The sequence below is a fragment of the Lutzomyia longipalpis genome, chromosome 1 (genome assembly GCF_024334085.1).
Source record: "Lutzomyia longipalpis isolate SR_M1_2022 chromosome 1, ASM2433408v1".
Classification (NCBI taxonomy): Eukaryota; Metazoa; Arthropoda; class Insecta; order Diptera; family Psychodidae; genus Lutzomyia; species Lutzomyia longipalpis.
Window position 1 is genome coordinate 32,550,780 of NC_074707.1, and position 144,179 is coordinate 32,694,958.

General features: G+C 35.9%; 5 protein-coding genes across 8 annotated transcripts; 3 read left to right on the forward strand and 2 right to left on the reverse strand.

Moving 5' to 3' along the window:
* The first annotated feature begins 20,411 nt into the window (after positions 1-20,411).
* Positions 20,412-53,431, forward strand: LOC129786044 (zinc finger protein rotund-like). 4 transcript variants are annotated; one of them, XR_008750086.1, is made up of 3 exons: positions 20,412-22,779; positions 49,677-51,239; positions 52,848-53,431. XR_008750086.1 is itself a non-coding variant. In XM_055820836.1 (2 exons), exons 1-2 carry the CDS (start codon positions 22,381-22,383, stop codon positions 50,895-50,897), a joined length of 1,620 nt encoding a protein of 539 aa, XP_055676811.1. In that variant the 5' UTR covers positions 20,412-22,380; the 3' UTR covers positions 50,898-53,431. The 4 variants fall into 4 exon arrangements, 1 of the variants encoding a protein (XP_055676811.1); XR_008750084.1 differs by having other exon boundaries at positions 49,677-51,230; XR_008750085.1 differs by having other exon boundaries at positions 49,677-51,212.
* Positions 53,432-59,857: 6,426 nt separating this feature from the next.
* LOC129785961 (sorting nexin-13-like) lies at positions 59,858-73,064 on the reverse strand. Its single transcript, XM_055820660.1, has 9 exons — positions 72,843-73,064; positions 72,658-72,764; positions 71,907-72,312; positions 71,624-71,835; positions 65,101-65,259; positions 64,755-65,038; positions 62,788-63,969; positions 60,763-60,978; positions 59,858-60,685 (listed from the first exon to the last, which is right to left on the reverse strand). The coding sequence occupies exons 1-9, from the start codon at positions 72,953-72,955 to the stop codon at positions 60,035-60,037; spliced, it is 3,330 nt and encodes a 1,109-aa protein (XP_055676635.1). The 5' UTR covers positions 72,956-73,064; the 3' UTR covers positions 59,858-60,034.
* On the forward strand, positions 67,265-69,675 carry LOC129786018 (protein Pixie). The gene is made up of 4 exons (XM_055820776.1): positions 67,265-67,375; positions 67,601-67,818; positions 67,893-69,220; positions 69,282-69,675. Exons 2-4 carry the CDS (start codon positions 67,606-67,608, stop codon positions 69,565-69,567), a joined length of 1,827 nt encoding a protein of 608 aa, XP_055676751.1. The 5' UTR covers positions 67,265-67,375; positions 67,601-67,605; the 3' UTR covers positions 69,568-69,675.
* A 1,480-nt stretch (positions 73,065-74,544) lies between the features above and the next one.
* LOC129788423 (transmembrane protein 26) lies at positions 74,545-84,633 on the forward strand. The gene is made up of 4 exons (XM_055824526.1): positions 74,545-74,738; positions 79,980-80,477; positions 80,582-80,959; positions 84,228-84,633. The coding sequence occupies exons 1-4, from the start codon at positions 74,545-74,547 to the stop codon at positions 84,631-84,633; spliced, it is 1,476 nt and encodes a 491-aa protein (XP_055680501.1).
* Positions 84,634-87,394: 2,761 nt separating this feature from the next.
* On the reverse strand, positions 87,395-126,322 carry LOC129786190 (laminin subunit alpha-1). The gene is made up of 18 exons (XM_055821042.1): positions 125,819-126,322; positions 122,729-122,891; positions 121,483-121,648; positions 119,362-119,862; positions 114,957-116,650; positions 114,778-114,888; positions 114,466-114,646; positions 113,363-113,540; positions 102,466-102,750; positions 99,738-101,074; positions 95,962-97,585; positions 94,646-95,865; positions 92,813-93,240; positions 92,065-92,716; positions 91,065-91,523; positions 88,757-88,916; positions 88,304-88,675; positions 87,395-88,234 (listed from the first exon to the last, which is right to left on the reverse strand). Exons 1-18 carry the CDS (start codon positions 126,048-126,050, stop codon positions 88,086-88,088), a joined length of 9,912 nt encoding a protein of 3,303 aa, XP_055677017.1. The 5' UTR covers positions 126,051-126,322; the 3' UTR covers positions 87,395-88,085.
* Positions 126,323-144,179: the final 17,857 nt, after the last annotated feature.

Genomic DNA, 144,179 nt, shown 5'->3' on the forward strand with positions numbered 1-144,179 from the left:
AAGCCAGTGAAAATTCACTGATCAAATGTACGTGTAAATGATAAATTTATTGAGCATTTTATCGTCTTATTAATTCTCTTCTCGGGCTCTCAATAATATGCCTGCATCGACGTGTAATAGCTTAATTTATTCGTGATGTTTAAAGTGTGACACGTTTTTTTTCCTACCTTTCGCAGCATCTCTCTCATTCTCGTCAACATATTGAGAGTTTGTCGAAGAAAACATCTCCGAGAAGATGATCTTACGGGAGAAAAAATGACTCTATTATCGGATTTTTGTCTCTATGGCCAAATGCTAAGATTGATGAAGTTCGTTTGCTTGGACAATTGAGTGGGACATGTTTTTTTTTCCTGTCTCCGTAGTCACCACTCACCTCCACATTCTTCTCACCATTTCACAAGAATAGAAGAGAAACACTACTATGTACATTATGTAGAATTTCCACCCGAAATGGTATAAAACATCCAATCCAATCCATGTTATTGTAAATTGTGTGTTTAATAGCACCGCGATGGGGTCTTCATTAATGTTGCAAATTTCTCAATGTCTCCTTCCATATGTAAATTGACGTGATGTTGCGTATTTAACAGTACACCGTGTAAGATTCCTCTCGAGCAGAGAAGACAGCGGAAATCGGTGGCGACAGTGGGGCAAAAGACGGAACAAAAAGACGATGGAGAGATGAGCACAAACAAGACCACATTGCTTTATGACAAATCCGTAATTGAAATGAGTTCCTAAACCCATATAATTATGTACATTTCGAGAGAGCCATTTCAGACCGGAAACCTTTTGCGCTCAAGGGGATCGAATGGGTCTCTCTCTCCATGCAGATCCCCAATGTACATAATGCATGTGTATGTAAATTCTCACATTAATCATACAACACAAACTAAATCAAATTCTAAACATTAACAAGAATCAAATGAATGTTGAAAGGAAAAATTAACCTGATCATCAGCATTTGATTGGATTAATTGACTTTTAATTGCTCTCGCATCTAATTCATACTTTCAATCCCAATTTCAAACTTATCTAATCATCGCGAGATCTCTCACTAAATTAGACGCGATCTAATTGCGACTGACTACTAATTAGTCCCATTGGTTGCATCCCATTCAATTTTTTCTTCACCACCAACGAGGCAAAAAAATCCTTTATCACTTTTCTCAAAAAATCCCATTCTCTCACGTTTTCTAATGCAGAAGAGACATCTTTTTGCTTTAATAGGTTTTTTGATAAAAATAGAATTGAATTTCAGAATCGCATTTAGATTTTGGGTGATCATGGTGGAAAAATGCAAATCAACGAGGTGAAAATAAATTCGAATTGTATGTTAATACCAAATATTTAATTCCACTAATTTGTGGATTAGATTTTGGGAATTCTCATTGGAATACAAATAAAAAATTGCTTCCAATTTTTCAAATGTCATCTCTAAGTCAATTTCCATGCATTTATACCAAAAGCGTGAGAGATAAAAAGCGGCACTATAAGGTGGTTCTGTTTCAAAAACTACTTTCCTTGTTCTTGTAAATTTTTTTTATTTCTTTTTTTTATGGTGAACCTGGTGAACTATTTAGAGAAATTATATATTTTAGATAATTATGTAAAAGTTTATCAAAAAGTAATTTTTTAAACGTTCCTGAAGAAGATTTGTTAGCAATGAAAATGAACAGTTTAAAATGAAATTTAAGATTCCATTCAAATTAACCCTTTATTGACCGACGAGAGAGGAGACGTTTAAGAAAACATTGATTTTCTGACTCCTAATGGATATATTCTACATTTAAAGAAAATACTGATTCCAGAAAATCTTTAATCTTTGATATTCATTGTAAGTATTAGGTTTTGATTTAACGATTAACTGACTTATTAACCCTTTTATGACTACCGAGTCATTGATTTGATAAATTGATCAAGTTGTTCAATGATAATTAATACGAATCGTTACAGCAATTAACGTTAAGCTGTTGTTGGAAGCTTTAACACGTTTTTGTACAATTCTAACGTTTCACGTTTTTCGCCTAACGTCAAACGTGTTTATATTAAGGATTGACGTTTAGTTTTTAAGACTTCACATTTATTCTAACGTTTAATTTAATCTAACGTAAAACTTTAATTATTTTTCAATGTTCAACGTTTATTCTAACGTTTGAGCGCTCGTTTTAACGTTTATTTTTACTTATGTCAGTTCTCTCCTAACGTTTGACGTTTCTTCTTGAGTGTAATTTTGTTTAGATTTGTAAACTATATTATTTCAATTCTAAGAAATTAACTTGATCAACGGATTTCTTAAAAATATCGGAAAAAAATATTTTTAATATCAAGGTAAACACTAATCCCCAAAAAAGTATTTTTCTAATTGAGTCATTTTTGCCATTTCCGTACTTTTAACACAAATTATTATCACTATAAGCAAATCAACTGTTGTTTAACAAATTGATGATCAAATTGATCGTTAATTTACGACCATACTTTCTAAATCAGAGTATTTTCCGCGAAAGGACATAAAATTTCTGCCAATGTTAATTAGCGTACCTATACCGTCTTTTTTACCGTTTCATCGTACATAAATTTGAATGTTTTTAAAGGAGAATTTCATCAAAATTAGTGATAAAAGATTCAGCAATGATCATGATCGCGTATTAAAAGTGTATCAAATTAGTGGAATCGAATAAAATTCTCTTTTTTCCACTTCAATTATATAAAATCACATACGGGGAACGATGTGAGGTGAGAAAATTAAATTGTTTGCCAAAATCAAATACATTTTGATTGATACGATTGGTAGTTAAACGCGCAATTTGGGAAGATTCAGAAGGAACCGCGATTCGGTCACTTGATCACAAACAAGAAAATGGTCAGAAATCGATGAGGTAGAGAGGAAGCTTGGTAAATTTCAAAGGGGGCATATCGGGTATGAAATGTCAGATTCTTATGAACAAAAGTTTGGATAAAAAAAACTAAAAAGTTAATTGAAAATTAACGATTTTTATTTAATTTGATTTATTTAAGGCTCCAACAGATGGACGAGAAATTCCTCGTGCGGTGCGGTGCGGCGAGGTTTTCGGCCAATCAGAAGCAAGAGATGGCTCACACACTCTCACCGCACCGTACGAGAGCGTTTTTCGGCCAATCCGAAGCGACGAAGGGCCACGAAATCCTCGCCGCACCGCACCGCACGAGGAATTTCTCGTCCATCTGTTGGAGCCTTTAGATTTCAGATTTATTTTAAAGTTTAGATTTTAGGACAGAATTCGTTATAAAAAAATTTTTTTAGGCACTTTCTGCCCTGAAGAAGATCCCATTTGGATCGAAACGCCAGCAATTTTTTTTATAGAAACATCTACTAATCATTTAAATTTTAAAAATTGAAATTCTAACTGCCAAATAAAAAAAAAACATTTAAAATATTGTTCTTGGAGACATTTCACACACAGCGACGGAATAATAAAGAATGAACAACTTGTAAGGGGGTTTTTCACAGAAATTGTTGATTTTCTCCACCACATCGAGCTCATCTTATGCTCCATTTGATGGTTATTTTCCCGAGGAAGGCAACCGAAAAAGACGCAACGTAGCGCGTAATTATCAGCACAACACCTACCGTGTAATGTGCCTTTTCCTGGACATCGAAGTAGTGGATGTTCCATTGACGGAGACACATTTCGATGTGTTTTATGAAAAGGCCCAAAAATAAGATTTTTAGGAGGATTAATAATGTTGCATCCAATTTCCATTTATATACCATGCAATTCGGAATGCCTTTTGTGAGGGGAACTTTTGAAGTGAAATTCACGGAGCCAACAATCACGCTATAATTGGGAAAGTCTCTCGCACATTCCTCCAAGTTCTTCACGTCCACGATCGAGTTTTATGTGATTTTATGATTTGATAGACACACTTTTTCTTCTCGGCGTCAAATGGTCAACCTTTCTTCTATGAAATTCATCCCCGAGGCAAAGACCACATTTTGCCCGAAAATACTTTGGTGCGGAATTGTCGTCGCGTTTTAACAGTAAAATAATTTTTATTTCTCTGATAGAAATTTACAAATTAGCCAAATAGCCTGTTGTCGAAGCTGTAATCTCGCACTGATTAACTTTGATGGTTTGCCATTCAAAAATAAACCCGTGTGCGCGACACAAATTCACGAAAAACTCTTCGTGGTTTGGAGAAGAAAAAAACGGCGGACTTTTGAGAGTTCGATGGAGTTTTGAATGTAAGCATCAATATAGCAAGAAAAACCGGAGGAAATATAGTTAAGAAAACCCGTCAAAATTGTGATGTGGTGGCGCTTTTTGATCGATTAGCCCCAAGATGATCTTTATATTGCCGCCCAATAGCTGAATTAACCATTAATTTCCTCACATTTTTGCCTTTAACACCAAACTATAAATCCGCCAAATTTTGACCAGTTTTTTGCCCGTCAATCAGACAAAACGACAGTTTAATTGACTCAGTGCGATCATTCATGCAAATTTCACATGATCGAATACCCTCTTGCACACTAATTCCCATTGATCTTCCTCATAGCAATATACGGGCACTTTTTGTCCCTCACTTCTACCTGTCTTCGCGCGCCTTTCTTCTGCTTTGTGCATCTCTCGAAAACTCGATCAGCCCGCGAGGAGGCACATGAGAAGGTGCTTCACTAATTCAAATAGCAAAGGTAAATGTACTGGTAAGCTGACCAAGCTTACGGGAGCTGTGTTTCTTTCAGTGTACCAATTTTGTGAGAGCAAACTAGAACGCGAATTAATTTAAATATGCGCAAAGTCGGGAAAAGTTGAAAAGTCATACCCTAAGAAATGTTTGGAAGGCCATATCTCGAGAACGGATCCATAGATTTTCATAAATTTTTTTTTGTTTGAAAGGTCTTGAAGTCAGCTATAACATATCGAAAAATGAAAAAAAAATTATGTCGCCATTTTCGAAAAATTCGAGTTCGAAATTTTCGGAAACTTTGTTTTCGATTTTAGCGCCTCTTGCGGTCATTTCTCGAAGTTGCAATGTTCTAGACATTTGTAGGGTTTCACGAAACCTTTCATTTGCGCTTGAGTTGATCAAGATCGGACTTGTAGAACCCGAGATATGACATGCTAACTTTGGAAGGCTATATCTCGAGAATGGATCCATAGATTTTCTTCATTTTTGGCATGAAGCTAGATAATATGGTCAGCTACAACATATCAAAAAATGAAAAAAATTTATGTCGCCGTTTTCGAGATATTCATCGAAAACTAATCGAAAATTTTGTTTTCGATTTTTGGCCCCCTAGCGGTCACTTTTGAAACTTCGGATGTTCTAGAGAGTTGTAGGGTTTGTTGAGATCTTTCATTTGAGCCCGGGTTGATTAAAATCGGTCAAGCCGTTTTCGAGTTATGGTCGATTTTCGATGAAAAATTGTGGCGGCCATATTGGCTAAACGGCTTGACCGATTTTCGAAAATGAGGTATCGTTGGAAAGGTCTTGATGGCCCCTACAACATATAAAAATTTCAGATTTTTAGCTATTACAGGAGCTGAGATATAGCGAAAACAAAATTTTGAGGTTATTCAAAATGGCGGACGCGGGGGTGGGGGGTAAAATTTGACGTCATAAACGGACGTCTTCCAGTCGACTTTTAAACTTTGCCGTTTACCGCAAGTCTCTATCTATTACCGTTCTCTTGCAATTTATGGTTGAACCACGGCGGACGGCCGGCCGGAGGGCCGGCCAGCCGGCCGGACAAAAAATTTTTTGGCGCATACGTTTTTTGGAATGTGGGGACCCTAATTCGTGCTCATCCCAAGTTTGAGCCCGATCTGACGACTTTCGATTTTGCTCGGTACACAAAAGCTGTGTCTGAAAGAAACACAGCTAAAAAAGAACAAGAAAAAAATATGCAAATTAATTCTTAGGTAAGATAGAGCAGCAGTGAAGAGAAAAAAAGCTTCAATTCAGAACTCATTCAGTGAATAAATTTATTGATGATCACAATAAATCTCAAATAAATATTGAGATCAAAAATTATGTGTTCTTTCGTTCCTTCGTGGACTTGAGAGCAGCACACCGTGCAGAAACGGAATGGTCAATCAGCATTGGAATTATAATTAGATTTCCCATGAACTCTTTCGTTTTGAGATATATTGGAGATGTGATAAGAAATGTCTCAACAAATCCCACAGAGGTAGATTTATATTGGATTTTGATCGCTTGAAAAAATGTTTATCGATGTTAGAAAAGTGTGTGAGACAAGGTGATGTTTATTGGGATTTTGTCACTTATATTTTTTCTTAAAATTGAATTACAGATTTTTTTTTTAAATTTTATCGTTTGCAAATAATACAGAAAGAAACTTTTCAAAAAAGAAGGGTAAACTCTTTTCATAAAATAAAAGAAGAAGCTTCTGCGATAATTTCCCATTCATGGAATTTTCATATTAAATTCAGAGTCTGAGAGAAGATTGAAAAAAATGTAAATTTTTGGCCAAGAAACACGTTTTTTATATAAATTTTCTCAGCCTCTAGAATCGATTATCTAAAGTTCTATGAATGAATTCTATGAAACTTCCTCTTTCATTTGCAGTAGATTTTAATCGGAATCTATTTTGTGGAAGCCGAATTAGCAAAAGACAATATTTTCCCACAATTTTTATGTAAAAATATTTCGTTAAATACGCTAAAACTATGCTTCTGAAAAAACGTTGGTAGAAATATCATTAGAAGCCTGATGAAGAGGAAAATCTTCGCTTCCAAAACGTTTCTACAAAAACAGTTTCTGTTAAGATTTTATCGTTTAGAACTAGGTTATTCCGATTTAGATGATATAAGAGAGCTAAAAATGATATAAAACAATATAAAACAGCTATCTCGATCATATTTAAAGCCTTTCATTAATCCTTGTGTACATTTTGAGCTAAGATCTTTCCTAAATAACCAATTTTGACCAATTTCGTAGATTCTTTTGAGCTTTTCTTTTCCTTAAGACTTCTCATAATCCTTAAGACAGTTTTCTCTTATACGAATTCCACAACTGAGCATCTCATCAAAAAATGCATGATTTGCCACACAACCCACGGGAGGGACAACGTGTGGGTGGCTGTAAATGTTGAAAGTTGTAAAACACGCGTACACGACATGGGACAATCATCAAGTGGTGTATACTTTAATATTTTTATGCGCATCATTTAATTTGAAGTGCACAATGAGCGATAACCCAGTAGCAGAATTACTTTAGAACATAAGCTTTTACTAAATTTACCATCATTCTCTGCTATATATTTTGTAAAAATTATAATAAAATTTCTCTCGAATTAATATCTCGGAGCCTTTTTGTTTTGGTGGCTCTGTAGTACCGTCTGTGGACCCAACCATTTGGGACTTGTACTGAAGATCGATTACGTATTTTTTTATCCCACGGAAGTTATGTGTGTGCTCAACATCCGCACTAAAATAAAAATCCCACACTCTCGTTTATTCCGACAGGAATTCATTTTCATTGTTCATAGCAGTGCGGGTGTGCCTCTGAGAGCACACACAAAAAAAATCCTTGGGAATCCTCCCTGAGAGATCTTTTGAAATTTTATGCATCTACACCAGCCGGGGGCATGATTGTCTCTGAATTTATTGCCCAGCGCCACAAGGAACTTTATAGGCGTTGAGGGTGCACCTGAAAAATATTGCTTCTTGTATATTTTTTGGTGGAAAATTGAAGGAAATATATCGAAAAAATCCTCTTTGAGGGAAATTTTATTTTTTTCGATTCAAAAGTTTCACCTGAAACGGCTTCTTCAAAGTAAACAAAATGTATTTAGAAAGAAAAGGGTTCACCTGTTCTCTGTGTGTCGTGCAACCCTTGCAACATAGTGTGATAGAAATTTATGGTCCCATTTTGCTAAAAATTGGGTCACACCTCAAGCCAAAAGAATGAGATCACAAAAGAAATCCCGAACGCAACTTGGTACCCATTCACAATCAAACCAATATCCTTTCAAAACCTTTCACTCTCATCCCAAACAGAAAACCCCCAATTTATTGAAATGCTAATACTTCTTTCACATCTTTTCGTGTAAATTATGTGTTGAAGGGGTTGGTCCTTCACGATTGTAATCTTACAGAATTATTTGTCTGGCTGCTGGGGAAGGGAGAATGAGATTATTGGAACGGGGTTAATTTATACCTTTTTTTTGCCCGAAGACAGGGGCGTATATTGTGTGATTCCCACTTCCGAACCACACGGCAGGGGAAGGTCATCGATTTCCGCCGACATACGGTGACCAGAGATTCACCTTGATTCACTTTTGTACACGGCGGAGGTGATGGTTTGAATGAAGAACCAACCATTGCGGCAGATGTAATCGAACTGACCAATTTAAATAGATGACAGTGATTTTTTTTCTGTGTACCTTTTCAACCCTACAATCATCATTAAGTGCTGCTTTTATATTCTTTCGGGGGTCATGTGTGAGAATTTGATTAAAGTCGCAAAAGCCTCAAGAAAAGAACGGTAAGTAAAACTTACGGGCTGTGATTCTTTCTTTGTCAGTAAAATGTGAAATTGACTGAAAATTGAGGATGGGCAAATTTTGAGGAAGGCGTATCTCGCGCACCGAATCACAGCCAACGCGCAGAAATTTTGTGAGAAGCCTTAATCGTGGGCGTTGGCTGTGATTCGGTACGCGAGATACGCCTTCCTCAAAATTTGCCCATCCTCAATTTTCAGTCAATTTCACATTTTACTGACAAAGAAAGAATCACAGCCCGTAAGTTTTACTTACCGTTCTTTCGCTTTATACTGTTCCATCCATGCTATATTTAATTTTTATCTTTGCAGTTTATATATATTTATCTTTGCATTTTTATATGTATATATAATGTATATATCTATGCATTTATATATATTTTACTTTACTTTTATATGTGTATATATAAATCGCCCCGCTGCGCGGGGCGTTGGACTTATGCAACTCAAAATATGACATGTTAACTTAAAAACGCGATATCTCCGAAACGGCTCCATAGATTTTCTTCATTTTTGGCATGATGAAAGATATTATAGCCAACTATAACATATCAAAATATGAAGCAAATCTATAAAGCGGTGCTCGAGATATTCATCGAAAACTCATCGAAAATTTTGTTTTCGATTTTAGCGCCACTTGCGGTCATTTTTTGAACTTGCGATGTTCCGAGCAGTTGTAGGGCTTGTTAATATCTTTCATTTGAGCCTGAGTTGATCAAAATCGGTCAAGCCGTTCTCGAGTTATGGCCGATTTTCGATGAAAAATTGCGACGGCCATATTGGCTAAACGGCTTGGCCGATTTTCAAAAATGAGATATCGTTGGAAAGGTCTTGATGGCCCCTACAACATATCAAAATTTCAGACCTCTAGCCATTACAGGGGCTGAGATATAGCGAAAACAAAATTTAGGGGTTATTCAAAATGGCGGTCGGGGGGGTGGGGGGTTGGATTTGACCTCATAATCGGATGTCTTCCACCCGATATATGAACTTTGCCGTTGACCGCAAGTCTCTATCTATTACCGTTCTCTTGTAATTTAGCAAAAGGTTCCGGCCGGCCGGACGGACGGACGGCCGGACGGACGGCCGGCCGGAAAGATTTTTGGCGCCACCGTTTTTTGGAATGTATGGACCCTAATTCGTGCTCATCCCAAGTTTGAGCCCGATCTGACGACTTTGCATTTTGGAGTGTACACAGAAGCTGTGCTTCTTTGAAGAAAGAATCACAGCTAAAAAAATAATGGAATGACATCTGATTGGCGCGTCGATGGCAATTAGTGGGTTCATCATCCAAGAGGTCATAACAGTGGGCTCTGGTCGGACAACCTGCTTCTTGTCTGAGTGATCCCCTGAAGAGATTTAGATGGAATTCATTTCCTTCCAAAGGGATGTTTGAGGGTGGAACGATGATGGATGGATTTCCAAATGATGGGATTCAGGTGAACCCTTAGCTTGATTGAAACCTTCCTGCTTAAGGAGGATAGGATTCTTTATTTTATCATAACGATCACGACATGACCGCTCAGCCATATTATTTATTTTTCAGTTAAAAAATAAATTATAAACTTTATAAATATTAACATTGTAACTTAGGGAAATGGCCACGAGAGGCGCCTTGTTCTAGTACATATTTTAGCTGTGATTTATGAGATTATATTTCCCTTTCTTATTGACCGATTTTCTTCAAATTGAACGCAAATGAAAGCTATTGCAAAGGTCTATAATTTTCTAGAACAATGAAAATTTCTTGAACTACTACTTGAAGCTCTAGAGAGAAAATTTTCATTAATTTCAGAACATTAAACGTTAGAAAAAAATTCACAAAGAATTCAAGAGAAACATCGTAGTTCATCACGATCGAAAAACAAAACTTTTAAAACGTTAAATGTTTAAAAAGAATTGTCAGGTGTTTAAAATTAACCTACAACGTTAGAAGAAAAATGTTAAATGATTCTAAAGAAACGTCAAGCGTTAAAAAAATATATCAAACGTTACAAAAGAAGTGTCTGATGTTAAAACAAACGTAAAATGTAAAAAAAAACATTGGCGCTATAAAAGAAACTTCAATCGTTAAAAAAATCATCAAACGTTAGAAGAGAAATGTCAATTATTGATAATTAAATGTCAAGTTTATTTTTTAATTAATTTTTAAGGTTTTATTAAAAAAAAACTCTCAAAACACTCTTTTAAATAGATTTTTGGCAACGCCACTGTAACTTTCATAACTAGCGCGATCGCATTAGTTACAAAATATTTGCGGTTTTGCAATAAAGGGTAGCCCGTCGTCTAACTAATCATTTAAAAGTCGATATATAGTAGCACTTTTAGCATTTTTCTGTGCATTTAATAAGGAACGCCTGAACGTTCATTTTTGAATTGTCGATTTGGGAAAAAAAGAAATGATTTTTTCCCTTCTCACTGCATTTGATTGCCCATAATGTTGGATATTATCTTATTTATTTTTTTTGGGAGTTTCTACGATTTCTTCTGCACCTCGTTCATTCACAGTGGCGGCTCCGAAAATGCTTATTCTTGAGAGACGTTTAAGGCGCGCACAGAAAAAACGCACCACTGAAAGATATGAAAGGAATTCTCCGCAGGTTTTGTCGATCTCAAGATGCTATGAGGACAAAAAAATGTGTGTATTTTGACAACAGAAAGCAGAATGAAAATTGGTTCATATTTGTTGCGTCTATTGAGGAAGCACCATTGCCAGGGAGAGAGAGATTTTAATCCTCGAAATCTTGTTAAATCTCTCAGATTGGAGGGATCTGATAATCCAAACTTTCTCACAGGCACCACACCACGTTGCAGCACCCCTGAATGGGCTGCAGGGGGATGGAATAAAAGAAAAAAAATTATGTGTGAATGCGAAGGTGGAAATTCACAGGGATCCGATCTGAGGTTTCGGCTAGCCTCTCTCCCTCGCACATATACAATTATAAATTCTGTGGGATGGAAAGAAGGAAAGAATGCCCGAATGTTAAGGAGCAGGTGTTTGATGAATAATGAAAGTAGATATACACAAGGATCGCAACGTCTCACCCCTCACATACCTATGCGGTCGCAGTGCGGTTCCTATATTCTGGCATCATAAAATCATCGAACTTTTCCGTGGGACTCATAGTGGCATCATTGTGCAATATTTGCCAAATGTTGAATATTTCAGCAAATCCACCAAATCTCACAAAATTTTTTTTCTTGAGGAGCGAAATTGAAAAAAAAAGAAGCAAATTTATGGAATTGGATGCGGATGGCTCCTTCATCGACACTCGGTCTCTTTTTTTTCTTACCTGCCCGCAGCCTGGCTGCTGCCTGCATGCGAGATTTTTTTCCCACGTTTTTGAAACCGGTATTAAAAAATATATAAACGTGTGTTCGTGTGGTAGGTAACCACCGAGAGTTCGTCTTCCAGCAAAAGCACTCACACTTTATGCGTAAGCCCCGAATTACTTCTTTTTTGGGACCCATGAACTCCATGCTTTGCTTGCGCCATCCAGCAAGGAAGGTATACGCAGTTGATGCGCTGCGGAGTTGGAGGATAAAGGCGGGAGACACACCGAATTAAGAAGGTCTGTGTGGAGATTTAATGACGTGATGCTGAGGAGCATTTCGTGAGCTAAAACCTGCGTTGTCCTAAATCTCCCCCTCACTCCGGGAATAATCGATCTGTTCCTCACTTGTCTAATGCCACAGAATGCAAAGCGCTATGAGGCATCCTTATTTCATGATCCCACATTTCAGGAACCCCGCATTTATTGCCTCGATTTGGGGATTTGGGTATTTGTGTGAAGACACAGGAAAGGGGGCTTCTCATTCCTTGCAAAATGTACATACCTCAATAAAAAATAAATAAATTAAGGAAAAGTTTATTGATCGAATCCTTTAAGATTTTGCTCTATCTTAACAGAAAAGGTGCTGTAATCGATCGTAAATTATTATTCAAGAAAATAAGAAGACGGATTTTCGATCGTTTTTAGACTAATTATTTTTATTCTTTGCCGACGTTTCCGACTGTATGAGTCCTTTCTTATGTAGGCCCTGAGGAGGACTCATACAATCCAAAACGTCGGCAAAGAATAAAAATAATTAGCCTAAAAACGACCGAAAATCTGTCTTCTTATTTTCTTGATTAACGGAAAGCACTTTTCTAATTTCCCTGAAATCTGGGGAATTTTCTTCATTCTAGTATTCCTTATTTTAGTCGTGAGCCTGCTTTAGTGGGTACAATTTTTAAGATATCGACGTGAAATAAAAAGCAAAAAAACTGAGTTTACGCATCTTTTACTGGCAGGAGTTTTCAGATATCTCAATCAAATCAAAAGATATTCGTGATTAAAATCATGCCTTAATTTTTTGCCCACCCTATATTTACACCATTTTTGTACTTTTGGAATTCATTGAATTAGCGACTAAGATTATTAGCGACTCTTGGATTTGAATTTAGTAGCTTTTGAGAGTTTATGCTTTGAGAGTTTTTCATTTCTTAAGTTTATAACGATAAACGTTTTTTTTAACGTTGACGTTTCTTAAATTTGATATTTCTAAAGAAAAAACAAAATAACAAAATGTCTTATTAAATATTTATGATAATCCTAAAAGTCCTAAAAAGATCTTATGTAGTGCTAAAAAATTGATTCTTCAGCAGTAAAATCTTTTTTGATGCGTCTTTACATAATGCAATAAAAAAGAAATTAAAATATTTAATTCTTGATCCCAAAATATCGACCAAAATCTTCCAAAAAAGTATTTATTTCATTATAGTCTTTTTGAATTTTACAAGAACAGGAACAAGACGTAATATTTGGCAGTCAGCAGCCTCCGATGCTCTGGGCTCGCCCAATTGAAATCTCATGCTACCATCGAAAAAAATAGAGGTTCTCTCCAGGTCTGTGAATTGAGAGATTTTTGATGGATCACGAAAATGTGATGTTTTCTATGAACAACAGGGTGACACGAAAAAATTGCGTCACCCAGGAGTGGTTCTGGAATCGCCTCGTCACTGTGGAAATGTATGCGAATGGCGTGAATAATGCACAACTGGAGATTCATCAATTCAACCCTTGTCCACTTTTTGATTATTGTACATCCAATTTCCAGCGCACACACACCCGGTGGTGGTTGATCTCTCTCCCCGAGTACTTTGCACCAATTTATTCATGCAAATATAGCCTTCACTCTCCGAGGCATAATGCTGTGGCGACGTTGGCGATTCAGCCGAATAAGTTAATGGTTGGTTGTGAATTTTAATGCTGCGCGTATGATGCCTAAACCTTCACAGGTCTGTAGGAAGGATCATATTTATTACTCCAACAGTCACGAGGTGAGGGGGTTATTATAGTACGCGGAGATTCGGCTCTGCTCGATTTAACTCCTCACTCTCATCACTGCTATGTATGTACGTACAGATGTAGGTATATAGCATACATAGTACTTTCCGCAATGAAATGTTGAATGCAAAGGGGGTTGAATAGGTTCCATTAAACTGACCGTTTTTTTCGTCCTCTTCCACCATGTGTTTGCGTCTTATTTTACACACTGCTAAAAATTGATATGGTCCAAGTATGGTTGTGTTTGTAGGTTCAATTGAAATGTCCGTGTCACTGATTTTCCGTTTTTTTCCTCCGGGTGTTTGTCCCTCGGTTTTGAGGACACCAAAAAGGAGGAAGGAGATGTGGCGAAAAAAAGGGAGAAATTTGATGGATATCGATGCTTTTGGTGCCAGTGAAAGGGAATTGCGTGAAAGAAGGAATTCTTTCACTCCTTGTTGATTTTCGTATACATATGTGTAAAGGCCACGGAAGGTCCTTAACGATTTTTTTCCTATTCTTCAGGGGTAAATCCCCTCGCTCTATAGGATAAACACATATAAGGGTATTTTTTGAATCACCTTGCGACAATTTTTTTCTCTTTCTGATTTTTTTCCTCATCAACATCCATCAGCTCTAGTCTCACTGGAAGCTCACCAGTGATTTTATGAAGCAGCCTAATTATTATTATAGCTCTCTTGGTGAATACCCACCAGTGTGGTATTGGTAAGATGATTCTCTTCTTGGTTCAGCAGCATACAAAAAGCCATCGACATCGCATGCCACTGGTGAGATGCCCTCCCCCCCCCCCCCCCAAACCCCAGCTACATCAATATATTCGGCAGCTCACCAGTCTCCCATATAATACACAAAAGGTGAATCGTGATGGTAAATTGATAGCTGATTGCATGCTGATGATGATGATTTAGTTTGGTCATCTCACGGAGATTTTCGTGCCTGTGGACGCCAGAATCAGAACAATCATAATCACTCTCTCCCAAAACGAAAAATTCGTAATTGCGATCCATACTAAAATGCTCTCAGAAATATTTTTGAGCATCACTCAACGTCCCGTCCTTGAATCTATGCGGTGTCCATCAGGAAAATTATATCATTATCTCGTGTGTATGCTGGAGGATTTCACAATGCTAATTGCCGGAGATTTTTGGGCATTATGTACATCGCAACAAACATACACTAACCGCGTATAAATATGCTCTGACATGGCGCACTATTCAACTTAACTCATTTTCTTTGCATAATTGCCGTACGTATGAAATACTCTCTGTGAGAAGACTCCCAACAACGGTCAATTACACGAGAAGCCCTAGAGAACACACTTCCTACATGGTGATGATCTAACCCCAACATATTGAGGTCTTGGCCATTAATAAACTCCAAATTATAATCCTAAATTATTATATAGAGAACTCACTGTTTTGTTACAGCTTTTTACAAATTATAAATTGATCATTTATCAAATTATTTAGAATATTAAATTATTCCAGGAACGTTAGAATACAAGCAGAAAATCAGAAGATTATTAATTTTTGCTTTTTACAAATACAATGAAGTAAAATGAATAAACTCCTTTATTGTCCTTACTCCAAAGTCCGCATAAACTAGTAGATTTTCTTATGTAAATTAATGTTATCCGAATTAATAAAAAGAAAATTAAAATTGTTTCAAGCAAATGCAATGTAGGATGTACGAATAAGGAGATCGGAGGTTAGGGTCAAGTAAGAAAAGTAACTGAAAGCGCATGAATAGACAAAGACTAATAACCAATTAGTTGGTACCTGAACGGTGGCAATCAATTCAAGTCATAGAGTTTGATGAAGCGATAGCCCACATTTAAAATTTCATCTCACAAAAATCTCCATTTCATATCATCGCTCATCATCCACTAAACACTGTAAGACAATTGGAAGTGATCATGGGAGACTTTTTTTGTATGAGTATACCAACCAACTTCAGCATCTTCGGTTGAAGAAATTGATGCTCAGTGATTGTTGCAGATTCGATTAATTTCAGGTGGATCTCCTTTTGAGAGATGTGCTGCCCACCCAAATGAATATAGCAATGGTTCCACTTCTATAAGTGAATTAGTGCGAATGAACTTTTCTCTGACGGATTGTATTTTTGTAAGGCATAAGAAATTAGAATGTTAGATGAATCACTGTCCTACCGCCCAATAATTACAATATATTCTCAATCTTGGTGGATAGCAATCCGAGAAACTTGTTCCACGAACGGAAGAATGGACGCAGAGAGTGCTTCGTCATTCCATTACGGTCCAAAATGTTGGGCCCCTGAAGTAAGCCCCGGCATACAAGTCACAAATTGAATCGTTTGTGTAAAGTAAAACCCTTTCGGTGCTTCTTACAATCGCTCTTTTTTTTACGACGACCATTCCTTCAAATTTGCCCCGCGCCCTCCTCATGCCCCCTCGTTTTACTTTATTGCGAGTGAAGAACTATTTTAGAGCCTGTTTATTCTTTTACGCCTTTATGGCATTTTCGTTTTACCAGCCATGCCAGAATTATACCACATTCGGTATATTGGGTAATTTGCAACTTTTTCACCAAAAATACCTTCCCAAAAGATCTATGGGTGCTTTCCCAGTTGAAGGCTGAGCGACAAATTTAATTTTTTGTGGCCACTCTGTTTGCATACCATCCACCATAAATATTTGGGGGGTTGTATAACCCTTTCCTAAGTGCCCTCACACTCTCTCTATTTACCTAAGTAAGAATGGTTAGGTACATACATATATATCGATAGACGTTTGAGTTCAAAGGGATGTCTTCCGACAGACCTCATCCCAGAAACGTGTTCTAAAAGGATTTTCAAAAAAAAATCTTTTTTTTTATTGCTTCAAGTATTTTCTGCAATTTATTGCTCCAACTCACTTCCGTGCACTACTATGAAGTCAGGAGCGTAGTCAGAAATTTTTTAAGGAGGTGTTTTGAGTTTTTTTTTTATATTTCTGATCTTTTTTTTCAATTTTTAATTAAAAGACGATGAATTTAGATTATAAAACGACTTCATATTATAAAAGTTTAATGTCAGTTTTTAAGATTTGATAGTTTTTTTTTCATCATTTGACGTTCGTTTTAAGGATTGATGCTTCTTTCTTAACGTTTGACATTTCTATTTTAACGATCGATGTCATTTTTGAATTTTTGACGATTGTTTTAAGGATTGAGGCTTCTCTCTTATCGTTTGACGATTCTTTTCTAACATTTTCACGTTTCTTATTTAACGTTTGACGTTTGTATCTAATTGTGTCGTTTTTCTTTTCTTTTTGACGTTCGTTTTAACGTCTGACGCTTTTTTCTGACATATTGACACATTTTTAACGTCTAATGTTTCTTTTAGCGCTTGATGATTCTTTTTAACCTTTGTCTTTTCAAATACTTGACTATTTTTCTCTAACGTTTGACGATATTTTTAAAATTTTGACGATTCCTTTTTTACGGTTGGCATTTATTTAAAATTTTGTCGTTTGAATATAAAGAGTATTTCTTAACATCTAAAGAAAAGCCTAAACTTCATGAATCATTAAGGAATGTTTAGCGCAGACACCCAAATTCCCTCCCTGAATACGACACTGTATGGGGCTTCTTTTGAACATGGAAGGTATTTTGCTTTATTAGAATACACCAATTTTGGTATTTCACATGGAAATCACATAACAATTCTAATAAAATAATTTTTTATGATAAAGCACATTTTTCGGGGAAATTCCTTTAAAGCTCTTAACCCTTTCTCGCTTCCGGGAAACTCCTTTTTTAGTCAATATTTTGTACATAAGGCTGTAAAGTAATGCCCCACTGTAATATTGTACTCCTTCAAGCATTTTTGGAGTGTGTAGTCACACCACCATACGCCAAAGGAAAAGATGAAGGTGCTTTCTTCCAAACTCAAGAATGTCATTACGCTTTATCGAAACCAAAAATCTTTTTCACCCAGCACCATACTCGGACATCTTGATCAAGTATCATAAACAAGCATTTTTCTCTTACCAAAAATTTCTCACGCCAAGTATAAATAATGAAATAATTGTATATTATGTATCACAGTACGTAATTAAATATCGCTATAATCGACCAATTTGTTACTTGTTTGCGAGGCCATTTTGGGTGGAGGAGAGTCCGCGGTCCAACACTCTAATCACTTTTTGAATTCGGCACGTTAAGTAATGCTTAGAATGTCGAGAGGAATCTCGAGATTCAATTAATGACCACCAACTTTTCTCCCAAATTACTAATGTTCCGCGATGGGGGCAACACTGTGTGTGTATCAAAGTGCTGCATTATGAATTCAACCACGAAAAACAACTCACAAGCATAAATGACAAATTGATGATTAACAATTAAATGATGCCGCGACGGTTGCGGTGCTTAATTGCAAAGAAGTTTAACTGGGATGTGAACTCAAAGATTCCCTACGTTTTTTTTTTCTTTTCCTTCAACATTACTTGACTTTGCAAGTGCAAAAAAATGGTGGGAAATATTTTTTTACGCCGTACGCCACCAAATAAAGGTACCTACACTCGGTTGAAAGGCACACAAAAAACACAAGAGTCTCGATTTTAAAGGTAAGCACAAGTGCTGATTTCAGTTCTCTTTTTAGCAATTCCGTGTCAGCAGAAAAATGAGTGTTAAAAAAAGACTTTTGTTTAGATTTTTTTTATATTGCTCAAAAATTTATTAAACTTCGCGCCTCGCTCACTCATAAATTTTATTTGGTGGACGATCGAGAGAGAGAAAAAAACATTATTTTTACTTGATGGGAAAAAGGTGATGAGTAACATAATGAAAACGCGTGCCATAGTTTTTGTATGACTGTTTCTTCTTATTTCAAAAAATTACAATCATTATTATTGGTACAAATTTACTTGTATAAAGTAGATTTATTCGATTCATTTTACAGTGGTTTACCGCAGTAAATTGTTTTTTGGAATTTTCACTTTTCTTTTTCATTTCTACGAAAACAGAAATTTGGTTTTTTATTTATAAAATAAGCTCTTGTACAGAAAAAATCTTTCTGAACGTTTGAATAGTTCTCAGATGACGTCACGTCACATAGTTGCCAGCTAGGTTGCTTAGGATCCTCAGGCTTTAGTAATCTTAAAAGAAATAAAATCTTCAATTTGTTTTACATAAGAATATTTTTATATTAAAAATCATTTTGAACTTTTCTAGTTCCTTAATATTTGTTTTATTAAAAATAAACATATGTAGGTACTACAGATAGTTATTCATAAATATTCCTCATGGAATAAATGAGCTAACTTGAAACATCTTTTTCTGCCTTAGTTCTCTTCACCTTCTCTATTTTAAATTTTTACGGCTGTTTGATTTCTTTCGGATGCATATAGCCCAATTGCACCAGTTTTTTTTAATCTTTTTTTTTCACTTTTAATAAAAGATTTTTAATAAATGAGGATAAATTAATAATGATTTAATAAAAGAAATTATTAAAAGAATGAAAATAACGATTTTTTGAAAACATAAAATAAGTATTTCTTTTTATTTTATCTCAATTATTTTTTTAAACATTTTTTCAATCTTTAACTTTCTTTCAACTTATATTGAAAATTCTTAATTCTTCAATTATTGTCTTTTTAAAAAATATTTCCTATTTTCTAAAACAAATCCATGATAAGTTTTTGTTAAAGAATTTACTTTCTGCCGTGTTTTCAAAAATTTTAAATTCTCAATTTTAAAAACAATTCTTCTTAACACCTGGAGGACTTTACTGGTAATCGCTGCCAATTCGACTTTTTTAAACGGCCATAGATTAAAATCTATCCAACTTATCTTGATAAATTCTACATCTATGTGTAGGCGGATTCAAATACTAGAAGTTCCACAAAAGAAAATCTGTACAAAGGTTTTCTTTTTAATAGAAAATTAAGCCCAAAGTTTGAGGTTAGAATTCCGTGTCCTCCAAGTGTTAAATCTTTTACAAAATTTCTAAAAACTCCTTTCATTCCATATTTTTAAAGTGAAGAAAACACGCACAAAAATGATTTTTCAGCATGAATTTGTAGACAATTTTATGTAATTAGATACCTTTAAATAGCTGCCCAATTATTTACCAGCATATTTGCAAACATTTCATCACTTTGTCAGTTTTATTTATCTTTGCAATATAAATTAATAATTTACAGGTAAGCTTGGGAGGGGAGAGGGCTAGTAGTGGGGGAGGAGGTGATATAATTTTATTGATAATTGTGACAATATTTTAATGACTCCATAATGTTCCAAATTAACATTGTTTCAAAAATAAAAAAAAAAAACAAGATTTTCAGTCTTAATTGAAAAATTTAAGAAAAAAAGGTGATGTTCATCTGAAAATAATGTTTGTCTTGTCACACCTTCCCCCACTTAGGTGCGACCCCCTCCACTCTGTAATTTTCCCGAAAAAATTGCACTCCCCACCCCACATGAAGTTTTCTTCTGTGGAAATTACGTAATAGAGAGCATCAAGTGTACGAGAATTTTTTTGGGGAATTCTTTTCGGCAGTCGTGCTCTGTGTTGTATGTTTGTATGAGTTAGGACCGGATCTATGTATGAGGGAGCTGTAACCCCACTTAATGTTTATCGAGAAACATAAAAAAAATGCTACGCGCCAAAGGAAAAACTTCTCTATAGAATTTCCCCTTTTTCGGCTGCTATTTTTTTCCACCGCCCAGCTCCCTCTCGCAGCGCTCTCAAAGAAGTTTTTCCAACATAGCTTCCACAAGAGAGATGCTTATAAGAAAATGTAACTCTTATATGACACAAGAAAAGGTATGAAGCGCGCGGAGCTCCCCACGTTGGAGGTGTGAGTGAGAGGGTGCGAGCGAGACGGGGCGAGTGTGTGGAGCTTGACAAAGTGCGCCACAAACCTCGTGAGTATTTGTGCTTTGGAAATAGAGACGGGGCGAGGAAGTAAGCGCAATCCATTAAAAAAGAATGGGAGAAAAAATTGCCGGTGTATGCGTGCGTGTCTCTGGGAAATATAAAAATGCGCTCCGTTTTTCGGGCTATAGCTGTCTCACTCCAACTTGCGCCATGTGACCGAAAAAACTGATAAGTGTGATTCTTTTTCAAAACTTTTTCTTTTTTTTACCCACCACACCACCACCACGAACTTCGCCCGCCATCCACACACACACACATGGAAGTGGGTAGTATAGGGGCCCATGTTGCGGTGTATCCGGGGAAGCTCTCTTGGCCCCTTTGCTTGGCTGAATGGGTGGTTGGTACGAGAAGTAAAAAAATCGCCGAAGAGGTTATATGTGGCTGTGTACAGCGATTAATTGTGTAAAAATTTTTCTGTGTGCATGTGCTGCCGAAGCAAAAGGGGATTCTCCTACTCGCTCACTCATTCTCTCCCCCGGAATTTTTTTCACTCCTCACCGCACACATGTACATCAGCCACTCTTAAAACATACAAAACGACGCAAGATCTCGCCTAACAAACTTTGAGGACCAAAACTTTTTCTAAACCAGTCGAGTTTTTGCTTCGCAATGATCAGCACACGTCTGCAGTGCGTTTTTTCTCGCTCATACCACCGCACCAATTGACTTAATATCTGAGCCAAGTGAGATTTGGTGTTGATTTCGGTTTTTATTCGTCGTTGGGGAACTTCTACCTGTGCCTCTTCCCACTGCGCCTGCTACTTAACAACAACACAAAAAGACTAAAGAAAAAAAACTCAGAGGTGTAGAAGAGAGACATTTTGGGGCACCCCGTGAATATTGTACCGAAAAAAATATTTTAATATACACTGAGAGTTCCGCGCGAATTCGACAAGTGGATCTTGCCGCCACGGCCAGTGACTATTTGAATTTTCTGCTGGCAACAGACTCTGCTCTGCTTTGTAATCTCATCTCTTATAAATTTTGTTGTAATTGTTAATAAAAAGCAAAAGAACTTGATTATACCACCCAAAGAACATTCCCAAGTTTTGAAGAAAACAAGCACGCAAGAATTATCCTAGTGACCGACAAATAGCAAGAATGTGTTCCATGCGGTGTCGTCTAACCATTCTTGTTGCACTGTAAGGCGGTAAACTTACAAGCCTGCAAGACTCGTTACCACACCGGCGATCGGTGCGAACATTTTTTTTTTTTTTGAATTTTCTTTTCAAAAATTTTCATTTACCTGTGAAGTGATTGCGCGGAAGTCGTTGTGCCTTTCTGGGATTGAATGAGGTGATCCTTCTGCTGATCTTATTTTTCTTTTGAACTTGGTGGAACTCTTTCTTATGTGCCTTTGTTGGAACATCGATCGTACTGAGGTAGCGTGCCATAGTAATTTGCAGTTTAAGTCGGCAGTTAGGGCGGTTAGTTCCGTCAACGAGGAATCTTGTGTGTGTGAACAAGGTGTATGTGGGTTCGGCATACCAAAAGCACAGGAAGGAGATTCAGCATTGTTTTGCATTGTTCCTGAAAAGCCCGTGCCACGGAGATTAATTAGTCGCAGGTAGGAAGGAACACCCTGGAGGGCCGCGCGATTGAGTACCGGCCCGGCGGTGGGCTGGACTACCACAACTCACCCCTAATGGCGGAAATACCAACGGGTGACTACAGTCACATCCACCGGTCAATTGACCAGCTACGCTCAATGAATGAGAGAGGTGTCCTAGGACCATTGGGTGCCCTAACATCCACAGACCTACGAGCAAGTCTCGTCCATGACTACAAGCCGTTCAATGTGAGTGATCTACGAACCCCTGAGCGTATTGACTATGGCGCTGCAAAAGTGATAGATGGGCGCAGTGGACAGAATGGCGGTGCTGCCCAAAATCCCAATACCGACGGGTCAGCCAACAATAACGGCGACCCAACTGACATGAGACATCCCGGAAATGTTGATCAGCAGGACCAGAAGCCCTATAGTACCCCATCAACACCACCAACGCCCCTTTCCATCTCAGATGCTCAGATGCAGGAATCCAAGGTAATTGACTTCACCCATTTGTCGCCCCCTGTTAACCCACCCAAAGTGCGCCCCCATCTTTACATACACATCCCACTCCTTTTGCCAAAAAAATTTTTTTTGTGAGAGCCGTCGCCGTCAAACTAGAGCATGTGCGGGTACAACTTCCCCCGAAATCAATAACTCCAACAAAAAAAAAAACTTCCACGATTCTCAAACATGCAAAATCGCTTCCGAAGTGAAACGAAAAAAAATCACGCACACACCCGAGTTGGGAAGGTTGTGTTGGATGAGGCGAGGGCGTAAAAAAAGAGCGCCACAGGGAGAACCATGGACGCCACCCACTTCTGACGAATTCTCACTGCTTGTCCCTCATATACCCGGCTCGAAGTGAAGCTTCCCCCCGCAACTCACCCCTGTGTACTCTACTCACCCTCATACTCCCCCCAACAAAACTCCATCGTCCGCAGCAAATTCACGACTGCGTCACTCTCGCTTGTACCTCTCCTATGTGCCGGGGAAAAAAGTGTACCCACGCGTCAAGAGGGTTGGTGAAAGCGCCAAAAAATTCTCCAGGAACGAGAAAACCCATCATTTTGGGCATGTGTCTGTGAGTGGTTTTCGGGTGAGTTTGGGGTGCGCTGGGTGCGCTACTCTTCAACCCCCTCGACGCTATGCGATTTTTTCCATGAACTTTTCGGGGCTCTTTTCCATGGTTGGGAGAACGAAAAAAAGAATTTTTTAGTGTTTGCCTGTCGAATAAACAAAAGAGTGCGAAGGAAGTGCTCGAGGGAAATTAATTAAATCTCAAAATGAAAAGATGTTTTTGCCTTTCAGTATATACATTCAGAAGTTTTCATCCAGAGGGTTGGGGGGTTTTTCACAGCTATGTACGAAAAAATATCACCCCATCTCCCTACTCCGATATAGGTTCGCTTGCAGAAGAATAAGGGTGCCTCCGTGGGGGTATGCGCCCGAGTATTTCTGCACTTTTCTTTTAAGCTCTTTTGGGAGTTAAAATTCATCTTAGAAGTGAAAAAAATCTAACAATTCAGTTTCTGCTCTGACCTCGTGCTGAGAATCCATTATTGGTACTTTTTTACATTTTTTTTCGTCACTTTTCTTCTCCCATGAATACACGAAATCCCACAAAATATAGCCAAGAAAACTCACACATTCAACCCTCCCATTGGCACACACATGCATCCCGAAAAGCAGCAAAGTATTTTTTTCGGGAGGTTGTCAAAAAACTAACGAGAAAAAAATGTGTGTACGGAATGGATTTTATTTTTAACAATCCTCCAAATGTAACGATGTGTCTTTGCGGGAAAAATGTGTGTCGAAAATAGAAAAAGTGACTGAAGAAAAACATTTTCAGACACTTCATTTCACGCGCACGGGACTTGTCTTCTCTAGATAGCTTTTTGGGGGTATTACGGGGCAATGAGGATGAGTGAGGTGTGGAATGTTCAATTTTCCAATAATTTTCTGAATTGTATAAATTCCGAGTATTCGACAAGGAAATGAAGAATTGCTGTTAATTTGAAAATTTTAATACATTTTAGAGAACTTCTTATGATATATGTAGATACTTTATATACGTAGACAGGTTATTGATTACGGAATATGCTTAAAAAGGTTAAAAGTTTGAATTAGATAAGTATATTCTAATCATTAAACTGACATAGAAATGTAAAACTATAAGTTATGAAGTTCAAACTAGTTAACAAGTTAGGTCCGTTTTGCAAATTCTTGAGTTTTCTAGAGTAAAACCAGAAAACCTTTTAGGCCTCACAGCGCTGCAATATGAACTTATGAGTTCTTAAGCATTTCTAATCTTAAATCATTTTTTTTTACTTTTTTTCGGGATTCCTAGGTGAACTGAGTAGTTAGATGTCATAGATGATGTCTGGTTTAAGTAGCCTAGGACCTAGCTTTTTCTGCCTTTTCTTTATAAAATAAGACGAAAACATTGGCTAGTCTACTAGCATTTTAAAGAGAAACTCAGATGACAAATGACCTATACTTAGAACTGAAGTCTAGTAGCCATATTAGGCTACAGATTCTTTAAAATAAAGCTGTGAAAGAGGCAAAGAAAACTACTTAGTTTTCAAAATTTCATCAAACTTCTTTAGAATCGGAGATATAGAAGTTAAAGGAAATGTTTAGAAGCCAAATTCAAAGTCTGATGACACATCTCTACCTATCTAAAACAAAAATTTAGAAACATTTTTCATAATTCTTCGGTAAATTGTACTCTATTAAAGATATTTAAATTGATAGATCCAATAAGAAAAAAATAATATCGTTAAAATGATTTGTGGCAGAAGTTAGCACGCGGGACATGCTATGGTATAAGAAACCTTTCTGACTAGTCATGCCCTTCATGGTCATATCCGATATGTGATGCGTGAAAGTGAATGGCAGTAGTGGAGAACAATATTCTTCTTACCTAATTATCAAAATTCAACATATGGGATAGCTCCTCATCATCTCCAAAAAGTTCTTCCCTCTCTCACCTCAATTACAAGGCCCAGAACGCCGTATTTCGCAGTCTCACAGACATTTTTCATATGCTATATACATTTAAGAGTAAAAAAAACACATATTATTATATATTATTAACGTGACGCAAGAATGATTCTAAAAACGAGAGAAGGCATCATTTTCTGTGTAGAAAAGTCGGGGGTCTCTTACAGATTTTTCGGGTATAAAATGTTGATATGCGCGCCTTTGGTGTGCTGCTGCTGGTTGAGAGTTTATAAAATGATATTAAAACATGCTAAAGTTGAAGTTGGACAGCTCATGTGTGGTGTCTGTGGCTTCGTCATCGAAATGCGTGTGCAGAGGTCTAATAAATTGCACGGCGCCGCAACGCCTAACTATTCAGCATAACAGTGTGTGTACGTAGATATCGCGATTCCTGACCAGCAAATGACATAGACTAATTGTCGGTTTGCAAGTTGGACGCTTGCGGAGTCAGCCTGTTTGATGGGCAAACTCCCAAGTTTGTCGTATGGCGCGCATAAAAAGGGGGCCAATTGCACAAGTGTCCACCCCCAAAGCCAATATACATAGCCATACCCATACTTATGCTATATACTTTTGCTGTACAGAGAGCAATTTTAGTGGTCTTGTTCACATGTTGGGCCAGTTGAGCGGCGAACATTTGGAGGCTCTTGAGCAATTAAACATATGGTTAATATTTTTTCGAAGTCATGAGGATGATACCCTGGAGCGCTTCGAATTTCTCTTCGCGATCGTGCCTCAGAAAATTATTAATGAGTCTATGCCTTTCTCATGAAATTGTATTTGCTTTCCCACTGGCCAGCATCTTTCCACCAACTTCCGTTTGGCGCTCTTTCTCTTTTCACAGTGAGACGAGGAGAGATACTCATAGTTAGTTGCCCGAAAATTCTTACAAAACTCAAAGCCCCCATCTCGACAGTGTCCTCTAAAATCTCCTTTTGGTTTCTCTCCATGCGATTGCCTTACATTTTGCCTTGTCTTTCGTGAAATCTCACTCCCCCGGGGAGATTCTCTCCTGAAAACTTCTTAGAAAGTGGATGACCAATACAACCATAAGTGATTTGTTGATGAGATAACAAATTCTTATTGACGTTTTTGAGCTCTCACCCTTAAGAAATCTCCTCTTATGTTCCTTTTTCAACTTTCAGATCTATACTTGAAAAAAAAATGCATTTTTTTGTTCAGCTCCCCGGAGTGTGTGCACAAGTACATACACTGATGGAGAAAATTATAAGTACACATTTGAAAAGAATTTGGGAAAAAAAGGAAAAGCTTTTTTTTTTTTGTTAAAAGTCATTCGATCATGGAAAATAGTTAACAATCCAAAATTTTATATTCAATCTTAGTTTTTTTTAATTACTGTGTTTTATTAAGGAATCGGCATTTTTTGGGTATTTTTTGCTCTTAAAATTTTTGAGATGTGAAATTGAATTTTTAGAATTAGACACATTTCTAGATTTTGAGATCTAGAAGAAATTTTTCTTTATTGTTTTGTAGAAAAGAAAATAATAATTTTCACAGCACTAAAAAAACTACTGCTTTTAAGTTTTTCAGCCAAGACACATTTTGCACTAAAAAAAATAAAAGTTTTTGTGTTTAAGGAGAAAAAAAATTAATTTGTTCATAAAGGGCTTTTCAGTAACAAATATACTTGTTCAAGTGTATTTTTCATCCAGAATATTGCAAAAATACACTAATAAAGTCTAGGTTAGTCTTTTCCTAAAGCTAGGTTTAAGTTTTTGAAGCTAATCTTCAGTTTTATAAGTAGAACTTGATTTTTTTTAAAGTAAGGCTTTCAAGATGTATTCATTTCTAATATAATCTGACTTAATCTTGATAAATTAAAAGTCTGATTTTAAAAAAAACTTAAGTTAGCTAAAAAAAAAACTAAAACTTTAAAAAATTTAAGTCTAGCTTTATAAAATTACTGCTTTAGAAAACTTAAAGCTCTTAAAAATCTAGGTTGAATATAAAAAAGCTTAGAAGTTTCAAAAGCTTAGCATTTTTAACGGATTTTAACGACAAATCAAAATCTTACAAGACTTCTTATAAGATGCTCAATTTCTTCCAACAAGTGTCTCAATATTTCTTGCGGTCACTGTACATTTTAGACTGTGTATGGGAATGCGACTTAGCACGAAAAAAATATATGTACAAGGATGAAATGAAAAAAAAAAGAGAAGATGGAAGAGATTTCGGTGTATGCATTTTTGCTGGGGTTTTCGGGTGTTTCTGAGGATGGACGCTCAGAGCGCACACAGAGTATCACCACAGGTTGACCCAAAAGACCTAGCGCAGTTGGAAGATTGCTGCTGAGAATGTGCCGAAATCGTGCAAGAGCGAGAAGGAGTGCGAGAGGCACGGCAAAACTGCCAAACTTGAGGCACAGAGATAAGGTTCGATGCTTTTTGGCTAACCCAGAATGCTTGTACATGAACGATGAACAAAAAAAAAGTAAAACACACAAAATTTATATACACCAGCAATATTGTAAGAGAGATTATCTCTGCGACTGGAGTAGCATACAATCAAGCCCGATTCCTGGTATTTTTTTATAATGTCATCAAAGAGATACTGCCATGACGTCATCCGCGCTATATTAATTAAAAAGTCGTTATGAAGATTCGGCCAAAGTGCCTGGCAAAGGGAAATTTTATGTAATTTATTTTTTTGGGATTTTTTTGGGCGGGAAGATGAGACAGCATCGCGAGAGATTTGGCTTAAAAGCTACATGGAAGTGGATGCTGAAGGTCATTTTTTGAGACAGTGGCATGAGCCCTCATGGGTCCAATTGGAAGTCTATTGGACCGAAATTGCAATCCTTGCTTAGGGTTAAAACTATGTGTATGGCCATGAGGTTGATTTCTATTCTTCAAATGTTGACATTTAGTAGGTAACGTAGGTAAGGTATTGGAGAGAGACCAAAAAATGTCTGCAAAAGTCGCATTTTCAGCACATTGTAAGTGCTGTGGGGCTATTCGACGGGCGGAGGGATTATAATGGAGTTATTCACGAAAAAATCGTGTATAAGTCAGCAGAAAAGCCATCAGAGAGTCACTCAGTCAGTCACACATGGTTACCAATCTAATGTGTAGATCATGAGACAGAATGTATAGTAATTTACTCTGTGCGAGCCACTGTTTTCTCTGTCTCCTTCTAACGCACCGCCATATAGAACGCCATAAACCCGAAAAAAATTCAATTTTTTTCAACGATTCACGTCCGCGTTCATACATATATACATATTTATATACATACATATGTATATATATTCGAAAAAATATTATAAATGACCTTTCTTTGAGTTCCCGTGGTATTTTACTTTTTTTTTTCGGGGGAATATGTTTGTATATGCCCGTGGCTTGTACTCCAATACTTTGCTAGAAAAAATTCTCTGTACAAACGTACATAAGGCACACGGTTTGGCTAGAAAACGAGAGCCGTGGTATGTGGTTGTGCATGAGTCGTCTCCCCCGAAAGTGCCAGACCATTTCTTGCCACCCAGCCAAATTAGCAACAATCCCAAACACCTCCGAATAATGTCTTAAGCACCAAAAAGTCCAGTTTGAGGGCAAGCCAATTCACACAACAACCCAAGAAAAAATCGAGGGGAGAAGGTGCAAATTTGACGCAATTGAGTGAAGCTTCGCGCACGGGAGTCAAAAAATGCTCCTCTTTCCATTACTCGATTTTTTTCGTGTACGAGTAAATATAAACCAACACCCCGAAAAAAAAAAAGAAATTAATTTAAAACCTACCACAGTTTGCAGAGGAAGGCATAAAAAATGCCGAATTTGCCTGCGCTGTGGTGAAAAAAAAATTCGCAACCATCTCTCTCTCGAAAAAAAAATGATACAATCAATTTTTTTCGCTCCAACACAGAGACTCTTCCCGAAAAAAATTGTACACAAACTTACAAATTTGTTCAGTGGAAGTGGTTTAATATAGAAAAAGAGACTTTATGTAAGATTGTACATAGCTGGGCGTCGGTGTATACGTAGCGCCTTATGTACCTTACTTTGGCTCACATGTGTATAAATATTCACAGCCATGTGTGTATAGGGCAACTCAAAAAAAATGTAAACATTTTTTTCACCTCAGCACAAAATAGCACACCGTAGTGACCGAATTCCCAACACTCGGGAACTCCAAGGGAACTTTCTTCCAATTGTCTTCCGTTCTCTGTAAAAAACTAATGCTCTCTTCTCTATTCGGACTTTGTGGTGTTTTTAGGTGATGCTTCTATGCTACAAAGGGGTGATTTTCTTTTGTTGAAAAATATTAAATTTTTTCTTAAAAAAATCAATTTTAATATCATTAAGTTTAGGAGAAAAATAGTAGGAGTCTAGAAAAATTCAAAGTACAGCAGTTCTGTACTTGAAGGAAGGATCTAACCCTAGACTAGACTGGACCTAGCTATATACAGATAATGATGAATTAATATTTTTAAAATTATTCATCAAAATGGATTTTAAATTAGGTAAAAGAAGGGTAAAGAGGTATATCAAACATGCACTTTTACTGCGGAAATATAAAAGAAAAAATTAAAAACTAGAAAATTGAATCTATACTGCTCATGTAAGTCCTTGAGCCTTGAAGTTATTATCGTATATTGTCATCTATCTAAATCACAATGTTTTCCAAAAGACTAAGGCTTAAGTAATCAGACACCGGTAAAAGTCAAAATAGATAGAAGAAATAAATTGGATTCTAAAAAAGAGATAGGTAGGTAGTTGAAAGGCTAGACTATATGCTACAGAGTAATTATATGCTGTCTAAGGAAATCTAAAGAGCTCTAAGAATATATAAGCCAACATCCTTGTTTCTGGTCTACCTAGAAAACCAATTGAGTTATCACTAAAAAAGTCCCAATGTCAGAAAACTATATACTAAAATTCTTGCCCATAGGACTTTAAGCCTACATTTTGTTTTATTGTTTATTCTTATAGGTGTTTGTGCTTATAACTTTTTAGGGAAAATTCTTACAAAGTTTTAAAGGTTTTAGCTTAAAAGGGACCAACTCCAACATCCCTTAAGGTTTTCTAGGTCTAGGTTCTTCTTTAGCAAAACTATCTAAAACTGAATACGAAAGCTACCTAATATACCTATTTACATAACAGTGTAGTAACCAACAAACAATTAAAAACTTAAAACAATTTTAAAGTTTATCAAACATTCTAACGAAAAAAATTGCCTGTTGACTGATTTTTACCTTTTTTCTGCGGAGTGTCTGCAAATAATTCTATCCCCAGTTATTCACTTTTTCAGTACAATACAACACTGTGAGAGTGGTTGAATATATACGAATAAGTTGTGGGTATTCGCCTAATGGCTGAATATGTACTCTCGTCGCCTCCACTTCAACCCCTGGAGTGCTAAAAACTTTTCAAGGGAACATTTTTTATATAGGTACATTTTTCGGTGTATGGGCTAAAGTGGTGCCATTTTAGGCAAAGTGATGAAGAAGATGTTGGCTCGGGGGTGATGCGAGGGAGGAGGATGAAAAGAAAAAAATCCGAGAGTGAGGACGAAAAATTGACGAAGATGGGTGAAGGAAAAAAAAAGTTTCTCAGCGACAGGTAGAAAAATCCCAAAATTCTTATCACTTGCGCAACATTCCCGCACCACACAACCCCTCGTCGTACAAGAGAGACGGAGGAACTCTATTTCGGTGCTTGGTCCTCTATTCAAAATACATAGTCTTTCATGGAGCGCCATTGAATCTCTGCATAGTGCTTTTATGCATGCATATAGAAAACATGTGTATAGATGGATTGGGACAATGAGTTACCCCACTGTGTGGGTGGATGGAAGAAAAGAATTACGACAGCAAAACAGGACGAAAGAACAAAAGGCGACTTGGAGAAAAAATCAGGGTTGCACTTGAAGCCATTTACTCAAAAACCACCCTGTAGTGTTCATGCCTTAGTGTGCTGGGTTCCATTTTTTCATTCCTTTCATTCTGCTCAGCCATCATTTTTTTCTCGCTACCTATATGCAAGAATAGAGACGCTTCCTCACCCCCGCCTCGTTGTCAGACAATTCGACAATCTGTTAACTTTTATTTTCGATGAAACAATGTAAAACGATGCAAAATAGCGCAATTCTACACTCGCCAACTTCCAGCCAATTAATTAATTCCTCAGCACTTTACCGAGGGAATGCTTCACCGACTTTTTCAACCATATATACTCCACGAAATTGCTTCTGATGGTCCATTCATGAGAAAGGTGGCAATGGAGGCGCCTTTTTTTCGTACCATCCACACTCTGTGCAGAAATTCTCAGCACCTCCACCATCTTTTTTTTTTGTTGAACGACGCTTCGTTTGCAAGTTGGTCAAAATTATCGATCAGCCCAATGAATTGGCTGAGAAAAATTGTGTAATGCTCTGACAGGGAGTATTCGACACATGAGTGGTTCACTTTTTTTTGCCACATTCAATATGCAGATGAATTACATTTTCTGTTTATGAATGAATTGTAATTCAATCTGCTTGAGCTGTAAAAAACCGCACTGCTTGCTCAAAGTATTTATTCATGGAATTTTTAATTGCATTCTCTTCTCTTTTGTGGAGGCATTTGGACATTTTTCATGAAATTCTTTATTAACAATAATTCCGTTTTTTTAGGCCAGATTTAAGTTTTTAAAGCAAACTTTAGTTGCTTGAGATTAGGGGTGAAATTGTCTAATCAGTCCGACTAAGGTTTCTTTTGCCAAGCTTAGGTGTTCTTAAACCAGATCTAAATGATTAAGCAAGGACTTAAGTTGAAATTGGCTTGAATTTCTTAAGTTAGGCATAAGTTTTCTAAGCTAGGCCAAGTTTTTTCAGCTAAGTCTTAATTTTTTCTTAGACAGGCTTAATTATTTGAAGCTATCTCTAAGTTTTTTGAACTTAGGTTTTGATTTTAGACTTAATTTTTTTTTACGTTTTTAGACCACCTAAAAGTACATTCAGAAACGATTCATCCTGACCTAACCTTAAAACTTGAAATCCTGAACCGTCTAAACCTAAGAATTCAGGCCTAACTTTAAAAAACTAGTGTAGGACTTAGTAGTTAATTTCGGACTTTATTTCTGAAAAACTTGTAAAATAAGAATGTCGCATAATGGTCCTCTTAAGCAGGTAGAAATTGATGCTGTTGCCCGAAATCCTTAAAGAGGAAGATGGGGTGCAAATGGAATTTTCCACGGGGGTGTGAAAAAGCTATCATATATAGTGAAAATTGTTGGCAGAACGTGGGAACGTTATGTTTCACAATGTGACAACAAAACACGCACTACAAATGTTGGACGAAACTCGTTATCCACCCACTTGGCGGAAAGCCTTTCAACCAGAGTGAGAAGAGTGAAGAAAAAGTGCCAAATTTATTCCAATCCGCAGAAAAAAACACGTTTCTTGCCATCAAAATGTATCATGAAAAAAATGATCGCAGTGTCTCCTCAAGACATTTTTTTTCAATTTTCAAGAATGGCCCAATTTTTTACGACTTGTTTTATAATATTGTTAATCAACCTGCATTAGGAATTAATATGATTTTTTAAACACGCCGACATCCACATTTTATTCTTTATTCTTCTTCCATGGGATTGGTTATTAAAATATATTTTTTGACTATTCCAATATTTATGGGTTTTGTACATTTTTGGGTGTTTCTTACCTCTCTTTTCAACGCTTTCGTGTGCAGAAATTATTCTAAAAAAAGACCGCCGTTTGAATACGCAGTGCTCAGTCGGTGAGGAAGGTGGGAAAATTGTAGAAATTGTAGAAAAATAAGAGAATAATAACGACCTACACCACCTGTTGACTTCTTGCAAATGTCTCACACCTCTCCCTCTCTTGAGGACTTAATGGGTATTGCCCGGAGTTTAAAGTCGATGCTTTTAAGAGTGGTGCAGCACAACTGCAAGCCGGTTGTTCACCATACACAACACATGCATACATATATTATGCTCTTATGATTATGACCCTGCTCTAGATGGTCCCAAAAAAAAATGAAAAAGAAAATCAACCAAAATCCAAAACATTGACAGTCATTCTTATGGACAAATCAATTAACCACATAGATTTGTGATACTCTACCCAATTTACTTCGGTAATTAGGTGACCATCGAGAGAATCTCAATGCTGCTTAATCGGCGTGTGAGCATGGTTGATTTCATTTATGTTATATATGGTATATATCAAGAGGAAGCAGTTGTTCTCTTCTTCCACTTAAATTGCGCATATTTGACACCGGGAAATTGATTGTGGGAGCTTTATCGGTGACTCCCTCTCTTATCGCTATCGATCTATCTAAAATGACTCAAGACACCGTACAAAGTTTGAATAAAAGCGGAAGAAACCCATAAGAGTTCAGAGAAAACCCTGAATTTCTTTCATTTTTATTAAGAAAAGTCTATCCATCACGTAAGGTTTTTGATTTAATTTCTGATTTAAAAATTTGCAGGGAAGGGGATAACTTGGGGTAAATAGGATCTTTTCTTATGGCATAGTTTTGCTCTTTTTCTTGGAAGGCTTTTCATTATAAATTTGGAAAATTAAGGAAGAAATATTTTACGCGATCCTGTTCAATTTTTACTTTGTGTAATAAAAGATTATTCTGAAGGACAAAGAACAAACCGTCGTAAAGGATCAAGAAAGAATTCAGAATTAGCCAAAAAGATTTACCATTTATTATTGACTAAAGCTAACTGTGAAAAATTAACGTTTTTTAAGAAATAAAAACGATTACGTATTTTTCCATTTTTGACAAATCTTTACCAAATTTTTGCAACTAATTTTAATGGAAAATGGTAAGTCTGTTTGGCCAATTCTGGGTCTTTTTTATCCTCTTTAACATTACGTTTCTTCTGTGTTTCCTTGGACGAAGTTCTAAAACTAAAATCTATAAATAGACACCTTTTAAGGACCAGAATCATTTTTTTAAGGTTTTATTTACTTTAAAACACGTAAAGAATCTAAATTTTAAACTCATATTAAGCCATACTTCCCTGTTGTGGAAAAATGATTTTCCAACTGGTGTTGAAAAGTATCTATTTTAAAAATCTATCTAATATTTTTCGCTATAAATTTTCCCTCCCTTGTCCCGATAAAGACATTTGAGACTGATGATCGCAAACACGGAGAGGGGTGTTTTATTGAATTAATCACTCGCAACTGGATTGGGCATAATTGTTTGATTTATCGATAACTTTCATTGACAATTTAAAATGAAAACGATGAAGAAATTGAGCCAACGAATAAATTTGCCACAATGAAATAATTGGTCGTTAGAAACATCAGCAGCAGCCCTAAGTGAGGAATGTTGTATATAATTCTTATTTTATTAAAATCCATCCGGGAGACGTTAGTTGAGACTCTTTTCTTTCTGGAATCAACGACGACGATGGCTATGCTGTGGACGCTTCAGTCACCCTTTATTCTCTAGCCAGTCAGGCGGTAACCCGTCATCGATATTTGCTGGCTAGCCCTCCATTCTTTTGCCAATGAATGAAAACCAGTCAGTCCTTGCGTCTCGGCATAGGGGATCCCCCTCTTGGCGGAAAGAGGTGGAAAAAAATACTGTTGTAGGCGATTTTTCCACTCGAAGTATATTTTCTCAACTTCCCCCGCAAAATACATCGCTGTATGCGTATTTGGATGAATTCTATTTTGAAGAACGAAAGAAAAAACCTCTTCTTCCATTTTTGAGAGGAGTAAACTTGCGGGCTGGATGTATTTTTTCAAGCATACGTAACGAATTCGAAGGGATTGAGAGGGCAAGTGATGTTGTGAAGACTTCGGTATGAATAAACAGTTCATGGCCACTTCAACATCAACTACCCAACGAGAGAAATCGCTTGAAAATAGGGAAAATTTTCGTAAATCCGTCGGCAGGGATTTGTCGAGAATTGGTCAAAATCTCGACGCCTTGACGAAAATGGGGAATAAAAATCCCAATTTTTCTGCCGAAAGTTCGTCGAAAGCATATTCCCTATTTCTGCCCAATTGGGAAGCTGATGTCGAAACGTGGCCGACCATATTCCGACCTACCGTCGAAATAGGGCAGAAATAGGAAAAATTTTCGAAAGTATGTCGACATATATTGCTTTGATTTCCTCGTTATTTGTCTCTTTCTCTCCAATAATATTCAATTCAAACAACATATTTTTATATTCTTCTGCTCTTTTCACACATCAGATGATTATATTGGGGCCTCCATGGCGTTATTTTACATGACAACAATAAAATGCCAAGACAAAATGGAACACGATATTAATAAATATTAATATTTTTATATTGCGACTTATCCTGACGCTTGGTCTTTGGAAAACTATGCCACACCCTTTTCCCGACGGGAATATTTGCCATAGGCGATAAAATGCCATTGCATTTCACAAAAATTTAATTTTTTGATTATATTTTAATTTCACTTAAAAAATGAAATTTCCCAAAACCTTGTTGAAAGTATTTTTAAAATTCCTTTACACATCCTGAAACATGTTGGTCAACATATTTTGGATGCAAAAGTCTCAGATAATTAATAAATCGAATTTAATTTTAGCAAATAAATTTTTGATTTGCCGCGCACGAATAAGTACGCCATTGAGCTCATTAACCTCTAAACCTTAAAGTCCATCTGTTGACAAAATATGAAATCCAAAATCTGGAGAAGGGCAGAAATTGGGAAGAAATAGGGCAAAAATTGGGAAGATTGTCGAAAGCATGTCGAATATTAGTCGACAAGCGGCCTAATTTTTTTCCCAATATTAATGGAAATGGAGGAAGGAAAAATTTCGACAGACTGTCCACACCCAATTCCCTATTGGGAAGGCGTCGAAACTTTTTCGAGATATCTTCCACTTGGGCTGCCCAATTTTTTTACTTAAAAATAAAGCAGAAATTGGGCTACTTGATAAGGAAATGTGCCGAATATATTTCGAAAGATGATTTCCTTCCAAAATAGGGCAGCTACCTTCGACATATTTTGGAAATTATTTCCACAAAGTCAACATTTGGGAAAATAGTTCTCGTTGGGTATATAGTGTCGAAAGGTCCGTGGAAGAACTCTGTGTACACGGAGTTCTGGGCAGGAGGAAAAATTGAGAAATTTTTCAAGTGGATTCTTGACAAGAAAAAATACCTCTGAATGGACTTTCTTGGGCGGCGAATGTAAGATTCTCATTTGAATGTAAAAATTTGGCGAAGCTTTTTCAGTACCTCCTCCTTCAAGCTAAGCCAACAAGAGCCAAAAACTTACATTATTTGCAAATAAACACTGAATAATTGAGTATCCATTGAGGCTGAGAGAATCTCACAGATGAGATCCTCCGCACTATTCATGGAATTTCCAATATACCCGGGGACCCTGGTAGAAGTAAGTAAATATATACACAATTTCTCGAGGGATCTCCGCCTTCGCAGCTTCTCTGTTGATTGCAATTATTGACGTGATTTGATGATTAGTATTTGGCAACTTTGGGGCTCTCAAAAACGTTGAAAATTGTCCACAAATTATGTGAAGATGCCACTCAAATGGGGACATTAAACTCCATGAGATTTCGCAAAATTTTGATGAATGCCATTGAAATTCTCTGAGATTTCTGTAAAGAGAAAAAAGCGGTTAACTTTCACGGGTACGAGCAAAGGAAAAGTTGGGAAAATTAAAAGAAAAAAGGGGGAAAATGTAGCATATTGTTAGAGATGTGAGGGAGGTGTTTTCTTGAAGAATTTCCCCTTCCTTTACATTCTTTTACATTTTATTAATTACAAAGAATTTGATGAAGAATTTTGTTGATAAAGAATTCCTTGAAATTAATTATGGGAAGGTATTCTTATTAAGCGGAATTACTTGAAATTTGAAAGGATGTCGTCGATAACATTCCATATAATGTATACGTTCAATTAGGATCTGTTAGAAAGTTCTAATAAGAACATAATCATGTTGAATTTCGTCCAAATTTAAATCAAAAGAAAAAGAAAATTAATTGTAAATCAAACACGCAAATATTACTTGTTGGCCCCTTCTAAAAATATCAAAAACAAAGAGATACACCCATTCATCCATCATAAGTAGCAACACCTTGCAGTTGGCGGCAAGTGCAGGAACCTTTCGAAATGGCCCGAAAGCACAAGTGTCGCCTGATGGGCCCACATTTTATACATTGGTAAGCCTCAGCATCTGGGATGGACCAAGTGGTGAGACGCCAGATCAATTTGCCAATCGCCACAATTGCGGACATCGCACCTCGTCGAGATGCTAATGCGATTGTACACAGCAGAAGCCGAAGGAGGTGGAGATTAGAAAGCACAGCTCATTAGAAATTTTCACATATGCAAAAGCCATGATGGTGCCCGCCTGAAGAATACATTGTTTGGCGATCGCGATTGGGCAGGAGCTCACTTGTGTGAAGCTTTCTAAATGATCCAGAGATAATTCATTGGAAGTCTGTCCTTATTTGGAGGGCTATTTAAAGATTTGCTAATTAAGCCTCTCACTTGTTGTTGGGTGCTGTTCGAAGATTCCTAGATTAGGGTAATGTGTGTGTGTACCATAAAGAAGTAATTATTGAAATTTATTATTGTTATATCGTTAAAATTGAATACTTGCTGAGAGAAGACTTAAGAATATGAAACAGAATTTCATTTCCTTGTGAATAAGAATTAATTAAACAGGGTTTTTACAAATAAGTCCGGCTTAGTTAGTTTCTTAAACTAGGCTTTAGGTTTTTTTTATTTCGTAAAGGTAAGCTTTATGCCTTTGAGATTAGGTCAGGTTAAATCAGGATTAACCTAATCTTGAGAGCTTATTAGACTGACTTCCAAAATTGGGCCTAGCTTAAAAATCGAAGTCCTAGTTTAAGAAAACTTAAACCCAAAAAAGAAAAATCTGGGCCAAGTTTAAACTTACGCTTGATCTTAAAAAAAACTTTAAAGTTTTTAAACCTTAAGTCTGACTTTAAAAACTTAAGCCGATCGAAAAAATTTAAGCTTAGCCTGAAAGATTTAGATCTAACTTAAAAACCCTAAGACGGATTTAGGAAAACTATAACCTAAAATTAAAAAAAAAATGTTAGACATAACTTAAAAAATTAGATCTGTCTTAAGAAACTTAAGCCATGCTTAATAGAAAACTTTACTCAAACGTTTTAGGATTATTTAAAAATATTTTCATTGAAGACTTCTATCTAATGAAGCTGTGAAAACTATTACGTTTTTATTCTTCATTCTAAGTTTTTCTGCTTACGTTTACTTTCTTTCTCAGCTTACGCTTACACCATTTCTCTCAGCTTACAGTATCTTCTTCTTTTTCCTTACATTTGTTCCATTTTCCCGAATGAGTTCCCCTAATTATCTCCTCAAAACCCGGCATCTTTTTAAAAGCCTTGAACTGTATTTTAAAGCAGAATAATTTGAAAATTTGGCGCAATTTCGGCCAAAAATCATACCATAGCTCATAGATTAGGGGCAAATCAAATAAATAAAAAGGAGTAAACTGATAGAATGTCGGGGGGCGATAACACATTTTATCTAGACGCAAAATTGCAATAATTCGCCTTGACCGTTCGATAAAAGTTATGCAAATGAGGAAATTGCCAATTCCCCCGAAACGAATATTCAATGTCTTCCATGGCGGATGATAAGAAACATATTTGCCGCAGAAAATGGGATTAAAAGTCATCCCAAGTCTACGTTCTTATCGTCAATGAGGCCGAAAATGTTTAGCGAAAAAGTGTAAACAAAGTGTGAGTTTTGAACTCTTTTAATCATCAAGTATTTTTGTGAATAGTAGAGATGGCTTCTTTTTGGCTTGAATGCTGGGAAGATAGGAGATTAGGGGCATTTTATAATTCATCTGCTATCTTGGAGTGTACATTTGGGTGATTTGAATGTTTTTTTCTTGGACCAAAAAGTCACTCAGTTTTGCAAGTTTCTCGTTTGGATTGCGCGTTCTCTTGGTGACTGCTGCTGCGAAAATGATGGTTTAGCTGGTCGATGTAATCAACCAGTTTTCGGAATATTTTGCTCACAGGAACGTGATGCAAATTTTTTTTTTGTATGTAATTTCCCAAAAATAGCCTGAGGTATGAGTTGTTGGCTAAAAATAGTGCCTGTCTCAATCGTATCGGATTTTTTTCTCTTTGCAACTCCTTACTGATTGTACCTCAATCGATGGAGTGCATAATTGAAATTAATGCCAAATTGACGGATTACTATTAATTTATGGTTAAGCATTTTCGAGAAATTGAGTGTGTGTGTCTTTCAAGGTTTCCACTCGGGCCTTTTTTTCCGGTCCCAACTGCCCAATCGTCTTTTCACATGACGATCATTCACATAATTGCTTCTCTTTTGGAGGCAAGGAAGTCCACGCCACTAATCTGATCACTCTGAACTTTGATTAATGGACGAGGCACTTGAAAATCTATTTGATAATTAGAGATACTCTCATGCGGCTTTTTGGCGCGCGCAATTCAAACGCGAGGAAAGAGAATGTATTTTCTTGTAACAAGATTGCCGGTCCATACACAATTGTAGCATTTTATTTGGGGTTTAAGCAAAATCACTGAATTCACCTCTTTCATATCTCCCTCACACTGCTAAAAAAAATTTCTCTACACATGATTGCCATTTAAGCCACTCGATTTGTCCCTCTGTACCACACCACACAAACATCGGGCATACGGATGACTTGGAGTCGCGCAAAGTGATTCGGTCCTCGTCAATTTGGCAAATTGCTTAATTGGCGAATTGCGCTCTCAAAAGAATCCCACGCATCCGGTCAAAAATTCACCCAACATTCATCCATCAATCGTTAGGTTTGTCTAATACGCGCGCACCCATGTCTCTGATGGACTCTTTTCTTCATGCGAGAGCCCCCCACGCTAAAAGGTGGAGAAAGGATGACTGCCTGAAGAACTTATCTCTGTCCAATTGGCATTTCACTCTCCTCAGCGAGAAGAAAAAATTTCTCGAATTATTATTAATACCATTGAGAACAGCACAAACGATGAAAAACGTAATCCATTAAAATTAACGGCAACTCGTTAATGTTGCGATTCGTCACTGAAAAATATTTCTTCATGCGCTCAAAATGCCCATTGATTTGATTTTATGATGCCTTTTATATTATTATTTTACCGAATACTAAAGGAATCAATTGATGACAAATCATAATGATTTTAAGAAATTTATGCATGTCTCTGGTCTTTCTCGCCTTTTATTTATATGGGAGATTGTCTTCTCGCGCGCGGGTTTTTTCCTCGCTCTTACCACTTAGAGTTGACGACTCTTTGAGCAAGATGATGAAGGTGCCAAAACACGGTGTACACCACTATTTCTCTTTAGATTTTTCTATTTTCCTTAAATTGATAAGAGTTTTTTTTTTAAGAAAAATTTCATTTTAGAAAGCGAAATAATAAATTAAGGACTGTAAGAAAAGAAACATTCCTTAAAATCTCTAAGCTAGAATTGCCATAAAAGATGTGAAGGAATCTATGAAAACCTAGTCGTAGACAGTTTTAGGATACAGCAATGCTCCTAATTTTAAAATTAAAAAAACCGTTTTGTTTTTCTTCATTATCTCAGATTCGGAAGCAACTATTTTGTCTTAAAACTATTTAGGTATCAAAAATTAGAATTAGCCTAAGTAGACTCAAATCCTAGATTCCTACATCTACTAAACTAACCTTCATCTTCTAATTCGATCAACCAAGGAGTAAATTTAAAAAAAATACTCAAGAAGACGTTTCTATAGTCTTATTATGAAACTCTCAGTCTTATGAAACTGATAAATGTTTCTACTACATATCTATTTCCCAAAGAAGACAATAAGTTGGTCTTAGTTGGCTAACTATCGCGATCTAGGGTCTTGACCGTTTTTGACACTGAACTGGATACTGAAAAGCAAATTACGTCAAAAACTTTGAAATAGTTCGGTTCTATTCGACCTAAGCATAGATATCTAATCTAGGAATCTTCTTTTTCTCTAGATATAGTTGTTTTTCCTTTACAAAAATAGGTATTAGAGGACTCTCAGGATGTTAGAACAACACACGGTCCTTTTAATAGATGGAATATTCTATTCTCCACTCACTAACTTATTCTAGATTGATTCTTAATCGAAGACAGACGGTATTTGTTCGTATTTCAGAAACCTTCTGGTTACGAAGTAGATCTGAAAGGGTTAAATATGAAACTTAAACTTTGTAACAAACATCAGTTAGGCCAGATATCTTTTGTAGCTAATCCACTTCTCTCACAATCATTTACATAAGAGGAAGTGATTGACAATTTTTTAGAAGAAAACGCCAAAAAGTTTACGTCACTGTAGTACATCATTCCTCGCTAAAATTTCCTCCCTTGAAGGCCGTGCTCGAGAAATTTGTTGGAAACCGACAAAGATTAAAACATTTAGTGCGGTCAGTTATGTTATTTTGTATTGTGCGATGAAGAGGAGAAAAAATAAAAGGCTGGTTGCGTAAGAGTGACGACTCTTTCTGCGTGATCTTAGCACGTATAGAAATTTGCTGTAATTTAATTTTCACCTGTGAATTCACCGCAAGATGATAAGTTTCTCATTATTATTAATGAAGTTACACACTGTTGTAGGTTTTTTTGTTGTCTTCACCATTTCATGCGCCTTTCGGTGCAGTTTTGCGATATGATTTTGACGGGCGGCTATATCGTGAAGTTGGGAGAAAAATCCAGTAGCAATTTGTCTGGGTGATCTCCGCACATGGCTGACTCCCCGGATCCGGATTTGTAGGCGCTGCGTGCGCGAGGCTGATGCCCGGCTGCGAGGGGGGCATTGTCGTACGTCGTGAAAATATTTGCATAAATCAACAAAAATTGATTAACTAACAAATGTGTATGTAAATTTGTCTAGTTTTGTCCCTTGTGTTGTTGGTTGAAAAATGCAGTAGCTTCTTCACAAATTTGACAAAAGACAACATCAAATATAGCCAAATGGATGGAGAACCCACAAGGAGGCCCCAGTAGTGGACACACTTCTCTCTCCATCTCTCTACGCGTCTCCGGGTTGGCACGCGGGGGGAGATCTTTGGGTTCACGGGAGGGAAAATATACACCATACACAAGAGAGTAAGACCCACACACAGGTGAAGACTTTCCGTGCGGTAGAAAAAATAATATATAGGTATATAGCATGGATGGAAAAAAAATATCGCAGACAAGAGAGAAGCCTATGGACAAAAAAAAAGACTCGCAGGGAATAATGAACAAGCTGTGTGAAGAGAACATGCATAAAAAATTCTGTTAATAAATTGTTTGCTTTAGCATTTTTAAATTAAATATTAGACATTTACGTTCACCAAACAATCAGCAAATAGAAATCACATCATCGAATATAACTGATTTTTCTCGATCTCCCATCTGAGCCACTACTCATTACCTTTTCTTCCTCCCCCCGCTGAAGAAAAAAAGCAAGCTCGGGTGCCTTGTCTTATACTCTCTTTCGCCGATCGAATTGGTAGTTTGTTTTCACAACACACAGAGTACCAACAGCACAAACTGGCCGAAAAAAAAGACATTCACATTGTATCTGTGAGTACACACAAAACATCGCCACGCTGAAGCAGGTGGTACCGCGAGATTTATCAATGCTGATTGAGCAGTTGCGCGGGAAGAAAGCAATCTTCAAAGAAGTAGATCATGCGAAGATCAATTCATCCCTGGGGGACAAGAAAACGCCTTTCTCACTGCAAATACAAGCATTGCCAACCCACAATGCTCAACTCCAAAATTCATACCTCATGCATACCTACATTACATATATCTTTTTTCAAAACTGCCGAATAGATCATTTTCACTCGCCACTTAATTATGCGTCTCACAAAAGTTTTCAATAGCAATTCAAATTAGGCGTATCGATCTCCATGTTTAAAAATATTCGGGTGTATCGCACAATCCATCATGAGACGAATAAACTTGAATTAATTTTATATTATGCATAATTTATAACGAAATCCAATGTTTCGTTTTTTTCTTACTTATACTTACGATCTCAACTGTGAGCAATAAGATCAATATGATTTTGGGGATTTGATTGAATTAGCTTTCATACGCCATTAAAAATGTTAGTTGTATATAGGTTGTATTTCTGGTTTTACTTTTGATTTGAATAAATCGTTACAAATGTAAGTTTAAAAATGTAATTCATGAATTTTTCAAACTTCTTATATTATAATTTGATCATTAATTTTATAGTATTAATTGAAAATGAAAGATTTCTTTAAGAAAGTCAATCATAACGCGTCCAGTTATAAGAGTTGGTGTCCCACAACGTGCAAAAGTTTGTTTATGCGTTGTTATTTAATTTCTGAGTTGTATTAGTAGGCGAAATTGATTTTTTTTTTGTAAAAATGAGTAATTTGATGCATAAAAAAGGTCATATCTCTGGTTCTATAACACCTACAGAAATTTCTTGACTAGTTTTGGAAAGGTCTTGAAACAAGCAATAAGTTGACATATATTTCAATAATTTTCAAGGTCACATCTAGAACAAAAATGGCGGATATTTGTTTGACCAAAACAGTTTTTTGCACTTTTTGTCCTCATGGAATGGTTCTAGAGGTTTATAATGTTCCAGAAAGTTGTAGTGTTTTGCAAAACCTTTAATTTGATACCAAGTTGAGCAAAATCGGTCAAGCAGTTCAGGAGATATGACTCTTAGAACTTTTCAAATTCAAGAATTTTTCAAATGGTCATATCTTCTAAACGGCGACATAGATTTTCTTCATTTTTGGACTGGTGCAAGATTATTAGTCCTACTACAACATATCAAAATTTAAAAGATTTGCCTAATGGGGATTCGGAGATATTGCCCCTTAAAGTTAGGCAATTTTTGTTTTTGAATTTAGCGCCTCTTGCGGACATTTTTGGAACTTGGAATGTTATAGACAGTTGTAGGGCTTCTTGAAACCTTTCATTTGATACCAAGATGATTAAAATCGGTCAAGCCGTTCTCGAGTTATATCGAAAAAACACTTTTTGCTTTAGGCCGCCATATTTGCTAAACCGCTTGACCGATTTTCAAGTATGAATTATCGACGAAAATGTCTCTCTGAGCTCTACAACATACTAATATTTCAGACCTCTAGCTGTAAGGGAAGTGGTTGACGGTAGTTCAAAATGGCGGATGGCGGCCATCTTGGATTTTGAAAATGCGAAAAAATGAAATTTTACACCCACATTTCTATAGAAAACTTCAAACCCGAAGTCTCTATCTGTTACCGTTCTCGAGCTATAAGGCAAAATATGGAGTCCCGGACGGCAGGCCGGACGGCAGGCCGGACGGCAGGCCGGAAGGCAGGCCGGCCGGATCAAAAATTTTCCACCACCAGTTTTGGAATGTGGGTTGTCTAAAACGTGGTCATACCAAGTTTGAGCCCGATCTGAGGTGGTCGGAAAATCCGACGATTACAATACTTGGTGTTGGCCACGAAGTGGAACACCAACTAATAATGAAAATTCAACCAGGTTAAGCTTGATGGCAACTATTGTGGCATTAGGGAAATAAATCAAAGGATAGTTAATTTTATAAATGCAACAGTGACGACTAAAGTATCGGTCTTAATTGATAATTTACAACCGTACGAATTAGTGTTTAATTAAAACTTTATTTATCTATTTTTCCGCTTCATTTACTTTACATCTATATACACAGAGAAAAATAATTGTGAAAAAGCTTGTCTGCAATAATTGTTTAAAAATCTTTCAAGCTCTTCTTCAAAGACTTCTAAGAAAATATTTTTTAACACTTGGAGGATCGAGGTTTCTAACCTCAAAAGTTTGACCTTAATTTTCTCTTAAAAGAAAATATTTTTCTAATATTTCTTTCAAATTGAAATTATCACGATATTTTTAAGAGATTTTATTCTATGACAATATAAAAAATGTCGAATTGGCCACGGTGGCCAGCAAAATCCTCTAAGGGTTAATAGAATAATTTAAAGAACACCAACTGTCAAAATCTTAACAATCTTGAAGATCATAAGAAAAGAATTTTGGCAGAATTGATCTTACAATTTTTTTTTACAGAATCAACCTTAATATTTTTATTTTCAACATAGAAAATTATTGCAAAAAAATAATCATAAAAAACAAAAATTATTGTATCTTCACATGATAATGCAAATCTTTCTCCGCATAAATAAAATTTCTTTTCCGTCATATTGGAAGAGCATGAAAATGTTGTTGATCCTGGATTAATATGCCGGTAATACCACAGAATTTACATTGTTTATGTAAATATGAAACAGTGTATAAGATTAACATAAAACAATCATACTAATGACTGTTTCAGTTCTTAAACAACAAATTTGTTTATTCAATTTTATTTAAAAATATGTACTTGCGTAGCGAAAAAAACACGAGTAGCTGATTATGGTTAATAAATTGCACCTTATTATGTGCTCGTATATCATTTGATTAGTGAATTGCTTTTCTCACCTATCCCCGAGGTGCGTGCAAAACAAGGGGAATTTTTCACGGTAGAATTCCTCGCGATCGGATATGAAAAATATATCTTTGGGCATTCACGAACAAAACGCACTCCTAATCACGATTCTTCCATACAATGTTGAATTCTAACAGACTCTCTGCAATACAATTTGAATTTTAGTGGGTCAAATAAGGAAGTTCATGCGGTACGATTGAGTTCCATACGCGCGAAAGGGAAAAGATTTGGAATTTGAAAAGCAAAAAAAAGACTATTAAGAAGCAATTAATCTCCCGCACAATGTTTCTCTTTCCTCCTTTGCCAAATTTGGCGGTGGATTGTCATCGAATTCATTTACGCACAAGAGAGTGATTTGTGAATAATGTCGATTGTGTCGATATACACAACAATTGTATACCCAACTCGGATATTTTTGCTCTCTCGTGGGAGATCTCTTTTGGGGGGAATTGACGAAGGGGGTGTGACGGGAGGGCAGCCCAAAAGAACTGTGAGAGTTGGCCAGCGCGCGACTTGTTGAAATAACCTTCTGTCAAGGAGAATTCATCAATCAATCAAAGTTAAACATTTAAAATGCTTGGTGATTATTAAAAAAAAATTCTGTATGCCCCAGACGGCCGTTGATTTTCTTCCTAATTCCATGTAGAATTTCAAAAGAATTAAAAAGAGAATTCATCAATGGAAAATTGTGGAAAGTTTTCAAAGAAAATTCATGCATAAAATGCTTCAAATCAGGGTGTATTTTTCATTTAAAAATTTCATCATTTTCAGGGCAGGGTCGCAAAATTGTAAATCTATGAATTGCAAATAACCAAACAAACACGAGCAGCATGCAAATTGATGTCTGAATTAAAAATTTCCAAATAAATCATTCAAATAAAGATTTTACAAAAGTAGCAACGAAACATTTCAAAATTCTCAAAGGAAAATTCATGTAAAATTCAAACACAAAAGATATGAAAGTTTTATTTTGTTGAGCTCACATTGTTGTTTAATGAAAATATCTTTATGCAGCAGCAGACTTTTGTTGTAGCAATTCGGAACAAATCTTTGATTTTGATGTACACAGAGAGAAATGCTTTCCATAAACAGACTCAAATTTGTGTGATAATCAAACTACTTAAAGGTAGAGGCGCTGCAATTAGTAAAATATTTGCAAGGGGTGCTTATCTGGCGAATATTTGGAATATTTTAGCTAATCATCCGAATCTTGACGAATAATCAGACTAATGGCAAATAATCTTTATCTTGACAAAGACTTCGAATCTTTTTGGTAGAAAAATCAGAATTTTGACCAATAATCTGAAACTTCTTGACGAATAATTTGAATCTTCTTAACAAATAATCCGAATCTTGACGAATAATTCTAATCTCGACGAATAATTCTAATCTCGACAAATAGTTCGAATCTTCTTGAAAAAGAGACCGAAACTTCTTTATAAATAAATCGAATTTTCTTAACAAATAATCCGAATCTTGACGAATAATTCGAAGATTTTTGTTCAGATAAACACCCCTTGAATATTTTACTCCGAAAGGGCTTCATTCATTTTCTTATTAAATATTCTACAAGTAGTTAACAGCAAAAAGATAATTTAATTTTGAAAATTAGTCATTAAGAAAACCTCAGAGAAAAAATCAGACGGTAGAAAAATCGTGAAAATGTGCACTGAATGTTTTTTAGGGTTGTGGAAAATTGCATTTTTCGTCTTTCGCGTTTTACCCAATGATCCCCAAAGAGTTAAACAAACCTAGAGTACAAATTAACAAAAAAATTGAATAAGGAAAAAGAATTCAAATCTTTCATCAAATTAGAATCTTCAAGAGATAAATGGCAAATTTGTGAGTTGTTCTCAATGATTCTTTGAGAATCTTTGAAATTAATTAAGTTGTATAAATGTGTGGGAAATGGTGAAAATTATGACATTTTCATAAATTTAATCCGAATGTTTCGTTCTTCGGCATTTCTTGCGGCTCTTCCAAATGTCTTCTTCAACTTCAAACATCCCATCGTGTGACATTCATTAAGATTTTGATAATGGTTGTTGTATGTCTATTGGTTGTCTCTTTGGAGTGTCAAAGACACAGTCTCGTTGTCCGCGAGGCGATTTAACCCGGAGGAGAGATGTTGAAATTATGAGATTTGGTCGATTCGCCCGTACATAAATTATTCGAAGAGAGAGAATGCATTTCATTATGGGCTCTTTTTGGCTTGTTTATTGCATAAGAGAATTTTTGATTTAATGCCCCTGGGGGGATTTTTTTTATGTAACCACCCGCCCCGATAGCCATCACGTTTTCCCGCATTTTTTTCACGGCACAACATCCCCAAATTCTTCACGCAAAAAAAGGAAATAAAAAATCCGTAAAGTTCTTCGGGATCTTTCAGTGTGGGCTAAGTGTTAAATTTGTCTTCCATCCATGCATCCATCAACCGCATTCTCACTCACCCATTGCCAGTCAAATTCTCAGCTCCAATACAAGAACACTGCAGCATCTCAGAACCAAGGATGAATAAGATTATGTAAATTCTCACCGGAAAACAGCGTTTGTATTTAAATTCGTTGACATTTTTGGCGCTTTTCTGGTGATGTCTAACAAAACTATTTAGTACGTCTTCTTCCATATGGAAATTGATCTTTGCTATACAAAATGTCACGAGATTTTTTAATAACCTACCTAACATCTTTCTCCGTCTCCCATTTGAGTTTTTTTTATGGAAATTTTTTATCACAACCATTCTTTACGGAAACCCTCCCGCCAAAAAAAGGCATTGATGAGACGAAATTATCCATTAAAGCATCTGCTTCTGGGTAAAAATTGATTCTGATGAGAAAATCCCATTAGTTTTAGTGTTTGATTTTAATTTCATTCATGAAATAAAAACCCGAAGATTTTTCATATAAATATGGGTATTATATTGTTGCTAATCTCACGAAAAAATCCAAATTTTTCTGGCCATGTGATTAGGGTATATTTTCAATAGATTTGTGTGTGGCATTTGTGCGAATATTATTTTTTAATTTATCGTCATGTTGATTTTGAAACTTTGAATTTGAATAGGATTTGCAATAATGGATTATTCGAGATATTTGTTTTTCTACTGTGTCAGTTGAAAGCTTGAAAAAAAAAGCCTAAGTTAATAAATAAAGGTTTAGAGCTTGAAATTCAAGGGGTGTTCATCTGGCGAATATTTGAAATATTTTAGCGAATCATCCATATCTTGCCGAATAATCCGAATCTCGACGAATAATCTGAATTTTCTTGACGAATAGTTCGAATTTTGAGAATAATCTGAATTTCGACAAATAATTCAAATCTCAACGAATAGTCTGAATCATATCGAATAATCTGAATTTCCTTAATAATTAATCTGAATCTTAGCAAATAGTCTGAATAATCCGAATCTTGGCGAATAATTAGAATTCTTGACAAATAGTTTGAATCTTAACGAATAATTAAAATTTTGAAGAATAATCTGAATTTTCTCAACGAATAGTTCGAATTTTGTGGATAATTTGAATTTTAACGAATAATTCCGAATCCGAACAATCTGAATCTTGACGAATAATTAAATCTCTTCAAATAATCTGAATATTAATAAAAAATTCGACTCTCTACGAATAATCCGAAGATTTTCACTCAGATAAATACCCCTTGTTGAAATTTCATTGATTCTCTAAACATTTTGATGAAGATTTTTAAAAGATATTTAAGACAAATTCTCTATCGAAACTCTCTGCATGATTTATTTCACCCCAATCTCCCCTATTTTCCACATTTATTTATTGCATAAAATTGTATATAATTCACGTATTGGACAGAGGGAGGTGCACACACCTTTGCAACCCTGAAATTGATACAATCACCGGTATTGATGGCAATTTGCTGGGTGATTAATTGGATTTTTCTGTACTTTTGCTTTTTGCAGATTTTCGGCTCGAAAGCGGACCTCCAGCTGCACACGCAGATCCACATGCGTGAAGCAAAGCCATACAAGTGCTCCCAGTGCGCAAAGGCATTCGCCAATTCCAGCTACCTGTCGCAGCACACCCGCATCCACCTGGGCATCAAGCCGTACCGCTGCGAGATCTGCCAGCGCAAATTCACGCAGCTTTCGCACCTGCAGCAGCACATCCGGACGCACACGGGTGACAAGCCCTACAAGTGTCGCCATCCAGGCTGCCAAAAAGCCTTTTCGCAGCTCAGCAACCTCCAGTCGCATTCGCGCTGCCACCAAACGGATAAGCCCTACAAGTGCAACTCATGCTACAAGTGCTTCTCCGACGAACCATCCTTGCTGGAGCACATCCCCAAGCACAAGGAGTCAAAGCACCTCAAGACACACATTTGCCAGTACTGTGGCAAGTCCTACACACAGGAAACCTACCTCTCGAAGCACATGCAAAAGCATGCCGAAAGGACGGATAAGAGGCCGCCAATTGCAGGACTCGCCGGTTTGGGGCTGAATAGTCGAAACCTGGCTTCAGCCATGTCAAACACACCCCTTACGGTGGCTGCCACGGCCACAGATCACCCCTACTGGCCCAAGGTGAGCCCCGATTCAGCGGCAAGCCTGGCGGAGGCAATGCAACAGCAGCAACAGAACCAGTATGACTTTGTGATGCAGCACGCAGCAGCGGGAGCAGCAGCTGGGGATCATCTGCACCATCGAACCCTCCTTGAGCACCATCGAAACCTCAATGGGACCACCGAGGATGGGGAGGATCTCGTGATAGCCAGTCGTCAGGGAGCCGCAAATCTCGCCACAAGCGGCAGCAGTGGTGGTAGTCATATTGCTGCTACGCAGAACCCACCTGCCGCCTCAACGCCATCCGCTGCACCCACTGGCGCCAGCTACGACACAAAGACCACCAGCAATTCCGCCTTTACACCCATCAACTCCATGACACCCCACCTCAATTCCCTGGGGCATCATCATCAGCTCACCCAGCGGCCCTACATATATGACGCCATCAGCTTCCAGAATAAGAATGTCAATCAAAATGCCGGCGCTAGTTTTCCCAATCAGCTGATTTCCCTGCACCAGATTCGCAACTACGCCCATCAACCGGGTGGACCGGCTGGCCTGATGGCTGGGGAGCATCTTCTGGGGATCGGGGTGGGTGTTGGCAAGGATAAAGGACAGTAGCGCCGGCTAGCTGCGACGTGGTGATTCTCCCCGCCGCCTAGTGGTGTCGCCACATAAAAAACAAACGGGTAAATGCTGTGCATTTTGTGAACCCCCTTCCCCACCCCCACCCCTCCACAAACACCCTCGAATTGCGCGAGACGGTGGCGATCTCAACACAACAACAAAAAAAAAACTCGAGCACGCACCCCCTGGGACGAGGAGTCCCCCCAACCGCGGGGACCACGTGACAGTGTGGATGCAAGAATCCATTTGAATTTCAGACAACCTTCCTCCGTCAGGACAAGAAGTCTGGATTCGCAATTTTTATACGAGGTATAAAATCTAATATCGGTATGTAAGGTTAGAAATTCTGTATTTTCTTATATAAAAAAATGGCAAAAAAAATTCAAGGAGAACTTTCTCCTTTAAAAAGTGAAAATTTCAAAATTTAAAAAAGAAGAAAAAATCATAAACTGAGAAGAATATTCATTGGTGAAGAATATTTTATTTCTTTAATTGAATTTCCAACAAAACAAATCATTTGTATACGAATTTGAAGGAAAACTTTCCAAAAGAAAATTATTAAACATATTTTCTTAATTTCTAAATGTGTTTGAATTTTTTTACAAGTTTTCATGGATATTCTTCTCATGGATTTTTTAATTTGAAATTTGAAGCAAAAAGTTGAATTTGCACAAAAGATACACAGAGAAAAATAAGTGTGAGAGTTCTTTTCACACTGCTGAAAGACTTTATTAGGAAGGGGAAAAGTATTTGAAAATAAAGAAAAATTCTTTATCGTCATTTAAAATTTATTCTAAGAAGCAGCACAAATTTTAGTATAAACGAATTGGTTTTAGTTCTAAACCTAGTTAGGCAGCTATAAATTCTTACAGGTTGAAAAGGATTCTTTTCTTTTGTGCGATATTTTAGTTATATTTTCCCTTCCGTTTTAGGTGTTTGGATAGTTCAGGAAGTTCAGAGTTTTCCTTTTAAGGTTCAAAAAGTTATTACATGCTCAAAATTACAAGAAACAAGAAAGGGAATTTTCAAACATTAAAAAAAAACATTAAACATTAAAATAAAAGAAACTTCAGACGTTAAAAAGGAACCGTCAAACGTCTAATGTCAAGAAATGTCAAGTCTTTTAAATTAAAAGAAATCTAAAATCACTTGAATAGATTTCTAGCTAGGCTTCTTGAAAATTTTTACTAGAAATAATGTTTAATTTTTATGTAAAAGCTAAAAATAAAAACATTCAATTCATTGTAGTTCAGTTAGAAAAATAATTCAAACATAACCGAAGTGGTCCTAGGTCTAACCTAGACTAGAAGTTCCTATTGACTCAATAACTATTTTATTTTCAAATCATTCATCTTGTTTTTTCTAATAATTTACCTCTAAAGTTTTATATTGAAAATTTCTCTGACTGTAGCGCCTCTACCAACGAATAGCAAGAGAAAACATTCATTACCCTTAAAAGTCTTTATTATGGAAACTTTTTCTCTGTGTGTGCTTTTTTGTGCAAATTTTGCATAATGTCATGTGGTTTAAAGATATTCTTACGTAAAGAAAAATGTAATAAGTAGTTAATGAAAAGAAAACAATGACAATTTAAGAAAGGATAGAGAGAGAGGAGTGTGTAAAAAGTTACATAGTGGATAAAATTTAGGAAGGTACATCTAGTTAAAATCTATTTCAATATAACTTAATAGAAAGAAACTTTTAGTTACTTAAAAAGCGCCCAAATAGGCAGAGGTTTAATGGGGAATGAGCTGAGAAGAAAAATTAAAAAAGAAAAATAAAAATATAGGCCCCGTTAAAGCAAAAATCTCAATGAGAGTAAACATACAATCGAGCAATCAAGTCTGTGACCATTTGAGATGATTTTGATTGAATTCTTCTCTATATTTTTATATTTATTGCTTTCTTTTAATTCCAATTTATTTTATTTTTTCGACTTTACAGGAATATCAATCTCAAATATTCTTTGAGAATTTATATTAAACAAAAAAGAAAATTGAAGAAACAAAGATCCAGTGAATTTACATCAAAGTCATTTCGGAGGGAAAAAAATGATAAAGTCCTCAATAGTAAAAAATGTTATAATTCTTATTTCTTAACAATAAAATAAAAGTGAATTACAAAATGTAAAAATAATTACATTTTAAATAGATCCATGAATTTATTGAATTTTTGTATTATTTGTAAACATTAGATACCTATTTCTTTTTTTTTAAGTAATCTTAATCTGCTGTTGGATACTTCCTTTCTATATAAGTTTACTTCTCTCAGATAATATAAGTTTATAGGTTCTCATTTTGTCTGGATAATATATAAATAAAGAAAATGTAAACTATTTTATTAATTCTTTCCCAATTTAGGTATACAAATAAATATATATTTGAAAATGGAAATATTGACGCAAAAAAATGTCAGAAGGTACATTAAATTATGTAATAAAAAATTTCTTTTTGTAAATACATTTTAAGGAAATCATAAATTTGAAGGAAAAAGAGGAACAGTGAATAAAAATAATTTTACACATAAAATGAGATTTTTTTTTGAAAATAAGTTTGAATGTGTTTTGGTTTTTCGGTTCTTTTAAAATTTTTCTTTTTAAGGGTTACAGACAGAACAACGAGAACGAATAATTTTGATCTCAATAGGTTCGATTTGTGAGACGTCCATGTTTGAGATCGTGAATATCGTGAACCGTTTGAGAATATTATAAATAAAAATATTCTAAGAATGATTAAAAATAAATAAAAAGGTAAGTGAAATGATTTATTTATTAACAACATAATTCATTAAAACAGTTTTATTTTTAATAAAATAACATTATTAGTTCATTCATTTTTCGCCTCCTAGAAATTGTTCATTAACTATAATAAAAAATTTAAAAATAATATTTCTCAGCCAAAGAAATGTTTAAGAATAAATCAATAGTTTTTAGGTCATGCAGTTTTTGAACTTTCTTTAAGTAATTTTTTTTTCATTATTGCTCAATTACTCAAATAAATTTAATCCATTTCGAACAATTTTGATTTTTAATTTATTTTTGTTCCTTAAAAAGGCTTTTTGCAAATTGGATATTTTAAAAAACGGATTTTCGGTCTTATTCTCGGATAATTAGATTTTATTCCCGGCCAACGTTTCGGACTGTTTGAGTCCTTCTTCAGGGCCTACAACAATATAAAAGATGATTAAGACTCAAAACGACCTACATGACATTATTTTCTTACAAGTAATAGACAAAATTAACCACGTCAAGAAAAAACAAAAAGGCCGGGAATAAAATCTAATTATCCGAGAATAAGACCGAAAATCCGTTTTTTAAAATATCCAATTCATCACCCACGGTCGCCCCTCTACAAATTAAAAAATTTTTGCAAATTTTTCGAAATGCTGATAAATTTTTCTTGAATATTTTTGCGAAATAGCCTGGGAAGATCATCTTGGCGGTTATTTAGGTAAAGTTTATCAAACTCGAAGCGTTATCTGGGAATTTATTCATGAGTACGCTAAAGCAAGGAATCCAAGATTTTACCAGGAATGACACATGCGTTCAGCGCGTGTATTAGTATTAGTGAGTCTCATACGAAGCATTCCTGGTAAATCTTGGATTCTTTGGCTAAAGCTTTTTTTTTAATAAAAGAAATCAATTATTCCAAAATAGAATAAATAATTGTATAGTTCAAGGAAAACATGGACACGAAATTAAGTTTGATGTTATTCAAAAAAGATAATGAGTAAACGAATTTTCTGGTGAAGATGACCTGAAATTTATTAAAGATTGATCATCACCTCCGAGGATGTACTTATCACTCTGCAAGTTGAAAACGATGAAAGGTTAGAGATTTATACGAAAAAACATTGAAAAAGAAGAAAAATGTTTCAATCCAAGTGAAAATCAATTTAATGTAGTTCTAATTACAAATCAACAAAAAGATTGTATTACAAAAAAAATGCTAAACAGAATTTTTACGAAAAACATATTGCATTTTGATGCAACTGGAAGAATTAGGCGACAACAAAAATGTAATGATTTTTGTAAACAAATTTATGCTTTATTACGCTGCAATTGTAAAAGAGGATACTGAATTTCTGGAGCATAAGGGTGGGTTCGAGACTCGGTGGTGTTCGATAGGCTGTAATGCAGATATTAAAATATTTCCCAGTATTTGAAATGATATCATCTATGTAATAAAGTTTTCATTTTTGTTCTTGATAATTTTCAAGTCGTTAGAAATTTGGCTCCACTGTACCCGTATACGTCCATTTACGACCCTATAAGAAAAATTATTTTTATATATGCAATCATATTGCTGGTCTATGACTTTTCTAACATTTTTGAAAAACTGTAAGAGCATGTACGACTCCTTAATTCTTTTTCTCTACTAAATAATGAGCAGTTTGGATTTAGGAATGGCCTCGGTACCGAGGACGAAATCCCAACTGTTTTGAATGATATTTTTACCATACTCAGTGAGGATTTCCACGTTTCTGCCATATTCCTTGACCTAACAAAGGCGTTTGACACGGCAAATCATGTTACATTGGCATATAAACTAGAAGCTTGTCTACAGAGAGATACCACATCGTCCTGAAATCCTATCTATTTAATAGAACTCAACAGGTGATTGTCGGACCTCGCACCAGCGCTCCTCTCGGTATTAAGCACGATATACCCCAAAGCTCAGTATTGGGACCTCTATTCTTCATTAAAGAAATCGGTGACTATTAAGATAATAATCGACTTCGCAGGGTACCGCAAGGAAATCCAATCACATAAAATGAAACACATTATTTTTAAAATTCGTGTAATGCAAGGAATTTTCTTTTCAGTGATTTCTATGTGTATGGTAAGTAGATACTGGGATTTCTCTCACTACCATGATAATTTTTATAAAATTTTTAATTCTCACGCTCAATTTCATGAGCAAAAGAAAGGTTTTTGACAAAATTCAACTGATCGCACTATTCTTATAAAACAATTTTGTGAAAAATCTTAAAACATTATATTTGTTAATAAATGGATCGTCTTCTGCGACCAAGAAATCCTTGAAATTTCAGTACAAATTCTTGACATTTCAAAGATTTCTTGGTCGCAGAATACGACCCAATGATGCATTTTATAATTTTAAGAAATTATTTCTATATTTAGGCCGTCATCCCATAAATTATGTCATACATCGTATGGATTTCTTCTGGTGACAAACAGCCAAATTTTGCACAATTGACTATTTTGATATTTTCCTTTCATGGCTTAATACACAGACATGGGAGAAGAAGAGAGCCAATAAGACTAATTAATATTGCATAATTAATTTAAATATACGTCGAATTAATCTTTTTTGCGAAGAAGCGAGAAAACCGGTAAATTGTGGGATTTCTGCGCTTTGGTAGTGACGTGCCTCATTTTTTGGCTAACTTCTTGTTGTTTTTTCTTACGTTGCCACATTCACACACAGAATTTATTCAAACTTGGTTTTTGGTGTAGCAGGTGAAGGTTAAACAATCGAAAAAAAAAAGAGAAGCAACAGAGAAGCGAAGCAACAAAAAAAAGTCTTCTCATCAAATTGCTTATCGATGAGTATCATCGCTTCGGGTCGTGGTTTTCTCAACATCTCAACCCAGAGATGTGCGAACAATCTTTCAGTTCCGTCCACGGGGGAGTCCCATATCCGCAAATTATGGTTTACTACGCGAGGACATGGGCTAAAGTCCCATCTTTCTCTTTAAAAATGTTTTTTTTTGGGTGGTTTGGGTTGGTGTGTTGTGGACACCAGCGATTGAGCATCAATTTATGCTAATCAAGTTGTATCGTTTGATTAATACATGCCCATATTGTGTCGATACCACAAAAGCTCACAGAGCCTATGTTGCGAAGGATGGGCGGGCAGTGGGGCGCGGTGGGAGTTGCGAGAGGAAACGCGGAGGAAGAGTGAAAAATGCCGTGTGAGCTGCGTGATAAGGCAATGGGAGGATAGTTTTATATATACCTACCTGTGACGGAGAAAAACCGCCGAAATATTTATACAATTTGAAAACTAGAAACGACACTTATGACTCCCAGCAGTGATTAATCGATGCTGTTGATCACCACGATGGGATTCTCTTTTGTGTGTTATAATGTTTTACAGCACACTGGAATAGCTGGGGAGATTACACAAAATGATCGCGCGAGATGTCTTTCTGTGCCCCAACGTCGGCGCCTTTTTCGGCCTCCGGTCGCGTCCAAAATTGGGGCTACACCTCACACTGATCTCCATAGATGACCCATTAAAGAAATGATGATCACCCGGGACATCACTATTTAATTAAATGTAATAGTAGAAACCACTAAATATGCATGAATTCCACCATTTCTCTCCGTCCGATAAGCCATTTGATTCATGAATTCAGAAGAGGAAACAATTTGTATTTCGCACACCTGAGAACCCAACACTCCGTCCACCACATCCATCCATCCCATTCTCATTCGAATGCAAATTATTAATGTACACCAATCAATATTCTTTTTATGGGAATTAATCAACCATATACGATTGCCAAAGAGAGAGAAAACTTTGCATAAAAAAGCCTTTAGGGGCTGCTCAATCGCCATCTCCACAAACTAAGGTCGCGCTGAGTATCGTTTTAAAGGGCAAGAAATACACACATCTTTTATGAATAAATAATTAAGCAAATTTGGAAAATTTAAACTGATTAATTGAAAGCCTAAATGCAAAAAAATACGCATTAACAAGCGGAAAGAAATATTAAACACACAACTATTAATACCTACTAAAAATTATTAGAAGACATAAAGAAGTAACCTATGTTTACGCAATTGGCGAATAAAAAGTCACAAATTTTTCATAAAATAAAATTATCTTATCGAGGGTTGGAAAATATACTAGGCTAAGTTCTGTACATTTTAAATGGGACATGTAGCATAGTATATTTTCCAACCCTCGATATATGACATAAGAAAAAACCCGAGAAAAAACCAAAACAGAGTAGACTGGAAAGAGGAACTATGACAAATTAATACAAAATTGCAAGAAAAACGTGTACCAAAATTAAGGAACAAAATTTCAATACCAAACAAAGCAACACAGACAAGGAAAATTTCATGCGAAAAACCGGAAAAACCAATAGAAGGAAATTTTTTTGTTCTCCTCACCGGACATTCAGGTGAACAAAATTACCTCAATTCAATATAAATCAACTCTGCAAGATGTTAAACGTCACATATATTACAGGTGAGTTTACCAGAACCCCCCTTTTGGCCTTAACAGCCTAAAATCTTTTTTTTTTTTTTGAAGAGTAAACTAGAATTAAGTTTTTTCTTTCTCAGAGGCAGTCAAAAAACAAATGTTCTGACTCTTTCAGCGACTTTTCGGTTTATTTGAAACCAGACACTATACATAATATGGATGTATGGTTTTAAATAAACCGAAACGTTGCTGAAAGTGTTAAGACGTTCCTTTTACTGACTGGTTCCAAACTTTTCTGAACTGATCATAAGGGTATCGATATTGCAGGTGCGGGTTCATTTTATATAAAACCTCCATAAATCTATGAGTCTAGTGCCGACTGGCTCGATGAGCACATTAGCATTAAGTGAACTCTTACAATAAACTGCAGTGAATTAGTTGAACTATAGTAGAGATCTACTTTAGCGGGACGTACAACATTCTACTCGGTGAGTACGCAATAAGTGGCGACGAGGATGTGAATTATATTTTATAATCCCTGCTTGCCCGCAGGTAAGTACGCAACACTATGTATCCTTCTATTTATTGTAGAAGTTCTAAAGACCTAGATAAGCTGATCATGAATTCCTTGGCTTGTGAATTTGCAGCATATTCAACTTTATGATGATTCTTATTTGCTGTGCTTTTGATGTATGATGTGTTTGTGTGGTGATTTGAGGTGGTGGTATCAGAGGATGTTATAGGATCAGGTTGATAGTGAAATAAAGATCAGCTGTAGGAATGTGAACGCCTAAGTATTTGAATGTTACAATGTGTTGTAGCACACTTTCAGCTAATAAGAGAAATTTGTAACTACTCATTTAATCTTCTTTATATTTCACTAGTCAGACAACCGTATGATTTTTAAAATTTTCTTAAGAAAAACTCAAGTTTTTTAAAAGTATTTTTAAGTGAAAGTTAAGATTTCTTAATTCAGACTGAATAGGGCTAAATGCATATTTTTCGAAGATTTTTATGGATTTCGATGCTCAAAGACGATCATGAAAAATCTTCGAAAAATATACATTTAGCCCGAGTCAGCGACATAAGAAATCTTAACTTTCGTTTAAAAAAACTTAAAAAAGTAATTAAGTATATATTAAGATTAGTAATCTATATAATAAAGAAAACTTAATATAAACTGCCCAATTAATGAATTTCACCGTATTGTCACATACATAATCACTGTAAAAGGAGTAAAGCTAGACTAGATATACGTCCTTAGGGTAGACCCCTTAATTTAGTGATTTCTAAATAAAATAAATACCAATATTTCTTTCGGGTCCTTTAAGTAGTACCATATCCTCTCCTTTCAAAGAAAAACCAAAAACATTTATCTATTAAAATTCCGTAGAATGTCCATTCCGATTTTTTTACTAAAATTTTCCTATATTTGAATTTTTATTGTTTTTAGTACATATTTTAAATTTTTGAGTGAGTGTATCTTTTTTGGGATTTATTTTATTTGTTGGCTTCATCCATTAAGTCCATTTCTTTCAGAGCTATGAAAAATTTGAGCTGAATTTCAAAGTTCTTTATAAAAATCAGAATATAAAACATCTAAGAGCTGTAAGAAAATCTATAAAAATATTTCCTGTTTTGTTTCAATTTTCACCACTTAGCAACCTCTTGTTCACATTACCTGGTTGAGGAATTGAGTCAAAAATCACTCCCAGCATCCAATACTAAAACAACTTAAATAGAAAATTAGGCAAAATCATTCAAAATGATCAATTTAAATACCATCTTATTAATTTATTTATTCTTTCTTCTCAACTAAATCTCATTCTTGTCACCTTAATACGTGCTCCTTTGAATTATTTTCTTTCTTTCGTTTTCTTCTTTTAAATGAAGAAAGGACAAATGAGTGCAAAAAAGCTCTAATAAAAAAAATCACGAATTAAAAAAAAATCACTGTCTATCGACATGCTTTGTCATACTGTCCGTCTGATAGAGAAGAGTCAATACATCATTGAGGAGGACAAGAACAAGCCGCAGATTGAGGGTCTTGTGTTGCCACATTGAGAAGAAGTTCAGAAGGCCCGATCGTGTGGTCTCTGACCCCACAACGTGCTTAAGATCGTCCGACAGGAGGGCAAAGAGGGCGATCTTTGCTGCCATTCGCGTCCTCAGCTTCGTGTTGTCCTCCCGCGGGACACTCTTGCGCGCTTGCTTCCCATCTGGCCAAATACTATTGAGCACACTGGACAGGAGAAGCTCAATCTTGTCCACCTCAATGAGATTTTTGGCGCCCTGAATGATTTTCTTATTTGCCGCACTGCTCACCCAGGGAGCCCCCAGGAGGCGATTGATTATCCCCCTACGGAGCCACTGAGAGCGCATTTGTAGATCAAACACCTCATCGAGGAGATTTAGAGCTGATGCCAGGGCTGGGTATTCGGAGGATTCGAGTTGAATTGCTGACGTTACACCCATGAAGGGTGGTTGTTCCTTCAGAGAACCCCGCCCAAGGAAAATCTTCGCTAAGCCCCCAACGAGATTATCCGGCATGTTCCGAATAGTCCTCATACCCGTTTTCAAGGGGTTCACCAAGCTCTCAATCTAGAGGATTTGCAGAAGTTCTCAAGAACTGTTCACCAACAAACTCCCTATAAAAAATTAATTAAATATTTACTCACCGTCCTGATGACTGGACCACCCTGCATCCTCTTGTCATTGGTATCTGGCTCCAGGAAATCCCGGATTATTGCATTCATGTCATCATTCCCTTGGGCTTTGGTGCAAATTTCACGGAGAAATTGATTGAGGATCGTCATTCGATGCTCAAGGACGGTTCTCTGAGTATTCTGGAATGCTTTCTTCGCCGGAAATGGCAACTTCCCCAATCCCGGAAACTAAAAACCAGAAATTCGTTACTTTTTTTTTTAAACAAATTTCTTTTTAGCTGTGTTTTTTTCAGACACAGCTTCTGTGTATACCGAGCAAAATCGAAAGTCGTCAGATCGGGCTCAAACTCATTTTCGAAAATCGGTCAAGCCGTTTAGTCAATATGGCCGCCACAATTTTTCATCGAAAATCGACGATAACTCGAAAACGGATTGACCGATTTTGATCAACTCGGGCTCAAATGAAAGATCTCAACAAACCCTACAACACTCAAGAACATCTGAAGTTTCAGAAGTGACCGCTAGGGGGCCAAAAATCAAAAACAAAATTTTCGATGAGTTTTCGATGAATATCTCGAAAACGCCATTATTGATTTTCTACAAATTTCGATATATTATAGCCTACTATAACATCTTTTTATTAAAAAAAAAATTTTTAATTTATGTCGCCATTTTGAAAATCTTCAGTTCCAACTTTGACATGTCATATTTCGGGATCTACAAGTCCGATTTTTATCAACTCAACTGCAAATTAAAGGTTTCGTGAAACCCTTCAAATGTCTAGAGCATAGTAACTTCGAGAAATGACCGCAATGGGCGCTAAAATCGAAAACAAAGTTTTCGCAAATTTCGAACTCGAATTTTTCGAAAATGGCGATATATATATATTTTTTTCATTTTTTGATGTTATAGCTGACTTGAAGATCTTTCAAATAAAAAAAAATTATGAAAATCTATGGATCTATTGATACACTGAAAGAAACACAGCTCTCGTAAGCTTGGTCAGCTTACCAGTAGGGGGACATGGGGCAATTTGTTAGTTTTTTGGGAGAAACTTTTTACTGATTTTCCAGAAAATATTTGAGTTTTCTCATGACGACTATCTTATAGGAAATTTTCCGGGCTACAACTTTGTCTCAGACGATTATTTTCTATCTTAACGGGAAAATGCATTTTCAGGCCATTTTCCAAACCCTTGCACATTTGCCTGTTCCAAAAATCATGGGGCAAAATGTTAGTTTGCGTTTTTTGGCCTTAAATTTCAATTTTATGGATTTATTTCATCTAGACACTATAAAAGCTGATAATAAGATATTTGTGTAACAATTAGAAAAATTTTTTAATAAAAAAAACACAAAAAATAAAAAAAATTAAAAATTTATGAAATTGCACTTTTTATTTCTTAAATAATTTTATATTAGTAATAGCGAGTAATATAACATGCTAAATTATAAGTATTAAGTGTGCCGACTGGAAAAAAATAAAATAAATAAACAAAAAAAAAGTTAATAGCCTTAAAAACGGTTTCTAACATTTTGCCCCAAGTGGTACTTTTTAGTGTCAGTGTTCTACGGGAAAACCCGGAAAATTTTTTCGGAAAATTTAGACTAGATTCGTGTTCAGCAATAGTTACTCTATCAAAAAATGCATTTGGATCAAAAAAATTACTGAGAAATACGCCAAAATACGATATTGAAATGAAAGGTCAAAGTAACTTTGAAATTTGAAAAATTTGTTTTTTAAATAAATCTCAAAATATTAGATCAATTATTATAAAACTTTATAGGCTTAGTTAGAGTTATAAAAGGTACCTTTTGACTAAATTAGAACAATTACGAAATAATATTTACTGAGATATTGGGCCTTATTCAGCGACCAAGAAACCCTTGAAATTTGCTTGAAATCTTGAAATTTCAGTACAAAATTCAATGATTTCAAGGGTTTCTTGGTCGCTGAATCAAGCCCATTGGAGATGTTTGGTCTTGATTTTCTAACATTTTGCCCCATTTCCCCCTACATTTTTTTTTTCATTTTTACCTTTTTCTGCAAAATCTTCTTTAGTTCGAGGAATTTGGAGTATCTTCTGTAGATGTGCCAGCTTTTGTGGTGATTCTCCTCCACAACGGACACCTGGACAGCGTAAACAGCATACAGGCCATCGCTGATGAGAGCAGTCTGAATGATTTTAGCTGTAAGTTTGCCTTTTTCGCTCTCAAACGAGGATTTCCTCTCAGCTGTCTTCACGTCAAGGAAATCTCCTACAACTGGCGCAGGATCCTCTCTTCTTCGCTGCAGGACTCCCTCCCTCAGAGGATCCTGCACCTCAGGCATACTCGCCACAATTCCCGTACAATCACTATGAGAGCGAGAATGCTTGAAGTTTGCTCCATCATTCTGCGTAACAAAGGGCAGGACTGACAGATCATAGCTCATCCCGATGATTTCCTTGTCAACCGTTGTAATACGAATATCCGGGTTTGGATCACCCTTCCCCGCCGTTGTAATCTCAATCTTCTCATCTTCCGTGTTGTCGTCATCATCGAAGGCAATATCGCCGGAATTATTATCACTCCCACTCTCAACATTCGATCCCTGCAGATCAACGTCAAGAACTTCCTGATTATGCCCCAGAACATCAAGTTCCAGCAGGAGCTTCTTGTAGGCCGAACTGTGGTAGAAATTCGCCAGGAAGATATCCTCATTCTTAAGCTTTTCATAGACAAACTTGCAGATTGAGTCAAACCACATACATTCCGGTGGGACTGATGTGTCCTTAAGTTTGATATTGAGTACTTCCACAAGCCCCGGATCAACAGTCAGGCAATTTGTGGATGGTGGGATGAGGTACTCCCGATACAGGCTGTACGCTTTCTCCCTCATGCCCTTAAAGACCTCTTCTCGAGGACTCTTTATTTTATTCGTTTGCAAATCCGCCAGGGTCTGCGTTGTGGTAATTCGCCACTCTTGGGCTGTGAGGTAGAAAATTACGTACTTCTGCAGATTGAGAATACTCAGGTAGTCTAAGTAGTACGAGAGTGCCAGCTCCTTTGTCAGGAGATCATCTAAACTAAGAATTGGCAGAGTTGAGGAGAGTTTCTCCCTCTCGGAGCGATTAGTTGTTAATTTATTATTCTGAATGTAGCTTATCCTTAAGTCTATTAGCTTCTGGGCATACTTCAAGCTGGCCAATTCAGCTGCATAATTGGGATCTCGGTATTTCTGCAAGATAAATTCTTTTAATGCATCGTGGGGTGTTTAAAAAGGGGTGTTTATCTGAATGAAAATATTCGCATAATTCGTATGTTTAGTGAAAGAAATCAAAATATTCAGCAGACGTAAAAAGAGTACTAAAGTGTTCTAAAAAGTACCCAATAGTACCAAAAAAGTACCCAAGAGTACTAAAAAGTACTAACGAGTACTAAAAGGTACTAAAAAAGTACTAAAGAGTACTAAAAATTACAAAGGGGTATTAAAAAGTACTAAAGAGTACTAAAAATTACTAAAGGGTATTAAAAAGTATTAAATAGTACTAAATACTAGTCAAATAAGTGATATTCAATTTAGTACTTTATAGGCTTAAATTTTAGTACTTTTTCCCATTGCATTCTGTATAGTTTTTCAACTATAATTTACTATGTTTTTGGTTAGAATTTAGTACCAATTATTTCTACAGGAATTTAGTACTTTATGAAAATTCAATCTTAATAATGAAAACAACTTAATTCTAGTCGAAAACATACTTAATTTTAGCTAAAAATATACTAAATTCTAACTGAAAAAGTTCTGAATTCAATCGAAAAAAAATATTACTTAAAAAACAGTAAATTCAAACCGAGAAAGTAGTAAATTCAAGCCGAAGAAGTACTAAATTTTAGCTGAAAATGAGAATATTCAGATCTTTGGAAATATTGTGATTATTCGTCAGAATAAACAGCAAAAATAAATAAATAATTCGGCAGATAAACTGATCATTGATTGAATAAGAACTTTTTGAAATTTCCTACCAGATCCATTTCTTTCGTTATAAGTTGCCTGCAGGCTCGCAATTCCGACAAATCTGTGCATTGTCGGATGAGTTTCAGTAGGAATTCCCCAGGAGGTGGTTCCTTATTGAATAATCTTGCAACTTGAAGATTCATAAAATCCGGATCAGCGAGCATTTCCAGAGCCGGTTTCACCACAACATTAGCCAGCAAGGTGCAGAGGAATGTCCGAAGTGGAAGGCATGCAAAATCCTCCTCTGGGAGTGTGAAGTAGAGCACTGTTTCCATGATATGCGTCAAGTAGTCTAATAAAAAGGTTTATAATTAATTTTTCAGCTAAAAGAGCTTTTGGGAAGGATCTTCTAACCCTCAAGATCATCCTCATTGAGGCATTCCTTCTGAAAGGTGCCACAGTGATCAAAGAATGCATGCAGGAGCTTCAACTCCGGGTCCAGGAGCGTTTGCTCGTCGATTGTCTTTGTGTAGAACTTTGAATTTGCAACATTTTTCTGAACTGCTGCATTACCTGCAACAATGGAAATGAGAAAAATCTTATGTTAAGGATTTAATGAAAATCGTGAAAGTGGACAAAATGTTCTTTTCATAGTTGTTTTTTCAAACCAGGATTTGTCCATTTGACTCTACTTTTAGAACTTCTTGTTAAAAAAAAATTGAAGTTAAATTTTCTGAAAATTTTCAAAAAGGATTCTTAAAAAATAAACATTTTGTTAACAAAATAATTAATAATTAATTTATATTATTTACAAAACTTCAAACATTTCTAACGTAATTCTGCACCTTTCTTCTTAAAAGGATAAATGAAAAAAGAAAAATGTTTCTGAAGCAACATTTATTTTAAGAAAAAATCGCGAATATTTAGGTAGATTCTGTTAAGAATACTTTCTTTTCTTATAATTTTTCAGAATTTAGGATTTTTATTTTTGGTATTCTTTGTAAAAATTTGTAATTTTTATTTTTGGTATTTTGAGGATATCAAAAAAATATCTTAAATTCTGAAAAATTATAAGAAAAGAAAATATTCTTAACAGAATCCTAAATATTCGCGATTTTTTTCTTTGTAATAAAATGTTATAAGATTCCGAAAGTTTGGGGTCGATTCTGATAAAAAATTTTTATCTTCTTTAATAACGACCTAAAAGTTGTAAGATTCTGACAGATGGTGTTTTTTAATCGTTTTATTGTCCTTTTTACAAGAAAATAAAGAGTTTGTTGTTCCAGAAAAACATCTGAAAAATCTAGAGAGCCCTGGAAATATAATTTTCCTTAAAAAACCGATTAGAGAAAGAAATAAAATGTCAAAATACTGTAAGATTTTTCAAAATCACATTTTGCTGGAAAATTTGCCTAAAAATGCGAGAAAATTGAGAAAAAATAATCATGCGAGTGAAACAGTGTCACAGACGTGCGAGTGAGAAAATCGCAGAGAAATAGCATGTCATCCATCTCATTTTCACTACATTTAGGGCACCAAATTCAAACCTTTGGGATTGATTCTATTAACACTTGGAGGACCCAACGTTTGGCACAAGGCGGAGGATCAAATTGGTAATAACTACCAGCTGATAAAATATGCTCAATAATTAATTATTAATCAGTTTATTGAACGAGTATCGAAAGTTTCACTAATTCTTGATATTCTTCAAGCATTCCTACACCTAATTACTAAATATTTAATTGAAAAAATCGTCACTGAAAAAAAATTGCGTAGAATCGATGCAAAATTGCCAATTCAAACGACTTTTTTAGCTACAATTTTGCATAATTTATTATTGCGCCTAAATCATCACAAACTTTGATTCTTAAAGTAACATTTTAGTCACTTCCGGCAATAAAATTAGTCCATATTAATGATCTTCACCGAGGAAAAGTGAACAAGAGTACTTTATTTGGGAAATATGGGGAAACATAACCTTAAAACCACGGCAAAAATGTATGAGATTTTGACTGGTAATAACTACCAATTTGATCCTCCGCGTTGAATTCTGACTTTGACCTGAATTATCATCCAAAGAAAAGACTTTTCTCGAGATTTTCTTTCTGCTATCTTAAAGTAATTAAAATTCCCTACACATAGATGCTAAATTCATCGAGATTAGTCCAATAGATTTTATTTTGTGACGATTTTAAGGTTCAATTTGGTACATAGCAAGTACCAGTAAAGTCCTCCGAGTGTTAAAATTCTTTTCTTTCCTTTCTTTTCTTACAATTCGCTTTATTTTGTATTCTGGGAAAAATCCGATTTTCATGATTAGGACGCGACGCCACGTCGACTAGCACCTCCAGTTAAAAATGTTCAAAATCCGCATCAGAAAAATTTGTACAAATTTCGCTAAAAAAAAACGGCTAATTGCGCCCCTTAATTTTTACTGAAGCTCCTTGGCCCCTTTAAGCATTCCCAGTAACTTTAAGAGCCCCAAAAAAAAACATTTTTTATAAGAAAAATACGAAAAATATTTTAATTTCCGCACAAATTCAAACACTGCGCCGAAAATTTTCGTGTTTCTTGGCCGCAAAAAATCTTGCGGCTTCCTTCAACGTGTGTGTTACTGCGGGACCCTTCTGTAATTGAGGTTGACACGCAGCGAGCGCCTTTCTCCAGATTTTACGTGGAAAAACACCAGGTAATTGCCAATTAGCCCCCTTTGCATGCCCCCAAACAGTCATTCAAGGGGCAGAGTATCAATTTTCTTTCCCGGGAATTTTCTAAAGTTGTGAAATTGATTTTTCGATGAGATATTTTCATTTTTTGGGAAAAGTGAGGTTAATTTCTGTCACGTCGCGATTGTTTCCGGACGTGAATTTAGGGCAAAATCTGAAGTAAATTTTTTTTTGGGGATTCTTTGCAGAAGAAATGTCGCGAAGTAAATCCGCGGAGGAGACTACCAAGCAGACTCGTATTGCCATCGTCAGCTCGGACAAGTGCAAACCCAAGAGATGCCGACAGGAGTGCAAGAAGTGCTGCCCTGTTGTCCGGATGGGGAAGTTGTGCATCGAAGTGACCCCCAATTCGAAGATTGCTGCGTTGTCGGAGGAATTGTGCATAGGATGCGGTATCTGCGTGAAGGTGAGTCAAAGAGGGATGGGCTTTGAGGAGTTCCAGCTGTTTGCTGATGAGCTGTCATTTGTTTTTTGTTGCAGAAATGCCCCTTTGATGCAATTATGATCATCAACATCCCCAGCAATCTCGATCAGCACACCACGCATCGCTACTCAAAGAACTCCTTCAAACTCCACCGGCTACCAATTCCCCGTCCTGGCGAAGTTTTGGGGCTCGTCGGGCAGAATGGAATTGGCAAGTCCACGGCACTGAAGATCCTTGCGGGGAAGCTGAAGCCCAATCTTGGACGATACAATGATCCACCCGATTGGACAGAGATCCTGGCTTACTTCCGCGGGTCGGAGTTGCAGAACTACTTCACAAAAGTCCTCGAGGACAGTCTGAAGGCACTGATTAAGCCACAGTACGTTGATCAGATTCCCAAAGCCGTCAAGGGGACTGTTACGGAGCTCCTGGAGCGCAAGGATGAGCGAAAGAATCGTCATGAAATTGCCACACAGCTGGATCTTCTCAAGATTACTGAAAGAGAAATTTCCGCTTTGTCCGGTGGGGAACTTCAGCGCTTCGCCATTGCCATGGTGTGCATCCAGGATGGGGATATCTTCATGTTTGACGAGCCATCCTCCTACCTGGACGTGAGACAGCGTCTCAATGCTGCTCAGTGCATCCGGATGCTCATTAGTCCGGATAAATTTATCATTGTCGTGGAACACGATTTGTCCGTTCTTGACTACCTTTCGGACTTCATTTGCTGCTTGTACGGCGTCCCCGGATGCTATGGCGTCATCACGATGCCCTTCTCCGTTCGTGAGGGCATCAACATCTTCCTGGATGGCTTTGTACCCACGGAGAATATGCGCTTCCGCACGGAATCGCTCACATTCAAAGTTTCCGAATCAGCAACGGAGGAAATTAAGCGTATGAACCACTACATCTACCCGAAGATGATGAAATCCCTGGGAGAGTTCAATTTGACCGTGGAACAGGGACAATTCAGCGATTCGGAGATTCTCGTCCTTCTCGGTGAGAATGGAACCGGGAAAACCACCTTCATTCGCATGCTGGCTGGAAATTTGGAACCCGATGAGGGTTCCGGGAAGCTTCCTGTTCTCAACATCTCCTACAAGCCACAGAAAATCTCCCCACGGCATCAGGGGCATGTTCGGCATTTGCTGGGTGAGAAGATTCGCGACGCCTACGTGCATCCGCAATTCGTGGCGGACGTGATGAAACCGCTGAAGATTGAGGATATTATGGATCAGAATGTGCAGGATTTGTCCGGAGGAGAATTGCAGCGAGTCGCATTGACCATTTGCCTGGGAAAACCAGCTGATGTGTACCTCATTGACGAACCCTCCGCCTATTTGGACTCTGAACAGCGTCTCATTGCCGCAAAAGTCATCAAGAAGTAAGAAAACTCAGGAATTTCCGTTGTTTCATCAACTAATCTCTCCTCCTTCTCTTTTTAGGTTTATTCTGCACGCCAAGAAGACGGGCTTTGTGGTGGAGCACGATTTCATCATGGCAACCTACATGGCTGACCGTGTGATCGTCTTCGAGGGACGACCCTCCATCAATACAACGGCCCACACCCCACAATCCCTCCTCAATGGCATGAATAAGTTCCTGGAGCTGCTTGAGATCACATTCCGGCGCGATCCCAACAACTTTAGGCCACGCATCAACAAAAGCAACTCCGTCAAGGATACGGAACAGAAGAAAGCGGGTCAATACTTCTTCCTCGAAGAACCCTAAACCCTCTACTCTGCTCCCCCCCCTCCCCCCATGCCAAGCCGATTAGTTGTTTTTTCTTCTCCCCCTCTAAAAAAAATCTTTCACAGTAAATTTTCAAATTGGTCGCGAGGTGTAGACTATTGTAATTTTTTTTGCGTGGAGAGAATATTCCCTCCAGACACAATGAAAAAAAAAATATTCTTTAAAATATTTTAACCTTTGTATACATTTTTGTGAAAAATAATGCGTCTTTAAAATAAATAAAAAAAATAAAGAAAGAATAATGCATTCGATGGATATCGATGCGAAAAAAATTGTTTTTTTATTGGGCATAAGGGGATACTGATCACTGTACTACCGAGGAAGTAGGGGTGTAGCCAGAAAATCTCTTCAAAACTTTAGGAGTTCTTTTCTTTTAATTTAACCCTTGGAGGATATGCTGGCCACTGTGGCCAATTCGACATTTTTTAAATCGTCACAGAATAAAATCTCTTAAAAATATCGTGATAATTTCTACATCTGTGTGTAGGGAAGTTCCATTAGTTCAAGATTGTCGAAAGAAAACTTGGAAAAATATTTTCTTTTAGGAGAAAGTGAAGATAAAAGTTTTGAGGATAGAAACCTCGATCCTCCAAGTGTTAAAGAAGTTTAAAAAGAATATAAAACGATTTCAGATTTTTAAACAAAATTTTGACATTTTTGGATATTGATTTTTGACGTTTGAACTAGTCTGTATGTCAGATAGTTTGACGTTTTTTTTCTAACATTTAACATTCACTTTAATACTTGACTGAGGCTTTTTCTAATATATTTGAAAGCTTTTTTGATATTTTTTTTTACGAATTTTTTAACCCTTTCAGGTACATTGGGTCATACGCTGACCCAAAGACTCAAAGGAACTCATAAAAATTATTTTTAGTTCAATCAAATCGCTAGATTACTCGCGGACCTGAAAGAGTGAAAGTGTGGCGATTCTTTTATAACTTTAAGATGAGTTTTTTTTTGTTAATTTTGACGTTCAGATTCCAATCCAGTGCAGCTAAAGTAAGCTTATTGTGGAGAACTTTGTCGTTTCTTTTCAATCATTTGACGTCTGTTTTAACGTCTGAGGTTTCTTTGAAACATTTGATAACTTTTTGATTAGATTGTTCTATTTTACGTCTAGAAAATCCTTTTTATTGTTTTACGATTAGTTTCTCTCATTTGACATAAATTGTTTAACTATTTTTGTAACGTTAGGACGATTTAAAGATTTGATGTTTGTTTTCTAATGTTTGATGTTTCTTTTCTAACATCTACCGATTCTTTTCTAACCTTTAACGTTTTTGCTCTGACGTTTGACAATTCTTTTATAACATTCCTCATTGATTTATTAGTCAGACAGTTTGACTTTTTTTTTCTAACGTAACGTTCCTAAGTTTTGATGTTTTTTTTGTACGTTTGACGTTCGCTTTAATGTCTGAGACTTATAACATTTAGCAGCCCTCTTAGAACATTTGACAATTTCTCTATCGTTGGACGATTCGATTCTAACTTTTGGGCGATTTTTAAACGTTTGACGTTTCATTTCAATAATATTAGACATATGCAATAAAACTGACAGATTAACAATTATTTTTTAATGTTGAATGAATTTGTAACGTTTTTGTTTTAACTTGTGATTTTCCTTTTCTAACGTTTGATGGTTCTATTTTTACGTTGAAGGATTTAAAAACGTTTAACAATTCTTTTTAAGCGTTTAATGATATTTTTCTAACGTTAGATGATTCTTTTTTAACGTTCAACGATTATTTTCTAACATTTGACATTTTTGATGATTATTTCCTAACGTTGAATGCTTTTTATCATCTGACGTTTTTTTCAAATGTTTGACGATTTTTCTAACGTATTTTGTCTTTTTATTACGTTTGAAATTACCCTTCTAATTTTTAAATATAATTTTCTACATGAAAATAATTTCTTTTGACTTCTAAAGCCTAAATTTTCTGAACTTAGGGGTGTTTAGACACACAAACACCTTCCCTGACCACGCCCCGTTTGTGAAAGAATTGTTAAAATAATACAAAATGGTACTCACCGAGATGCCAAGTGAGGTCCGTTTCACTCTTATTGCGTCGATGATGTCTGTTGCTTCGCTGCGGAGACAACTTGTCGGAGAGTCTGGATTTGGGATCATCAGCATTAGTTGCAGCCACTGATTGCTGCGCCAGACGATATAGCTTCGTATGAGTGGCCAAATCGTCCACAAGTTTGGTGGTGATCAATGGTAGCCACTGAGTGCCTTTAATGCTGTTAAATTGAAGAGAATTTCACGTTAGAATTGTGAGAAATTCTTTAAAAGAAACATGAATTAATCTCACCGCATGCAAATGTTTGTGACAAACTCTTCAATTGAGTTTCGAACTCTCACTTCACTGAACTCTTTGTCTTCGGACAGGGAGCAGAACCAGGAGTCTATAAAGTCCCTGATAATGTAGTCAATGATTGTGTGAAGGAGTACGTCGACTTGTTTATTCCCACTAAGGACGGTCTTTTTGTTTTTATGCGGAGATGAGTTGGCTTTTGATGAGGACTTTGACGGAGTATTGAGTACTGAAACATCCTCCCCAACAGCAACAGGAGTCTCTGTTTGATGTGATTGCGAATGTTGCGAATGGGAGCAATCGTAGGATTTCCTCCTTTCCGTATAAATCTTGATATTCTCGAAGGGCTTCCACAGTTTCTGCTCCTCGTGCGGTGCTGCTGATCCTTTCCCAGAGCCCCCATCTGGGTGTTTTGCGTGTTTTTTGAAAAGAATTTCAAATCCCGTATCAATGAGACTCTTCTTACGACTATCCACGTGACTCTTAACTTTCCTTGACTCTGTCTGTATTTTTATATCCGGTGCAATCAACATTATGGGCTTTTTGTCGCAAACTGCAACATTAATTAACATTTTTTAACTCTCCCGCTCTGCCTGGCGTTGGCAGTTCAAACATCGAGGCAACAACATTCATGCACAGAATGACAAATAAACGTACGATAAAATACATGCAGAGTAAAAGAAAATTAAGGGAAAATTTGATAGTAAAATAACAATAAATTTTTGAGAAAACATTCAGTCGTCATTACCAAGGTTCAGGCCAAGAGGCATTTTAGTCTCCTGGAGAGGATTTCGAATGTCATTCTGTAGGAACTTGTCCATGTGCTCATGCTGTAAGTATAGAACGGCTACAAATCTAGAATTGATGCCGATAATTAGTTTAAAAGCACAAAAAAGGGCATTTTTCTGCCTCAAATTAATTTGTCTTTCTAACCCTAAAATGAAGGCGATGCTCCCGAATACAATTGCAGCCCACCAGAAGAGTCCCAGGAGATTCATTGAGAGGCCCAGGATTACCAGGCTCCAGCTTAAGTATTTCACTTCCATTTTCCACGCTCACGGCATTAGTTTTTCACGGAAAATAAAATAAATTGTAGCTCGCAAGAGGTTCGAGCAATCAAAATATTGACAAACTTTACTTTTCCGGGGAATACATTCCGGAATTCGCCACGAAATTTTCCGAATTGGTTCTCATTTGAATTTTAACGGCATGTTGAGATTTTGTAACGTATTTTCATGGAGGTTTACGTAAAATGCAAAAAGAAAATGAAAGTCAATCATAACGCGTCCAGTTATTAGAGTTGGTGTCCCACACGTGTAGAAGTTTGTTTATGCGTTGTAATGCGATTTATGAGCAGAATTAGTAGACAAATTTGATTTTTTTGTAAAATTCGGCAATGTGATGGATAAAAATAATCATATCTCTGGTTCTATAAGATCTACAGAAAATTTTTGACTAGTTTTGGAAAGGTATTAAAACAGGCTATAAATTAACATAAATTTCAATAATTTTCAAGGTCACCTCCAGAACACAAAATGGCGGCTTTTTGTTTTACCAAAACAGTTTTTCGCGTTTTTTGTCGTGAAGGAATGGTTTTACAGGATTCTAATGTTCTAGAAAGTTGTAGAGTTTTATAAAACCTTTAATTTGATACTAAGATGAGCAAAATCGGTCAAGCGGTTCTCGAGATATATAGAAATAACACTTTTTGCTTCAGGCCGCCATATTTGCTAAACCGCTTGACCGATTTTCAAGTATGAATTATCAATGAAAACGTTTCACTGAGCCCTACAACATACTAAAATTTCAGACCTCTAGCTATAAGGGAAGTGGTTGACGGTAGTTCAAAATGGCGGACGGCGGCCATCTTGGATTTTGAAAATGTGAAAAAATGAAAATTTACACCCACATTTCTATAGAAAACTTCAAACCGGAAGTCTCTATTTGTTGCCGTTCTCGAGCTATAAGGCAAAGTTCGGGCCAGACCCCGGCAGGCCGGCCGGATCAAAAATTTTTCACCACCAGTTTTGGAATGTGGGTTGTCTGAAACGTGCTCATACCAAGTTTGAGCCCGATCTGAGGTGGTCGGAAAATCCGACGATTACAATACTTGGTGTTGGCCACGAAGTGGAACACCAACTAATTCTTTTGAAATATTATGTAAAATCAAAAGATTTATACAATTAATTTTATTAAGATCAAGTACAAAGCTTTTATTGATGCATCAAAACGCTGGAGGCCATTTTCTCAAAATGGCGTTTGGCGTCCTTGTGAAATAACGTCCTGTACAACGTAACGTCCTTGGTTGTCTTTCCTTATATTTTCCTCGAGATTTTCAATATGTTTTCAAGAATGTGATTAAAGTTTAGAATTTTGAGGAGAAATCTTTTTATTTTCAAAGCTAGAGTCATGAAAATTGATAAAAATTTTCAATCCAAAAGACCGTTACAACATGGAGGTGAATAAAGTTTGATAAAAAATCGCAATCATATTTTTGCATCACATTATCATGTCGATGCTGACCCAATAACTTTGGCACTCAAACAGCTGACCGCGAAAGCGCCAAAAATCAGTTCCTTCTCGCGCGTCCTAGACGAAGGGACACCTCGAACGATGCGCAGAGTTTGAGGCAAAGATGGCAAAATTCCTCGCAACAATTAAAGCCATCCTCACGCGTTTTATTTTTGGTGCCCACGGACTCTTGGCCATTTGGCAGTGTGTAATTAGTAAAGCCAATCAAATTTGGTGGCTCCTCGCGGCACCAATTCTTCTTCTCGTCATGGAGGCAATCTTCACGCTGACAATTAAGAAGAACCAAGAGTGGAGATGGTGTGTATTGTAGTTGCTACTGCATGGTAGCGTTGGTGGTGGTGTGAGGATAATTAAGATGGAAGAAATGTGTCCTCAGCATGGGGCATGTAATGGTCAATGAGTGGGTGGGTTCATTTCTGCAGCGCTTCGGTGAATTTTATGATTTCCATCACAAAAATGCCCTGCAGGATGCTCCCAACACAAAATCCAATTTCACACGAAAGAAACGCCAACACGGTTAAATTTCCCATCCTTGAGCATCAATTTACTCCAATTTCTTTCCTGCAATTCACTGTCTGGTGGCGCGCAAATAACCTCCCACCCCCCGCCCCCTAATAGGGTAACCGGATGCCGGAAATTGACTGACTACAGACTATAATACCTACATATATAGCATCGGTGTAAATACGCAAAGTGGTTTTATTTGTGTTGTGGCTACACACTGGAAGAAATCGATACATCATCAATTCTCATTGAGGCACATTTTTTATGTACGACCTAAGAATGAGGATGGATGAGTGACACACATTACCCAACATACCTGATGCATAAAATGGAATTTTTATGCTTCCCATCGCCCACGCAGAGATTTTGATCCTCCCACAAAAGCTGCGTATCTCAATCAAATTAATGGCAATCATTTCTGCCTTATCCTGATGCCATGTAATCAATTTTCGACAATTTATCATCTTTCTGCGTGGCTGTTGCTCACTTCTCCTCACAGTTGTGAATTTATTTAAACAGCATCATACATAAAGTATCAAATCTTTAAAAATATATTAAATCAGTTCTAGAATTTTTCAGAAGCGTTTTTCAATGCGAAGAAATGTAATTTAAAGCTTCTCCTTTTTTTGTAATAAATATTTGAAACCCAATTTTGATCAATTTTTAACTCTTTCCGGGCTTAGCCAGAAATCTATTCAAGGGGATGTTTTGTGGTTTATTTTTAAATGTGACGCTGAAGGTGAATTAAAATAATAAGAATACCTACAAGGAAGCCTAAATTATTGAAAATTGTTTTTATTAGACCATTTTAACGGTTTTTGCATTCGAAATATTATTTTCAGATTGTTTAATTCTAACGTTTGACGTTTCATTTCAGTTGACCTTATTTTTCTAACGATTAACGTATTATATAAGGAATCTGGATTTTTTTACATTAGCGCTCTAACTAGGGCCCGGACTTTCGATCTGAACATCGAAGCTTCGAAGTTCTTTAGGTATCGAAGCGGCATACATAACGACGCATTATCTATCCAAAAAAAAAACCATTTTCACATTTCTACGGCAAAGCCTTCTTAGGCAAAATAAAGTGTCGTTACCATAGTTTTTCATGTGAGCGGCGTTACATAAAATTTTTAAGTAGGTACGTGAATTTTTTCGTGTGTTTAAAATTGCCTAACTGTAATATTAATAAGAAAAAATAACATTTAAAAATTTGTGGGCTGTTTTAACCCAAAGAATTAAATAAATTTTTAGGGGAGTAAAAAAACCTTTTTGTGGGTTTTGGGGTTGGTCAAGATAACATGGACCGATTTTATAGGCTTAGCCTGTAAAGTCTGTCCATCTTGACCACTTTTTATATTCGGTGACTTAAACGTACATCTTAAATGTATGTACTGCACATACATAAATGAAGCTAGCAAATCATAACTTCACAATTTATGACCTAAAGTCAAAAACGGGCTACTGCTTTTTCTGGCACGAAGGCGAAGGCGGTATTACGTCCAATGAGTTTGCCAGCATAATTTCTTATTTTATTTTGGAGCACGTCGAATGTGATGAGGGAAAGAAATCATTTTCTTCAGTGATGGATGCAGAGGATGCAGATATTAAAACCGCAATGTGGTGGTATCCAATGCACTCCTGCGTGTGACCTACGAGAAAAATATTTGGAAAAGGGCCACACGCAAATGGAGTGCGATACTATGCATTCTTCCATTGAATCTGCAATTAGAGGAAAAGAAATTTACGCTCCATCTTGTTACATAAATGCACTTGAACGAGCAGCTGGTGGTCGTTATAAAGTAGAAGTCCTTGATCATCGATTTTTCAAAGACTTTAGCAGTTTCTCATATTATCGGTCTATACGACCGGGGGTGAAGACTAGTGATCCTAAAGTAAACGAACTTCGAGTCATTAAGTACACCCCGGAGGGGAAAATATTCTACAAAACAAATTTTAATCATGATTATATAAATCATTGCCTGGAAGTGGAAAATAGACCGACAATGAAAAGATTCTTCCGTATTTCTATGAGACCCCACCACCTATAAAAATTGATAAGTTCAAACATCTTCAGGAGCTAAAAGTGGTCATCGACCAGAAATATCATCAATTTTATGACAGCCTACCTCATTAAAATATTCAAAAAAAACGGCGATACGAGCTTGAAATTTAAACTGCTCCTTTTTTCTAAATAATTTTGTCATAACGTGTGATTATTTTTATATTTTACGATAAAATGTTTCCACATTTACCCAAGGAGCACGCCGGCGACTCTAGCCATTTTGGATAACCATACACCTATCCATATGGTGTCAACTCACGGAGTGTGCCACGACTGAAGTACAATTTCTAATATTTTGAAGAATTAAAAATATTTGGCAATTTTTTTTGATTAGTTTTAGTTAATATATGATGGAGCAGATGTATTCAGAGTAAAATAATTGTAAAATAGATAAAATTAACAAAATCAGTCGTGATCAGTCTGCTCCACGCCTCAATTTTGGTGCCAACACAGAGTCGTGGCTACGCGTGAATTTTGGTTCCAACAAAAATCGGAGTTTACGCCTAAATTTTGGTGCCAACACAGAGTCGTGGCAACGCCTAAATTTTGGTACCAACACAGAGTCGTAGCTACGCCTCAATTTTGGTGCCAACACAGAGTCGTGGCTACGCGTGAATTTTGGTTCCAACAAAAATCAGAGTTTACGCCTCAATTTTGGTACCAACACAGAGTCGTGGCTACGCGTGAATTTTGGATCCAAAAAATTTAGAGATTACGGCTCAACGTTGGTTCCAAAATACAGGCGTGGCACGCGTGAATTTTGGTTTTAAAATATCAGAACACGTGGTTTTATAATAATCATAAAATATTCAAATCATTTTCAGAGTATTAATCCATAATTAATATTTTATTGATAGTTTTCTAAATTTATGTTAAAATTTAATCAAATTATGAATTTATGCTGTGTTTTAAAATAATTTTTTTATCTTAACCTATTCTAGGATGTATCCGGGAAGATGTTCTCCGGACAAGCTACGGACTGTAAACAATCCGAAATCTTTGATAAATTACAATTTTTCGCAAAAGATAGACATAAGAAATCATTGAAACATATTTTAAGGATTAAATTGAGTATCATTGAACATAATTTTATGCTCTTTTTGGTACCAAAATCGCTATTTATTAAGATTTTCTTGAAATTAAATAATTTTGGAAGGATTGTTTATGTGATTCTGTCATTTTTTGGGTATGACCACCCTATTTTTAGAAAACATGATTCAAAATTTAACTAAAAAGCCACTAAAAAGAATTATTAGTTTAAATGAAATATAAAAACTATTCTTTTAATACCAACATAAAAACACTATCGCATTTCGCAAAAATGTCATTATTAATTTAATGAATTTAATATAATCATTTGATTTGAATAATTATAAAGTTTCCTAATATTAGGTACAAATATTTTTAATTATTTTTACCTACATAAGATTTAGTTAGCAAATGGGTCCTGTAATAAAAACCAGATATCTACCTGATTGTTCTTAGAATTCCATTGAAAAAGTTTTAAAACATGTAATCCTTTTACAATATGAGAGATACTTTTTGGACTTTTCGAAAAATTAGCAATTAGCATTAGCATATTTTTCTTCTGAGGGAGCAATAATGCAGCCCAAAGAAAATACCTCCCAATTTCAGGTAGATTTTTAATAATTCTGATTTTTTTTCAATTATTATTTTTAATGCTGAATACAAGATGTGTTTCCCAATGATTTCTTAGAGCAAATGCGTCAGCAACATAAAAAATGCTCTTATGTGCTGAAGAAAATTGTACTGAAATGCAAAGCTTTTTCATGTATTCGACGAATGGTTGTCCTTTTGAGGTTATTTTCAGCTACACGTGGCATGGATATTTTATAAAAGTTTATTTATTGAAAACTAAAGCGATTTATGCCATTTTAATAATGTTTCTAGCATAAGAAACATAATGCAATGTTGTATTAAATAAGCATAATGATGTGGGTATAATTTCAATTTTTTTAATTGTCTAATTTTTCAAAGAAATATTATTTTTTATGAAATGAGAAGGTCATTTATGACTCTTCTAATCTATATCCTATCTGAAAATCAATCTCGCATATGTTTTTCACGCGTGAAAACGCGTGAATTTTTCTTTGTGAATATTATTGCCAAGACGAGGTATTTTTGCCAAAGTACATCTCCATGAAATTTGGCCATTTGCCTCCCGGTGAGGCAAAATAGAAAAGGGAACACTATTGTAAAAGGAGAGCATTAGGTAGAGAAAATAATGTGTTTGAGAGAAAGAAAGATAAGTGAGAGGGAAAGAGAAAAAAAATGTCAAAAATTTTGCCTACATGTAGGAGTTTTTTCAGTCGTGGCAGAGGCTGTTTCCAGACACCATACGGATATCCCTATGGTATTCCCAAATTTAGGCGTAAAATTTTACCTGCTATGGAGCCACGACCCGATTTTGGGTACCAAATTTTTCCCAATACCATCATATATGGTACACCATACGGTGCCTGTGCGGGAATCCCGCGCGGAATACATTTTGGCCGAAATGGAATACGGCCGGGAACCGCCGTGCTCTTTGGGTACCCAGTTTGATTTCACTGTACTAAAACCACGGTCCAGGTATTACCTATTATTCCAGTAATACCTGGACCGTACTAAAACAGAAGTTGAAATAAAATATAAACATAACAGCATTTAAAATTTCTTTATACTATATTTATTTTATCACGAAACTGAAATAAAGCAAGGATCTAGGATGAAACTTTGATAAAAATACATAGGTACCCCAAGCATGCATACACGTTCCTATCAGTTCGTTAGAGATGTTCTAATTTTTTTTTTTAGATTATTTTCTGCATAGAAATAATGTGTAGGTATAGAAATGAAAAAAAAAAGAGTTAAATTCTGCTTTCCAAATAAAAGAAAAAGGATAATTAAACACAACCCCATATTAGACAATCTAAATTCTATAAAATAAAAATACTTTTCCTGGAAAGGTTTTGCCCATCGGTCTTCCTCTACCTCAGCAGCGTTGTACCTGCAATATGGCTCCTGGAATTGGAGAAAATGGAGCGACGATTGAAAGTGATTGGAGATGAAATTCCAATTCAGGCGCCAAACTTTAAGCAATTGGATAAAATTCTGGGAACTCAGCTAAAGATTCCCGACATAAAGGTGGACACGGGGACGTGGATAACGTTGATTGAGCAATTTCTCATGCTCATCCTGATCGTTGGACGATGGATGCTCCCAAAGGGGGATTTAACGAGGGATCAACTGAGTCAGCTACTTCTCGTCTATATTGGCACAGCGGCGGATATCATTGAATTCTTTGACTCCTTCAAAGACAACACAATTGCCAATGATCGCCTTCTTGTACTCCTCACACTGGGAATTTGGTCCTGGAGTCTCTTGCAATTTACCATCGTTCTCTCAGCGACGAGAGCTCGCAAACCACGAGGATCTGGAAGTGGGATGTCAACCTACGACCACGAGTATGTAATTATTTTCTCATTCCCTCTATATCTTATCTTTTGCCAGCATTAATATATCCTCTCTGGAGCTTTGATTTTTTCGTTCTTTGTGGTTTCAGTACAAGCTGCTGCTGCTGCACCTGCTGCAGTATTGACGCATGGGGGATTGCTTTGAATATTCTCCTTCAGGATGCTCCCTTCCTTGCCTTCCGGCTTCTCATCATCATTCACTACAATATCATCTCATACATGAATGTCTTCTTTACCTGCAAGAACACACTCGTGATTCTCCTCCAGCTGTATCGATTGTACGTCGTGCACACGGAGAATAGGAAGTTGAAGGCAAATAGGAGGCACCAGCAGGAGAGACGGATGAATGACATCTACATAATTTCGAGTGGCAAGCATGATGAGAGCAAGAAAAAGTCTCGAAGGAATGTTGAAAGCGATGGCAGTGAAATTGAGGAGAAGCATGAACTCGAGAGGCGAAGGTATAAAAATAGGTGAGTTCTAGGAAGGATTTTTATTTAGAGCAAAGAACTTTAAAAAATAAATCAAAGGGGTGCGTCATTATTAAATCACATGCCATTTTAATCGAAATTTTAGTTTCTTAAACTCTATTAAATTTTTAACAAAAAAAGATTTAATGAATTACTTAAAATGTTTTTATTTGAGTCATTTGAATTACTTATGTTGTACATATTACAATTTCAAATATGATGAGGACGAAATTCTTGTTTTTTGCGGACACACCATATGTCCTAAAATTTATCCGCACCAATTTCCTTAAAAAAGGATTTAATTTTAAAGGGACAAGTGGCGAATGCGAAACCCCTTAAGCAAATAAGCCCAAATAAGGCCATACTTTATGACCACGGCCCAACCAGTATTGTAATCGTCGAAAAAACGACCACCTCAGAGGGGGTATTATATGTATATAACTCTCCGAATGCTGGGTGGCCCATAAGAACTGTACGTACAGCCACCCAGCATTCGGAGAGTTACATAATATGCCCTCAGATTGGGCTCAAACTTGGTATAAGCACGTTTTAAACACATCGTGCTCACTCAGAATTTCCGACGCCCAAGGTATGCATCTTCTCCGTATGGTACTTTCCATGGTTAAGGCAATTAGATTCCCTTCAGCATCCGGGTGCCCTCTTTCCCAAACTCTCGAAAAGAGGACACCCAGATAGAGTTGGGCAATTTCATGTGAAATCCTTTGTTTACATGGTTTTTACATTTTACATGTAAAAAACATTATAAAGTATGTGTTAAGTATACAAAAATGTAAAGAATTTGCAACATTTGTAAGGCTGTAAAAGCTCCTAATTATTCTCTTGTGCCACCAATGGGATCACAAATTAATGTTGAACGTCCATGGGAATTTATTTCCGCAGATTTTATTGGACCATTGATTAGATCAAGACACGGGTACAATTGTATTCTTGTTTTGGTCGATAAATTGACAAAATTGGTGCTCATTTATCCCTTTAAAAATATGCAATCCTCCGAGATTATTAAAATTCTCAGAGATCATGTTTTTTCTATTTATGGGTGTCCACGAATTTTCATGACAGATTCGGGGTCCAATTTTGTCAGTAGTGATTTTAAGAATTATCTTTCAAGTCTTAACATACAACACTGGACAACCCCTGCCTACCATCCTGCAAAAAGGGAACGCTACAGTCGCAGTATCATCACCTCAATCAAGGCATATATTCGCGAGAATCATGCAGATTGGGATGAAAAATTGCCGGAGATTGTGGCAATAAATACAGTCCTTATTAGTTGGTGTTCCACTTCGTGGCCAACACCAAGTATTGTAATCGTCGGAAAAACCGACCACCTCAGATCGGGCTCAAACTTGGTATGAGCACGTTTTCGACATCCCACATTACAAAAATGGTGGTGGAAAATTTTTGATCCGGCCGGCCGGCCTGCCGGCCTGCCGGTAGTCCAAACTTTGCTTTATAACTTAAGAACGGTAGGAGATAGAGACTTCCAGTTTGAAGTTTTCTATAGAAATATGGGTGTAAAATTTCATTTTTTCGCATTTTCAAAATCCAATATGGCCGCCGTCCGCCATTTTGTAACACCGTCAACCAGTTCCCTTATAGCTAAAGGTCTGAAATTTTAGTATGTTGTTGGGCTCAGTGAGAAGTTTTCATCAACAATTCATACTTGACAATCGGTCAAGCGGTTTAGCAAATATGGCGGCCTAAAGCAAAAAGTGTTTTTTCGATATATCTCAAGAACGGCTTGACCGATTTGGACCATCCTGGTATCAAATGAAAGGTTTCAAGAAGCCCTACAACTGTCTAGAACATTTCAAGTTTCAAAAACATCCGCAAGAGGCGCTAAAAACAAAAACAAAAATTGCCTAACTTTAAGGAGCAATATCTCCGAATCCCCATTAGGCAAATCTTTTAAATTTTGATATGTTGTAGCCTAACTTAATATCTTTCACCAGTCCGAAAATGAAGAAAATCTATGTCGCCGTTTAGAAGATATAGCCATTTAAAAAATTCTTGAATTTGAAAAGTTCTAAGAGCCATATCTCCTGGACTGCTTGACCGATTTTGCTCATCTTAGTATCAAATTAAAGGTTTTGCAAAACTCTACAACTTTCTAAAACATCAGAAACCTCTAAAACCATTCCTTCGGGACAAAAAATGCCAAAAACTGTTTTGGTAAAACAAAAATCCGCCATTTTGTGTTCTGAAGGTGACCTTGAAATTTATTGAAATTTAAATCAATTTATAGTTTGTTTCAATACCTTTCCAAAACTAGTCAAGAAATTTCTGTAGGTCTTATAGAACCAGAGATATGATCATTTTTATCCATCAAATTGCTGAATTTTATAAAAAAATTAAATTTGTCTACTAATTCTGCTCACTAATCGCATTACAACGCATAAACAAACTTCTACACGTTGTGGGACACCAACTCTTATAACTGGACGCGTTATGATTGACTTACCTCAATTTCGGGCAAAATATGATTACTGATGCTCGAGAGTATTGTGTGTCCGTCCAATTTGAATAGACCTCCCGAAGATAGGTTGTCAGTAATTAAAATTTCACGTTCAAACGCAAAGTTTATAAGAACAATATTTGAGTAAGAATTGATTGGAAAAAACCTAAAACTTTTGATTATTCTTTATAAAACAAGATTTTTTATCTTAGCTATATAAAAAAAAAGATTTTTTCATTTTTTGATCAAAGAAGCTCTTAGAGCTTCACTACATGGCCCAGTTAAGGGAAGTAAAAGACACCCCACCATGTGAAGATGATTCAGATGAGGAGTGGGTAGAAATTTTCATACCCAATTAATTTAAATATAGGAAAATCCTCCTCAATTTCTTGTTTTTTTTTAATAAAAAATAACTTAAACTTGAACATTAAGAGTTTTTGTTTTATGTCGGTTTTATGTATTCAACTGAAAATATCTCATCGAGGTATAAAATTTCATCTAACACAAAAACATTAAATAATTTATTAATTAAGCAGTTAAGATCACTACACTAGCGTAGCGATATTTTTCTTAACAATTTTAATGTAAAATGTAAAGAAATAATAAATAAAAATAAAAAATTAATAAAAATAAAAAAGCGTGGAATGGATTATTTATGATATTATGAATGCGCTCTGAATGCTCCAAAAGCTCTAAACTCTCCTTTCAGTAACATTTAAAGCTCATTCAATAATTCATATACTAAGAGGGTGATGAAAGGTTGCATTTAATGCTGTGAACTTTTCAATCCTCTAGACATGCATCGTCTGGCAAAAAAGATACCGGCTACTCAACTGCAAGCTCCCAGACGACACTCACGTCCAAATCCAATGAGGAGTCCCATCGTGCTTCTCGGTTGGGTGGCAAAATGAAGAGATCCAGCCACAAGAGCGACTTATCGCCAGCACGGAGCTCCAAGTCGAAGCGAAAGCACACAATTGACAGTGAAAAGAAGCACCGCCGGAGATGTGAATCCGCGGATTACGAAAAGAGTCGTGGGCGGAGGAAACATCGTCGGGATGTGGAGCCAGTTAAAGAGGAGGACTCCAAATCCAATGCAAGTGAGGAATCCATTCGTTTTAAAGTGGTCACTGAGAAGAAATCCCGAAAGAAGCCAAAGCTCTCCGTATCAACGGAATCCGAATCATCGGCGTCGCAGTAAAATGCAATGAAAGGGAATTTATTTAAAAATTTCTTCTTGGGGAAATTGGCAGAAAAAAGTCAATTGTCGTTGGTAGATGTAGAGAAGAAACAAATTTCTTAAAGATCATTGAAGACGTTGAGGATTAAAGTGGAAGTTTAGTGCCTTTTAGCAACAATTTAGCCTTTATCGCTGAATGCAACATAAAACCACCAATTGTAAGTTTTAGGGGTTGCAACACATTAGTCGAATTGTTTTATATGATGTTCAAATAAAAAAAAATCGTGATTTAAGTTTTAGTGCCTTTTGGATGTGGCAAGTTTAAATTTTTATGACTACAGCTAAAACTTAAGCGAAATGTTGAAAATAAAATAAAGCTTTATTGTTGTAAGCTTTCTGTGTCTTTTCTCACGACAACTAAGGAGGATAATATCCATATAAGTTCTCTTTCTCTTGTTTGATTCTTCGTATGATTTGTGACTTTTATTGCTTCGAAGAGCTGTGAAAAGCTCAATCAACCGAAGAATATTCGTTCTGCAAGGAAACTCTCTCTCTGCATTTTCTTTTATGCAAAATCTTATGCATAAATAAACGAAATAAGATTTTCTTTGAAACATTCAACTCCATCTACATCAAGCAACCACCAAACCGCACTACATACATTTTACATACACCTACAGGGGGTAGGTATCCTTTATGCAAAAATTAAAATCACAGAGTGAAAATCACACGGCTCATGAAAAGCTCATTATGCAAAAATGTTTAATGTTGTATTTAATGAATTTACATGAGGCTTGGTGTTAATTTTTCATCTCTCTCCACACATTAATATTGAATTTTCAGCAAAATTTAGCAAGCAATTAATTATTCGGGAAATTAAATTTGCAATGGAAAGCCTCATGGGAAACTTTCGGGTCTCAAAAGAGCTTTGGAAGTTTGGTGGAAATCAAATATTCCACGCAATTCCTTTTCGTGTGGTTAACTTTTGCTGAAGATTGATGGTCCCAGTTGAGAATGCTGAGAGGGAGATGAAGCGCTGAATTTTATAGGTTAAATGTGTAATAATTTCCACAGGTTAGAAGAAAATTTTCTCAGGAAAAGTGGGTTATTCAAGTTGGTACTACAAGGGAATGTGGAATAATCTGGTAAGTGATCAAGAAAGATTCAGAAATAAACCAAAAAAACTTACCTTTTTCCACTAGATTCTGTTGGAAAAATTAGCCCACAATTTGCCGAAAAAAGTAAGTAATGACGTCACTATTGTACTTTTTGTTCCTTTAATTGTGTGAAACATTTCCGCTTATGTTTCATCGACGTTTTTTTTTGTCGAAAACTTCATTTCGTCAGAAACTTGTTAGACTTTTTAATATTTTCACGTCTATTAGGTCAAATGCTGACCTACTCGAGAAATATTGCATTTTCCTGAATTTAAATAAATTTTATTGATTTTCCAAATTGAGAAATGTCCTTTGAAAGCTTCATCAGATTCATCAGATTCAACATGACGCGAAAGAGTTAGTGAGTGAAATATTGCAGCTGATTATTAGTTGGTGTTCCACTTCGTGGCCAACACCAAGTATTGTAATCGTCGGAAAAACCGACCACCTCAGATCGGGCTCAAACTTGGTATGAGCACGTTTTAGACATCCCACATTACGAAAATGGTGGTGGAAAATTTTTGATCCGGCCGGCCTGCCGGCCTGCCGTCCGGGACTCTAAACTTTGCCTTATAGCTCGAGAACGGTAACAGATAGAGACTTCGGGTTTGAAGTTTTCTATAGAAATGTGGGTGTAAAATTTCATTTTTTCGCATTTTCAAAATCCAAGATGGCCGCCGTCCGCCATTTTGAAATACCGTCAACCACTTCCCTTATAGCTAGAGGTTTGAAATTTTAGTAAGTTGTAGAGCTCAGTGAGACGTTTTCGTCGATAATTCATACTTGAAAATCGGTCAAGCGGTTTAGCAAATATGGCGGCCTAAAGCAAAAAGTGTTTTTTCGATATAACTCAAGAACGGCTTGACCGATTTTGACCATCTTGGTATCAATTGAAAGGTTTCAAGAAGCCCTACAACTTTCTAGAACATTCCAAGTTCCAATAACATCCGCAAGAGGCGCTAAAATCAAAAACAAAAATTGCCTAACTTTAAGGGGCAATATCTCCGAATCCCCATTAGGCAAATCTTTTAAATTTTGATATGTTGTAGTAGGACTAATAATCTTGCACCAGTCCAAAAATGAAGAAAATCTATGTCGCCGTTTAGAAGATATAGCCATTTGAAAAATTCTTGAATTTGAAAAGTTCTAAGAGCCATATCTCCAGCACTGCTTGACCGATTTTGTTCAACTTGGTATCAAATTAAAGGTTTTGTGATTCTCTACAACTTTCTAGAACATCAGAAACCTCTAGAACCATTCCTTCAGGACGAAAAATGCGAAAAACTCTTTTGGTGAAACAAAAATCCGCCATTTTATATTCTGGGGGTGACCTTGAAAATTATTGAAATTTATGTCAATATATAGCCTGTATTAATACCTTTCCAAAACTAGTCAATAAATTTTTTTGGGTCTTATAGAACCAGAGATATGACCATTTTAATGCATGAAATTGCCGAATTTACAAAAAAAGTCAACTTTGCCTACTAATACTGCTCACAAATAGTATTAAAACGCATAAAGAAACTTTTGCACGTTGTGGGACACCAACTCTTATAACTGGACGCGTTATGATTGACTTTCTTTGATGAATCGAGAAGATAAAATAACCAAATAAAAGATTTTAATTTATTTATATAAATTAATTTATTTGCTTCTTTTTCGAAAAAAAATGCATTGGAAAATAATTTATCATTTCAAATATTTTTTGCGTTAATTAGTCATTCATTACGAAAAAATTTCTTCACTACCTACACTGAATAATTAAAAAAAAACTTGGCACAAATAAATTATATATTGTCATGAATATGAAGGCAATCTAAAGAAAAAAAATATGCCGATTTTCCCCACATTCAAATTTTTCTTTTTGGACTCTATTCCATTTATGTGACATAAATAGTTATTAAATCTAATAAATTAAATATTTTTTTTTGTTATTGTGACTCTTTAGTCTTGGCAGAATACAAGAAAAAAATGTTTTATGGCAGTTATTTTGCATGTTAATTTGACAATAGTTATTTAAAGAAAATACTACATAATATAAAAAAAGATAAACATTTCTTTTCCATTTTTTTGAACACATTTTCCGACTTTGTTCATTTTTCCGTTTTTTTTATTGTGTATGAAAAAACGTAAAGAACTTATTATAGCTTCTTCTTTGCAGAAATAGTTTCTTTTTCTTTTCAAAATTTTAGTTGTTATTTTAATGGTGGGATACTTTCTGTGATGCTAAACTATCCTCCATGACTAATAGTTTTGTGTGAAAAGAAGCTTCTCAAAGGCAGTCTCGTTTGTTTTGGGAAGGAATTTGCCTCTCCTCTATTGCCCTGTGGTCAGACATTCGCTCAGGAGGACATTGGTTAAACCATCCATATCCGTCCAATCTTTAATTTCATTCCGAATCATCACATTTCGAATGCACCCCTTGAAGTTCTCACGACTCAACAGGGTGCCACTTGATGCATTCTCTGTGAAATAATAATTTAAATACAATTTATAACGTTGCAAATTTCTCACCCAATTCGCCTCTGACTTACCCGGAAGTCCACCAATATAGAGGGGTGACTTTGTATGAATCATTCGGGACAAATTAGATGGACGATGGGATGCAAGGGTGAGTACACTGGGTTGATTGTCAATGCGCAAAGCTAATTGTTCTGAATCATAAAATGCTGATACGGTGTGCCAGTGATTGTCGCACAAAGCAAATTTAGACGGTAAATTCGTTTCCACCCTAAAGGGGTTGCCATCCCCAAAATCACACGACAAAATCACTTGTCCCATGAAAACTTCCAACGAAAGCGCTGGATAGCCATCGAGCTCCGACACACTCAGCAAAATACCATTCAGTTCAGACGTTCGGAATTCCAACTCCATTTCCAGATACTTTCCCACGTAAAAAGTGCGCTCTGCACATTTGGAGACAAAAAATCAATTTAGGATTAGGTATTTCAATTAAAAATTTCACATTATGTATATAGGTAACTTACTGTAAGTAGCGTAAGCGTCTCCTGGAAAATATGATCCTTTTTCAATACGTGGGAAGCATTGGCCAACATTGAGATGCTTTCCTGGGCGTGCGAGATCTTGTGTTACATTGTTAACGCTGAAGCGTCTGATGCAACCTTTGAAGTCTTCCAATTTAGCAATCTGCAGAGGAAAATTGAAAATTGAGATTACTACAGAGAATATAAAGAAATTGCTGCATGAAAGGAATATGTAAAAGAAAAAAGTTCAGTATAGAGAAAAGGAGTTTATTCATTTTATGGCTTTTGGGATTCTCAAAATCATATCATCAGACATTGAATTTTCTTACTATAAATCATGAAACACAAACTAAAATACTAAGAATTTGAAATACTAAGAAAAATTAAGATAATATATATATATATATATATATATATATGTATGTATGTTCAAAGTAATAGTAAACCACACCCCCGTTGTACCTTATTTGATATTTTTGAATATAAAGCATATGCGTCAATACTTCAAGTAATCATCTTTTGAAGAAGTGGAGATTAAAATAAAAGCTTTTACAGTGTTGTTATGGCGGTATAAACTGTTTCTAATATTTGTCGAGTGGCGCCGCCACATAGATTATGTCAAGGCGCACTCGGCTCAGTCGATGAGTATACCTCGTACAATAAAGACATACAATATTAGAGGAAGCGTTTTACTACAAGTGTACTGACCACGAAAATATTTTTGTTAGTCACAAAGCCATTCCGGCTTTGTGACTAACATCTATTCCCCAGGTCAGTACATTTATTGGTCATCTTCGAGCCCTCTTGGGCATACCAGCGATGAGTGAAGACACCGGAAACAACGCTGAGGTAAGACTTTAGTAGTCGGTCGATATATAATTTTAAATCTTCTCTAGATTTTTTTTAAATATCAGCGAAGGTGAAAATCTATTAAAAAAGAAAAAAAAATCTAATTTTTCACAAGAGGTTGTTAAATTAAATCGCAGGTTGTTAAGAAAATTAGATTTTTTTTATTGAATAAGGACATACTGTCGCTATTTACAGAACGCCACATGGGATATACTCTTCACACTCATTATTTTTATTGAGAAAGAAGAGTACATCCCATGTGGTGTTCTGAAAAATCTCACTGTATCATAGTGTTCTGAAACATATGCTTCATGTGCCAATATCAAAAGTGAGGTTAATTCACAATAGAATTCAATATGGCAAAAATTAATCCAAGTTCTGCCTATAAATAAGGAAGTGTCGTCATATCTCATTCAAAAATTCAGGAAATGTTAACATATAGCAGTATTATGACAAAAAAATTCTACAACATTTCCTCGTATATCTAAATTATCTAGAGAAGTTGAGTTAATTTTAAAAATAAATTCTTTTCGTATTTCCAACGGCCATCTCATTTCTTTGGTCTTTTAAATCCTAATCGCTGTATTTTGTATCTCACTTTTGATAAAAAAAAAATGATTCTGTCAAGAGACATGTTCACACTTACTTCTCAGTTCATTTCAATCTATCTTTCTACAAGTTTAGCATTTATTCGAAGAAAATGTGATTTTTTTATTAGTCGAAAATTTGAGTTTTAATAGTGAAAATTGTGAGAAAATGCATGAGAGGGTACAACAAAATACTTCCTTCCCCAACCACGGAAACGTTCTGCCACCTCTGGTTGCAGGTGGACTTAGAAAAGGATCGGAAAAAGTCTTGTTTCACCGGAAAAAGTCGAAAAAGTCTTGTATATACATGATAATAAAAAAATCATAAATTATGTTCTGTTTCATTATGAATCTATTTTTAATTGTTTTATGATTTACAATAATTTTTGTATTTGGATATATATAAAAGAGACCTTTAATATTCCAAAACATTCAAAGCCTTTCTGCTCATTCGGTCTTCATCAGGTTCTCACTCCTGACGAAGACCGGATGAGCCGAAAGATAAAATCTCACTTATGTCAACATTGGCGATTTCTTAAAACATTTCAAAATTGTGCAATATATAGTGGAGATTTCATTTACCCAGATTCACTTAAAAAGTTTTCTTTTTTGACTTTTACTGTATAAAGAAATAGCCCAAAATATTATTTTAGAACATTTTATGCGAAGTTTCAAGAATTTTATGTGAAAATTATCTGTCCTAGAGAATTTTAAAATTAGACATCATGAAAAATTTTTAATAATCTTCAAATTGCATCAATTTAACCGATTCAACTTAACGCTTTAAATTCAAGAATCAATTAATTGAGACTCCTTCTCTTGGAAATAAAGCAACAAAACTAGAAATTATATGTGAAATTAATGTGAATACTCACCATTTCAGTTGGTAGAGAAAAGGTGTTGTCTGCAATCCCACCCACAGACATCATATTCGCCACACTAATCCTCTTTGGGAGCTTAAGTTGAGCTGAACTATTGTGATGACTTCCTCCCGCCTCCACGCTCAGCGTTGCCTTCCTATCGACACTACTGAACGCTACATGATGCCAATGGCCATCATTGAGTTTCAGTGGCAATATCCGCTCTTCGCGTCGACGTCCACGAATTGCCAGAACAACGTGACCATCCTTCAGCATTAGCACGATGAAGTGTTTTTGTTTTTCCTTCGATCCCGGAGCTACGAAGAGCACCCCGTTGGGATAGAAAGTTCGGAAATCGAACTGAATGTTGAAATTCTTCTGCCACAAATGCCGTCCAGGGATGTTAATGATTGAATGGCTCCAGGGTCCATCGCCAAATTTAAAGGCATTTGCTTCATATGAATAGCTTCCCACCTATATTTAGGAAATTTTTCCGTGGAAATTGTGAATGAAAGGAAAAAGAAGCAGAGAAATTTATTTATTTTAGCGAGAAATTTGCAAAATAATAATTCGGAGAAAATTTGAAATTACCCAGAAAATGTATCCCAAAATGTTAATAGATGACAACAGAGAAATTGGAGCATTTTGTGGTATTTTAGGGTGCTTGTTTTCTAAATTATTTCCACCATTAAAATCTTTACAAAGAAATTACTACAAAAAGCATTTTTTACACATTTTTTCACATAAAATAAGTTTACAAAATATTACAGCGGAAAAGGCAAAAAAAAACTTTAATTTTTATAATAAACAAATTGCTAAATAAAATTACTAAAAGAAAATCTACTGTGTGATGTGAGTAGCAAGTTTTAGGTAATATATTAGTTGATTTTCTACGCGCACTTCCCGGTCTCGTCCTAGGGAGATCCAAGATATATAAGTAGTTAGTAAGAGAAATTTTTTTGTGAGATAGTGAAAGAAACTTTTAATTGTAAAAAAAAATCCTTTTTCAACTCACTCTGTGACATCCTTCAGGTGGTTTTGTGAAGCTCTTCCCAATTGGTTCTGTCTTCATGAGAACCTCGTGGAGGTATCCATTTGACCCCATTTGCGGACCAACTCTCCCCAATTGTACACCGACGAAGTTTATTGGATTTCCCAGGTAGATCGTGTGATTGTTGAAAACAATATCTTGTATGGCACCGTGCAGGGAAATTTTCTCCTCCGGCGGGAGGTCATCGTATTCGGAAGTGGGTGGAATACCACCCAAAAACATTCCACCTTCACTTCCTGGAAGGATGACAATACTCGATGCATTTGGTAGATGCTTTGACGCTTGAAGTTGGTCATCTATTCTCAGCTGCAGCTTCCTCTTTGTCTTCGTCACACTAACCACATGGTATTCCCCATCATTTACTCCCATTTCCGAAATGAGATGGATCCCACCACTGCCGGCATTTATCCACAAATTCACATGACCATCTTGCAACCAAATTGAATAGTTTCCTTTTGTGTCCTTCTCATCGTAATCCCCAAGAATCCTCTGAGGATAGCCAGCTAGTAAGAGAAGGCAATCAGGTTGGAGAGTCCTGAAGACAAATGCCAAGTTTGCCACACGATTCAGTGAATGTGATGGTAGCTCTACAAATCCCTTTCCATGGAATCCAGCTCTGCAGAAAAAAATATTTAAATTCATTTCAAAATTGTAACGGTTTTTTTGCTGACGTTTCGATTCAAATTGGACATTCTTCAGGCCCTCAAATTACCTGGAAATGGTTTCCTTGCACGATGGTTCAACGCCAAAGTAGTTGGAACTGTCGAGAGGATCGTAAGTTTCCTGATTTATCTGTATATCCTTGATGCATCCCAAAAATGCATGATCAGCCCCTGGAGCTTTCGATGTTCCCGATTTGAAACCAGGCGGAACGCCGCCAATGTAGTAACTCGTATTGGATAAAATTGGCAGAGAATCAATCCCTATTGGTGCTGTTGGGGATCCCGTGTGATTCTCCTTGTCCACAATAAGGCTCCCATTCTCTGTGCTGCCCTTGCTGAATTCTCTAGCAGCAGCAACATTAACCCATTCGCCCGTATTGAATTTCTTCGTTGTGTTTATTTCTAATTTTATTTCCCCACCATAGTCAATTCGGAAGACAATACGTCCACCGTGCAATGTGAGGGATATTGAGCGATTCTGAAAGGACATTTTTCAATTACAAAAAGGAGTTTATTCAGTTTTAGGTCTTCTTATCACCCAGAAAACCTTTAAGTGAGCAAAAATGAGAATTTTTTAAGGCAAAATTCAAGTGAGAATATTTCAGGTTGTGATTAACCGATTTTTAAAAATCCGTTATTTTTGGAAAGGTAAAAACGGTAAAAATATCACTTTTCCAAATCTGGTCGATTTTTGAAAATTGCCTAAGCGGTTAGTTTTTGGCAGCCATATTGGTAAAACTTATGTGAAAATATATTTTTTTAAATATAACAAATTTTCAATTTGACTTCTTTCAAATCGGTTATTAGTAGGAGACCGGGGTAAAAAAAGTCAATTTGCGTAAATCCTTATCTGCAGGATTCCCCAAGGGCAAGAAAATTTCCTCGATAGGTCATTCTTATAGGAAATTTCCTTGCCTACAACTTTGTCTCAGACCACTTTTCTCTATCTCCCCGGGAAATATGAGTTTTCGAGCTTTTCCTAAACCCTTCCGCTTCTGACTTTTTTTAAACGCGGCGGGTAAATATAGTCACCAGTTGGCTAAATAAAGTCGGTCGAATTTTCCGACATTTCCAATGATTTTCCAAGTGAGAGATTGATAGTAGTTGATAGCTAAACTTCTCACCTTTTGATCCGCGACAAGGAATTTCACTTTTATACGCACTAAAACAGAGAATTTTGTGATTTTCTCAATCACGCCATTTTGCAACAAATGGATAGAAAATATGTCGAAAATTTCGAACTCCCATATGATTTACATGGGTTGACCCGATCTACCCCAAGGGGTATGTTTTGATTCAAATAATTGTACAGAAAAATCATTAAAAGTTAATGGAAAATACACCTTGGCAACGTTTTCTGAAGTAACCTAGCTAGTGAGAAAAATTATCAGATGGGAAAACTGCTGAAGGAAAACTTCGGAAATTGGCATTTGAAAATTCGAAAATGACTTTTTTTACCCCGGTCTCCCCTAAACGGATTTTGACAAATAGACTATCATTGAAAAGGTAATTCAATTGACTTTCTAAATTTGATAAATTTTTCAAAATCGGTTTAGCGGTTTCGTCGTGGCAGCCATTTTAGCGAACCCATTAAGAATAATTATATTTTAGAGTATCTCAGGTTGTGGTTAACCGATTTAAATAAACTCGAATTGAAATGGTTGCTAACTCAGGCCGCTATATTATAAAATGATTTTTTTCACAATGGTTCACCTGAATGGCTATCAGGTAGACGGATTTTCAAAAATTTATCAGAATTTCAAAAAAAAAGAAAGAATAAATTCATTAAAAATTACTTAACTATAAACATTTTCATTTTATCTTCTCTCAATTTTAATGAATTTCTGTAAAAAAAAATTAAAGATTTATGCATAAAAACTCACATTCTTTTCATCCACAGTAAGGAAGAGAAGAGCATTTTCATCTCTCGTCTTAAATTGCATTTGTACGGAGAAGAGTGTCTTCCTGTAGGGCCTAGCTCTGGTCTTCCTTACAACTGAATATCCTTCCCCGTTGAAATATCTCGCATTTATCGTTGAAGTTGATTGCTGCGGTCCCAACATAGCTCCATTGCATTCCCCTTCGGTGTGCATAAAGTGCCACAACCCATATTGCTTATCATCGATGTAGAGCTGATGGACGACAACACCAAGACCTTCACGGTTTGTCAGCTGAGGCGGTCGAATATCCCGTGGAACGCCTCCTATCCAAATTCTATTGGATGGCGCCATGCTGAATCTTGTGTACTCAATACCACTATCCCCAGATTCGATGGTTGCGTTTGAGAAGACTCCATTATTTGTCATCTGTCGCACAGCAATGCTCCCGATGTTCATTGTTCGATTAGCCTCAATGCTGTACCAAGCTTCATCGAGTTTAGGATCTTTCTGAATGATCTCAATGGGGTGAGTGACAACTGTTGTCTTCCCTCCTAGATTCCACACCAATCTTATGCGTCTCTTAACCATTTCCACCGCAATGAAACGTTGATGTTCCCCTTGAATGAATATTAGGCTGGAATCATTGATGTTCCTACTCAGGGCAATGGACATCTTGATTGTATTTGAAGTCGTCAATCCGAATGTCTGTGGCATGTAGGATCTCTTGCAATCCCCATTCTCAGACTCAATCGACACACGAATACTCTCAGCTGTGTGCTTGGCTCGTGCAATTTTATCCTTAAGTGCCTTCAGCTGCATCGCCAACGATTCATTCCACTGTTGAATGGAAACTTTGCTATTCTCAGCTATTTGCTCCATACCCAGAAGCATGTCATCAGCTGTCCGTATATTACTCATACTAACTGAGACATTCTCCTGCGCGAATCCCAGATCTGTCTCCCAATCTGGCTGCAGTGTTTGCAGTTTAGCCTTTAACAAGTAAACACCACTCTTCATATTCTCAGCATCTCTGTGAACATTTTGCATTTGCATGGATATTTTCTCAGCTAGTTCCTTATTACCACGGATGCTGTTCATTGTGTCCACATTGGATAAGTTTGTGAGCTTATCCATAACTTTGTTGTTATCAATTCCAGTTTTAAAGATGGTGTGTTTTGTATTCTTAACGACATCCTGGAAAACTTCCAGAGATTCTCGCAAACCTAAAAAAATTGAATTTAATTTTAAGTGAATTAATAAAGAATAGGGGGCTATTGGGAGTCAGTAACATAAGGGCGTTTTAATCAACAGAGTCTTACCTTCAATTTTCTTCTTTTCCTTAATCGCTTGTTCAATAATATCCTGAGAATCTTCCAATGATTGCGTAGCTCTGTCCACTAAAGAAACATTTCCCGCCGGAGATAGTTCCGCTTGAGCCTTAAGGGCGGCTTCCTTGGTTTCCTTAGCAGCTGTCTTAGCATGTTCCACAAGTTCAGTGATATTTTTGTACACTGTACCAGCTTTGAGGGCTTTCTCTGCACCCTTCTTTGCATTTTGGAATAAATTCTTCCCCCTCTGTGCTTTCTTCATTAATTCCTCTGCATGTATCTTTGCCTTTGGCAACAAATGTTCCTGCAAATTGTAGAGCTTTTCATCTGATTCTGCAAGTGTTTCATTGAGTTTTTCAGCTAGGAGTCCCATATCGTAGATATCTCTTTCAAGATCTTCAGCATTATTGCGAATTTCATTGGCTATTTCATCAAATGCTGCCTTTGTATTGAGATAAGGATACTTTGCAACTTCATCCTTTAGCGCGAGGATTTTATTGTATTTCTCTGTTAATCCTTCGAGAATTTCAGTGGAATCTTCAATGAGATCTTGAGATTTTTCAATGTTGTTTGTTGTATTTTCATAAATATCCATAAAATTATCGATTCTCCTTCCAAAATCAATTAAATTGTCTTTGAAATTATTCAATTTCTTGAGCTGTTTCTTTGCTATTTTGGACAGGTCAGACCATTCATTGTACTGTTGCCGCCAACATGGGATCTCATTGCCATCAACGGAATTTCCAAGAATATTATTATCTTTGATTTTCCCCAAATATCCCGAAGCCTCACTTAGGGCTAATGGGAGATTGGTGTGATGATCATGTGATCCGTAAAGGAGAAGCTCATCAATTGTCCCCTCAATCTTCTCTTCGAGGGCATTGGCAAGCTCAAGAAGAGTTTCTGCGTCGCTTTTCAGTGTCTCAGCGCTGTGTCTTCTCTTCTCCGTCTTTGACGACAGCTTCACGCCACGATTGAATAAATTGTTAGCCCTTGAGGCCATTTTATCGAAACGCGTATCATTGAATCGCTCAAGGACTTGCATCCGTTTTTCACGTTTCTCCAGTTCGTCTATTAAATCGTCACTCTCATTTTCAAAGTCCTCAACCGTCTCCCAGGGAGCTGTGATCTCAACGGAAGAAATGTGATCATCGAGCATTTTGAGGAGAGGCTTGAGTTCATCCGTTGCATCCAGGAGGGTTAGCGTACAGTTATCACAGAGACGACACTTCCCACTCTGAATTACATGACGAGGCTCTTCGCATTGATCACAGCGTCTTCCGAAAATCCCTGGGCGACAGTCACACTGCCCGGTCTCCTGGTTGCAATCACTTGACACGATTCCTTCGAGGTTGCAATTGCAAGCCTCACAGAAACCTTCGTCGCTGTCGGGAGATCCGTAGAAGCCTGGAAGGCAGCGCTCGCAACGAGGACCTGTGTATCCTGGCTTGCATATGCAGCTCACAACATTATTCAGTACTTGGCATCCTCTTGCAAAGTTCTTCTTTGTCTCCGGGCAAGGGCATGCTAAGCAGCCGAGATCTGAATTGGCATTCCCGTAGTAGCCTTCTGCGCAGACCTCGCAGTGACGTCCTCCGGTGTTGTCACGACAATTCTAAAGGCAAAGAAAAATATTTTAAGATTTTTAACTGATTTCTGGTTTTGAAAATTAAGCAAATTTTAGGTCCTTGTTAAGAAGAATTCCCTAAAAGGGATTTAAGGGATGAAAATAAGAATTTACAAAAGTTTAAAACTTCTTCATTTGATCTGATGAGTGATTTTCTTTAGAGTCTTCCCTTAACTTCCTCGTTAACCCTTTAAGGTCCGCAAACAATCTAGCAAGCTGATTGAACTAAAAATATTAGTTGGTATACCACAATCGTGGCATACCAAGTATTGTAATCATCGGAAAAACCGACCACCTCAGATCGGGCTCAAACTTGGTATGAGCACGTTTTGGACATCCCACATTACGAAAATGGTGGTGGAAAATTTTTGATCCGGCCGGCCGTCCTGCCGGCCGGCCTACCGGCCGGTGCGCCATACTTTGCCTTATAAGTCGAGAACGGTAAAAGATAGAGACTTCCGGTTTGAAGTTTTCTATAGAAATGTGGGTGTAAATTTTCTTTTTTTCGCATTTTCGAAATCCAAGATGGCCGCCATCCGCCATTTTGGAATATTGTCAACCACTTCCCTTATAGTTAGAGGTCTGAAATTTTAGTATGTTGTAGGGCTCAGTGAGACGTTTTCATCAACAATTCATACTTGACAATCGGTCAAGCCGTTTAGCAAATATGGCGGTCTAAAGCAAAAAGTGTTTTTTCGATATAACTTGAGAACGGCTTGACCGATTTTGATCATCTTGGTATCAAATTAAAGGTTTTAAGAAGCTCTACAACTATCTAGAACATTCCAAGTTCTAAAAAGTCCACAAGAGGCGCTAAATACTAAAACAAAAATTGCCTAACTTTAAGGGGCAATATCTTCGAACTCCGATCATAGATTTCTTTTAAATTTTGATATGTTGTAGCCTGAGTCAATATCTTTCACCAGTCCGAAAATGAAGAAAATCTATGTCGCCGTTTAGAAGATATGACCATTTGAAAAATTCTTGAATTTGAAAAGTTCTAAGAGTCATATCTCTTGAACGGCATGTCCGATTTTGCTCAACTTGGTATCAAATTAAAGGTTTTGCAATTATCTACAACTTTCTTAAACATCAGAAACCTCTAGAACCATTCCTTTAGGACGAAAAATGCAAAAAACTGTTTTGGTAGAACAAAAAACCGCCATTTTGTGTTCTGGAGGTGACCTTGAAATGTATTGAAATATATGTCAGATTATAGCTTATTTGAATACCTTTCCAAAACTAGTCAAGAAATTTCTTTATGTGCAATAGAACTTGAGATATGACCTTTTTTATGCATCAAATTGCCAAATTTCACAAAAGATCGGCTTTGCCTACTAATTCTGCTCACAAATTAAATTACAACGCATAGACTGACCCATCCGCGTTGTGGTATACCAACTCTAATAACTGGACGCGTTATGATTGACTTTTTTTGGGGTTCCTTTGAGCTCAAATAAGACATTTTTGTCAAAAAATCCAACTCAAAAATTTACGGTTTTTCGTCCTTCCTGATCCTGAGGATGTCCTTTTGTGGTCATAAAATGATCAGGGATTGTTATAGAGACATAGGGTGAAATTCACTAATCAGACAGACTTAAGATTTCTTAAAAATGACTTAGATTTTCATAAAATTTCTTAAAAGTCTTTAAGAAAGAAACTTAATATTTCTTAAGAAAAAATTAAGATTTTTAAGGTTTCTTAAGCAAAACTAAAGATTTCAGTCAGGCTTTATCAAGCCGTAAAAATCATTATAAAGTATGCATTTTGCTCGATTTACTTAAGTTTAAAGATTTGCTTAAGAAGACTTAAGAATCTTAAACTTTTCTTAGAAATTCTTAAGTTTTTTTTAAAAATCTTAAGATATTCTAAAGAAAACTTTAAAAATCTTCAGAAAACTTAAGTTTTTTTTTAAGGAATCCTAAGTCTGTCTGACTAGTGAATTTCATCCACAGTCTTGTACTAATTTAGACTCAATATTCATAAAATAACTATGTAAAATGAAACATTTTTAAAATTGAGTCTTTGGGTCAGCGTATGACCCAATGGTTAAAAAGGTTTAAGAAAGAATCCTTCCTGAATCCTGATGAAGAAGGCTGAAATATATTCTAGTTTATTTTCTAAAAAAAAAGATACTCACAGAACAAACTCCTGTCTCCCGATCACACGTCTCACTTCGTCCACTACAGCTACAGGGCACGGAGTAGCCAACAATTTCCTCGAGATTTCTACTTATTTCAACATCTGTAACATTCCTCCATCGATAGTGTCCATTGGATGGGTCCTGGCATGAAAATCCATCATACTCTTTCGGGCATTTGCATATTTCAACTCCCAGGGCGATGTTATTGGTTGATCCTGCCAGGAAGATGCCTGTGTCGAGACTTATGTTGCTTATCACGACTTGCGTGAAATCAGCCCATGTTGTGCCACGCACGAAAATATGTTTTATGTTCTGCAGAGCAGTCATCATCATGCCCCGCGTTACATTGTAATCATAGCTGAAGTGTCGATAAAGCCAGAATCTTTCATTTATAGGAACACTGAATGTTACATTTGGTGATGTGTCGTAGATCTCCTGACCAAAGTATTCAATTACAAAATTTTTATGAGAATGTATCTGCACCAGAGGATAATTCCCGAGGATCTCTTCACTCAACCTCGTGTCGCATCCATCGGTTGTTAGGGTGAACTTGAGGAATCCCCCATAGCTTCGTGTTTGATCACCAAAAAATGTCGGTGGTAGTTGGAAATAGAGGGGATTGTGAAACTTCGAATAGGCTCCAATGGAGACATTCCCCGTTGAGCTTGGAATGAGGCTGATGCGACTAATTTTCTCAATTTTTGCATCTTCCTTGTGAATTTGTGATCCCTCCATTTGCACCACAACCACATAGTCGTAGTCCCGGGCGGATGGATGGAAGGGCGTGATGTACTCAACACTGAGGTTTCGGGAACCACTTTGGCGTATTTGTCCCCAAGACAGTTGACCCTGCTGACATTCCTGTGAGCGCCCGAAGCAGTAGCAACGAGTGCATCCATCGTGGTTGCGTGCCGACAGACCAAAAGTTGCCTGACGACACTGATCGCACTTGAGACCAGTCACGAGTTCTTTGCACGGGCACTGCCCCAGATGGTCGCACTCAATTGTCTCAAGCCATGCCTTTCGTATGGAACCCCTCACGTCACAATTGCACCGCGTACAGTTGGGGTAGCCAAAATAGCCAAGTGAGCACTGATTGCAATTCCTCCCGGAGAAGCCTTCGCGGCAGGCGCATTGACCATTTGCAGCATCACATGATTGCCCAATTGATCCTAACTTGTCGCATTCACAGGCACGACAGCCGATTCGATGCTGCCAACCCCATGCATTTGCAACACATTGATTGCATTCAGCTCCTTTGGTTAGGTGCGGGCAAATACATCGTCCTGTTTCCTTATCGCAAATGTACCCAGAACTTGGGCAGTTGTCGCATTCTGTAAGATCGAGGATAGGAGAAGAATTAATTAATTTATTAAGAGTTCATTTTGATTTCCAGGATCAATCAGGATCAATTTAACAAAGGATTTATTTTTATTTTTTCTGTGATTTTTTACCCCTTCATCAAACTTTAAACAATATATTAAAATTCGAAAAAATCTTAAAATAATAGGAAGAAAGTCAATCATAACGCGTCCAGTTATAAGAGTTGGTATACCACAACGCGGAGGGGTCAGTCTATGCGTTGTAATTTAATTCATGAGCACTATTAGTAGGCAAAGTTGATTTTTTTGTAAAACTCAGAAAATTGAAATATAAAAATGCACATATCTCAAGTTCTATTGCACATACAGAAATTTCTTGACTAGTTTTGGAAAGGTATTGAATTAAGCTATAATTTGACATATATTTCGATACATTTCTAGGTCACCTCCAGAACATAAAATGGCGGATTTTTGTTCTACCAAAACAGTTTTTTGCACTTTTCGTCCTAAAGGAATGGTCCTAGAGGTTTTTGATGTTCTAGAAAGTTGTAGAGAATTGCAAAACCTTTAATTTGATACCAAATTGAGCAAAATCGGACAATCCGTTCAAGAGATATGGCTCTTAGAACTTTTCAAATTCAAGAATTTTTCAAATGGCCATATCTTCTAAACGGCGACATAAATTTTCTTCATTTTCGGACTGATGAAAGATATTGAGTCAGGCTACAACATATCAAAATTTAAAAGATTTGCCTAATGGGGATTCGGAGATATTGCCCCTTAAAGTTAGGCAATTTTTGTTTTTGATTTTAGCGCCTCTTGCGGTCATTTTTGGAACTTGAAATGTTTTAGACAGTTGTAGGGCTTCTCAATACCTTTCATTTGATACCAAGATGGTCAAAATCGGTCAAGCCGTTCTCGAGTTATATTGAAAAAACGCTTTTTGCTTTAGGCCGCCATATTTGCTAAACCGCTTAACCGATTTTCAAGTATGATTTGTTGATGAAAACATCTCACTGAGCTCTACAACATACTAAAATTTCAGATCTCTAGCTTTAAGGGAAGTGGTTGACGGTATTTCAAAATGGCGGACGGCGGCCATCTTGGATTTTGAAAATGCGAAAAAATGAAATTTTACACCCACATTTCTATAGAAAACTTCAAACCGGAAGTCTCTATCTCTTGCCGTTCTCGAGATATAAGGCAAAGTTTAGGCGACCGGCCGGCCGGCCGGCCGGCCGGCAGGCCGGCCGGATCAAAAATTTTCCACCACCATTTTTGGAATGTGGGTTGTCTAAAACGCGCTCATACCAAGTTTGAGCCCGATCTGAGGTGGTCGGGTTTTCCGACGATTACAATACTTGGTATGCCACGATTGTGGTATACCAACTAAGATCACTCACTTTTGCAACCATGGACGGAGAATCCGTAGTTATCATCCTGGCAGGTATCACACAGTCGTCCTGTAACTCCTTTCTTGCACTGACATTCACCAGAGTAAATGTTGCATATACTGCTACTGCTGCCGATTTCGTTGCATTCACATGGACGACATCCTACATCCAAGTCGTAGAATCCGTCTTCGCAACGATCGCACGCCTTGCCCGTAACATGAAGCTTGCATATGCACTGCCCTGTGGCGGCATTGCAACGCAAGTGGGCTGAACCATGACGATTGCAGAGACATTCTATCAAAGGACAATAAATCCAGGATTTAATTTTTATTCTTAACCGTAAAATTCTCTAAAATAAACACACAATTGCAGCAATTTTCCCTGCAGACGAAGGTTTTCGAGGAAAATTCTTGAGAAAATTTCTTGAGAAAACTCCAAAAGCATCAATTTCGTAGAAAGTGATGTTTATTGTTACAGAATGTTCTTAATATTATTCGATTATTACATTTCACGCAAAATTGTGTTAATGAGTGCAAAAATGTTGCTTATTTAAACAAAATTTTCAGAAATAGATTCGGGGAAATTTCGCAATGAAGATAATAATCTGTGATTGATGTGAAAGCAAAGCAATTTATATAAGTAAGTTTGAGGTGCATTGAACTTCTGTGAAAGTTTAATATGTATAAGGCACAGTGATGGACAATGAAATGAACAACATGTTCTTTAATTTATTTTAATTCTGGAACGTTTAACCCTTTAAGGACGCTTCTGAATATTAAAATTATTCGGATTATTCTCTTTTTTAAGACTTTTAGGCTAGTCTATGATTTTTAGTGAGGAATGCGAAGGAAGAAGCTTTTATAAGCTAGGTCTCATTTGTTAAAGCTAGGTCGGATTTACTTAAGATTTCTTTGAGTTTTTTAAGCAAGGTTTTATGATTTTTTTTTTAATTCTGCTTAAATTTTTAAATCAATGCCTTAGAATTTAAGGCTAGACTTAAGTTTTATATGATAATGTTGTTTAGATCTAGTATAAAGTGAACAATCCACTGTTCAACTTAGCTCTTTTCTGGCATAATTCTTTTCGACCTAAAAAACATCTCTAGCCTAGCTTTATAAAGAATTATGCCAGAAAAGAGCTAAGTTGTACATAGTACTGGATTGTTTATTTTATACTAGATCTAAACAAATAAGAACTAGAAGAATTTACATAATTTCTTAGGTTCTGTAATAGCTAGGTCCGTTTAATAATTAGGCTCCTAATAATTGTTAAAGGTAGGTAATAATTTTATGAAGATCGGTAAACAAGTATTTGTATTAAACAAGTATTAAAAAAAATGCTTGAGAGGCATATCGGGGTTAAAACTCGATGTTTCCCTAAATATTCAAATTTCTGCTAGTCAGCTTAAGAGACTCAACTTGTCAATCAAGGCATATTTATGCGCCTGTTTAAATGTTAATCTCTACATGCTTTTCTCAAAGTTCCATTTAAAGAAATTAATTTAAAAGAAAAAGAAAAAAAACATAGTTTATAATCTGATATTTTAACACTGAACTTAATTTATGTTAATAACATTTCCTTATATTATTCATGAGTAAAAATAAAAGGAAGATTGATCGACTCTGTTGTAAGGTCTATTTTTATGGCTTCCACTGTGTATGCTATTTATCACACAGAATGATAAATTAGCAAGGTGGATATACGAGAAAAAGAAGCTCTCGTGAACATTTTGGCGTGCGATCGACCTTAATTACATACATGTACATTATGAACTGCTTCCTGCTGATTGCTGACTTTGCTACCGATGATTCCACGCCGATTTCGTGATGGTATCTTTCACACCTTTCGTCACTATTTGAACTAAACAAAAACTGCGAAAATAGATTCACGCCAGTTGATCTTGCCGAAAGATAAAATTTTTGTTCAGGGAGGAAGATTTCGATGGAAAATTATGTACAGTTATCTATATTAGATACCTTTCGTACCTACATATCTATAATTAATGAACAAATAAATCATATTCTCCACTCATAATTTTTAATCAAAAGAATTTCTTGAAAAATAATCGTTTTGAACTCGATAGGTATAAGAATCTGCAATTGTTAAAAATAAACCAAAACTGATATCGCATATCAGCAATGAAATATAATTGACAAGTCGGTCATGTATTTCTATCTTTGTTCAATCTTTTCAATTTAAAATTTTGGCGTTCCTTTTTCGTGTTAATCCAAAGTGATATCATTCTTTTTTGTTCACGAGGTTAAGAACCTCTGAATATCAGAAAAATTTCTACAAAATTTTACATAAAATATTTATTGCGTGGGTGTTACAAATTACGTAACAAGCGGTAAGAGATAAAATCTTATATTTTCTTGATTCTTGCCTCATTTCTTCTGGAATATGTAAGCACACTATAAGTATGTATTATAAACATTAATTAGATTTCTTGGTATATTCTTGGCAAATAATGTAATAAATTTTGACCATCTGCAGAAGCTCTTTTGGCACTTTTAAATAAAATATTAGTAGGAAAAGGTTTTTCGCAGAAACGTGGAAATTGGTGATCCATTAAATGAATGTAATTACCTTTATTTTGCTATTTTAATGGATGATTCATGATTTTGGGGAATTGGCAATATTTTTTCTGAAGTTTTATTTAAGCCTATTTTTGAATTTATTTTATTTCCATAAAATGAATTAAAATCAAAGAATGATTGATTTGATAATTGTGAAAAATTTAGGTGTTTTATTTGCGAGTTTTGAGTCAGTTTTGATTCAAGAAATTGAAAATTTATCATTCTATGCAGTGATGAAGCCAGAAAGGGGTTTTAGGATTTTTTAAGATTAAAAAACCTATTAAGAAGTTATATTCAGAAAAGAAAAGTTAAACGTTAGAATGAATGTCCAACAATAGGATAAATTTTAAGTGTTAGAAAGGAAATGTCAAACGTCAAAATTGAATGATAGACTTTAAAAAATAAACGTCAAAAGTAAGCAAAGAAATGTCAAACATTAGAACAAATATTAAACGTCAAAACATAATTAATCTTTTAACCGTAAAAGGCATGTTAAACGTTAGAATGCGTTAGAATTTTGAGCCTCGGTGGTGTAGTGAGTTAAAACACAACACCACGCCATTCCCGGCCGAGGTTGCGGGTTCGATTCCCGCTGCGGCTTGCCGTTCTGGCCCGTGTTTCCTTCTTTCCTTCTTTCCTATCTCTTCTACAAAAATTTATCCTTCCCAATTTTGAGGCAACTGTGCCTTTCTGAAAGTTCTGGAGTCTGATTGAGCCATAATTGGCGAAAAATTCTGTGGTCTAACGGCTACCTTCTGCACCCCCTCGGTGACATCTGTCTGGGAATGAGGAGCTGCTTCCCGATGTGTCTGTGCTGGCTAATGCCGATCTGTTGTGTCTACGCTAACTGTCCCCAGAAGGGGGAGGATCTGATCAACTGGAGGAGTGATCTACGCGGATGCCATCACTGATAATGACGACATCTGTATTCTGCAATTTCCAGCACCAAACAAGTCAACGAACTTCGGTGCTGTGTATATCTTCCAATACCAATAATTGTAAAACAAATAGAATTTGATTGTAATTTAGGTAATGGAATGAATAAATGAATTTAAATTTAAACGTTAATCGCTAGAAAATAAATTCCAATAATTGGAAACAAATTTTAATTGTTAGAACATGAATGTCAAACGTTCAAATAATAAAACTTGAAATTTTGAAGCAATCGGCTTTTAAATACGATTAATTAGTCCTAAACTTCACAAAGCTCATAAGTCGTTTCTTTTAATCATTTTGTGTCTTAAATTAAAAAAAATCTTTTAAATAGTTTTCTGGCCTCACTCCTGATTCTCGTTAAATGGCCGAATGTTATTCAAAATTTCTTATTTTACATTTTTACAACTAATCTTTTAATCATCCATAATTATTTGAATTTTTAACATTGTGAACCATCCCTTAGTTATTTCCTTATTTATTTAAAATTTAAAAAAAAATGTCTCAAATTTATAAAACAAATATTTTCCATTTAGTAGCAATTTGTATTACAGACAAATAGAGAGTTTTCAGATAAATTAACAATGATGTGAAAAATGATGCAGATTACTTAGGAGCTAAATGCGGTTGACACGATTTTTTTCTTCTCCTTTTACTATATACAATTTCATTGCGTTGAACGCAACTCACACAAGAGAGCTGGCCCAAGAGCCAAGACGCAATGACGTGATGATATACTACGTACCCAGCAAACACCTTGCAACTTTAACTTTGGAAACTCTGAAGCAACGTTGCAAGAGAGTTTACTTCTTAGTTGCTAAAGTTGCGAATATGGTTGCATGGAAAACGATGCAGTATACTTTATCGCGATGTTGCCAAAGTTGCAAGATTTTCTTTATTATTTCAATAACTTGAAAAATTTAAGTGTTTTTGCATTCTAAAGTCTTTTCTACAACTTCTCAAAGAATAATTTACCTAAAAACACACTAAAATCTCAATTTTAAGCAAAATAATTACCTTTGAAAAAATCACCTTAAAAATAGTTGCAGGAAAGTATATATCAACGTTGCACTAGTTGCAATAAAATTTCGAAAAAGAATAAATTTTCCTTGAAATTGAAGTTTTTTTGGACTCTAAATGAGTTTTATGCATTACTTATCCCTAAAATAATTATTTTTTATTGATAATTTATCAAAAATTGTTAATTTTATTAAATATAATTTATTTAGTTGCTTAAACGTTGCATCAGGGTATGCCGGCGCAACCCAAGCACATTTTGTGCCTATGTTGCGCCTTTCACCGCAAGGGGCGCGTCTATCGCGAGAAATAACCCAAAACAGACAGAGAGTGGAATAGAAAAAAATGAGTCTGTCTCTTTCATTTATGTTTACAAACAGCAAAACTAGCGCCGCCCTGGTGGGTTGCTACCGAATCATTTTACAACGTTGTTGCAAAGGTTGCTGCATCGTTGCCTCAGAGTTGCAAAAAATGTCTAACATGGCCGACGGCATAAAAAAGTTGATTTTTATTTCATTATTCCGAGCAGTTGGGAGCCCAAAATGATGTGGGAAGGCTTTCTTAGGGATAGTTGGGTGCATTACTTGTGTTTAAATAATTAATTTAAAAAAATTAAATTTTGACCCCTAAAAAAAATAATTTTCGGTAAAAAAAATTAAGAAAATTGAGATGGGAGCATCATTTAAGTTCCTTTGAGGCGATTTCATGACGGTAGAACCGCATGGCATATTTTTTTTCATTTGGAAAAAATCTAAAAACTCTATTATTAAATAATATAAATTATCCATTAGAGTTTGTCATTTATTATGATGGGAATATGGACGCCATATGATTATTATGGGCGTGCACCATATTTCCCTCCATTTATGACAGCGGAATGTTTTGAAATATTTTTTGAAACATTTTTGTTTCAAAAAATTTTAGTTGCCAGACGGTATACGGGAAAGGATATTTCAGAGTTTTGCAACGTTGAGATTACTAGTTGCGGCAACGCAGATATCTATTGACCATCTACTTCGAGGCAACGCAGATATATACCATTAGGCATGGTTGCATTGTAGTAAATGTAACTCCGTGCAACGTTTAGGCAACTATCAATGGTTTGTTGGGTAGCTAAATATGTACAATATGTGCTATATATGTACGCAAAGAAAAGGGAAATTTGAGAAATTCATACGCACACTGTAAATTATTTAATTAAAAGAAGATACAGCTCGGAAAAGAAGTTCTTTTTACGAGTACGCGCGAGAACTTTATAAATCGAGCAGAGAGACGGCATACGCGGAGTATAATTTGAAGAGCCCAATGAGAAGGAAATTAATGAATTTATGTATTTAAGACTCATTTTTTTTCGGAGCAACACATCACAATTTACGATGTTTTTTCAATGCTTTTTTTTCCTTCTTACCTTTCCGCCGTGATTTTCTCATGCATTTGCTCGCTTTGTATGTAATTTGGTCTCAATATAATGATGGATACACAATATTGAATTAACAAGCAATGTATGGGGAGAGATAGGAGATTACATGAACATGTTATTGAGACATTTTACATACCACATGCCTTGTGTGGTCTCTGGGCAGGAAGATGGGTCCAATGGGGAGTAATCACGCATGCAAAACAATTTTTGTGTGAATGCCGAAGACGACCAACAATTGCAAGACCATCATCTTCGCGAATTATAATGTGATCTCTCTTGTGGCGATTCTCAGTGAGATCCCTTCCGGTTGTATTTGCTGCTGATGCTGCTGCTGTGGTGCTCGGATGGTGGGTCGAAAGTGAAGTATTTGTTGACATACTTTTGGTACTCTTTGGCATTTGTGCATTCTTAGGGCTATTTGAACTTATTTCATGACTCTGCCACCGATCCTTTCCTTTTCGCCCATTTTCATCATCATCATCACCATCACGGCGGTTGGTGGTATGCTGCAGCCCAGGTTTTCTGCTCTTGTGCCCGCCTCTAGCGGGTTTTCTTCGTTCCTTGACCGCATTGTAATTTAAATTGAATCGTGTTGGCGAAGCAATGTCTCCGGCGTGGCCATCAGTAGGAACTGCAGCGGCCACACCGAAGAATGATATCGATCTTCTTGATCTCACTTCATCAATCGATGGGTTTGCGTGGTGCTGCCCCTCAGAGAGGTTGATTGAGTCACCGTTTGAGGTACTTCTTGCCTCATTATCGTGATCACTCCCACGCCTTCCGGATGGTGATGAAGTCAAATCACGGAGTATGTGCGAATGGTGCGCCACAACGTAGAGAGCCACTGTTATGAGTCCCAAAATTGATATTGTTACCAATGCCCGTCCGTACACTTGCCAAAGGTATTTCTGTCGGTGGTGGCTGGATGAGCCTTCCATGTCTCTCAGTCGGCAACACTTATCACAATCTGAGATCGCTGCCCCGAAGGCATATTCCTCCGCCGCACCGCACTTTCAGCAATACGAAAGGCACCACACACTCTGCTTAAATTTCCCACCGATATTTACACTTAGCGCAATGATCACCATAAAGACACAACCATGCGCATTTTTAATTCACACACTATATACCCAACCGCCTTGCTCACTATATAAGACATTAGCCCACATAAGTATTATATAATGTCTCTCTACTTTATTCACTCCAGATGGGCTTTTTTTTGTTAATTTTTACACAGAAAGAGTTTAGCAATGAATTTTCTGTATCTTATCAGAGGAGTTTCTTCAATGGTTTGCCTGTTTTATTTAATAAGACAGCAAAGAAAAAAAATCATGTAAGACACTGTGTTTGAAATTGGCAAAGAAAAAACATTTAAAGGAAGCTTCTACTGGTGCTTTTTTTTTCGGCACACAGTGAACAACTTATTTTGCACGTAATCAAATAATGTCGGTCTGTTTCAAAAAATACATAACTCTCACACAAAAATGAAATCACTGACCTCAGTAAAAAAAAAACTTGGAAGCTCTCAAAAATATTTTAATCAACTCTTTTTTTTGTTTGATTTGAAACAAATTCCGCGGATGTTTTTACTTTTGATGTTGGTGATTCAATAAAATGTTGTATGTAGCAGAACAAAGTCAGAAATCACAGCATTTCTTTTATACATGGCAAAAACTATAAGTATCGATTGCAATGCAATTTCATGTTGTATGCAAATTTATATAGCTACGACATCGATGTATTTTCATGATTTATCCTACACATAAAACTGTGTAAGTAGACACACAAATGGCTGAGGAAATATCATTGAAAATTCAACAATACAAAGTGATATTGTGCAATTAACTTAACAAGTGATTGGAAAATTAATTTCAAACAAGCATTGAAGATCAAAGTCAAGCGAATGTTGGACACTTTTTTCTCATATATCCAATAGCTCCCCGATCTTTAGATGAAAAATTTTCATATATTGCAAATTGATTGAAAAAAAAAGCAAAAAAGAATTATTCACTATCCACCCAACTGGGCGGAGAACTAGAGTCCACCTCTGCACGATCTCCACATCACTCTTGAAATTTTAATTAAATTTTAATGATACACTGTTCCAAGTCAAGGCGATCTGAAGGGAGAGATTATGAAATTTTTGCTACGATCGCCATACAACGCAATGGGACACAAGCTTTCGCGTCGACATCTCCGAAGGTACTGAAGACTGCGGAATTACTTGAGACGCGAGTTCACCGTTTTTCATGGGTGCCTCTGAAAATCCAGACATTCGTTCGTCTCTCCGCAGCCACCAAACACTTCGCGCGGTCGGTCGAGTCTGCTAATCCAGCACGAGTCAGCTATACAAAAATGCCAGATCACAGCAAAAAGAGAATCTATTGAGGAAATTTTACTATTCCGCAAGATCACCTTTTGCATTTTGTTTTATAGGGGAGATGCGGGTAAAATGGGTCACTTCAGAGCTTTAGAAAAGCTCGGAAAATTTTCTTATTTGATTGGGAATAAGAAAAATGGTTAAGGTTCTATTTAGAATTTGAAAATTATTTTTTTAGGACAAGGACAAGTTGATCTACTCCTCCACAATCTCTCCTATTTTATTTCACTCTATATCTTATCAGAAAAGAAATTTAGAGTTGTCACACGGTGCGTGATAAATTCCCTTCTTTACACCACAATACAAAAGGTATATACACCAGATACGTAGTCAGGGAAATTTTTGGGGGTCTTAACGCTCTAAAAATTAATAGTTGAAGACCAAAAAGTTCTAGCAGGTTTTTATGATAAAATTTTACAAGGAAGAACTGTCAGTTGGACGCCTGAAGACGTGTCTTATTCTTCAAAGAATCAAAAGAAATTATTTCCAGGCTTAAGATTATATGAAAGGAATTTTACAACGTTAAAAAAAGAATTTCCAACGTTAGAAAAGAAGTGTAGAACATTAAAATGAGCGCTAAAACGCCAGAAGAGTCGTTAAACGTCAAAATAATTGTCAAGCATTAAAAAAATTGCTTTAGAATAATCGTTAAACGTTAGAAAAGAAAAGTCAAACGTTACAAAAGAAATATCAAGTGTTTGAAAGAAAATGTTGAGTTTTTGAAAAGGAATGCTAAACGTTAGAAATGAATTGTCAAGCAATAGAAAAGCAACGAAAAAAATAAACATTGGAAATGAAGCATAGTTAGGTTAAAGAAAAGAAACGTCAAATGTTAGAAGTAAAATGTCAAACTGACGCAATCGGAAGGATTAATCCTACAACACTAAAAACATTTAATTCCGTCAGAATCAACTTAAGTAAAATGTCAAACGTTAAGAAAATGAACTTCAAATTATCTTTGAATGTCAAGGGTCATAAATTAATTGTCAAGCGTTAGAAAAGAAACTTAAAACGTTTGAAAAGAACAGTCAATCGTTAAAATTTCAAAAACAAATTGTTCAAAACCTGCAAAGAACGCAACATAGCGACACCCTCCCGAAAAGATTTCTCGCTACACCTCTGGTATATAAGAATGATCACATTGTTGCTGGTTATATACATACCTATCGCAAAACTTTACTCAATTATTCCAATTCGTATTATGTATGTACCTACTTAAGTGCTCGTATTTCTTCAAATAACAATTTGTATACATATTAACTCAAGTGAAGGAGTTTGCATCGTTTGCATCATTTTCTTCATTTCACTCTTGCATTTGGTTGCAAATGGTACCATATCGAGCATTTTGCTCTCCTCTAATAGTTTTCCTTAATTTAAGTGCTTTTTATTTTTATCCCATAGACCGTCTAAAGCCGCATTTTATGTCTCATACCATCAAGATTGCATAGTTAAGGGGTTATGCAATTTTTCGCATGAAATGCAACACATATGTACATGAAAATATCATTATATACATAGGTAACACCACATACTTCCCCTATGGTGATAAATGGAATATTAAGATAGCGAATAGAGGAGATCGGAAACAAAGAGAAGTCACAGAGATCGATCGATATTTTATTTCATTCCGGATCCTCCCACATTTATGCCCCTTTTCACGTGCACACACAGCAATTTTCTTGTTCTTTCATCTATCCATCGAGAGAGGAAGAAAAAAGTATGTACTTATTGCACCTCCATTCATAGAGAGGAGAGACCACATCGCAACAAGACATCGTAATATTCATTTCTCAATTGTTGGGCTTTTTCGAAACGATGTTGGGAGTAAACTAACACAAGATAGATAGCCTCGTTCATTCATTCAACCACTCTTCTAAATGGGCGCGAAAGTCACGCATATGCAAACAGTCAAAATAATTTTAAAGCCACAGCTGTTTCACCTAAGATCTTGTCTCGCATCTCTTGTAAAAAGGATTTATAAAGCACAAGCGCATTTATTATAGCTTTGTTAATTACAGATATTCGTGAGAAGAAGAAAAACTTTTTTTTAGCATAATTTATTTAGTAAAAATTTCCAAGGCTCTCATTTTACATGTATTAGATTTACGTTGTAGGAGAGACTGGGGTCAATTGGGTCACGGAAGTGTATCGAAAATGCCGGAAAAAATTGGAAAACTCATTGAGTATTAATATAGCGAAATACATGTCTGTCCAACCGAAGAGAATTTTCTTGATCTTTTCATAAACATAAATTTTCAACATGTCAACACTGCCTCCTGTATTTTGTTTTGAGTGTGTCTCACGAAATACGAAACTTAAACTTCTCTTGAAATCTTCCCACTTCCATGGAAAATTCATTCAACAATGTCTATGTATAATTTTTAAACATATGGAGCATTTTCCACATATGCCATGTAAACAAGACAAGCATTGTCATTCATATTTGTTACTTCACCTCACTGTTTGATTTTCTAAATGAGGAGGTTTGCATACTGCAGATGTGTACGAATGCGTGTTTGTACAGGTAAATTGTGCAATTAGTGCATATCAATCAACATTAAAATGAGGAAATTTACTCACCTTGACAGCCATTTTCGCCAAAACCATAATATGTTTCCATGCACTGATCACACTTGTGTCCTTCAACGCCATTTTTGCAGGTACATTGACCTGTTATGTGGTCACAAATGCCCGATAGAGAACCATTCTTGTTGCACAGGCATGCTGGACAGTTCTGTGAAACATCGCCATAGCCATCCTGTGGGAGGAAATGCATTTTCATTATTTTCTTTTACATTTTGATGGTGATGTTTGAGTGTCTGAACACTGAAAAATTCAGGAAGTTTAGATTTTTCTTTAATGAAGGATTTCAATTAGCTTTTAAAGACAATCAAACGTTAGATTAAAAGGCAAACGTTAGACAAAAAATTTTCAATTTTTGAAACAAATAAAAATCAGGAAAAGTAAACGCTCTTCTTTGTAATACTATGTGTAGATAGCAAAGATTAAACGTTTGAAAAGAAACGTCGATAAAAATTTAAATAAACGTTGAAATTTAGAAAAGAAACGTCAAACATTAGGACAAATGTCAAACATTAAAGAATAAGTTTTTAAAATTAGCTTAGAAATATTGAACGCTAGAAAAGGGTTGTCAAACGTTAGAAAAATTGCCAATTGTTAAAGTAAAGAAACGTTAAAATGTCAAAAGTGAGGATATTAATAACAAATTATAGAAAAGGAATCGTAAACTTTACAACAAGATGTCTAACGCTACTATAGAAACGTCAAATTATAAACAAGAAATGTCATACGTCAAAAAGTAGTGTTAAACGTCAGAAAAAAACGTCAAAATAGAAAAAAAAAATATCTAAGAGTTAGAAAAGAAATCTAGAACGTTAAAACAAATGTCTGACGAAAAAAATATGTTAACAAAATTTTAAATGAAAGAAAATAAACGTCAAATGTTAGAGAAGTAATGTCAAACGTTAAGATTATACAAATTGTCAAAATTTATGGTGTATTAATCTCAATTTTCATAAACTTTCTAAATCTTTCTTTTCAATCAATATTATTAGAATAACTCAAATAAAAAAAACATTTTCAAACAACTACACCCCTGTCTCCCCTAAACAAAATGAGTAAAAATAAAAAGAAATATTTATAATTTATATCAAAGCACTTACAGCACATTTATCGCACCTCAAGTCACGAAAACGACTGTTGCATATACACTGACCCGACACAGGATCGCAAATGTTGCTGATGGAGCCATTTTGGTAGCACTCACATAGGTCACAACCTAATTCTGGATCACCCCAGTAGCCAGGTTTGCATCTTTCGCATTGCCAGCCTTCGGTGTTTCCACTAAAATAAATTTAAATGAAAATTAATGTGAAGTGTCTGGCTTGGAAATTGCAAGAGTATGCTATTGTATGTGGTTGATCATAAAGTTTTATGTTGCCTTTGATGATTTACATGTACAGTGAAATACTTACTAGCAAATAATGCATTTTCCTGTAAGTGGATGACAAGGACCTCCGGAGCAGGGACAAGGAAGACAACTTCCGCCAACCACTGTGGGCTCCCCGTAGAAGCCATCATCGCATCTGTTGAAAAATTAATTAATTAGTAATAAAAATGTTAAGAAAAAATAAATGAAGAGAGGATCATTTACTTTTCACAGTGATCCCCGATGTAGCCTGGTGGGCATTGCGTACAAATGTAGTCCTGCGTGGTGGAAATGTTGGTTAAATCAATAAAATCCTCCCCGTCCATTGAAACGAAATTTATAAGCGGTTGACTGTCGGGAGCTTTGAGTTGGCAACTTGGCGAGAAGTTGTTGCTGGTGTCTTCGAGAGGGCATGCACATCGTTTACAGTCATCCACATTTCCCGCCAATGGATTCCCATAGAAGCCCACCGAGCATCGATCACAGCGATCACCGGAAGTGTTGTGGAGGCACTGCGAACATCTTCCTGTATCAATGTCACACGTCTCGGCGTGACTGTTGCAATCACATGGGATGCATTTGCCCAATTTTTCATGAGTCGATGAATCCTCCAGGATTCGTGCAAATCCAAATGCGCATGCTTCACATGAGGTTCCTTTGTAGCCAATTGGGCACTCACACATCTCCACAAGACTCTGATCGCTAAGGATTGTTTCCCCGCTGAAGAGAGTTGCAGCCTCGAGGACACTCTCAACCTGATCTGTGTGGAATGTCCCTCGAATGAGGATGCTCTGAACATGACTGAGAACAGACATAAATTGAGCTCTTGTCACGGGATCTCCTCTGTACTCCGTCCTCCTGAGTCGTGTAACGATATCCTTAACACTCCTCGGGACATGGTACCAACCGTCTTCTTTGAGAAAAATCTCAAGAGTTGTATTGGAGTCCTCGAAGATTTCATCACCAAAGGCAATTTTCATCCCATTGCTCCCCACAATTATTATACTTGGTCCTGATGTTGGTTTCCCACTTGTATCACCACGCACAATAACCCAGGCGATTGAGACGATAAATCGCGATCCATAGCTGGAGAGGAGGTTGCCACAGTACACTTCCGGTGCCACCCAGTAGACGCTCTCAACTTCCGGCATCTCATAGAGGCCGAAATACAAATGTCCTGTGGTATTGTCCCTTGCTGGATAGGCTGTAATTGACTGAGAGAGATCAGTCATCTTCCATTCCTCCGGAGAGGAAGTGATCTCAGTATCGATAGTGCTGGTTACACAGGACACCCCAACACCTGAACAGAAACACTTGAGGCATCCTTCGGGATTTGTGGAGCTCAAGGAAAAATATCCAGGAGCACATTTATCGCATTTTTCACCCTCCACATGCAATTTGCACTGGCAGTGGGATTCACATTCACCCCCTGGCATTGTGCCCCTTACATCGCAACGACATTTCGTGCAATTCTCCCCTTGATATCCTTGTTCACAGCGATCACACTTTGGTCCGGTGAATCCTTCACGGCACACGCATGCCCCTCCATTCGGGTTGCAGCTCTCAACTGCACCCAGGGGGTGGCAATCGCATGGGAGGCATGGGATTGGAGCATCGGGCTGCGTTTGGTGTGGCCTGTAGTATCCTGGGAGACATTTTTCGCAATTAACCCCGGTTGTGAAGTGCTGACAGTCCAGGCATTCGCCACCACCGGAGATTTCTCCAAGAACATTCACACTGAGACCTTTCTGATGAACATCCGAATTGTATCGACATGAAGTCGCATGACCGTGGCACTGACACATCTCACACTCATTTGCGTGGGTGGCATTCCCCGGGCGGTAGGGCTGCTGGTTGAAGAGTGGGCAGCATTCGTCGCAATTGGCACCACAGGTGTTGTGCTGGCATTCACATTGAGCCTGCGATATGTACAATTAGCATTAGCTATATACCATACATAATAGACATACTATGCTCATACAAAATATACATAGTTAATCAATCAAAATGTGGTGATTTGAAAGAGAATTTTAATTGCATGCCACACATGAGGTGGTTTTGCTGAATTTTCATTCTGCATTGAATGTTTCGATAATTTTCTATTTGAGTTTTCACGGGAGTTTTATTGAAAATTAAAATATGTAAAAAAAATAAGAAAAAGAAAAAAGTTCAATTATTGTATGAATCTTTATAATCCACAAAAAATTCTTTTTGTCTCGTATTCAACGATCCTTGAAATTTTAACGATTTTAAGGATTTCTTGGTCGCTAATTAATATCCCTTTATTCCGTAAATTCAGCGAAAAGGATTCCCAATTTTTTTATATCGATTTTTGTTAGGGGAACGTGGCCCGATTCGGATCTCTTAAAGCCTTTTTTTTCAATCCGCTATTAATTTAAATTTATAAAACTTTAAGGGGGGTCTCTTTTGAGAGCTGGTGAAATTAAATATTTTAATTTTTCTTGGGGTTTTTCTTAAACTCGGTTTTCAAGTGTTGGTGACATTTAAAGACTTATCATTAAAGAGTAAGAAAATCACTTTCTGCCATCTTAGATGCGACGCCATCTTGAGATTTTCCTCAAAACACAAAGGTAGGTTTTTCTCAGGATCTACTGGATAGTTTTTGATGGGGTCAAAAGCAAATGAACGAGGAAATACTAGTGCAAATTTTGATGTACCAGAATTTTGAATTTCCACTCTGGGGCTGAGAAAAGTGGAAAAATGTGACTTTTTCAGATATTTTTGACGGTTTTCCACTTTTCTCAGCCCCAGAATGGAAATTCAAAATTCTGGTACATCAAAATCTGCACGGGTATGTCCTCTTTCATTTGCTTTTTACCCCATCAAAATCCATCCAGTAGATCCTGAGAAAAACCTACCTTTGTGTTTTAGGGCAGTTCTGCGGAAAAGTCGGAAAACCACAAGATGGCGTCGCACCTAAAATGGCGAAAAGTGATTTTCTTACACTTCAGTAACTACGCTACAAATGTAACCATAATCGGATATCCAAGTTTAAGGAAAACCCCAAGAAAATGACAACATTAAAAATGTGTAAATTCTAACAGATTTCCCAAGAGACCCCCCTTAAATATAGAAGGTTATGGGAGTAAAAAGAGCATCAAATGGGTTTTAAAATGGTACCAAATTCTCTACAATACTGGGTGGATTAAAATTGTTTTCTGCGTTTCCTTCAATTAGGTACTTCGCCCTTGGGAGCTGCATGGGCTCCTTTAAGAAAATTACTTTTTATTTTATACCATTTTTATTCATTCTGCTTGGACCTTTGGAGGTCCGAATTGGGCCACGTTTCCCTACCTATTTTAGCTTCATTAGAGAATACAGTATGTAGTATTGTCTAGAATAAATATAAAAATATAGTTTTAGAGACGCTCATCTATCCCTCATGGCCAACGGAGGGTTAATGTCGATCTGTGTAATCAACTTTATTAGAATCATTTACTGTTGATCCGATATGCGAAAAATAACTAAATGAACTTATAATTGCCCTCTGAATACAGCTCTTTTTTGCAGTTTACTTCATAATTTCCCAAATTGTTCTCTATTAAGTAGATTATAGTTTTCAATTTTAAAAAACTCTTTAGTATCGCTGTGGGTGGTAAGATGGAAATATCTATTTTCATTCTTTGTACAATAATAATGATTCTTTTGATAAATAATAATGTTGCAAAACTATTTGAAGGATCTTGTGGTGATTATGGAGAAGATATAAATGATATGTCAGTACATTTTCATCCAATTTTACTAATGGAAGGCATTAAAACGCGAATGCCATTTTTTCGGAATTTCTTTGGTCATCAACTCGATTGTTGGCGTTTCCTTTACGTTCTCAACAAGGATAAGAATATAGACTTCCAAGTGAATCCTGAAGGATATATGAATATTATGAGGGATGAAAATAAATATTTTCAATGGGAAAATAGTGGTTGTACCCGAAGTAGAGACTTTAATGATATATTTAAATTTAATTTTAGAAATATTTCTCGACCATTGTATGAATTATTCGTTTACCATGGGCTTATATACAGTGAAGTACTACCGTTTGTTTGTAGTAAAAGAGACAACTGGAAGGTTCGAATAAATATGAAAAAAATTGAAGAATTCTTCGGTGGCATTATGAACACCTGGCTTATCTTGTGGGCCTGCGAGGAGATGCCAAATGGAATGTGTGATCTCGGTATTTTGGTTAGTTTGGATGTAACCATCTTTAAGAATTTCACCAATGTTATGCTACATAGGCTGGAAATTTGGGACCGTGCCATTGCACATGTCAAGGAACTTCCTATTAATGCTAATTTTACGTTAAATGACTTCCAAAAAGCTGATCTGCATTATGGAATTAATTGCAATTTATGTGAAGAATTTTCTTGCAACTGAAAGATTTTTAAATATTTTGTATGAAAATATTATTCTTTATGCAGTGAATTTTAGAGTATTGAGAGTATTATTCTAATTAAGTCTGTAATTTTTGAAGAGTTTAGATTTGATTTCAATTACATACATAGTTCTATTCAGCATAATGTGATTTATAGCTCTCTAACATTGATTTTTATTCTAATTAAAGAATAAATGAATTTTGAGAAAAATTTAATTAAAAAATGCAGATACCTACATTCCCCGGAGTGATATTGCGACATTCCTTTGCATGTCCAGAACAAACACACCGTCCGCCAATGCGAATTGATTTGACAGAATAGAAACTCCTCTTGGCCATTGCTTGTTCATCCAGAAGCCATTCCACTGGTCCATTTTTAATCAGTGAATGCATTTTAATAAATTTTATCCGTACATAGCGAGCCATTGAGAATTCCAGAATTTCCGCTGATGATGAATTTGCCCCTGGACGCCCATTGATTAGGGAAACGTGTATCTCCCCACTTTCCAATGGGAGCACTTTTCCAAATTGAGTGGAGCAAATAACTTCGGTATCCTTCTTGAAAATATACTTCCCCGTGTGACCTCGCATGCCGAATAAACGTTCACATTCATGCGATGAAGAGGCAAAATATTGCCATGGGGTGTACTTTTCCCCATCGAGGGATCTCTCCCATATCCATGCAGCAGGTCTCGGGGAAATTCCAGATCTAATCATGAGGTACAGCACTTGGTACAGCTGGAATTTAAAGGAGTTTATTAAATAAAGGATAAAAAAAATTAAAACAAGAATGTTGCGCAAAATAAATTAAATTAAGTTAAATGTGAAAATGAATTAATTACAGGTTCAATTACTTAAAAAAATATTCTAAATCTCATCTGTCCTTAAGCGGTTAAATTATGTCCTTGCGATAGTCTCAATTGGCATAAATATTAGGCGCATTCAGACTAATTATTTAGGCATCATTTTCAGCAAAAGGAATCTCAGTCCTATAAATGTCTACCAATAAAATTTCTGCAAGAGATACTTGCCAATTCTTCTACAAGTGTCCTTTTTTACAAAGAAAAAAAAATCAGTCATGAAGGATACGTGCATTGCCACACATAAAAATGTATAAAATTTCTCGAATTCTTCAGAAAAACTTCAAAAACATTGGGGAAAAATAAATTCCGAAAACTCCATTTATTAAATCCATATAAGATGTTGAAGAATTTCAAATTGAAGAATAAAAGTAAAAATAAATTAAACATTTCCAAATGATGGTTAAGAAAGGAGCATCGAAGAACCTAAAAACAGTTTTGTTAAATTGAAAGGTTGTATATTTATTTACATCATCAATTCAGATACGTATTGATACCATAGGGGGATCATTCCACCCACCCATAAAAGGCCAAATGATTGAATTTTATTTAGCATGTGAGGAATGTTATTGTTTCTCATGGCAATACAAAGCACACAGCCTGAAATCGTGCGTTTTCCACCGTATATTGCCCCAAAATAGTATGTACGGGAATCCAAGCAGTGTTGGTCACCTTTTAAGGGCAATCTCAGGAATTTTTCTTTACCGCAACACGATTCTCATCTCGTTTCTCCTCCTTAATACTACCTTCTGTTGCAGCTTTTCTCCTTTTTTGATATACTATTTTACTAAAACTTTATTTTTGCGATAAGTTAATGGGCATGAGGGAGCAGATGGAACAATAAATTCGGACTACATTGTATACACGAAGCTCAATCAATTAGTAAGATCCGTGCATTGTAACGAAATTATGAACTTATTGACCGCACATGGGGAATTTCTTGCTCGTGGGATATTTAGTCAGTAAATCACCCCGTTTGATTATTCTCATCCGTATCAATACATCGATCATCTTAAGGTTTCACTGTTCTTCTTTTTTTCCGCCTTACATGCTTCCCAATTACATCGCGATGCGAGATTCCAATTGTTTCAAGAGTGACTCTTGATGCTCTGGGAGATCCCATAAAAGGAAGACTGATTTCTCTCCAAGCCAGAGTCGTTGAATCTCAATACAATGCAATCTCTTATGGGAAAGCATGCTTCAGAATGCCTCTTTTCGCTTTCCATGAGCTGCGAGCAGTTCTTTCAGGCTATTGCAGTGAATCACACACTGGTTTTAGAGGGTATTAATTCAGGCTATTCGCACAAATAAACATGCATTCCCATTTTATATTCTACGTTACACTACAGTCGGCGTAGTCCGTTTAAAGTTTGGCGCGTCTCATGCACATGTTAGAATTAGAACCTTTTTTCTTGCTTTTTTTATGTTGCAATGAAAATTGGGAAATTTGGAAAACAAAGCTATTCTATTATGCAGCAATAAAGTAATTAAATTTTACCTGCCCAAGATCCAGCGTAATTGTTACATGTTCATACTGTAAGCCATTACTTATTGTTGGGCTTTGCCACCATTTGTCAGTTTTATCAATTGCATGAACAATTGGATGCCTCTTTTCCTGGTCGGGACTTTTATCATCGCAAATGCCACACTGAGATCCTCGAGCCCTGAAATACAGCTTAAGTCAGATTACAAAAGAACAGCGGGGATTTTACAGAATTTACACGGAATACGTTTTCTATGCCAGAGGGGCATTTAACTGTGAGGAATATTTGGTGATTGCTACCGAATATTTATGAATAATGCTTTAGACGTCGGTCTCAGTTTTTAGCAGTGTAGGAGAGCACGAATTACACCCTTTAGCAGTTTCTTAAAACAATTTCATATCGGATGGTTCGAGGGTTTTTTTTTCTTTTTCAACAGGTAAGTAAAATTAACTAAAATCCCAATTGGATGTAATAAACTATTATTCTATTCTATTCTATTCTATTCTATTCTTCTATTCTATTCTATTTGAATTAAATGAAATTTAGTGAATGATTCGACTAGGAAAATGATACACTCCCAGCCGTAAAGACACTCTCACGTTGAAATATCTCGAGAGTCCCTTACTAATTGTTCAAAAGAGCAACAATAAACGTTTATCAGAAAGCAGGCCATATGTTCTCTTTTTCGAACCATCTATCCACTATTTAGTTGTGATTCTTTTAGCTTTTTATATTGTTTGTGGAATAATCTGAATCCTCCAAGTATTATTCCGAATAAATACATTAATCTGTCACCAGATAAACACCCCTTACGTTGTCTACTACACAGAATTCAAATTCTATTAGTCACACTGAACCCAAACACTTGTACCCACCAACTATTGAAATCCCCAACTTATTGAGTTTTCAGTGAAATCCCAGAGAGAGAAAAAAAGAGAATACCCGTGTTTGTAACTTTGTTCCTGACCGCTCGGCAATGCCCAACACTAATAAATTTAATCTATTGACATTTTGTATTTGAGCGCCAGCGCCAGTCCATTCCTTTCTCCTTAAAGATTTAAATTAAGGGAATACCTCTGTGCTAGGAATTTATCATGTTGGGGTGAATATCATTAATGTAATTTCACTACATATAAAGCAATCTTCCTGATTCATTGATCTTATCTAAAAAGAAGTTGATTCCTTTTCCGAAGGCAATACAAAGCCTTATTGGAAAATGTTAATGTGTTTTAGAAGAAAAAAAGGAGGAGAATAACTCACCGAAGTGGATGAGCATCAACAAGTTTACAGTATTCTTCACGTCCATTCTGACCACACGTTGCATTAACAGCAATTGATGCCTTGAGGGCAACATTAAATACTGAAGGCCACAATCCTCCACCCCATAACTTCTTTTCCGACATGGGGGTTAGCAGTCGAAGGGCTGTAATGGAAAGTTTTTGGTAAATTAGACATAAAGCCTTTTTTTGTAAATTAGAGTAGTTTGTCAGTGGTTTGGCCTATTGTAATACCTGTAGAGATGAATTGGGGTGGAATGAATGAAAGGATATATGAATACCGAAAGCGGCAAAACAAAAGAACAAAGAATATGTATGTAGGTATAACTACCTATGTATTTCTCATGGAACTAAAAATAAATATTTTCATTTGAAGAAAAAGGTATAATATTACATAAAACAATTCAATTCATTTAAATTTTTATTCATAATTCAAATGAATTATGTAGTAGAGAATAAACTTTGACCAGCTTCAAAATCCAGGTGGAAAAGGGTTTATTAGGGTAATGCACATAGATGCTTCTGGTGGTAAACAACTTATAATCTATCTTTCCTACTCCTAAATAACTTCTAAATAAATATGTACACAACTCTATGTAAATCCTTGAGTACACAATATTCCTTTCGTCAAAGTATGTAAAAGAGAGAGAGCAACAACTTAACATTCCATTGGTGTCCTCGAAATAGGTAAGAGTGACGTCTGGGTACTTGAAAGAAATTCTTCGAAGGCTTGGTAAAGTACATAACGTAACTTAAAGCAAAAATGATAGTTTTACGAAAGAAAACTTGCAACAAAAATTTAAAAATTTCTTGGAATTAACTTCTGAACTGAAAAGTTTGGTTTAATACTTTTGTGTTCGTTTGTTCTTTGATCTTAATCAATCTCTTTTTATGTACACCTGAAATTGACCTCTTGACCTCTCAGATTTATTAGGAAGATTAAATTATGTGAAAATAATTTAAATATTTGTTATTTGAAAGGACATAATTAGATAAACATTTCTATTAAGTTTTACATAAACTTTCCATAGATAAATTCTGGCTATTTTCTCCTACACATAATATAGTAAGTTACTGGAGAGATGGACCACCTTGGGTGTATGAGAACCCTTCTGATTTGAAAATTATACCAACATAAAATGCTTATAATCTGCATTTAATATGGGACTTTAGTCAATTTAGGTGTGTGTAATCCTGCTCTTTGATACCGCCCAAAACTGACATGGGATTATATGTTTTGTGTGAAACACCGGCATCATATATTGTTTCCCAGTAAAGGCATTATGTTCGATGATCAACATTTAAAGACCCATAATTTCTATAATAAGCTTTATTTTATTATAACCCACAAGCATCGATCGCCAAATTATTTTCTAATTGAATTTAATAATAAAATTTGCAAAAAAGAAATATTTTTTCTGTATTTTTTTGTTTTTTCGTTCTTATTTTTGTATAATATTTGGAAGAAGAATTTTATATATTAAAACTCATAATGTAATTTTATTTAGTGATTAAGTTTTGTAAAACAACTACTATATTTTTTAAATTTAAATACTTTTTTATACTTTAATACCGTTAAGTTAATACTCGTACTTAGAGAATAAAATGGGATGATTCAATTATTTTTAACTCTAAAGAAGCAAAGGGGAATCGTCTAATAACCCCAAAGCAATATTTCGTGCGAAGACTCGGCAAATACAAACAATAGTTTTCCTATCCTTATGATGAATTATGATCCCTGGTTATCTAAGGACATTGTGTAGGATTTCAAGTCAATCTAAACAACACAAGAAAAGTTATTAACCCTTGAGAGGCCAAGGGAGGTCCTGGAATGACCTCAGCGCCATATTTCTTGCTATATTTGTAGAAGATATTTATCACAGAATCGACTCCAATTTATCATTCAAAATGATTTAATATTCCAAATATAAATTAATTTATAGTGAAAATTTTGAAATTGATTTTTTAAGTTAGGTTGCTTTTCTTTGGGCTCATCGAATTTTATCACCTTAATAAATTAAAAGCTCTAAATGAGATAATTATTAAAATCAGAAAATATTCTCAATTAGCAATAAAATTCTAACAAATGACCCAAAAGGAGTTATAATTTCTCGGACTTTACTAACATTGTAGCCATAATAAAATCTACAATTTTATCGTAGTTATTTTGCACTTAATCATAATAATTACTGTAAAAGAAGATTGGAATCAAAGTGTCGGAAGATTGTACAAAATTAGAGACGACGAGCCTTCAAATGGAATCCTGCTGCTTCTCTATTCGACACTAAGAATCTTCCAACCCTCCATTTTCCAACATTTGCAAGCAATTTCTTTAAATTGCATCTAAAAACATTCCTCCGGTCGGGTGGTATGTATGTACGTATTCATTATGTATTGCTATGTGCATTGCATTTTCATTATCAATTTCTCTTTCAATAATTTCCCACACCTCACACCCATAAGGGAGCTAGTTCGGAAGATGATAATTCTTCGAAATAGTGTGGCTAGACAGACGCCTCAAGGCATTTTGTTTACATTCTATTATTTCCTTTTTTCATTCCTATTTTCACTTTACAACCTCAATATTTTTCTTTTTTTTTTCTCAAAAAAGAATGCAGTTGAAGAGTCGCGGAGTCTTTTAGTGTTCTTGTACAGTTGTTGTTGTTTTTTTTTTCTTTTCTTGTATGTGAAAGTCCTCTTCAAGTTTATGATCTTTTTTTCTGTGAGGGGATTTTAATTGCTCATTTTTCATCAAAGTTTCCTCTCACTTGGATTCCAAAACTAAACTCTCAATCACTTTTCTTTGTTTTCAAAGAAAAAGACTATGTGTGTACATATAGGGAGGTTTTCAATTGCTTTTGATCATTTTCACAGCAAAATCTGTTTTCCTTCACATAACACCCGTTGATGGGAAGATGCAAGGTATAAGGAGTAGAAAGAGAGAGATGGGATGAAAAAATGCATTTCAAATGGATATGCAAGTGATCACCTCTCGATCTTCTTGTGGTTGGATGACGAGACGATTATATGGTATTATGTGTACACATATATGTAGTTGTTAAGTGCTAGTTACCATGTTTGTTGTGCCTTTGTCGTTGACCCTTCTCCGATTTCTGATCATTGTCATGTCTTTGTTTAATCCAACTGCTACTACTGGCTAATTCACCGACACTCTCGTAATGATAATCCACCCCACGCATAATTTGATGACGTTCATGATGATATTTGGCACCCAATGAAAAACACACAAAAACACCAACAAGCACAATGAACACATCCATCCAAAAGAACATTCTGCAACACATTCTATATTTGGATGTGGCCTTTTAACTTTCCAATTTTGAGGTGTGAATAATTTTTCTTTTTTTTTCTCCTTATTTCTATATTATTTTTTTCTTAACAAAACAACACATCTTCCATTTCAATTTCAAAGGGACCGGCTTCTGGGGAGATCACACAAATCGCTATGATTATAAACTACGGATGAAGAAAAAGAAGCACGAAGAAGACGTTCGCTTCCCGCAACGGCCAAGTGAAGACTAAAGTCTCGTGCAAGATCGAGATCGCAATTTGATCATCGTGGAGCGCCGCCGGCTTCCATAGGAATGTGTTGTCGACTGTAAGATGAAAAGAGAGAATTCCATGCCATATAGTAAAAGAGTCTCCATGAATACGTCATTAATTCTTTAATTAGATTTTTGCCCGACGAAAAGACGCCCATGGAAACGAATAAGAATCTTCACAACTTGCACAACTTCCCTATTAATGCCTCCTCCATTGTATGATCATTGTCATGTTGGCTGGCATGGTGAATTGCAGTCTATTTTCAGTTGCATTTCGGATTTTTTTACATCCATTTACTACACACATCCTTTACATATGGCAACATCTTCTTTTTGTACTATTCACTCTCTCTCTCTCGTTCTGTAAAAGTTGTTGTAAAAAAGCAAAAGAATAACAACTTGGTGGTAAAACAGTTCCATATATAGTATGATCAGCACTAGATGCCGCTCTTCCGTGCTTAGCAAAGACGGCTTGAAGATCGAGGCATTGGCACAAGAAAGATCACATGAACTTGTAAAACTTATGTGAAAATTAAATGATCAGTAAAATTTTCGATTGAAGCGAATGACATTTTGTATGGCCTTTATGCTTAATTATGAAATAAAGTATTTATTATTGTTAAAATCTCCGTTTCCTTGTGTTTGAAATGTACTGGCTTCGTGACGTTAGTAGCGTGAGACGCAGGGTACGCCAGTGGGGCCAGTGGTGAGAAGAAGCGAAAGATTGCGGAAGGTGCTGAAGTTCGAAGGGTGAAATATTTTGTATTATTTTTTATAATTGTTTGCATGAAATTGTATGGAAATTCTTAAAGAAAGGGGGGAAGAATGAAATGTAGTGGCTTCGTGCCGTTAGTGTGAAATCAAATAAATCAGCTTAGTTCTGCAGCCACTGAGTCCACATCAGTGTTGAATTTGAAATTTATTGTTGATTGAACACATGGATCATTATGTCTACCAAAACATACTGAGGAATGTAATGTAACCCTTTGCGGTGGAGAATATGCCACTGCGCTGCATTTTTCAAGAAGATAATGATCCTAAGCATATCTACGAGGATAGCAAAAAAGTTCTTTAAAGTTATGAGATCGTTTTCCTCTAAGGGCCATCTCAATCTCCGGACTCAGTCGAAAACCTGAGCTGAAAAGGGGGTGGAGAGTCACAAAATTAAAAAAAAAAAACAAGAGGCATTTCTAGGAGGTTGTGCAGAAAGAATGGTGAAAAATCCTCGTGGATTGCTGCAGGGCAATTATAAACTCAATGCCACATAGAGCATTGTACGTAAATGTTCTTGAAAAGATTAAGTTATACGGAAAATTGTAAGATCAGAGGCAGTCTCAGAGACTCTGAAACTGCCTCTATTCTTACAATTTATAAACCCAGCTTATAGTATCTATTTAAATTAACTTCTATATTGATTCTTATTTTTCCCTTAAATTTACCTTAAAACTGGTGAGAAGCTTTCTTTCAAATTCAACGCCTTCAATCAGAATTCCGACTTATTTTGTTTTTTTTTTCTTTGCAGGCGAGAGTAAGCTCATTATTTAGGACTTTATATTTTCAAGGAGACACATAATAGATACGATAACTAGCTTCTTTTACCTTTTATTCCAAATAGCCCAGAACATAAGAAATTATGAATATTTATGTGAAAAGTGCGGTATCAATAATAAAAATTAATTTTCCATTTTTAAATTAATTTGGTGATTTTGATTAGTAAAATGATTCTAATTGACAGCACAAATTGATCGAATGCCAACATAGAATCAAATAAAATTTTGTTTTAAATTATCAAAGACATTGCTAAGCTTGAGAACTTTCCCTTCGAACTCACATAGTTTGCAAAATGTGTTATCAAATCCCAAGAAAAATCTTGAGGTATTCTCTTGAGACATTTGATGGGTTGCCGTTGTCTCTTCTGTTTTCTAAACATCATTGTCTTGTGGTCGAAGGGGTGTGATATTGATTGGAAATTCCTCCCTTTTGAAGTACATACAAAGATAGAGAGAGAGGGAGAGATAAAGGGTGAGATTAGACTTTCATTAAAATTAATAATGAAAGCCATGCTGTAAAGCAATGAACATTGCCCACATTCAACCTTTCATGGGGCTTATTACTCCACATATACAACATCCTTTAAACTTGTAATGCTACATTAAATATTATCCCTGGGTACTCTTCAAGAAATTTCAACAATATTGCTCATGAAGAGATGATCATCAGAGGAAGGGGCTGTGCCAACACATTCAGGATTTTGAAGCATTGTTCACACTCCTCAAGTATTCGTCAAATCCATCGTGTCATGAGGGACCATTAGCCTACTCCTTGTCTAGTACCTACCATGTGTGTGCGTACATAAGCAATATCACTTTAAGCATGATGCTGATGAATTTACAAAGCTTTTATGCTCTTCCTGGTACATAAATACATAACATTTACTTACATACATCTCCATTAGCATTGTACACGCGTGACTATTTTCTCTAAGGCATTGTGCGGATATTCATCTGGGAAACTTCAGAATCCTGGCCAGGGAAATGCCCAAAGGGACTTTGTTCAAAAGGTACCAGGAGAAACAGAATATCATCATCGCTTTCCTTCATTAACGTACAACAGATAGGAGGTTTTGTTAAATATTGATTGTATCGTTCAATGAACCCATCATGCCAAAAATCCTTTTGTCACGTTTCGAGATTCTATACCAGCTTCCAAGAGTTTTGTCTGTGTTCCATATATGGCTGTATAATTTGATTAACACCCTACTCGTGGGATTACTTTGGATAATGGATGAGTGAAGGAAAAGCTCAAATGCAATGTGTGTGATTAAAACTTTGGGAAATTGGAAAGGAGTCTGCTCGAGGAAACACATGGGATCATCGCAATTTTGTTGAAAATCAAAATAGATTTAAAAATGTCAGTATTGTTGTTTTGTTACTTTAAATTCGTGAAACATTCACGCTGATGTTTCATCGATGAATTTTAACAAGGTATTCAAATGAAAACAAGACAGAAATATCAGAATATTGGTGTTATTCTGTTACGCACCACTCCTGCATTCAACCAATTCACAAAATGCATTAGGATTATTATTGGGATGAAAACCAATAAATTGATTTGCATAGAAGGCGAAAAGCGTCAACTAGAGGGCTAATAATAATACCATAGCGCTACAATAAAATAGAACCGAAAGCCTAAATGGACTGAAAATACATAATGTACAATAATCCATTTGAGTTATATCAACCATGCTAATCGATGGGGTGGACCAGGAGAGAATAACACTTTCGCAAGTCATTAGAGCCCCCTTTTTGGCTCACCGGCTCCACACACAATGTGAGCCTGACAGCAAGTCAAATGTAAATGGTTTTAGATGGAAATGGATGCGTGAGCTTTACAATGTCATTAACATTTTACTTCCCTGATGATACTCTGACACACCTGAAATATTTTGTAAAATATGCATACACATAAAAAATTAAAGAAAAATATGTTTTCAATAAGAAAAAGTTAGTCGAAAAATTTATTTCTTGTCTATTAATAAAAAAATAAAAAATTAGCGATATACGTAACCGCAAAAATTACTCACCAAACAAATAGTTGAGCTATTGATTAAGTCAATTAAATTGTTCTATGATTGATCATTAATTCAATAATTTAAGTCATTAATCGTATGCTTACGCACAGTGTTGCTCAGAAATTATTAATTACGCGTAAGCATACGTTTTAAGGTGAGTTCTTCTTCACTTTTTTTTAAATTAATTTATCCCGATAAAAATACATGATTTCGATATTTATTCCACTATGAAAAATCCTTTTATTATTTCATAAAATTCTATTTCATTTATAGTGCGAATAATTCATTCTAATATATATATTCATCATCCGAAAGACTGCATTAGACTGAAAAATAACATTCCTCTGTGTTCTCTTAGTTCGGTACACAAAATACAAACAGTTTGCTTCGGGGAATGAAATGAATTTTCAGAAATCATTCAAAATGTATTGCATAGTCGATATTTGCGCGAATGTAGCAAAAACAGGGTTGTTATTTGATTTATGTTTAACCACGAACTTGTACTAAGCGGATGAACCTAAATGAAGGAAATGTGCTATAAAGGGCATGAAATGAACCATTTGAAGTAACTATGTATACAAAAAAAAATTACTTATTATCTCTTTCAAGAGTTGAATTGATTCAATATGAAAACATCTGCTTACCTCTTACCATTATAAGTTTCTCGTAAGTCTTAACTCTCACTTTATCAGGAAGAGAAAACCTTTAAAAAAGCACAATTTTCAAATTTTGCTACGCAATTGAACGTCTCTTATTTTTGAAAATTAATAATTAAATACTGGATAAAAAAAAAGTATATTTCGGTTATATTTCCAAAACCAACATCAATCAAAATATGGGTGGTATTCTAGGATAGAGACACCTTTCAAGATCAAGATAAAAATCAAAATAAAGACCAAGACTGTCGGTATTCTACTTTACGACGAATTATCCAGGAAAGTAAAATCAAAATTTGCGTTATCCTACTTGTCAGTTTCTTGGTTTCAGCTTCGCGCCAAGAAAACTTTAGCGATATCTCTTTCTAACGCATTAATTTTTTCTATTGCGCTTTCTCGTTCGCTCTCGGATGACAATTGAACGAAAATTAAACACTTCATGGGAATTTCTTCCCTATTGCCATTACATCCAGGAGCCCTGATTGTATAATCTCGGCTATTATTCCCAGGCATTATTGCTCCGGGAATGGAATGAATATTGTCGGAGAGGTGCTTTCTGCCTCCAGATTATGATAATTTGGTGGTAACTGGGGGGGGGGGGTATGCTACTGCAAAATTTTGAATTTTTCTTAGGAATCGTGGTCACTTCTTCTTGCTATTGATGGAGTGACCTCCGGATTAAGGATCTCATCCCAGGATTGTCATATCCTGGACAATCCTGGGATTCTGGGGGAATTTTTTAATTTTTTTCCAGGATTAGTAGTCACTTCTCATTGGTAATGATAAAGTGATCTCCGGATTGGGCATCTCATCCCCGGATTGTCACATCCTGGACAATCCTGGGATGCTGGTGCAAAAATGTTTGTTTTTCGCCGGAATTGTGGTCACTCCAACATTACTAATAGGAAGTGACCATAAATCCGTCGAAAAACCCACAATTTTGCACCAGCATCCCCTAATTGTCCAGGACTTGATAATCCTGGGATGAGAGCCTCAATCTGGAGGTCATTCCATCATTACCAATCAGTAGTGACCACAATTCCGTCGAAAAACCCAGAATTTTGCACCAGCATCCCAGGACTGTCCAGGATGTGACAATCCTGGGATGAGATCCCCAATCTGGAGGTCACTTTATCATTACAAAGGAGAAGTGACCATAATTCCGGCAAAAAACAAACATTTTTGCACCAGCATCCCAGGATTGTCCAGGATGTGACAATCCGGGGATGAGATCCCCAATCCGGAGGTCACTCCACCATTACAAAGGAGAAGTGACCACAATTCCAGTGAAAAACAAAAAAATTTGCACCAACATCCCGTATTTGTCCAAGATTTGACAATCCTGGTACATCCCGGAGGTCACTCTATCATTAGCAAGATGGAGTGAACGCAATTCCGGCAAAAACCTGTCATTTTGCATCTGCATCCCATATTTGTACAAGAGTTTTCATATCTCCCATACTGAATTTACATTGCCTTTACCTCATTTAAAAACCAATTTTTCAAAGGACCCCAAAACCGTCTTGGAATTTCACATAAATCCAAGACATTTTACGTTATAATAAGACCGTAAATCTCTATCGTAGAATACAGAATCTTGGAATATTTTTATCCAAGTCTCTTTTGACAACTCATTTTGTAAATCTTTATTTTGATTTTGATTCGTATCTCAGAATACTAAAAGTCTTGGAAGTTGTATGAAGAAACAAGATTTTTAGGTTATGATTCGACCGTAAATCTCTATCTTAGAATACCAAATCTTGAAATATTTTGAATTTCCAAGATTATCCTGAAAATTTCTTGGAATTTTAAAGTAGAATACCAAATCTTGGTTTTTTTCTTTATTTTGATCTTTATATTTATCTTAGAATACCGCCATATATTTCTGCCTGCGGCACGTGGTTTTCAATTGAAATTTCACTGCATCTGCATTTTAACAGTAACTCATGCATATGCAAGTGGTTAGTATTTTTAGGCATTTCCAAGAATGTTTTTAGTTTCGGTACACCTATTTGTAGCGAGGTGTAAAATTAACCACAAAAAAATGTTTTGTTTATCGTGGTACAACTAGGAATTTCAAATATTATTTTAGGCTCAGATTTCATTCTTTTACTATATATAAAATACATAAAATGTAATGTATATAATGGATACCACACATATGTGAGCTTTTTTCTGTTGAACAGGTGAGTTTCCATGGTAGTGCTGTGGGTGCTTTGGAGAAGATGAAAAGGCAGGTAGAAAAAAAAGTGCCCAGGATTCCCATGACGATAAAAATACAATGGGAAGAGCAACAGAATGTGATTATTGTTGTCAAAAATTGTATTAAAGAAGAAAACCCACGGCTAAAGGCAGCCCACTGTTGGGGCTTATTCAGTTGACTTATTAGATAACACGCAGGTAAAAAGCTTTCTTGGGAATTCGGGGAAAATATGTCAATGGACTATGCGAGGGGGTGGTGGGTGGGTGACCTTTGCTGTCGGGAAATTCTGCCACATTCATAAAATTCACTTGTTAGGAATAAAGCCAATTTTGGCAACAATAAAACTTAATCTCGTTAACGTTTAGAGCATGAGACACATCACCTTTAGAGGTGTTCCGGTGTGGGGTCGTCCATCCTCAAGTTGTCTATGCGTAGATGCGTAAGGATCTCTCATGTTGACTCACTTTTTCTATACCAGCACCCATTCCAATAACGCCATATAGCACATGACACTCACTTTTCCTCCACCCTCATATAAATCATTCTTGTGGATGTGAGCTTGAGTTCCCTAAGCTTTACTCCTGAAAGCACAAATACACGTCTTCCGGCGTATGCCGGAATTGTGTGTACTGTGGGGTGGACTGCTCTTCACTCCAACCTCGATGGAAAAATTCTCATGGCTGTATTTAATTGTACATAAATGATTAAAGTGGATGAGAACTGAGAGACGTTATTAAGTGACACATTTTGACATAAGTATTTTAAGTGTATTTTATGACCCAGCAAGATGCTTCAATTTTATCCCAAGGATCCCAACGGAAACACATTCACCGTCACTCTTAATTAAAATCTATTATTAGATGGGGTATGAGACGAGGGTGCTACATTTTCAAATCGATAAATAAAGTTTACGATATACTCCCTTAAAGATAAACTAATGGAAACATTAAACATTAAAAGGAGAACTTTATTTAAAAAAATTTTTTTGCAATTTAATAGGGACCAGCGTTTAGTTTTCAAGGCATAAAATATTAAAATTTTATTTTATTTTCACATTCGATCATGAAATTTTTTGGATAATCAAACATTCCTAAAATCATCTTCTTTATCCAAAAACTCGATTTAGATATTTCTATAGGGCTAAGCTTTCTACGCTAAACAAAATGTCATGCATAAAATTTCCAATCCTCTTTCTTGAAATTTTTGAGGATTAAGGTAAAAAAAAATTCATTTTATTGAATTAATTTAACCTTCTGGAGACTTGAGAGAGAATCGCAAATAAAATTGATTTTTTTACTCTTTTCTTTAAAATTTTCAAAAAGAAATATTTTGGTGCGTTTTCATATATAAATATCTGGCAATATACATCAAAGTTCAAATCCGAGTTCAAAAATGCCATTTTGCGAATCTTCTTCAAGTAATACCAAAAGCTTCCTTTTGTGGGCAGAAAGAAATGAATATAAACGTTAAAATGGGAAGTGGATATAAAAGCAGAGAGCGGAAGAATGGCCTCCAGGTATTTTCAGGACCTATACGGCTTTTTTCCATGTTTCACCCTTTTGTCCTACTTATGATATCGAGGAAGTTCTTTCGAAGGAAATATTTTACGGTTGTGCAAACCACAAAGAAGCACAAACCACGTCCTCCAAGAGACAATTTTGATTTTCAACCGTTCTTGTAGTGTCTTGTGTCATATATACTGTGTACATATCATATGTAGGTATATATTCTACACATGAGCATACTTCTCGTTGTGATATTGTACGTCTTCTCTTTTCGTGGTAAAAAAGGCAGAGGAGGAAATCATCTTCCACATCATTGTGAGAGCTTTTGAGTGTGGTGAAATCTCTTGAGTTTGAGATATATTGTCCCGCAATGATATGATGGGTTCTGATTTTTATTCGATGCGAAAGGTATAGAAGGATACAAATTGGATTCAAGGGTTGATAACATCAGCATGCCTCCGCAAAATGATCACAGTTTATTATTCAATTCCATATCTACTTTCATATCAGTTTGAAATTTGCTAAAGCTTGTCGCAATAATCGCAACAGATGAAAATATTTTTCAATTTATTTTCATTTTTTTTAGATTGTTCATGGAGCGTTTTGATAGCTTCAAACATTTATTATGTATGCCAGACAATATGATTTATGATTGAAAACATTGAAAATATTTTGAAAGAAATTTCCTTTAATTTTTTTTAACATTGAAAATTTAAAGGAAATTTATCAGACAAAAAATGTTTATAAAACAACAAAGATGAAAAGTAAACGACTATGAACAGTTGTACTATTAAAATATTCCTCCTCGTAAAATATAAATTGATAAATTGATTGAATGAAGAACGTGATGTAATAAAAATAGCATACTAAATTAGTATGCTATTTTTATTACAATTTCGTACAATTAACTTTACTAATTTTCAATTTCTCCACAGTGTTTTATATAGGTAAATAAAAATGTTGTAAATGAAAGGACATTTTATTTAATGTTCTTAGATCTCACATAATTTGCTAAGTTGGAAAATTATAAGAAAATAAGATAATTCCCACAATTTTAATCGATTGCTTGAAGGAAAACTGCCTTAAAACTTTAAGTTTAAAGGAATTGATGGCGGAATGTATGAAGGATGATCCTCTATCGCAGAACAATTTTAACCCATTCCATCTTGTTGAGGATCAAAAAACATTGAAGAATCGCGAGAGAAACTCCCCAAAATCCACTGGGATCACATCGAAAAGTGCAAATAAAAATGTACGGGTAAGCTGACCAAGCTTACGAGAGCTGTGTTTCTTTCAGTGTACCAATTTTGTGAGAGCAAACTAGAACGCGCAAAATCGGGAAAAGTTGAAAAGTCATCCCCCAAGAAATCTTTAAAATGCCATATCTCGGGAACGGCTCCATAGATTTTCGAGTTTGAGCTATCGTTGGAAAGGTCTTAACATCAACTTTAATATATTAAAATATGAAGTAAATCGATAATGGCATTTTCGAAATATTCGAGTTCGAAATTTTCGAAAATGTTGATTTTGACTTTAGCGCCTCTCGCGGTCATTTCTCGAACTTGCAATGTTCTAGACATTTGTAGGGCTTCACGAAACCTTTTATTTGCACTTGAGTTGATCAAAATCGAACTTGTAGAACACGAGATATGACATGCCAACTTTGGAAGGCTATATCTCGAGAACGGAGACATAGATTTTCTTCATTTTTGGCATGGAGCTAGATAATATGGTCAACTATAACATATCAAAAAATGAAGCAAATCGATAATGGCGTTTTCGAGATATTCATCGAAAACTCATCGAAAATTTTGTTTTTGATTTTTGGCCCCCTAGCGGTCACTTTTGAAACTTCGGATGTTCTAGACAGTTATAGGGTTTGTTGAGAGCTTTCATTTGACCCCGGGTTGATCAAAATCGGTCAAGCCGTTTTCGAGTTATGGTCGATTTTCGATGAAAAATTGTGGCGGCTATATTGACTAAACGGCTTGACCGATTTTCGAAAATGAGGTATCGTTGGAAAGGTATTGATGGCCCCTACAATATATCAAAATTTCAGACCTCTAGCTATAATAGCGGCTGAGATATAGCGAAAACAAAATTTTGAGGTTATTCAAAATGGCGGACGGGGGGGTGAGGGGGTGGATTTGACCTCATAATCGGATTTCTTCAGGTCGATATTTAAACTTTGCCGTTTACCGCAAGTCTCTATCTATCACCGTTCTCTTGCAATTTAGCGTTATACTCCGGACGGACGGACGGCCGGACGGCCGGACGGCCGGCCGGAAAAAAAATTTTTGGCGCATACGTTTTTTGGAATGTGGGGACCCTAATTCGTGCTCATCCCAAGTTTGAGCCCGATCTGACGACTTTCGATTTTGCTCGGTACACAAAAGCTGTGTCTGAAAGAAACACAGCTAATTGCCAAAAAATTCAAATATTGCGACGCCATTCGACGTTTTTTTCCCTATAAAAAATGTTTCAAAAGTTTTCTGTAGACTTGTCGCTCATTTTCTGTAGAGTTTTTTTCTAGTCAAAATAAATGTTTATTTTTTCGTTTCTGGAGTGATTTCTACATCTGAATCTGTGAAATCTTCTGCTCCTTGGAAGTCTGTGCATCTAATGATACTCTCAAAGCACTGAGAAAACAAACTAATTGCGAGTTTATTGCTGTGAATAATTTCATGAGACTTCCGGATGTCTTGACATTGCAGCCTCCTCGAGAGTGGATGCAACAAGGAGGAGGACATGGAATTTCTGTTCACTACCCATTGATTCAATTTCAATGTGCCGGAGCAAATCTTTCGCTTCCGGAAGTCCCAATTTCTACAGCAAAACCTCGTGGGCATTCTGCAGAAAAGAACTCTGAGAGGCAAAATGAGAGTTGAGAATCACTTTTGTCAGCTCCAGGAAGTCATTGCTCTTGGGAAAGATGTATGGGAAGACGGTGATGAAGATTTTGTGGACTTCCTCAGTGTTACAATCCGCGGAAGGAGACTTTCCGGAGGAATCCCAGAATAGCTTTGAGGGCAGTTAGTTCTGCGACTCTCAGAAATGTCTTCCGTGCTGGTCATGATTTGCTTGATGACTCCGTCGAATGTTTCCGGATACTGACTACTAAACTGATTTCTACATCTGAATCAGGTATATTGCGCTGGATGGGATTCAACTCGGTAAGATCCCAACGAGACCTACTTTCCCAAATGCTGCCCTATGTCGAAATAATTTCCAAAATATGTCGAAAGTAGCTGCCCTATTTTGGAAGGAAATCATCTTTCGAAATATATTCGGCATATTTCCTTATCAAGCAGCCCAATTTCTGCCCTATTTTTAAGGAAAAAAATTGGGCAGACCAAGTGGAAAATATTTCGAAAAAGTTTCGACCCTCTTTCCAATAGGAAATTGGGTGTCGACAGTCTGTCGAAATTTTTCCTTCCTCCATTTCCTTAAATATTGGGAAAAAATAAGGCAACTTGTCGACTAATATTCGACATGCTTTCGACAATCTTCCCAATTTTTGCCCTATTTCTTCCCAATTTCTGCCCTTCTCCAGATTTTTGATTTCATATTCTGTCAACAGATGGACTTTAAGGTTTAGAGGTTAATGAGCTCAATGGCGTACTTATTCGTGCGCGGCAAATCAAAAATTTACTTGCTAAAATTAAATTCGATTTATTAATTATCTGAGACTTTTGCATCCAAAATAAGTTGACCAACATGTTTCAGGATGTGTAAAGAAATTTTAAAAATACTTTCAACAAGGTTTTGGGAAATTTCATTTTTTATGTGCAATTAAAATATAATTAAAAATTTGAATTTGTGAAATGCAATGGCATTTTATCGCCTATGGCAAATATTCATGTCGGGAAAAGGGCGTGGCATGGTTTTCCAAAGACCAAGCGTCAGGATAAGTCGCAATATAAAAATATTAATATTTATTAATATCGTGTTCCATTTTGTCTTGGCATTTTATTGTTGTCATGTAAAATAACGCCATGGAGGCCCCAATATAATCATCCGATGTGTGAAAAGAGCAGAAGAATATAAAAATATATTGTTTGAATTGAATATCATTGGAGAGAAAGAGAAGAATAATTAGGAAATCAAGGCAGTACATGTCGACATGCTTTCGAAAATTTTCCCTATTTCTGCCCTATTTCGACGGTCCGTCGAAATATGGTCGGCCACGTTTCGACAAAGCTTCCCAATTGGGCAGAAATAGGGAAGATGCTTTCGACGAACTTTCGACAGAAAAATTGGGATTTTTATTCCCCATTTTTCGTCAAGGCGTCGAAATTTTGACCAATTCTCGCCGTATCCCTGCCGACGGATTTTCGAAAATTTTCCCTATTTTCAAGCGATTTCTCTCCTTGGGATTTGCTTAAATTCTCACTACCAAAAAGGCCCAAAAAAATGTAAAAATATTTGTTTTGATTTGCAAGGGGCTGGTTCTATCAACCTCCCTCAGCTTCATTTCGCTGTGCATCACCTGATTTAGATGTAGAAATCACTCCAGAAACGAAAAAATAAACATTTATTTTGACTAGAAAAAAACTCTACAGAAAATGAGCGACAAGTCTACAGAAAACTTTTGAAACATTTTTTATAGGGAAAAAAACGTCGAATGGCGTCGCAATATTTGAATTTTTTTGCAATTTTTATTTGCACTTTTCGATGTGATCCCAGTGGATTTTGGGGAGTTTCTCTCGCGATTCTTCAATGTTTTTTGATCCTCTACAAGATGGAATGGGTTAAAATTGTTCTGCGATAGAGGATCATCCTTCATACATTCCGCCATCAATTCCTTTGCCTTTTCAATTTGTCTTTCATTTACATAAAAAACCAGCAATACGATGCAAGAAAATTCGATATTTTTTTCATAAAATTTTCAAGTCTGTCCACCAAGCTCTTTCGCAACCCTTTTGCTGATACGTAGAATTTTTTCTGTTTACAATGACCATGATTAAAAATGTATGTCTAATTCTTTGAAAGCCACATGATACTTCCCAAGATAACCATACATAGAATTTTTCAGCACTCTGTAAAAATTCCGAACAGTAGCCTCTAATAAAAATTACATGCAGTTTAAAAATGTAAGTTTCGCAGAAAAAAATGATATAAAAAGACAAGAAGTCCACCATTGAGGACAGTAAGAATCATTCAGCTTATCAAGATGGAGAAAATAATTGAGAATTTCGATGAGTACTACAGTATTTTCTTTAACATTGCAACCTTCTACTTTGCATTCAAGCAACAGTGGTGGAAAAATCTTACAACGTTTTGTTTCCTTGTCGTTGAAATTTTCACTGTTGTTACGTCATTCTACGATATCTATTATCACTTCGGCGATCCATCGGGATCAGATTCACTTCTTTTTGGTATAATCCTCGGGAGTGCTATATGTCAAATAATTGCAAAGCAAATCTACTCAAATTTTCATCGAGATAAAATGCTAAATCTTCTGAAATGGGCAAAAACTTTCGAAACAAGACATTTTGATCCTCTGATTGATATGGTTGTTAGTCAAAAACTCTTGGCAGCAAGGAAATTTATAATAATTTCATTTGTGTAAGTAATATAAGAACATTTTTAGGGTTTTCAATGATTTTTCGAGTTTTCCATTTGTTAAAAATTGTATTTTTATAGGATATACATGTCACTTTTCGTACTAGCTGGATCTCTGTACTCTTGTGTATTCATAGTTCGTGGTGTAGAAGGAAAGTATTGGCTTTTGGTACCATATTTAAGTAAAGACAACGAGTACTTTAATCTTGTAACAGTCACAGGTCATGTTATAGTTTTCATCTTTATTGCAACATGCTACGGCCTTACAGACACTCCATCGTTCATAACAGGTCTACATTTAATGGGTTTTCTTGATGCCATGAAATGCGCCATAAGGCTCATGAAAGACGCAACTTACGCAGAAGAATACCCAAAAATACTTAGACAAGTTCACCTACTTCACTTGGAGATTATAATGAAACTAAATGAATTTAACTATTTGATGTACATCATAGCTCTTACGCAATTTCTCTCCAGCATAATATTACTGGCATTTATGATTTCATTAGTAATCGTAACACCAAATGAGTTTATGATGTACTATTGTGGTGTATTAATTATATCACAATTATTCATATTTTGCATCTTTGGGGAAATATTAACAGTGAAAACTGAAAATATTACTGAAGAATTGTATCAGATAAACTGGTACGAATTTTCCATTGCAGAACAAAAGAAATTACTTCTTATTTTACAAATTTCCCAGAGAAACTATGGAATTAAGGCAGGAGGAATGTATCCTATTAATATCTATGCGTTTATTCAGGTGAGTCTCTAACTTTCTTCTGGCTTAAATAGCACAGAGATTAAAAATATAACAAAGTTAATTTTTTAGATTCTTAAACTGGCCATCACTTATGCTGTTCTCATGACAACGTTCGTTTAGTATGTTTCTTTATAATGGATTTAAATGTTAAAGCTTATATTTAAAAGCACTCCCACGCTGTATGCACCGACTAAACTAAGCATTAGATATTTAGCGTAAAACTCACAACAAAATTCGGCTGAGTTATAGTTACTTAATACAAGCTCTTACAGGTTTTTAAGGTCAGACTTCAATGATTAGGACAGGATGAATTTGGAACTAATTGCGACTAGTTACGGCTAATCTTAAAAGCCTGTATTAAAAATAATTAACCTTATCTTAAAAAAAAACTAAAAATTGGTTAAAAATTGGTTGATCATAAAAACTGAGGCCTTACCCTAAATATTTAAACTGGGCCTAAAAACCTGCTAAAAAAGAAATTTTAAAATTTAAAAAAATCATTTAAAAAATCTTAAAATTTTTCGACTCGTTTATAATTACACAAATGCACAATCTAAGCATACTCGTATAGTGAGGGCCCCTAATAAAATAAAAATTAATGTTCAATGTAATAAATCTTGTAGTTACAAATAAATGTGTCTCAAAACTATAAAAACAATCATTGTTTCTGTTTTCTTACTCTTATTAGAAATTCTAGGAAATATTAGTAAGATTCAGAATTAGTTTGGGAAGTTTAAGCGCAAGAAAGGATTTCGAGTGCAATTTAAGCTGATAGAATTTATAAATATAATTCAACTAGTCAACCCGTGGTTGAAATCTTCAACATATTCCATTTACAGCTGCAATAGGGGAGCCTACATTAATGTGGGAGGGAAGTGTGAGCAGAAGGGGTGCATAAGTAGAGTACCCCGACAAAACATTAGAATAAATAAAAGAAAATAAAATCATTCGGACAATTTAAATCTTTTGCTTTAAGGAAAACTGCATTAAAAACTCTAAGTTAAAATTTTCCTTTTCAATTAGTCCTTCATTTACATAAAAAAAAACCAGCAATACGATGCTAGAAAATTCGATATTGTTTTCATAAAATTTTCAAGCCTGTCCACCTAGTTCTTGCGCAACCCTTTCGCTGACACGTAGAATCTTTTCTGTTTACAATGTCCATGATTAAAAATGTATGTCTAATTCTTTGAAAGCCACATGATATTTCCCAGAAAAAATCCACATCGAATTTTTCACAAAACTGGAAAAATTTGCATATTGAAGTAATAAAAATTACATGTAAAAATTTCGCAGAAAAAAAATGATATAAAAAGACAAGAAGTCCACCATTGAGGACAGTAAGAATCATTCAGCTTATCAAGATGGATAAAATTGTTGAAAACTTCGATGAGTACTTCAGTGTTGTCTTTAACATTGCAACCCTCCACTTTATATTTAAGCAACAGTGGTGTAAAAGTTTTACAATGTTTTGTTTCGTTATCGTTGAAATGTTTACGGTTGTAGTCTCATTCTACGATATCTATTATCACTTCGGCGATCCATCGGGATTAGATTCATTTCTTTTTGGCATAATCCTCATGTGTGCTATATCCCAAATAATTATAAAGAAAATCTTTTCAAATATCCATCGAGATGAAATGCTAAATCTTCTTAAATGGGCAAAAACTTTCGAAACAAGACATTTTGACCCTCTGATTGATACGGTTGTTAGTCAAAAACTGTTGGCAGCACGGAAATTTGCAATAATTGCAGTCGTGTAAGTAATTAAAAAACATTTGTATGTGTTTTTTTCAAAGATTTTCCTACATTTACTTAAAAGCACACTATTATATATTTTTTATAGGATATACAACTCACTTTTCGCAGTAGCTGGAACTCTGTATTCTTGCGTATTTATAGTTCGTGGTTTAGAAGGAAAGGAAGGAAAGTATTGGCTTATGATACCATATTTAAGTGAAAACAACGAGTACTTTAATCTTGTAATAGTTACAAGCCATATTATAGTTTTTATCATTATTGGAACATCCTACGGCCTCACGGACAGTCCATCCTTTATAACAGGTCTACATATAATGGGATTCCTCGATGCCATGAAGTGCGCCATAAGGCTCATGAGAGACGCAACTTACTCAAAAAATTACCCTAAAATACTAAGACAAGTTTATCTACTTCACTTAGAGATCATAATGAAACTAAATGAATTTAACTATTTGATATCCATCATAGCTCTTACGCAATTTCTCTCAAGTATGGTATTACTAGCATTTATGATTTCATTAATAATCGTAACACCGAATGAGTTCATGATGTACTATTGTGGAGTATTAATTATAATACAATTATTCATATTTTGTATCTTTGGGGAAATACTAACAGTGAAAACTGAAAATATTACTGAAGAATTGTATCAGATAAACTGGTATGAATTTTCCATTGCAGAACAAAAGAAATTACTTCTTATTTTACAAATTTCCCAGAGAAACTATGCGATTAAAGCAGGAGGAATGTATCCTATCAATATATATGCATTTATTCAGGTGAGTCTTTAACTTTCTTCTGTTCTTAAATAGCACAATACATAAAGGATAAAAAATAACAAAGAACATTTTCTTTTTAGATTGTTAAATTGGCCATCACGTATGCTGCCCTTATGACAACACTTGTTTAATATGTTTTCTTACCTACTGTAGTTACTTATATGTTTATGAAGATCAGTCAATTTAATTTACTACAATTCTGATTGTAAATCACCATAATGTGTAAAAAAATGGATTGAAGTGTTAAAAGTCGTAAACCGTGCCTTCCTACACCATAAGTATAGAAGCTTAAATTTAAAAGCACTTACACTGTACGCACCAACGTTACTAAGAACTAGATATTTAGGATGTAATACTCAACTAATTTTGGCTTAGTTAGTTTTTCAGAAAGGCTTTAGTTTCATTTAGGCTTAGCTTAGGTTGAGCTCTAGGTTCAATCGCCTTAGCAGCTCAAGAGCCTGACCTTAAAAGAACAATAGCCTAGCTTTGAAAAACTAAAGCTTTGTATAAGAAAACCTTTATATAGAGTGATATGAAATTTGAAAAATAAAAAAAAAACTTGGCATGTTTAGAACTTCTTGTTCAAGTTTGTGCTTTATTGTGATAAAAATATGAAACTTTATGTATTTTTTTACCTTTACACAATTACACATTACACAATCTAAGCATACTCGTAAAGTAAGGGCTCTTTAAAATAAAAAAACAAAAAAAATAAAAATTAAATAAAAATTAATGTTTGATGTATAAATCTTGTAGTTACAAATAAATGTTTCTCAAAACTATGAAAACAATCCTTGTTTCTGTTTTCTTACTCTTATTAGAAATTCTAGGAAATATTAGTAAAATTCAGAATGAGTTTGGGAAGTTTCAGAGCAATAATTAATTTGGAATAATTACTGCAATTTATGCTGATTGAATTTATAATTATAACTCAATTCATCAGGAGTGATTGTTTAACTTCTATTCAATAATGGATGGAAATTACGATGAATTTCCACTAAAGCTTTCATCTGGATAAAAATTTAATTAAAAAAGAATCACAGCTAAAAAAAACTGAAGGAATTT

Coding starts and splice junctions, on each gene's coding strand:
- LOC129786044 (XM_055820836.1), top strand. CDS start 22,381: ATGGCGGAAATACCAACGGGTGACTACAGTCACATCCACCGGTCAATT. Junction 22,780..49,676: donor CTCAGATGCAGGAATCCAAG/GTAATTGACTTC, acceptor TGCTTTTTGCAG/ATTTTCGGCTCGAAAGCGGA.
- LOC129786018 (XM_055820776.1), top strand. CDS start 67,606: ATGTCGCGAAGTAAATCCGCGGAGGAGACTACCAAGCAGACTCGTATT. Junction 67,819..67,892: donor GATGCGGTATCTGCGTGAAG/GTGAGTCAAAGA, acceptor TTTTTGTTGCAG/AAATGCCCCTTTGATGCAAT. Junction 69,221..69,281: donor GCCGCAAAAGTCATCAAGAA/GTAAGAAAACTC, acceptor TTCTCTTTTTAG/GTTTATTCTGCACGCCAAGA.
- LOC129786190 (XM_055821042.1), bottom strand. CDS start 126,050: ATGTGTTGCAGAATGTTCTTTTGGATGGATGTGTTCATTGTGCTTGTT. Junction 119,863..121,482: donor TTACGCTGGATCTTGGGCAG/GTAAAATTTAAT, acceptor TTTAAATTCCAG/CTGTACCAAGTGCTGTACCT. Junction 88,676..88,756: donor AGACGCTTACGCTACTTACA/GTAAGTTACCTA, acceptor CCAAATGTGCAG/AGCGCACTTTTTACGTGGGA.
- LOC129785961 (XM_055820660.1), bottom strand. CDS start 72,955: ATGGAAGTGAAATACTTAAGCTGGAGCCTGGTAATCCTGGGCCTCTCA. Junction 71,836..71,906: donor GTCACAAACATTTGCATGCG/GTGAGATTAATT, acceptor TCAATTTAACAG/CATTAAAGGCACTCAGTGGC. Junction 65,260..71,623: donor GGACCTCACTTGGCATCTCG/GTGAGTACCATT, acceptor CCATTGTTGCAG/GTAATGCAGCAGTTCAGAAA.
- LOC129788423 (XM_055824526.1), top strand. CDS start 74,545: ATGGCAAAATTCCTCGCAACAATTAAAGCCATCCTCACGCGTTTTATT. Junction 74,739..79,979: donor AAGAACCAAGAGTGGAGATG/GTGTGTATTGTA, acceptor TTTCCTGGAAAG/GTTTTGCCCATCGGTCTTCC. Junction 80,960..84,227: donor AGGCGAAGGTATAAAAATAG/GTGAGTTCTAGG, acceptor TCAATCCTCTAG/ACATGCATCGTCTGGCAAAA.